This window comes from Pezoporus flaviventris, unplaced genomic scaffold, assembly GCF_033815535.1.
Source record: "Pezoporus flaviventris isolate CSIRO_AGI_PZ_B2104156 unplaced genomic scaffold, CSIRO_AGI_Pfla_v1 ptg000030l, whole genome shotgun sequence".
Taxonomy (NCBI): Eukaryota; Metazoa; Chordata; class Aves; order Psittaciformes; family Psittacidae; genus Pezoporus; species Pezoporus flaviventris.
This window is the reverse complement of record NW_026892578.1, coordinates 3136099-3247253: the sequence shown is the minus strand read 5'-3', so window position 1 is coordinate 3247253 and position 111155 is coordinate 3136099. Positions and strand designations below refer to the sequence as shown.

At 39.8% G+C, this 111155-nt stretch overlaps 2 protein-coding genes across 11 annotated transcripts; one reads left to right on the top strand and one right to left on the bottom strand.

Annotated features, from left to right (window-relative positions):
- Positions 1-608: 608 nt before the first annotated feature.
- UBE3A (ubiquitin protein ligase E3A) lies at positions 609-54669 on the top strand. Of its 9 annotated transcripts, none has more exons than XM_061459730.1 (15): positions 609-919; positions 4621-4715; positions 10284-10351; positions 17585-17730; positions 18338-18454; positions 21726-21770; positions 32085-32395; positions 36274-37529; positions 45414-45558; positions 49217-49422; positions 51202-51366; positions 51744-51899; positions 51992-52065; positions 52962-53105; positions 53334-54669. In XM_061459730.1, the coding sequence occupies exons 5-15, from the start codon at positions 18435-18437 to the stop codon at positions 53452-53454; spliced, it is 2643 nt and encodes an 880-aa protein (XP_061315714.1). In that variant the 5' UTR covers positions 609-919; positions 4621-4715; positions 10284-10351; positions 17585-17730; positions 18338-18434; the 3' UTR covers positions 53455-54669. The 9 variants fall into 9 exon arrangements, with proteins under 9 accessions (XP_061315714.1, XP_061315715.1, XP_061315717.1 ...); XM_061459731.1 differs by having other exon boundaries at positions 4503-4715; XM_061459733.1 differs by lacking the exon at positions 4621-4715.
- Positions 54670-65201: 10532 nt separating this feature from the next.
- Positions 65202-86720, bottom strand: CNGA3 (cyclic nucleotide gated channel subunit alpha 3). 2 transcript variants are annotated; one of them, XM_061459728.1, is made up of 7 exons: positions 86568-86720; positions 79577-79693; positions 78618-78797; positions 74097-74216; positions 71851-71958; positions 69970-70076; positions 65202-66986 (listed from the first exon to the last, which is right to left on the bottom strand). In XM_061459728.1, exons 1-7 carry the CDS (start codon positions 86666-86668, stop codon positions 65578-65580), a joined length of 2142 nt encoding a protein of 713 aa, XP_061315712.1. In that variant the 5' UTR covers positions 86669-86720; the 3' UTR covers positions 65202-65577. The 2 variants fall into 2 exon arrangements, with proteins under 2 accessions (XP_061315712.1, XP_061315713.1); XM_061459729.1 differs by lacking the exon at positions 74097-74216.
- Between the last annotated feature and the right edge of the window lie 24435 nt (positions 86721-111155).

Here is a 111155-nt window from a genome sequence, read left to right as displayed (position 1 = left end):
AAACCCATTATCCCTTGTCCTATCATAGGTATCATATATATCCTACCCTATATGTACATGCATGTGCCTGTCAATCCCCACACACAGGGATGTATGTATATATATGTATATAGGTGTATATATGCATAGATACGTAGGTGCGCGTGCGCGTGCACACTGCTGGACAGGCGCGTATCACCGTCGGCCCCACTCTAACTACCGCACTCCTCCCGCCCCCGCTCGGCAATCCGCCCCGCGCATGCGCCACCCGCAGCTCCGCCCCGCCCTTCGCGTCACCACCCCCGCGCTCTGCGCTGACCGCCGCTCCATACGGAGGGAGCCCCGCCCCCTGAGCCCTTCGCTCCATTGCCCTCTTCCAACATGGCGGCTGCTGCCTCACGCGCGCAGGCACACAGGCACCGCCCCGGCTCCCTTCCGCCGGGAGCCGCGTGTGAAAAAGACAGGAAGAAACCGGCCCGGGAGCTCTATGGTTTGGCGGGGTGGGTAGCGTGGAGCAGCCGATTTGTCCTCCCGCCCCTGCCCGCGTTGCACGCCGGGACGCAGCGGGTCCTCCTTCCCGCCCCCCCTCCCCCCCAACCCCCGCCCGTCCTCCGAGCTTGCGCTGCGCCGATATCCGCGTTGCTCCCAAGATGGTGGTGCGGGGCTCGCGCTGAGAGTGAGCGAGTCCAAGACAGGAGGCGCAGCTGCGGGCCTGGCCCGCCCTCCCGCTCTCGGCAGGCCGCTCCCTCGTCCCTTCCCGCCAGGCCGCGTCCCCGTCTTCTCCGCACCGGGGCCCCGACGGCTCCGGCAGCAGCAGCAGCGGCGGCGGCAGCGGCGGCTCCTCGCCTGCGGCCCGACCCCGAGCGCAGCGCGGCCCCCGCATGATCCCGGGCGACGGTGCCGGCGGGAGTGACCGGGAGCAGCAGGCCGCGGCGCCCAGGTCGGTAGGCGCTGCGCAGCGCCCAGCCCGGGGAAGGGCCGGGACGGGGGATGGCGCCCGGCTCACGCCGGCCCGGAGGGGGAGGGAGCCGGGAAGCGGCCCTGCCCGTTTCCCTCCGCTTGGGAGATCCACTACCGGGGGTGGGGACGGCAGGCGGGAGGCGTCGGCGGCAGGGGTGCGTGGCCCCCGTGGTCATCCACCTCCTCCCCGTGAGGCACATGGGTGCGGGGCTTCCCCGTCCCTCCCCAGAAGCGGGAAGGCCGGGCGGGCAGGTGGCTGAGCTGCAGCCCGCCCCCAGGGAGACCTGGGCTTGCTGGGCGACCTTGGGTGAACCTAGCCTGTCCCTGCCTCAGTTTCGCGGTTCTGCGGGGCTGCTGTGGGCACGGGGCGCCTGGGTGCTCTCGGCATGGCCAGCTCGGGCAGCCGGGGAGGTGCGTGTGTGTGAAGTACTGCGAGGGTGCGTAACTAGTGTGCAAGGCCTGCTTAATAAAGTAGCTGTGTTCACTTGCTCTTATTACCTTTGATCCAGTCTGAAGAGTCGGATCTTCTAACCTGAACAAACTGCTTTGCTAGTAAACGGCATCTGTCACCTCCCACTGCAGGACTTTCGGGGTTCCGTTTTTAAGTGTAGCGGCAATCGTTCTTTTAAAGGAGCTCTGTGGGGCATTACAGTTCACAGCTGATTTGTGTATCTGATGCCTAAGATGAAGTGATGTGGTCATTCAGAAGTTAGTACTGCTGAGGGAACAAAGCATGGTCTACAACTCTCCTTTAAGTGGCAAGGACCTGTAATCCATAGACTTTTGGTTATGCTTTTTTTTTTTCCTTCTAGTTAATGGGAATACTTTGTTTGTTTTCTTCTGTGTAAGCTGTGTTACAGCTCTGGAAGAAAACCTATGTCTTACACATCACTTCAGGAATGGCCTCTCTGTGTCTGTATGGAAACTTCCCTACCTCAGTAGGTGGCTGTGCAAACCTGAGGCTCTGTGAGAATCAGCTTGTCAGATTAGTTTTACCATGCCTCTTGCAGGTCTACCAGAAAGTTCCTCGGTGGGAAATTTTTATCTGATTTGAGCTTTGATTCCTAACAAAGTAAAATATATTGTTATTGTATGTTTTTGTTTATGTTGCTGACTGGTTTGAAAGGAAGAGGTCTAAAACATAAGATTAAGTTACTAATTCATGCAAATAGCATCCAGTTAGAGATTCCACACGAAGAGGGAAGCTAAACTCTAGGTTGTGTTGTTAGACATCTATGACTGGGTGAGTTGATAACAGAGGTGGTGAGAGGTACCCCTTGATAACAATGAAAACTGCTGGAAAACAGGCTTTACAGTTTTAACAAACTGTTTAGTTTGGATGGTAGCACGGAATACTCTGTGCCCTTTCATCTTGGAAACAGTTGAAGGTTTGAAAATACTGTGAAACTTGGAGTGTGTTGAATTGAAAATAGGAAATGTGCGTTACCAAATGGCTGTGGATATTCCACAGTTTTCCTTACATTCGTCTTTTAAAAAGTTTGCAGTGCCTATGACTTGTCTTTGTAACAGTAATGTTCTGTCAATTTGATATAGACAAACCTTGAAAGAAAATCTAGACCACTGCTTAGGTTTACAGGTCTGAAAAATATCTTTAATTGAAATTATTTCTGTGCAGTATTATGGGATGCTGCATCTCTCATAAAAGAGATGGAATACCTTCCATTCCACTCTAAATGTTTGCTGTTTAATATAGTGTCTTTCATACTAGAATCAACAAGTTTTTTTTCTGTTTACCAGCATTGTTTGCTGGTTTTCCTGACTATCCCTAGTATCTCCCAAGAATTTATAAATAAAAGCATCAAGCTAGATGGCAAAATAGCTTGATTTGTTTGGGATTTTCTAGGGACATGATTCTGTGACTGTGTAAAGAAAGTGACTGAAGGGAAGGCAGGCTTGGAACAGCAGATGAGTTTAACTTGTTCACAGCAGTGTGTTTTAAAACCTAGAGCTTTCAGTTCAGGTGCTCTTCAGAACCCTTAACGTTGTGTGGGTTGATCCTTTTTTTTAGTAGCAAACAAAGCTTTTAGTCTTTTCTTAATTACTGCCACTGCTTAAAGGCATATGCAGATGATTATTCTTTTGTGGATGGGATTTAAAACTGTGTGTGTATGTTAAATACACCAAGGGATGTTCTCAGCTTGTTAGAGCACCTTAGTGATATTGTCCCTGTTCTAATTGACTTGAGGAAATAAAACAGATACTTTTTCTTTTCACTTCATGTTTGGTAGGAGCAAGCCTTTTTCAGAATTATGAAATATGTACCCCAGTAGGAAATCATGCTTATTTCACTATGAATATTTGCTTTTTAACCTTGTAACATTTTGTATAAACAACAGTGTAGGACATGATGTGGCATTTAATGTGGAATGAATATAATGTTTACATTCTTATAACTGCATCAAATATGCATCACCTTAGTTTTTGCTATGGAGTGAATTTTTTTTTTTTCCCTCTGCTTCTTTTGGTTTCAGTTTATTTAGTGAATATTCAGAGAGAATTAATCTTTTTTTTTTAAATTCAGGAAATGTTTTTCCCTCTCACCACAGCAGTGTATTCATAAACGGGAAGATAAAAGCCACTAACTCTTAAAATAGAACATGCAATTGAGGGACAAGGGGAAAGAATTCCTAAAATATGTAGGCATATATCCCATTTTCAGTGTCAGTATTTGATATTGTGGGCCAGGTCTTTGCTTCGCTTTAGTTAATGAATTGATATTGATTTTTAAACAAAGATGTTTTACACTTTTTTCTGAAGTATCCAGTAGCTGTGAGTTTTACAGAGAAGTGTTGAAAGATTTTCTGTCATTAATCAAATGCTGATCTGTACATGGAAGACGGTAATACATTTGCTGTCAGGTTCTGTAATAAATAATTTAGAATACGATGTTTACTAAAAAAAATTAAAAATATAATTTTCTCCCCCACTCCCAGGAGAGTGTTGTAAGCTTTGCTAAATATTTGGTTCCCAGAAACAACAGCAGTGAGCAAACCACATGTTAGAAGTGTTTTTTTGTCATCTTAATATTTTGACCTTAACTTTTACTGCATTAACTTCTTGTACTTACAGGCAGTGCCTGACAGCCTTATAAAGCCCATGAATAAAAGTTTGGAAAAAAAACAGGCTCATATGAACAATAATGTGTGTAATGTATCTGGTTGGTCTGCAGAAAGTCAGCAAATGCAGTGTAAAGGTAACATTTTGTAATGAAGCAACACTTCAGTAGCTATACTGGCTGGTGAGATGTTTCTTCAGGGAAATAACCTTGTAGGGTAAATATTTAAAAAAAAAAAAAGATAAAATCAAATAATGTTGAGATCCAGGATTCGTGGTTAGCAATACAATACATGACCAAATAGCACTTTTAATTGCTATTTTTGAATAGTTCCACCTTCTTGTGGCTGGGAGTTGACAGGACTTATTAACAACTTACTTGTTGCAAAATTACATTATAAATTAAATATTACCATGGTGTTCTGTCTCACAAATACTTGTGAATTAATTTCTGAAAGGAAACATTAACTAATTCTTACTTCTAATAGGTTGAGCCTGCTTCCCTGTGTTATGAAAACTGCTGAATGGAGGAAGAGGGTGGAAGTCAGTCTTTAGCGATACTCTTTCCTTTACCATCCTGCATGGTTCTTTACCTGTGTTTTACAGAGTGTTGAAGAATTAGGAGAAGCTGCAGTTATTCAGCTGGGTGAACTAAATGGGTGGCTTGCCTCTGGACCCTGACTCTCACTTCACTGTCTTAGGTAAGAGGGGTGACCTGCTTCTTTTGAAGCAACTTGCATTTCCTTAGAACAGGTGTATGTGTTTTAAGAGAAACTTCTAGTTTGTGAAGCAGTGGTTTGTTTTTTTGTTTGTTTTGTTGTTGGGGTTATTTTGTGTTTTTTTTTTTGTCACCTGGTGGCTTGAAAAGAATTATTAACAGCATGTGGCTGTTCTAGAATTGTCTTTGAAAAGCACTCCTATTTGTATCCTTCCACGTACCTTTGAAAACATGCTCTGTGTTGACATACTTTACCTTTGAGAATCATGCTTATCTTGTGTGGTATTTTGACAGTGGAACTGTCCCATAGGTGAATTACAGCAGTGATAGTTTAGCACAAACTTGAACTGATATACCAGCTGAGTGCTTGATACTGAGGGTATAACTTTTTTCATGGAATCATAGAATAGTTTGGGTTGAAAGGAACTTTTAAAGGTCATCCAGTCCAATCCCCCTGCAATGGAGCAGGGACGTATACAACCAGATCTGCATGTTCAGAGTCCCGTCCAGCCTAACCTTGAATTTTTCCAATGATGCGGTATCTACCATCTCTCTGGGCAACCTCTTCCACTGTTTCACCACCTTCATTGGTAGAATTGCTTTCTTGTAATTAGTTTAAGTCTACCCTCCTTTATTTTTGAAGCATTACCCCTTGTCCTATCACAACAGGCCTGTGTTTGTCCTATCTTTCTTATAAGCCTCCTTAAGTACTGGAAGGCTGCAGTAAGGTTTCTAAAGTCTACCTGGAGCCTTCTCCAGGCTGGACCACCTCAGTTTGCTCAGCCTTTCCTCATAGGAGAGGTGCTCCTGCCTTTTGATCATTTCTGTGACCCTCCTCTGGACCTGCTGCAACAGATCCATGTCTTTCCTGTCTGAGGATCCTGGAACTGGAGGCACTACTCTAGCTAGGGACTCACTAGTGCAAAGCAGAGGGGCAGGAACACCTCCCTCAACCGTCTGGTCACACTTCTTTTAGCGCAGCCCAGGATACAGTTAACATTCTGGGCTGCGAGTGCACATTGTCAGCTCATGCTCATTATTTTATCCACCAGTACCCCCTAAGTCCTTCTCGGAGGCACTCTGTATTAGTATCACCCAGCCTATATTGATACCAGGTATTGCTCTGACCCAGGTGCAGGTTATTGACACTTGACTGTGTTGAACCTCATGAGGTTTGCATGGGCCCACTTCTCAAGCATGTCCAAGTCTCTGTGGATGGCATCCCATCTCTCAGGCGTGTCAGCTGCAGACTTGCAGAGGGTGCACTCAAACTGTACATATTAAATAGTACTGGACCCAATACAGACCCCTAAGGAACACCAGTCATCACTGATCTCCATCTGGATGTTGAGGTGTTGACCGCTACCATCTGGTTGCAGCCATCCAACCAATGACAGTTGAAACACATGCTGGTTGTCTTGAATCACCTCCCTGTCTTCCATGTGTCTTCGTGTTCAATCCTGGTGTGACATAATGTCAAACCTGTGACCTAAGTACCTACATAAGACAAAGTATCAAAACCTATAAGGTAGTTTGAAACCCAGTTTAGGTTTGGTCTTGGTGGGCCTTGCATCAACCAGTGGGATCACAAGCATAAAATTATGGAACCTGTATTTGGGTTTGGCTAATTGCATAGCTGCAATTAGTCCACATGATTTTCTTTTTATTCTGTCCTGTGAGGACTGCGGCAGGACTCCTGCCCTGACCAAACTAGAGTTCTAGGGACAAAGCTAGTTACTCATCTGTCCTTCATAGAGGAGATCACACCTCTAGTCCCTTTGATGGACTCTTTTTTGGACTTGTTGATACTCCCTTGATAATTGTTACATTAAAGAAATTGGTGAAATGAAATGAGAATGACAGACGAAAACCCCTTTTCCATACCTTTAGGAGCTGTGTGCAGGGGAGGCACAAGACCTGCGTAACATGCCAAGCTTGCACGGTGCTGAGAGATGCCAGACTTGTCCAGGCAGCTGGGCTCTGGCACTGCTTGTGTACTCTTGCTCTGGTATGCTCTGTGGGACCCAGGTTGGAGCAGCTGCAGTTCAGCAGGCTTGGGGTGTCAGGGGGTGGTGGAGTGGCTCTTAAAGGAGCTGAACTTCTAAAATGGTCTGCATGTCAAAGTACTTCAGAAAATGCTACCATAGTTGTAGACAAGTTTTTCTTTGCAGATGGTTAGTCATGTGCAGGAGCTAATTAATGCTTAAAATATTTTGATTTTACAGTATGGTAATTTTCATTTTCTTAAAAGCTATCAAACTTCTACAAAGCTAGATGATACTGAAGAGGTCTATCACTACTTCAGAATTTCCGTTTTCAGTATCATGTCTCCAGCTTTCTTATTTGTATAGCCATATTCAGATAATGATTACTTTTTATTTCATAGTGAAATCCCTTGAGCAAAATTGTGGTAATAAATGCTGTGGTTTAATATGTGTATATACGCTATTTTGTTTTTAGAAGTTCGTGGTATATGAGCATACACAGGCTGCAGTGGCAGCACTTAGATGTGTTTCAGCTGTTGTAGCAAAACTTACCTATTTGGGACCATGACAATACGTACTTAGAGTCTACACAGTCTGCAAGTCCCATCAGAGTTCAAGGGCATGGGAGCTCCTAAGGGAATGTGTCACTTTTGTGAAATATTGGTATTTTTTTGGTTGTAAAGGTTGAGCCCTTCGCATTGTAGGGTGGTGATAAATACTCCATTTGTGTGGCTCCCCTGACCTAAATATCTTACTGAAAGAAGGGTGTTTGTGAATACTTGGTGGTTTTTTGTTTGGCTAATGTTATGTATGTCAGTCATGGAAGAAAATTATTATTTAAACTCTCTGATTCTCTAATACAATTTCAAATACATAATGCTACATAAAACACCTACCTTTTTTTAAGGGTAGTGCTCAGAATTTTTTATTTTGCTCCTGTCTTGTGACAGTTACTGGAAAAAAAAAAAAGTGGAAAACATTGTTTAATGACCAGATAGAGGTGATTTCATGATGTCTTGCATCAAGCCAGACATGAAAGTTGCAAAGTATTTTTTGTAATATAGAATTAATTTCTTAAATATTTTGCAGTTCTGTACATTATAGTTTGGTTAATTAACTAGCTTAGCATCTTTGTTAATATTCAGTGTGCCTTAAAGTCTCTTATTGAAGATATATGAGAGTTGTAAACAAGCAGCTCTTTTGGCTCTGGTCATGTGACACATCAAGATTTCTTCTTGTTGAGTGGAAGGAAGCAAGTGTGTTAGCCATGCTTTAGTCACATTTTCCATTTGCATTTTTTTTAGGCAGTTGTGGTAGCCTAATGCTAATTAATGAGTACTAAAGGTGAATGTTGAAGCACATGACTTCATTAAATTATTTTCATTCTTTTTAGACAAGCATTACAAATTCTGTATTTCATTTCGATGTTGGTCGTGTAGCCTTTAAGTGTAGTTTTTTAGTAGACTGCTGAATTCCTGCTTTGCTCTGGTGGTAGCTGGTGGAAGGAGTTTGAAGAAAGAGGACTAGAAGTCCAGGAGCTTCGGTTTTGTGTTGCTGGAATTGCTCATCTGCTGCTAGCTACATGTTACTAAGCAAGTCCTGTGTCTCCCATCTCCTCTCTGCTGTGGTCTTGTTTCTTCTGTAAATTGTACTGTCTTAAACTACACAGCTTCAATTATGTTGGGAACCTTTGTTGTCTTTTCTCCTATTGCTGGATAATAATCATAAGATCCTTGATAGATGTTTAATTTTGATACCTTTTCGTGTTATACTTTGTGCTCTGCTCATACACTGTGGATACTGATGGGGCTTTTGTACCTTAAAGGAGACTGAGTGAATTTTATATAGATGATATTGCTTTATCTGTGTACATGAAAAATTATATGCATTGGTGTTTGAGCTGGAAGTCTTGTGAAACAAGGTATGAAAATATTGGTCACATTTGTCAGAGTATTTCTGAGTTTGCTTAATGGCAGCACTGTGAATGAAGAATTATTCTTTAATAGAATATAAAATAGATATTTTAGATTTCTGTTGGTATGGAGAAGTGCCACCTCCAAACAGGAAAATCATCAGTTATTGTTTCATATTGTTCAAATAATTTTCTTTTTCTTCTGAATGGTACCAAAGTTTTATTGGTGTAGTTGCAAAACATTAACTCATAAATCCACATAATTATCCTAATTGTTTGCTGAAATAGCAGTCTTGTTTCATGAAACAGGTAGGGTGTCCTGTTTAACTTTTTTCTTTACATACAAAAAATTGTGGACAAATTGTTGGTGGAGAGAGTGCTTTACTGGCACGACTGTTTCAGACCAGGATCACCCCATTTCACATCCCTGATAAAGAACTGGGCCTTTGGTGTACTAGTTGGGTTCTCTGTGGTTTGACATATTTTAAGGCAAACCAAAATGTACTCTTAAGGTAACCGGATCAGTGTTTCCTTCGTGGGAACTCTCATCTGTATTGGAGATCAGCCTAAATCAGCAGCATCGGATTTGCTTGTTCTAAATACAGTTTTAGAACCTAGAAATTAAGTATTAAATCTTATGGTACTGAAAATGTGATACTCTGTGGCAAATAAGTAAGTTGGGTGTTTTGGTTTTGTTTGTTTGTGTTTTTTTCTTTTCTTTTGAAAGTTGCTACTAGATTTCTTTATATGCTTATTTCTCTCACTTTTTTCTCCCAGAAACTGGTTGTGCCTTTAGGTATTTGTTGAAGATGTTTGAAGTATGTTTTAATCATGCGTCTGTTGTTAGTTATGGCTTGCCTGAAAACGAATGAATTGTAGATAAGTTTATCAAACTCCACCAGTTTTGTGCAGCCCGGACAAAGATGTGGTTCTGTCTGTGACCTCTTTGAGCATTGGGTGTTTTTTTTTCTAATGATAATTACCATTAGTTAATTAAAAAACAACCAAAAAACCACCACAATAAAAACAACAAAACCAAACAAAAAAGAACCAAACAAGCAAAACCCCAAAAAGCACAAAGAAACACACACACAGACAAAAAAACAAACAAACAAAACCCAACCAAACAAGAAAAAACCACAAGCAAACCCTTCCCCACCCAAAAAAAAAAAAAAACAAAAAAAAAAGGGGGGGGGGGGGGGGAGGCAAGAAAAAAACACCAAAAAAAACGGGGGGCAAGAGGGGGGAGAGAAGACCATGCCAGAATCTTCAAGAAGAAGGAAATGGATATTTATCATGAGCTAGATGAATGGAATTGTAAAACTCTATTGCATTACTGTGGAGGAATGATTTGTGAGCATTGTATGTACAGGCTTTCTGCTTTTGTATTTTCCCTAACATAGTAGATATTTTCTATTGTGCTTTTTATGGGAAATATGATTTAGCTTGGGAAGTCATGATTTAGTTTTAGGTAGTCCTGTGAAAACAGGGGGTTGGACTCTCTATGGGTCGCTTGCAACTGGACATACTCTGTGATTCTGTGTTTCCTTTAGTTGCAGCTTGTGACTGATTGAATGTATCATTTTGAAGTTGTATTGAACTTGTACAAGCACAGTGTGAAAACTGGAATGTAATGGGGTTTTTTATATTGTAGGTACGAGAACTGTAGAAGCCCATTTTAAAATTTGAAAGAACAAGTTTCTGCAGCTCTGGAAAGATATGGTATGTTTATGTTTTCACTTATAGTGCATGTATGCTAGTAATTATAGTATGAAATAATTATCTTTTGTTCCCTGGTTAAAAAAATGAAAAGTTGAAAATAAAGTCAGGAAGAAAAATGCATTCATTTTTCCTGTATTTTTTTTAGCTGTGATTTTTACTAGTTAGGCATAGTGCTCTAGAAAATCGACTAAATTGAGATTTTTTTTTTTTTTTTTTTTTTTTCCTTGGAGAATACTAAAGATTTGGTTTTGGTTTGTTTGGGTTTTTTTCCTTCCTGCTGAGCACATTTATAGTGAGACTTTTACAGGTTTTAGGAATGGCTTGAAAAATAAGCTCATAACTACAAGAAAACTTAAGTAAACATCAGTGTAAGTTAAATATGTAAATTGGAATGCTAGGAAACAGCATTGCCCGGAGAAATTGTGGCTTCCCTATCCCCGGCAGTGTTCAAGGCCAGGTTGGATGGGGCTTTGAGAAACCTGGTGTAGTGGAAGGAGTCCCTGCCCATGGCAGCAGGGTTGGAACTCAATGAACTTGAAGGTCCCTTCCAACCCAAACTACTCTGATTCTATGAAATACAGAAGTGTAGCCTTCATTAGTAGTGCTAACATCAGCTCATAGCATATGGCATTTTTTTGTCTAGGCTCTTGAATGTCCAGCCAGCTTAAAAAAATATACATGTATTACCGCAAGGTTGGAATCTTAACTTGTAGTTATTTTAATTTTCGTTTTCTGACTATTCTGGTGTAGTCCTGTGGAGATACCTGGTAGTGAAGAATGACTGCGCCACCCTAGGGTTTCAAGTTCTGTAGTTCTGCAGTTTGGTACTTAAAGAATTTTGGAAGTTTCTTGCGTTGCGGCATTCAGAAAAACAATTACTGGGTTGTTTTTTTTTTCTACCATATTAAATATGTCTAATAATGTACATAAAAGCTCTATGTGAATACATGTAATATATAAAATTAACTGCATCTAAGCTACATCCATACTGTTTTTAACCATTTAAAACATGGGAAGAAATCACTAACTGCTGATAAGAGCTTTATATGCCATGGGTGTATGTCTGGGGTTTTGTTTTGGAGATATTTAACATAGGAAAGTATTTAAAGTTTTGAAATCTCAACCTTGCAGAAGGATTGTTTGGTGTCTGTGTTTTAAGTTCTGTTTCATAGAAAGCTATAGATGGGACTACTTTAAATATAGTATGTGCTAATTAAAGATTGTAAATGACTTAAAGCTATAATGTTACATTATCACAGTCCAGATGTTCCTGAGAGAATTGTATAAATTGGTCCTTTACTGTAGCAGGCATCTGGTAGGTAGCATATATTTTTGCACCCACAGCACCACTGGGACCACCCACCTGCTTCTTGCTCTCCAGTTCAGTACCAGTTGTGTGTATGATGACTCTTCTTCAAACTTAAACCGTTACTTCTTTCTTGCCAGTTTTGATACTGGCTGCTGTTTTCCAAATGTTTAACTGCTTGCCACTGTATGTATGCATAGCCTGTGTACTGGTATTTCCCCTCTAATCCCCCACAATTTGAGTAATGAATGCTAATGGAATATCAGAAGAGCTGTATGTTATGCTACAGAATTGCGTGATTGCTTGGTCTTAATATAACTTATGTATAAACAAACATGCTGATGATACTAAAGAACTTGGTGAACAGAAAGGTATTTTACATGGAAGGCTGCATGAAGGATGGGTAGCAAAAGAAAGCAAAATAACTAAGTATAAACGAAAGGACAGATGGAATAGAAGTTTAAATATTAAAACTGAAGTGAAGGTGTAGAACATACGTGTTTGGAAAATAATTTGATACCCAGCCAGTAAAAGGAGAACTACTAGAAGAAGTTTAAACAGATGATTGGATTTCACCTCCTGATGTAGGAGGGGTTTTCTAATCATAACTGCATATTATTTTGGTGGGAGCCTGTAATAGCAGGCATAATTGAGTTAGAAACAAATGGCTCTGCTGTAAAACCAAGGAGTGTGTGTAGTGGAAAAAAAAAAACAGCTGTGTTCTAAGTGAAAAATGTAGAAACTAAAGATTATTTCAGGTCTTTCCCTCTTTTACAGAGGTGAATAAACTACATCTATGATCTTATTGAAATATCAAACCAAAACCAGATGTTGAAAGGAAAGTCTAATACCCAGAATTGCAGGGCTGGTTTTAGAAAATAAGTCACAGGCCTTTAGCTTGGCACGAGGGCGGAGGAATGGGGGCAAACACTAGACTTTTTTCTGTTGCTGTATGATTTCTGGACTGTTGACATACGGGCAAAGTAAGTATTCAAATATTACAAGATTAAGCTTTTGTGTAAATCTGTAGTTGATCTCTGTATATCAGGATGCACCAAATTCTACTTTTATTAAACTCGGTAACTTGTGTTTTTACTGAAGTGTAAATTCCAGAATGGTGCCAGCTTTAATCCGAAGATAGTAGCAAATTCAGATCCCTACCCCAAATAATTTATTCGAGTGTTAATTATCCTTGCTGTTCTGCATGTTTCTCTTCCTACTCTAATTTGAATTTGTCAGCCTTCAGTTTCTAGTCATATGGTGGTTTTATATGCTTTCTTTTAATTGGAAGCTCTTTTTTATGTGTTCTTTATGTGCAGTGAGAGGACTTAGTTACTTCCAGTATCCATATTGATTAGCATGATTAACTTTGAACTTTTTCCCTTATCTAATCACAAGGTACTTTTTCCTATATTCATGCTGTCTTTGTGACTCTTTTCTGCTACTCCTAGAACACTGCTGAAGAATATTGAATAATTGGAGAGCTGGGCATAAGTTTTGAACATGTCAGAAGTACTTTATGTAGATGAACAGGCACTTTTCCAAGAGCCCTTCATATCAGTTGTTCTAGCTGTAATACTGGGAGCACGTGTGTGTTTGCATATCGGTTACGACTGTTTTAATTACTTCAGGTTGGCATTTTCCAGGATAGAACCCAATTCTTTTGGTCTTCTAACTCTGTGACTTTGTTATTTGCTAGATGAATGGTTTGGCTTACTAGTCAGTGGGCAAAAAAAGTACAGATGCATTACTACTGGTTTTCTGCAGCTCCATTAGGATTTATGTTAACAAGTTTTCTTAGTGGATGTTTTATTTTACTTTAGGCTCAGTCAACCTCATATTAGTTGTATGAAGAAAACTTCCGGAATCTTATGTCCATTTGTGTTTTCTCTGCTGGAAGAAGCATGCAGGCAATGAAAATAATGTCTTGATAAGGTTGAAAACATCAGTTAAGTCTCAAACATGATTATTACTACTTTTTTTTTTTTTTGCCCTCCCCTGCAAATGGCAGTTAAGATGGAATTTAGGGACTTGGTGAATATTCTACAGTTTCTTCCAGGATACTTAAAACAATCTCAAGTTATAAAAGACCAGCTTTTCTATTAATTGTCAGTTCCTTTTTTGAAGTAGTAACCTATCAGGGGAAGTTCTGAGGGTACCTTGTACTGCATAGATGGTAACTGTTTATTTCATCATAGTACTCAAAAATCTAGAAGTGTATCAAATTCATTCTTGGAGGATTCAGAGTGATTCTTCAGAAAACATGTGAAAGCTGTCTTTAGTGTTATCTTCATGAGATGGAGGATTATTTTTAATTAAGCAATTCAAATTCTGGTACTATAATGTCAGGAAGGTCATGGTAGTTCTTTGTACAGGTGAATCACCCCTGTTTTCATGAGATCACCTGTTAAAAGGAGAATTTTAAAAAGAAGAAAAATTGGATCAAAGATTACTCAGGTGGATACTTAAAATTCCTTTGTAAAAGAAACTTAAATTCTTACAAATGCCACCTCCAGGGCACCCATCCTTCAGTGAGGTCAGTAAGAAGTTACAGTTTAAATGAGAAAAGTGTTCCTTCTTTCTGGGATCTTCATAGATCTCATATACTAGGTGTCAGCTGCCTGATTGCTGTGCTTTCACAGAAAATGAACATCAAACAACACAGAGAAAGTAATGGGTATAGAAAACCCATGTAAGTGATAACTTTCAATTAAGTGATTTGTACCTGGAAGTTTTTTGGCTTTATTTTTGATTGCTGACAAGTAGGTGCTTATGTTCTCCATGGTGTGGCTTTAAGTTCTGTATGTTGAAGTTGGAGACCTCTTCTTGGCTCCTGTTTGTGATCTTAGACTTTTGAGATTAAATGAAACATGCAAAATGAAGATCTCATCAGGCTATGCAAAAAAGTTGCTTTTAGCCCCTTTTAATGCATCTGAACTTGTTTCTGACTTCTTCCTCTTTCACTCTTTTCTGAAAATCTGCACCTTTGCCCCCTTGGAGAAATGGGTCTGAGTTGTCTCAGACTACTGCATAAACATTATTTATCCTGTTGCATCTTGATGAGGGCTATTCCAGGGAGCCACATAAGGTTCTTCAGATATATGGTTTGAGGGCATGGATCTTGTGTATTGCCTTGCTAATTATAATAGGGGTTGTTGCAGTCCTGGTTGAGTCTACCTCTTGTAAATAGTCACTAAGCAGATACAGATGTGTCTCTACTGGAGGCTGCCCAGTCCCAAAGAGCCAAGCAGCCATCTCAGGTTTCTTGGACATACTCCACAGGCACAAATTTAGATGCATTCAGCTGCTCAGTGTGTTAGTGAAAGCCTAAACTGTAAGACATGCTAATCATAATTATAAAAATCTGTTTGAGTAATAAGAATAAATATCTGCTCTGGGGCTGCTGTTCCTACCTTAGAAAAGGTAAGTTACATCCAGAGTGTGTTTTGTAATGGCATTCCTGTGACAGAAAAGTAGTTGGTTTAGGTCAGTTTCCTATTCTTCATAATGTCAGTTTCCAGAATGCTAGTATTCTCATCACTGTGGTTTCCCTTTCCTGATCAAATAGTGTCCTTTAACTCTGTTACTTGTTGTGGGGTTTTTGTTTGTTGGTTTTATTTATTTAATATTTTTTTTTGCCTTGTTTGGATCAACAATCAAAATGTCCTTTGTTCAAACTAGAATCAGAATAAGGGATCTTCTGATGGCAGTCTCCTTTACCACCCACCCTGTGTTTCAACATGCTGGTCTCTTTGCCAGGAGACACTACTCTGCTGATGCATGAATGAGTAAGGTTTTAGAAAAATTCTTTCATCTATGCTAGGGAATCCTTGCCTGTCGTATTCTGTCCCAAGGAGTGGCAGCACGGATAGGTGGGGAAGGTAGGACAAGAAGGAGATAAAAGGGAAAATGATTCATTAAGATTTCTAGCATCTGGATTGTTGAAAGGTAGCATGAGATTCATAGACCCCATACAGTAAATCTAGTTTTAAGGTATCTTGTTACAGATTAGAAATGTGCTGATTCAATCTGTAGACACAAATTTCACTACAAAACTTAGATGAGTTAACTTCACCTTGGTGAGATTCATGCTGGCTTGGATGCTGCCTCTGTTCACAGAGCTGCTGTAGATACTATGTTCAGTGGTATGCTAAATCTGACTAACAGAGTTGGAGCTGTGTCAGGCCTGGGCACAAACTTGACTTGGCCATGATTAGTAGAGGTGCCACCTCAGTGCACATTCTTCAACATTCCAAAATCTGATAGTTTTTGAATCCAGTACCAGCACTTTACGTGTTCCTTCACTGTTAACAATCATGTTCATGGCTTCTATAATATGAAACCTCAGGAAAACCTTTTTTTAAGGTTGCTCTCAGCCTGTTCTGACATGCTTCCACTTGAATGGAAGACTACTGTAACTAGCTTTTTGCCCATGGTCTGGGTGGTACAGGATGCAAATCCAGGTAGGGAGTGATTGATTTGGAACGTGAGCCGATGCTGCCAGCAGTTGGACAGAATGCATGTTTCCTAACACATGAGGAAATTAGAGATTACACCACTGTTCTCTTTGACCAGCATGCTGCAAGTTACTTAGGCAAAGATCTAGAAGCGGTGTTAATTTCTGTATGCATTTTTACAGAACAATTTGACATCAGTTCAGAAAGCAGCAAGAATTTAGATTTAACTTTAGAAAGAAGCACTGCCTTGGAATAGGCGTTTGCTTATTTAAAGCAAAGGCTTGCCTGAAAGTAGACACTGTCAGGTCTTAAATAATCAGAATGCCATAAGAAATGTTTTTAAGACTTCTTAGTTTTGCATCAGCATCTTGATTTTTGCTTTTCTGTCCAGCTGATGGTCAGTGAACTTTAATTTGAAAATCTTTACCCTGTTTGTCATTTAATGTTGACTGATGAGGAACCTTTCCAACTGACTCTTAATGGTTGCACTGTGTTCCTGGCATTGACTAAGTTAAACTTTGACAATTTATACCTGTAAAAGTACTAGAGAACCTCTGCTTTGTTTCAGAGGGTTTTGGTGACCTGCTTCCTTTTTACTTATGTTAACTGCACTTGTGTTTAGATGAGAAGACACAAATATAACTGATGTTAAAAAAATTAAATGACATTTTTCCTATCTCAAGGAATGTACCCAGTAAAGCTAATAAGCATCATTCCAAAATTAATACACATTTGTTCTGTTGTGGGGCTTGTAGCAGAATAGCAAAAGTCAGCATTTTTTCTGCCAAATTTTTGAAAATCCTGGGCCTTGTTTAGAGATAAGTGATTTCATATCACTGACAAGTCAACAGTTAACAAATTAGCATTGAGAATGCTTGATTGCTTATTGAGCGTCTTTACTGAAGACTCTTGTAACAGATTGGACTGAAGCACAAAAGCTTTCTTTACAGGAACATTTAAAACTGTCTGATGTGCTCCCTTAATACTTGTACCAGATCATTGTGACTTTGGAGAGCTACGGGTGTGCCCTGAATACCTTGCTAGCCTTGTACACCTTGCTAGCCTTGTACACCTTGCTTCTGTGTGAGGCTTCTTCATGGCAACCTTCAGATGTGGGGAGTTTTATCTGGGACTGAGCCACAGGAATAAACTGATACTGTATAGAGGTCTGCCTTCATAGCTACTGGTGTTTAGAAAAAGATAACTTTTTACTTACTAAACACAGTAATAACATTTCAGTTTTAATCGAACTTTATATTAACAGAAAGTGAATAATGCTTTGTGGTCTGACTCTCCATCAGAGGCCTTTTTTTCTTTACAGGCTTTGTCCAGTGCGCTTAGGAGCTTGGGTGGGAGAAAGAATGGGATTGAATTGAGTGTTGAGGGTTATATTTGGAAATATTTTTTCAATTAACTTTAGTTTAGAGTAGATAATAGCAGTAGGTAAGAGACTAACTGGTTCCTTTTCAGCCATGGAAGTAATCAGCTGGGGTGGTCCCAGGGCGCTCTGGGCACGAGTATTGCTGGGTGATCATTGGCTGCCACCTGCGTGACAAAATAAAGGACCAACCCTACAATTTGTACCGTGGAGCCAGATCACAGGAAACAGTTGACAGGTAAAATACCCTTTTGAAAATTTAAGGGAGAGAAGAGTAGATGCGGCTTAAATGGAGCAAGGAACCTGAAATATTGGCCACAGATAGTAAGGGTTGTTCCTCTGAAACTTTTACATAGCTTTAGCCTACTTTATTGTGGGGAGAGGCACATGGCAAAGTGCAAGTTACATGCTGCTCCCCTGGGAAAACGGAGCCTCATTAGGAACCAGTATCAATTAAGTTGTGGCAGAGAAATGACTAATGGAATTTTATTGTAGTTAGAAATTACAGTTCATATTTATGCATATGCTTCCAAATCTTCAAATGCTTGTTGTCCTGATGTTGAGTGCTTTCCACTTGTCCAAAAGATGGATTTTAGTTTTTTCAGAGAGGCTAAAACTAAATTGATGAATTTTCAAGTTCATCAGTTGAGTGTACTGTAATGAGTTACTCCAGAAGTCTTAAAATGCCATTCAGAAATTAACTTTTTTTTTTGTGCAGTAGGTCTTAATCTTGCAGTTAATGCTTAACATCAGTATTTTTTTCTTCTGTTTTATGATTTTTATTTAGCAGACTGGCTGAAAATAATTTGTAAGGACTTATAACTAAATTATTTTTAATTATTTAGAGTTGTTGAGCTTATGCTTAGCCCAGCGTGATACAGGACTGGTGTGACAACTCGTTTTTAATCAGTGAATCAATTGTGATCACCCTGATGTCACCGAATGGCCACAGCTTGTAAAAGGTAAGTATCAAGTGTACTGTGTTGTTTCTCAGGATCAGTATGTTTCAGTTTAATATTTTTTTCCTAAGTATTTTGTTTGTAAGGCTTGAAGTTAGTTTTGTAAATAGTATTAAGGTGTATTGTTTGTTTAAGATAAATCAGTTGTCAAAGTTGACTTGCGCTCTTGCTTAGAGTGATTTCAAAGCTTGCTTAGCTTGTCTCTGCCTGCTTTCTACAATAAGAGCACTGTGGTGCTCTGTGATAGTCCTCTTAAGACCAATATTATCACTTTTGTCTCTGGTGTTTTATACTGTCACACTGAAATTCTGTATAAATTTTTTAGCATTCTTATTCAAGGAGTGGCTTGCAGAATGGAGAAGTTGCTCCCTGTGTTATTGGAAGCGAGCCACCATTTCAATTTGCTAGCTCATACTGCAGTATTCAGATTAGTTAGTGTCTTGTGATCCGTATCTAAGATCTAATTCAAAGCTGAAATTTATAAGAGCATTTGCTCTGTGATTTTCTCTGAACAGAACTCTTGTTTCAGATTTTAAGCATGATGAAAAGACATCTTGCCATACTGTGTAGTTCTTTCTTCATACTGTTGCTTGCTCAGAGGAATAACAAGGTATCTTGTTTGTAAACAATTGGGTATTGCAGAATAAATAGCTTCTCAACAAATACTACATTTCCTGTAATTAGATTGATGTTCCGCATTGTTTTAATGAGTCCTGAAAGCTCATTTTATCTGGTGCTTATATCACCATTTGAAACCTTTTAAAATCTGGTTAGTAATTGCATTAATACTTGTACAAATCATAGTTATGCTAGGTCTGTTCATGCTATAGAAAACAAATTAGCTGAAGGAGTTTGATCCCTGTTTTCTCTAGAACCATTTACCTTAAAGGACCAAACCTTTTTTTGACTCAGGTTTATTTTTTTCTGAACTTTCCTAAACCTGTGTCTTATATTATTGTCTTGCAGAATATTTTTTTTTTTTAGCATAATATCATGTACTAACTGTGCTGTCTGTTCAAAGCCCAGGTAAAACTCACACAAATGTTAAAGATAGGAAAAGATTTTGAGTGTACAGATAGCTGTGATTGCATCTGTACTGCAAATTACCAGGCTACCTGTTTTACATGATATGTTTAGGTGCCAGTCTGCTTTTTTTCCTCTTAACTTTTCATACTGCTGCATATTTTGAAGGCTCAAAGCATCTTCTTGGTGTTTGTGAGTTAATGCTATTTCACCTGTACTTTCTTAGCAACTTAAGCATTACTCTTACCCAAAGCTTCATTGTGTCATATGACTGAAAGGTCACAACTGCCTCAAACTTCCAGTCTCTTTGCTATCAGTTTCTGAAGTCCTGAATGTGAATAGAGGAGCTAGTGAGTATGAACATAATAAACACTCTTGTTTCCACTGTTCTTCAGGTCATACGACTTCTAGCACTTGGATGCTTAGGCGAATAACTAGGAAAAAAAAACAAAACTAAAACTGAAGTTTTTTTCTCTCTGCTAAGTATTTAGTGACCTGGTTTGGTCACTGGAGTTGAAGGGAAATGAAATTTTGATTTGTTTTGCTGTTGAGCATTTTTGTCAGCAACTGTCTTGTCAGTCCTGAACTTCACTCAGTGAGGGGAAACATCATTTGGAGGGAATAAATAAAGACCAAATTTTGAAATTGGGCAGTTCTTATTATTTCCCAGCTAGAGGGTATTTGCATTTTAAGCATCAGTATAAGATCAGTTGGATGGTAATTTCAGAATTGTTGCTAGTGTTAGTTGAATTTTGTAACTTGGTGAAATATAAACAGATTACTTCCTGTGTTCTTCAACTGTCACTGCATGGTATCCAGCTTGCCTAGGAATTTTTAAGTTGTCTGCCAGAAATGCTTTCTAGGCACTGGATCTGTTAATGTGGTACAGTTTGGTAATATCCAGGAAGTTGCTCTGGTATGTCGGTAAATGAACTAAGATTTTAGTAGAGAATTGAGAGAATAGTCCAGGCTTTACTAGGAGGGACCACCCAGTAAGGTAGCACAATGAAACATGAAAAAAAAAATGTTTCAGGCTACAGGTGGAGATTTCCAAGAGTGTTTCATATATATAGTCATATAGTAAATAGAGAAATTCAGGAATTCCATTCCTCTAAACAAAGATTTTCTCAGTGAAGCTATGGCAAGGCCTGCTTAGCTGTGCTAACTGAAGGCCTGTAGCAAACTGTTGAAACCTACAAAGTGAGTTCTATTTGAAGATTTTTAGCTCGCTTCTGTTTTAAGAAAGTTGTCATGAAAGACATTTTTGTTCATGTAAGCTACAGAGTTTTATTGCAATGGCTGTGCTCTGTTTCCGCTTCTCGGGCAATGTATCCTTTGTGTCAGTTATGGTCAACTGTACCAAAGTCTATACCCAAGTGAAGGTTGGCTATGTTCTTAAGGTATGATTCTCAAGGCAGCTAAGGTGATTGAAGTTAAAACTGCTGCCATGTCTCCTGGCTCATTGGCTACAAACTCACAACATAGGCGGAAGTCCTGAAGGAAGGAAAAAAATAATCAGTATAAAAAAATCTATTAAATGTTAACTTCTTGAATTTGTGCTGCATAAGGAAGAAGATGATAATAAGGAGGAGCTGTAATTTAGCCTACTTAAGTTAATATGGAACTATACCCCTTAAGTGAGTCTGTAAATTAAGTCAAGCTGCTGTTTGTGTGTTCAAAAATGTTGGGCAAAAACCTAATCCTGAATATTACTGTCTGACCTGTTGGTTGGAAGGAAGAAACAGCTGCCTGCAAGATTATTTCCATAAATTCAATTTGAGAGATGTATGAAATTTATTTTGAGATGCTGTTGAGACCTGTTTTGGAGCTGCTGCTTGTTAGAGTCCAGCTGTGCAGAAAATTTTTTTGTAACAGTTGATCAATGGTAAACTTTGAGTATATGTTTTAGTTACAAAATTGATTGTGAAGGTTTAGCCCAGAAGTGGTGTAGTATGTAATCTGAATAAGGAAGTACTGCCAGCAGAACTCTTCTCTAATGCCTGCTGTTGTGTAAGCTGTGAGGGAAAAAGTGCTGTCCTCCTGAAAGAAATTTGTCTTAATTATATTGTCAGGGTTTACATTATAAATTGTCTTCTAGGGTTTGGTCAAACAAACTGAATGTGGAAGTGCATAGAAGTTGATGTTTTTACTGGCAATAATACAGTATCATCACTTTCCACCTTTCCTAATTTCATATTGTAATGACTTACAAAACTTTAAGCATTATTTGTTATTTTATCTGTATTTGCAGATCACCAGGAGAACCTCACTCTGAAAACATTGAAACTAGCCGAATGTAAGTAAATGAGTGGATGAGTTTGGTATATCTTGTTTCAAAATGTTTTGGACATATGTAACAATCTTGCACCTGCTTAAAAAAGAAAAAAAAAAAAGATGACCAAAGCTGAGGTGAGCTGTGGATTTACTGTAGAAAATTTCAAGGTAACATTTTGCTTTGGAAAAATAAATAGCTTTAAGAAACTGATGTTTTTTTGGTTGGTTGGTGTTTTTTTGTTTTTTTTTTTTTTAATTGTTTTTTTCTGATAGTGAATAGGTTGAAAGTTCAGGCATTTAATTTAATGTGAACCAGTAGATGGTAGCATAATACAGTGTCAGAAATCTTCAGGCCTGTCTTCAGACTTGACAGTAGGGGTGTAATTTCTACCTGCTGTTCACTAACATCTTGCATGGGTTTGAAGACACTTCAGTACTAAGGCACAATACCTCCTAATATCTGTTGTGGCAGATGGATTGCTGAAATAAAAAGACTAAAAAAGGTCTGAATTTGTCATGCACGTACTAGTTAATTCTAGAAACAGAATGCTGGCTTTCTTAAGTTTAAAATACTAAACAGTGTTCATGTAGCATCTTGTTCACACTTTTGGACCTTGTTTTGGTATATCTTCATTAGCCTAGAAGCCAAGATTAACTAGAAGCATGATTGTGATAGGCTGAAATCTTCATTTCAAATTTTAAAGGGTTGCGCGTATGAGAGAAACATAAAAAAAAAAAAGTTATTTGAGGCTTTATTCTTCTCTAAGTTAGCAAACACATTCTTTTCTAGCTATTCAAACTGTCCTGTCATAGAACTCTGAGAAACCACAAACTGCTTTTCTGGCTTAGAGCACAAGTTCCAAAATAATAGAGAGAGCATAGCTGAGTAGTTAGGGTACTGTCTGAAGGATCTGTGCTCATTTCTCTTCTCTGCCTACAAACTTCTCTGATCTTAAACTGTCTCCTCCACACCCTCCCCCCGAGTGGTCTAGCATTCTACACACTGTGGCTGAACGCCAGTTTCAGGATGTTTTGCAGGCTTGGGGATATAGTGTGAATTGCTCAAGGACTTCTGTGCTGTAGCTGCCCAACTTGGAGATGAGCAAAGCTGAAGTGCCCACATCAGACTGCATACCTAGCCTTAAAAGTGATGAGAAGGAAACAAGGAATGCTTTTCCCATGTGTTTTTAACAAGTCTCTGCAGTGAAGTCTTTTCTTGTGCAGGGATTTTTCCTGGGAACTCTTTTCCCTCTCATGCACATGTGTTACAGAAGTGCTGTCTAGCTGCTTTTTTAGGAGTACAGGTTGCAGGGATCCAGACCTTAGAAATGACTGGCTGTTGCTGTGTGAACATGTTAGAGGCAGAGGTTGCAGAGCAAAAAATCTGCCATAGTCTCTTCTGCTCCAGTAGCAGCCCTTCCTTCATTGTGTTTTATTGTTCCTGCAGTTTAGTTTTGTGTTCTTTTGTTTCCCTGGCCTAGTCAAACAGGGGAAATCAGTCTGTAGCCTGGCTAATAGTATGCTCTGCATATTGTCAGTTGGACTAGTGCTTTTTACACATCGTAAGGAAAGATGTGTTGGAAACAAGCATCTTGACTGGCATGAAATAAAAACTCTGTAAGGACCTATGAAAAATGAGAAGGAAAAGGCAGTATAACTTTTTATGCTAGCAGTTTGACAGTTCTTTTTTGTATGTGTTCTTATCCTTAAAACTGAACCTGGAAAAGTGTCTACAGTAGCAAACTTTTCTGTGGGAAAACTGATTTTTTTGGTGCAGAATGATGATTGGAGTTACCCTGTGGTTTCAGGTGTCTGTCTAAAATAGATGTAAGCCAGTAAGCTGTAGGGATTCGCATATTTGAGTAGTAGTTACACAATATTAATGCATGGTACCATTTCAAAACTATATTTTTTTTAACTGTAACACAATGTGATGGTACATTACTTAGAGAATTTCTGCAATCCTGCTGCGTGGCTACTCTTGCCACATCAGGTGGAATGGCAGGCTGGGTAATACAGTGTGACCTGCAAGCCTACTGTGTAGCTAAAATAGTTACAATGTTATGTACCTGACCTTTATTCATTAATAAATACGGGCACTTAAGCAGTGTTTTGTTATTTGCACACTGAATGGTTAAGTTGGTTTTGCTCTGGTTGACTGACATAATTGCTATTTGTTTGTTTTGCATTGCAAAGCTTTATACCAAGAGCATAGTCATATATGTTTCACGTGTGGGAATTAAAATAAAAAATCAACTGCCTCTTTCATATTCTTAAGCAGCAAATTCTTTCATGCAGAAGTCTTGCTTATCCAAAGCTATTCAAATTCTGGCTCTATGCATGATCAACATCTTAGTTTGAACTCAGCTTTAAGTCTTTTTTCCTTAGCATTCATTCGAGTCTTTGAATTTTTTAAGATCCTGTCACAGTTCTACATTAATTTTCAGCTTCAATTTAGTATAACTTTCTTAAAATGCTTTTAGCGCTAAATTATATAAATTTAAGTTGTTTAGTATGACAATAACTTGGCTTCTTATCAGTTCATGTAATTACACTCTATCTCGTCACATATCAAGGCAAAGGTGTGGGTATTTTGATATGCTGGCTTTCTGTGCATTCATCTTTAATTTCTGTTTTTGAGGATTGGATGCTTTCAGATTTGAAACTTCCTCCCCCTTTTTTTATCAAAAATTTGACATCGCACACACACCTCACACATATTTAAAGGGAGTAGACTTGATAGTTGACTTGTTTCCTTTGAAATAATAGAAAAATGAAAATTCTGCAGCAGCCACAAAATGTGCCAGAAAAACAAATTGCAACCAATGCAAATATGTACAGTAACTGTATTAGTGTTTCATACTACATACTTGCAGATGACATCCTAGTGCTTTCTAGACAGAGTGCCTTAAATTAGTTTCTAATTAGTCATAGCTGAAAGCAGAGGCGGGTTTGCATGACATAACCATGGGACATGCTGCTCCTGGCCTCTGTATCAAACTTTGACACATAGGGTGATTTATGTGGCATTTACTGCTTTATTGCCATTCTTCAGAGAAAAAGGTGTAAGAAATATCTTTATGTACACCTGCAGCCTTGCACTGTATTGTACATGGCAAGGGGGGTTGGAACTAGATGATCTTAAGGTCCTTTCTAACCCTGACTATTCTACTATTCTGTACTGTGGTATGTGTAGGATGAATGAAAAGATTTCTTCTTGGAGCCTCTTGCAATGCGTCATTTATACCCAGACAGTGATTCCCCTGAGGAAGCTTCATCAGTTAATAAGACTGCATTGACCCACTCAAGAATTATTAGTTTCTTAAATTTAGCAGCTACTTAAGTTACAACTAAGTGTCTGGTTTGCCTTTACTTCCAAGAGCAAAAGTGCAGTTGTATAGAAGTGCAGTTTGGCCGAGTTTTATAATGAAAGAAAGGGAATTCCAGGTTTTGCACTAGAAGACGTAAGTGGAGCAAATGTATTGTAGTCCTCGGTTCCCATGGAGCTTGAAGGATGCTGTAAATTTACCAGTTAAAAATAGATGAAAGAAAGCTTAAAGAGGAGAGATCATTCTCTCTGGAGCTGTCTAATCCATGAATGGTAGGTTGTTGTTAAACTAGAAACTTAGGTGTTTCAGTCTTATGATCCATATGATTTGTACTTAGTTTCTGCATGATCATGGTCATCCTTCTAGGACAGTGTCATGCAGACTGAAGGCATAATGAAGGAATGCTACCATGAAAGCCTAATTTGAACATGTTCTAGAGTCTCTACTAAGAGAGTTGTGTGATTTTCATTTGCTTGTACATGGTGATATTTCTTCAAGTTGTACAAGATTGATCAGCATTTATGTCTCTTTGCAAGTCCTATGGTGGTTAGATATAAATCAGTATTTTTGTCTGAAATATTTTGTCTCCCATGTCATGCTTTCTACTGAAACACTACAGTGGTCCAGAAGTAGACAATTGGAATCAGTGTCTTCAAGTTACTGTCTATATCTTTCGATATCTCACTGCAGTGCTGATTTTCATCTCCTTTCTTTGCTTGGGCTGCTGATCAGAATATGGGATATAAATTTCATACTTGACAAAGTTAAGCTTTTTCAGTAGAATACATGAAGTTTAATTGTATTTGCTTGAGTGCCACGACTTCTTTAATAGAGGGAAAGCATCCTAAAAAGTATGTCATATGCTTAATGTCTGATTAAAGTATGCACTACTAGTTTTGTCTTGAATATAAAAGGCTGAAGGATTCCTGCAACTGTGTGAAGTTACTGTCATTTCATTACTTTCCAATACAGTCAAAATGGGTTTTATTGTGGCCTAACAGCCAGTACAGAGTATTAGAGTTTAGGATTCTGTACTAGATAATGTAAAACAAAATTTGGAGAACTGTTGAAATGTTTTGTGTGGTTAGAGGTGATTATTCTTTGGGGGTTTAACAGCTGATAACAATTGTGTACTTTTCTTTAAAATACTAACAAATTTGTTCAAAGAGAGTAAGATGTTGTAAGCTTATAATCAGTCCAACTTAGTAATATGTTTATCCTGGCAGTAACTCAAATTTCTTTGTAGTTAAATAAATTTATGGGCTTTTCTGTGAAGGATGTATTTCTACCTTCAAAAGGTACTAATTCTGTAAAAATGAGTGTAATATTTAAAACACAGTCAAGTGTGCTTGCAGTCATTACCAATTATAAAAATTGCCTAATAATTGTTTCCCTGTAATCAGTTACTTAATGGCTTCAGGCCTGTAATACTGTGGGGCTTGGGTTGGAGAAGATGGGGAGCAGGGACTGGGGATTTTTCCTGAAATTGCTTGGATTGAAAAGCCAGGATGTAATTGATGCATAATTCATCTCTCAATTTTATGGCTAATTGAATGTTGGAGGATCACATAGGTGACAGGGCACTGCGATCCTTCTTAAGGACAGATAGGAACCACAGTATGAAACCAGTTGGGGTGTGGAATGACATTATTTCTGAAGAGTCCTGAAACTAATAACCTGAAGAGGAAAGGGCAGTAGCGAAGGGTGCTTTTCTAATAAGACTGTAGCAAGTTAATTTGTCTGTGAGACAGGATTGAGGGATAAGTGCTGTATTCTAGACCCTTTCTCTCTCTGTCTTCATTGCTCCATAAAACCAGAACAGCCCTTCTGTTCTCAGGCTCAGCCTTCTTGAGGAAGTGCCGTGTCTTCATCAGCACATGTTGTTCCCGTAGGCACAATGGATCTAAGAAACATGGTGGGAAGGGAGGTCCCTTGGGTGACACCACTGTGGTCCGAGGGGTTCATGGTCTGCACCCCAGCTGTTGGGGCTTACCACACTGGAAAGAACGAGGTTTGGAAAACGTGAGCTCTCTGTGCTATGTGCATTTGCAGACATACATTTGCTGAAGTGCCAGTAGCTAAGGCAGGCAAAGCATGTTACAGCACTGCTGGAACAGAGGACTCAGCTCCAGCTCTGGATGGAGTGTTTGGCAGTTCAGTGTGGAGGTAACTCCAAAGGGTCTGTGTGGGCAGTGCTTTTACGGGAAGTTTGTCTTTTCTAACATTGCTGTTCTTAACTAAACAGAAGCAGGAAACCAACATGCAAAGTTTGAAACTGGAACTCTTAGAAAGCAGTATTTGACAGATGTTCATCCATAACCTACACTTTTTTAACAGCTTTTGGTTTGCTGGTCATCTTATATCCTAAGTATATAATTGTTGCAGGTGTCTTTTATGCTCCTCTGTGTTAAGGAATATACTGAAAGTTGGTTTACTATTAGTACTAAAAAACCTGTTCCCTGGAGTTTTCCTACCCAGAAGACAAACTTAAATTTCCTCTGTTTCCATATACATGAATGTTTTTGTTTGTTTTCTTTTGTTTGGTTTTGGTTCGTGGTTTTGGGGTTTTTTTTTGGTTTTTTTTGTTGTTTATTTGTTTGGGGTTTTTTTTTAGGGTTTTTTGTTTTGTTTTGGGTTTTTTCCCACATCTTAGAGTGATGTCAAACTTCTTTGTAGAAATAAGGTAAAAGTCATGTCCCAAGCAAAAACCAATCAGAAATATGTAATTTTACACAGATATTTCTAAAAAAGTAAGAAATATGTATGAAGGTTTCAAATTTAGGTAAACTTAAAGATAAAATTATGCATTTATTTTTTATTTCAGGCAAGTTTTGAAACTTGGATGGAAAAATCTTTGTTTTGTAGATGAACTCTAAAGAATTATGCTTCACATTTTTTCTATAATTCCTTAAATGTTTAAATCTCCCTTTTTTTCTTTCTGTCACAAAAGTTTCCTTTTTGTAGTTTCCTTTTTGTAGTACTTGTCTGTATTTAATTTGAGAAATGAAAATTAAATGCTATTACATAGGAACTTTTGAACCAGTGCACTCCATCTCGTTTCTCATAGGTTTTAGACATTTGGAAATTACTTTACAACCCAAAATGCAGCCCACCTTTGCCTAAGTATTTTGAAAGGCAGAGGCTCTGTGGTGCACATTTCTTTTGATACTCCACAGTTTCAGCGGCATTTAAATTACAGATGCAAAGTATTTATCACCTGGCTTTTTATTAGTTAAAGAACAATTAAAAAGTATAAAGGCTTTTTTTTCCCCTGAAGTACTACAAAAGTAAGTCAGTGAATATTAGTGTATTTTTAAATGAAAAAAATTATGCTTATGAAATTGTTGGGCTTTGGGAAGGAAGATGATGTCTATTTTAGCTGCCTCTCCGTTGCAGTAGTGTGTCTTTGTTTGTGGAGGTTATACAAGGCTCAGTGTGTGAGAAGTTATCTTTAGGCCATGAGGTTATGCCTGTGAAATGTTTACAACTGCAACCACACTGGTGCAGTTTCATACTTGGATGTGCAACAGCACTGTGAGTCTTTGCAAACATATATGAAAGTCAGTCATTGAAGCCTCAGTAACACTAGGAGGTGTCTGTGTGCTAACATACAGTAAACTGGTAATCAAATTTATAAGGGACCAGTTAATCTTTACTAGATCATTGTATAGGATCTTAAAGGGAGCTGCAGTCTTCACTGTGTAGTGTGAGCTAAGAATAGACATAGGTTTTATGTTACCTTGCTTAGTGACCCAGTTTTAATGTCTCAGGGTAAGAACTTGAATTTTCTGCATCCTAAATGAGCAAGGGAATGTAGAAATAGATCAAGTTTTCACCTCTGGAGAGCAGGGAAGGTATGCTACTTTTTAATTTTTTTTTTTTTATACTCAGTAATATAGGAAATGTGGCACTGGACATTGACAATAATTCATCAAGTACCAATGGGAATGTTGTATGGAGTAACTTACTGTTCTGTAGTTCACACACTGGCTTACTCAGAACTGTGTTCTCTGTAAGTGCTTTCATGGATGGAGCTCAGTAAGGGTAGCTCTTGTGGAAGGCTCAGTAAATTCCCTTCTACCTTTTGATGTCTGTAGCCTTGCTTTGAGTATGACCTTTTTTATTTACTTAAATAATTTATCTGAGGCCATGTCAAAAGTCTGTGGAACAGCCCACTGGGAAGAGGTGGGAAGAAATCCTAATATTGTTGTGTTCTTGTACTGTTGTGCTGTTTGCTTCTGTAGCTGATTAAAAAAAAGAAAAAGAAAAAAGAAAAGAAAAAAATTAGCTTTCAGTCAGACTTCTGTCTCTGATAGAATTTCACAGAACTTGAGGCAATGAGTCTGCAGCTACAAGTCTAAATGAAAATGTTTGTACAAACAGCATTGTTGTAGGCATGGCACAGTTTGAGAAGTAGTTGGTAGTTAAATATTGGAAGCAAAATATCCTGAGTCCCTCAGAAGTTAACTGTTAGAGACAAGTCAAAGCTTAGCTTTGTCTCCTGGCATCTCTGGATGTCACTGAAATGTTGTTTAATATGTTAAAATGTGTTGTTAATATATCAGTGTTTATACATTAAAATAACTTTATTCAGACTGGATAAGCAAGCTAGAAAGGTGTGCACGCCTGTCCAAGAGTTAACAATTTCTGCAATTTGAAAACATAAGTTCTCCCTTCTTAAGGAATTGGTCAGCTTTTCATGATACATTTGATCTGAATAACAACGCCAGCTGCTTTAGGTTCTTAAATACACATACCCCTTTTTATACATGCACGCACTGAGATATATACAACACGTTAGAAATACACACACTTAGAACAGCTCTGAGAAATAATCCATGTAATGTTTGTGGTGTATTACATAGGTCAGAAGATTATGGCAAAAAACTTGTGATCAATGTATAGACTGCAGTGGAGGAGTAAGATAGAAGGATAAAATGATAATGTGTATATGAAAGAATGACCATTTTCTATGCACAGGAGAGACTGAAAGAGGAGTAAATAAGGAGCATTTTGGAGAGACAGGTGGCCATAGCTCAAGTGTAAAAATTCAGTATTAACAAAGAAAGGCTTTCACATGATATAATTACTTGCTTACAAATGACAATATTTCACACTGTAAATCTGAAGGTCTGAATGACTGAAAGACAAGCATGATCAAAGCATGGAATCTTGTCTTCAGAAATAGATGTTTGTGAAATCATGTACTGGTCTAAGCTGTATTAAAATGCTTTTTTTTGGTGTGATTTTTTTTTTTTAAAGCCTCTGTCCTGAAGGCTGAAGTATGAAAGACAAGATTTAAAAAACCTTGCATTTTTATGAGTACATGGAGAAACACAAGTTTTAAGTCTACATATAAAAATGGGAGAGGCTAGAAATCTTTCCTTCGATTAAAATGCCGCTATTCCTTGTTTATACAATGGTGGTTTTGATGGTATTACTCGTGCTGCATTTTTTAATTATATTTTTTTTATGATCTTTCTCCTCCCTCTCAAAGTGCCAGGGAAACTTCTCAATTTATTTATTTTTTTTTTTTTTTGGTCATGGAATTCACTGGCACATTTGGAAGGTCAAGTAGACATTAAGGTAATGGTATTCTTTGTAAGAAGTATTTTCTTCCCTAGGCTCATGAGATCTTGAAGGGTGAAAAGGAAGGAGTAAAGGTGTTATTGCTGAATAATACATGGCTTGATAGTTACTTTCAGAACTTGAGGACATTTTCCCTTCTAAAGCGGCTACATTGAAACTCGTGATACTTAACCGAACAGTATTAAGACCTAGAGTACTGAGTAGTACCAGTCAGTCTAGCACTTTAGTTCTCTCATACTTGTTCTGTGCAGAATCTATGCATGCGTCAACATTGGAAGAAGCAACTTTAACACAATTTCTGATTAAAATCTTGCTTCACAAGTTCTAATCTTTATAGTACTGTATCACTAAAATTAGGTAAAAAGCTTCCATGTTTCACCTAATCAAAATGTTTGAAACGTTTCATATCTGGTATTTTTCATTAATAACTTGTTTTCTTAAACCCCCAAAACTTCATTTCTTGCCAAAACGTGGTCAAATACATCACTCTAGGTGCGGCGTGCAGCTGCTTCTGTCCCAGTTACCTACAGCTTTCCAGTGATTTCTTTACTATTTGCATTTTTCTGCATAAGTCTGTGACCTTAATAATTGGCCAGTTAAATTTTCTTGTGTGTATATATAGCACTGAGCACATTGATTTGTATAGTAATGCACTCGTAATTCTTCAGCATACATACTTGCCATATATAATTGCAGGAGAAAGGAGAGGATTTGGTGAATAGCTTTTTTGAGACCCATATACCTTATTAAGCTAAGGGGAATTATATTCAACCTTGAGCTCATCTGTGGTTGTGGTTTTGTCATCAGTTTAATTAACCAAGCAATATTTTTCCTACAGATTTAAACAGACTAAATATCTGAAACCTTAAGTTATCTGTAATCTTCTTTAAAAAATGGTTTAGATTTTTAAAGGCTTTAGATGGTATTGGTGTAGTATTGATAGTGTTACTAAATGAATGTCTGAATTGTTTGTATTTTGTATCTCTTCCCCCTGTCTGTCAGTGGCAATCATACCTCAGTACTATACATCAGACTTAATCACCTGTGTGAGATCCAGTTGTTTCATTTGAAGCCTTGCTTTGCATCTGAATTGGTCTCTCTTCTAGTGATAATTGAGATTGTTCAGAACTGAACAACATTGTGTCCACTGTAGCGCTAAAATGTAAAGCTGAAAACTGCATAAATAGGATTTACCTTCCACTTACATAGGACCCACAAATTAAATTGTGTTAAATATACTTGCATTTGTCAAGATGAGAATCCTGCGTTTAAAAAACGCTCCTGATGTGTCCTTTCTGACACAGAAATCTTGTGTTTCGGTGCCTGACTAATCTCTGCCTTTGCTGATGCATTTGAATGAGCTTTGTATGTGAAAGCTCTACTAATCCTTGTACTTACTGTTTGAATGTTTGCTACAGGAAGCGAGCAGCTGCAAAGCATCTAATAGAGCGCTACTACCACCAGTTAACTGAGGGCTGTGGAAATGAAGCCTGCACGAATGAATTTTGTGCTTCCTGTCCAACTTTTCTCCGTATGGATAACAATGCAGCAGCCATTAAGGCCCTCGAGCTTTATAAGATTAATGCAAAACTCTGTGATCCTCATCCCTCCAAGAAAGGAACGAGCTCAGCTTACCTAGAAAACAATTCCAAAGGTGCCCATAACAATTCCTGCACTGACAGAAAAATGAACAAGAAGGAAATGCAAGGCCCGAGAGATGACTTTAAAGGTAAGAAGTTACTTCAGTTTTTTTCAATAAAATATGTTTCATATGCATAATTATGGAATTCACTGTGGTGGTGTTCTGCTGAATGCGGGAGGTTTCTGCTGACTTTAAAATACAATATTGGGCAATCAGATATTTTACTGTGGAATCTGAAAAATGGCTGGATTAATGCTGAATGCTGATTCTAAATCTGTATCTTTACCATGTCCCTGTTAAAATCCATGTGCATTTGTTGCTTTCTGACATAACTGGATTTGCAAATATGGAGAGATTGTTTTTTTAAAATGCTTTGTATGTCTGCTTTAGTTTCACAACTCTTCTGTAGTTAATGAGTTACAAAGGTTGTGCTTTAACTAGTTCCACTTCTGTTAAGAAACAGATGAAGAAAAAATTATGCAGTGGATGATAGGCAGTACTTCGACCAAGCTAAAAATTAAGCAAAGTGATTTCTAAGCCAATGTACGAAAATAAAAACTGTTCAGTATGTCTTTTGTAACTTCTAGTTAGCTTTTTAAACTCTGTAGGATAGTAAATACATATTAGTGTTGCCAAAACCTGTGGTGCAAGCAGAAGCTAAATGAAATTAAAGCAATTAACCTTTGAGCAGACCTTTCAGTATCATTGCTGTAAGTGGTATAAACACAGAAGTTCAGATTCATTCATTTTCTCTAAAGAAGGTGAAACTTTTTACAGCAAAGAATTAAAAAGCCCTACAGAATCAGCAATAAACATAGTACTGTGTTATAAGATGCTCTGCCTGTATCTGTTTGTTCTTTATCTGATGCGCAGATAAATTTGTCCTGAAATTATTTATGATCTGAGTAAGCAGAGGCGAACAGTAGGTAGGGAAAAGGGAAGCCAGAGTATTGTGAGATGGGCAAGAGGAACATTAGGTCCGTTTTGTGATTTGTCTCTTATTTTGTGTATTTTTAATGGAAGCGTGTATGGACAGAGCTTTCCTCCTTCGTTCTGACCATACTGTCCTCTCTCCCCAAGACAGATGTCTAAAAGTCCTCTCAAACCATCTGCAGAGTCAGTCTGTTGTCTAAAGCAGTGACTCGATCTGTTGCAGCATCTCAATTATTAACCCGTCTTTGTAGCTGCATGGACAGAGATCATTAATGCATTCTTAAAGTCCATTGGAGTCTCTTCAATTACCTTTGGAATTGGATGTTGTCTAAGGAATTCAGCACTCTGAATTGTTCAGGGTTTTTTTAAATCCATCTGCAGTAACAGTTACTGGGAAAACTGCAGTTAAGCCAAGAAAGAAGATACGCAGCTTGCTTTTATGCTTGACATAGGATTGAAAGTTCTAAATAAAACGAAATAACCTGCAGAAACAATAATTTAAACTACTTTTATGTAGTGCTAAACCCTAAGACTATTACCTTTGGAGAAAAATGTACCTGTAGGCTATTGTCAGTACGTCAGTAATATCTTAGATGGCTGTCCAAAAAGAGGAAGGGAATGGTGAAATTACAAATCTATAAAAAAGCATGGGTAACAAATGTAGTCATAGAGAGAGAGTGCCATTTCAAAATCTGTGTCATTATTACCTGGGAAGCTATTTTTAACTTGTGGAAACTAATGTTTGACCAAAACATGGAACTGGAAGCAGAGAACATCAGTGGACAGGCAGTGAGCACACAATCATAACAAAGCTTCCATAAGGGATAATGAAAAGATAATTAATAAATTTGTTAACTGGGGAGTGTAATTGGCAGTATGCATACCACATGCAGTCTTTCTCACAGTCAAGGATCATGGCTAAAGCATGACTCCATGTACAGATTTGTCATGGAGTATTACTGAGACTGAGGTCTGAAAAGAGATACACTTACTTTGCTGGATCACGTAGTTGTAATAGGAAGGGTGAGAAGAGAAGGCATGTAAAAACTCACATATCCACACACAAGTTGACTAAAGTTGACTTGAGTTAGAAGAAAACTTCACTATACATTTGTTCTTCTCTCGCTACTGTACTACACTACATTTGTTCTTTTCTCACTACTGGAAAGTAAAAATGGGGCAGACTCTTCTGATAGCTCAGAGGATGGTCAAAGGATATGATTTAGAACTGTTATGAAACTGCTAATGATAATACTAAATATTTTATCTGGAAATGGCACATGACTAGATTCTTTAATACTAAATACTGAAACCTTTAAAAGAATGACTAGGGAATTCCTGTTGTAAGTACAGAAACCTGAAGAGTATTACACTGTTAAATAGTCAACTTTTGCTGATAATTTTCATTTTGTGAATAACCTATGCAATCCAGTGTTGGTGAACTTGAGGCTGTGGTCCTCATTTTGAAGAGCTATAGCATGAAACAGCGTATGTATCAGCAGTTACAATATCTTTTAGTCAAGTTTGCTTCTGGAACATTCACCACAGCAGGTACAAATAGGAGATGTTGCGCTAAGCTTGAATCCTTTCATAATATTTTCAATGTTCTTGTTGTTTTAACAGGGAAGATTTTAGTTTTGAAGCTTTTTCACTGTCTTTGAAGTGGTTGGAAGTCAATTTCAGTACTGTGACATAAGCTTAGTATTTCCTGTGTTGTATGTGCTCTAACAATGGCTTAGGAATCCAGAAATCAATAGGTTGTCTGTCTGGCATCATTTAGTTTGTATTTTTAATTTAATGACTGCTTGGAATGAATATTAGTGTAGGCAGTCACATTTCAAAATACTTTAAACATAGAACTGTCTTTATTAAAGTTATATGCTTCCTTCTTTCTGCACAGATAGTTGATCTAGCATGGTTGGTGAATACAGTGCTGTGATGAGCATTTTTTAGATCTCCAGAGATGCTATTAAACAGATTCTGTTTTAGTTCTAAATTATGTGTCAGTTCAGAAGAATCTGCTTAAACTAGAACATCTTTTCAGGGTCTGATCATGTGGTAATCCTACTCTAAATCATCACCTGATGTGAAAGAATCTGTGGGTTCTGTTTGAGAAGCAGCATAGAAAAGATAAAAATCTTTTTTCTTTAGAAAAGAGAAGAAAGATTTCATATTAAAAAAAAGGACTTACTTAATATCAGGGGTTTGGGGGAGAGGTGGCAACAGGCAGGTATTTGGATTGCGTGCAGGTGATGCATGTAAACCAGCTTGTTCATCTGAATAGCATGTTGATGAGTATACTCAAGATGTTTGTCTCACTGAGGCCTAATGTACAAAGAAATAACCCACATACTCAACTGTGTAATTTAGAAGGCAGCATAAATTTCTGAGCAAGTATTGTGGTTTTTGAGAGGATTTTCAGGCATCGGTTTAGAATACGAACAGTTGCAGAAAGCATTAAAAATAAAAGTAAGATCTCATATTCCCATTAATATTCAGCAAAACTAATTATTGGATTTTTTTTAAAGTCTACTTCTAAGGGAGAAATAATGTGTGAAGTCCATACATATCTGCTGTGTCTGAAAAAAGATGTTGAAACAGTTTAGTTGGGATATAGTTTAATGACTTACACATTAACTGTGCAGATTTACCAGAAGACTGTGTTGTCACAGAGTCATATTCAGTAAGTCTTTCAAAGATTAAACGTCTTAGTGATTGATTTAGTTGCTCTTGTTTAGATGATACAATATTGTTTACTACCAAATGCAGCTAATTGGCTGCAAAACAGTTTTACTGTTGAGCATGTTCTCCGTCAGGGATCGACATCCATAAATAAGATATTTTACACAATCATAGTGAATGAAATCACGATTCTTCATGCTAATGAAATTATGCAGTACCTGCCTTAAATTTATCCAACACTAACACTGTTTTGTTTTGGTTTTTTTTCTGGTGTTAATGATGATACACATTGAGTAGAGCAAATCAGAAGTATTTTATCTTAACAAAATTAATACTTTATCTTTTCATAGATGTGACTTTTCTAACAGAAGACAAGATATATGAAATTCTTGAACTATGTCGGGAGAAAGAGGATTATTCCCCTTTAATCCGAGTGATTGGGAGAGTATTTTCTAGTGCTGAAGCATTGGTACAGAGTTTCCGAAAAGCCAAGCAGCACACCAAGGAGGAGCTCAAGTCTCTTCAAGGAAAGGATGAAGACAAAGATGAAGACGAAAAGGAAAAAGCTGCCTGTTCGGCTGCTGCTATGGAAGAAGATTCAGGTGCATCATCATCTTCGTCATCAAGAATAGGTGATAACACACAGGGAGATAATAACCTCCAAAAACTAGGCCCGGATGAAGTGTCTGTAGATATTGAAGCAGTCAGACGGGTTTATGATAGATTACTGTCTAATGAAAAAATAGAAACTGCCTTTTTAAATGCACTTGTGTACTTGTCACCTAATGTGGAATGTGACTTGACTTACCATAATGTGTACTCTCGGGATCCTAACTATCTGAATTTGTTTATTATCGTTATGGAGAATGGCAATCTTCATAGCCCAGAATATCTGGAAATGGCTCTACCGTTGTTTTGCAAAGCAATGAGCAAACTGCCCCTTGCAGCTCAAGCAAAACTGGTCAGATTGTGGTCTAAGTACAGAGCAGACCAAATTCGGAGAATGATGGAAACATTTCAGCAACTTATTACTTACAAAGTCATAAGCAATGAGTTCAGTAGTCGTAACCTAGTGAATGATGATGATGCTGTTGTTGCTGCTTCAAAGTGCTTGAAAATGGTTTACTATGCAAATGTAGTAGGAGGGGATGTGGATACAGATCATAATGAAGAGGAAGATGAAGAACCCATCCCAGAATCTAGTGAACTAACACTTCAAGAGCTTTTGGGTGAGGAAAGAAGAAATAAAAAAGGTCCTCGAGTGGACCCACTGGAAACTGAACTTGGTGTTAAAACTATAGATTGCAGAAAACCACTTATCCCATTTGAAGAATTTATTAATGAACCACTGAATGATGTTCTAGAAATGGACAAAGACTACACTTTCTTCAAAGTAGAAACAGAAAATAAATTCTCTTTTATGACCTGCCCCTTCATATTGAATGCTGTTACCAAGAACCTGGGATTGTATTATGACAACAGAATCCGGATGTACAGTGAAAGACGCATAACTGTGCTCTACAGCTTAGTTCAAGGACAGCAGCTCAACCCATATTTGCGACTTAAAGTGAGACGTGATCACATCATAGATGATGCGCTTGTCCGGGTAAGTCATGCAGCAACATGGAACTTAAGTTTGCTGGTTCTGACTATTGCAAACTATGTGGGCTTTGACTTACTGAAAAGGACTGTGTGTGAGTGCAGTGGTTTATGTACTAGATTTCCTCTAGAGGAAACTCAAATAGTTTTACCATATTAAATTTGAATTTTACACGTGCTGCTGAAGATTTGTATGTTAGGCAAAACTGCTTTTACTCCGAGTGGTTGCAGACTTAGGTGTTTTAAAGTGTCAAATAGTTCTTACTTCCCATTAACAGATTCTGCAGTTACAGCTTACTCTTCTGTTTCGGTACTTTTCCTTTGTCCTCTGGAATGTGTCGGATCATCTTGTGATAGCAGAATTTTTCGAATGGAAATTGGAATTAAAACTTTTCAGTTGTCTACTCTTGTTGTGGACTTCTGAATTTCAAGATGTAAAGCGTGGAGTGCCTGCATAAGTAGAACTTCTCATTTCCTTAAGAATTGTTGCAATTTGGTGCAAATACTGGTATGACCAAGGAAGGAGAAGACAGACCTGTTGGTACCTGAGAGCTGTGAGGGCAGCTTGTTTCTGAATATGCTGGCTTCCTAAAGTAAAACTTCCTAAAGTTCACACATTTTTGGAAGATGGGACTTACACAGGATACAAACTATACAGGACTTATACAGGATACAAACTATAAAGAATACTTCAGAGAAAATCTTCCTGTAAATATGTCCTTTAATTTTAGGACTTTTCCTACTTCTAGTTTTTCACTTAAAGCTGTTATTTTTCAGAAGCTCATTTTTCTGTTCTGTTATTAAAGCACAACACTGTTTGCAAAATTGTAAATTCAAACATAGCTTTAAAGCTTGCTGAAGAGCCAGACAGGTATTTAGAGAGACTCTGGAAAAGTACCTGGTTTTGCCTCTCAGCTCAGCTGTTACTTTTAGTTAAATTTGATGATTTTAACTGCTGCTGAAGGTCAATTGTGAGAGCCCTAAATGAGCTCCCACCTTGATTTTTCTGTGTACCTATGAATTTCCAGATGAGCTAGCTATTTCCTGGGAATTGCCACCCCTCCCTGTTTTGTATTATCAGCAGACTTGTTGAGGGTATACTGTCCCTTCATCCAGTGATGAGTAAATTGAACAAGACTAGACCCAGTACTGACCCCTGGGGATCACCACAAGCTACAGTCCTCTGACGAGGCTCCACCACTGATGATAACCCTTTGAGCACTGCCATTCATTCAGCCCATTCTCAGTCCACCTCGCTGTCCACTCATCTCCCACATGCTTCCTGAGCTTACCTATGAGGATATTACAGGAGATAGTGTCAAAATCCTAGTCAAGGTAGACAACATCCACTGCTTTCCCCTCATCTACCCAGCCAGTCATTCCATCATAAAAGGCTATCGAATTGGTCAAGCACAATTTCCCCTTGGTGAACCCACACAGACTATTCCTAATAAACCTTCTTGTCCACCACATGCTTGGAGATGACATCCAGGATGAGCTATTCCATGACCTTTCCAGAGATGGAGGTGAGGCTGATTGGCCAGTTGGTTCCTGGGTTCTACTTCTTGCATTTTTTGAAGACTGGGGTGTTGTTATCTTCTCCCCAGTCCTCGGGCACCTCTCCTGTTCTCCATGCTGTTTCAAAGATGATGGAGAGTGGCATAGCAATAACATCTACCAGCTCCCTCAGTACTTGTGGGTGCATCCCATCAGGGCCCATGGTACAGGTGTATCCTGCTGAGTTTTGGCACACTAAAGTAATGGAGCCTACTTCTTTGACTGTTCAGCTTTCTGATACGTAAATACTGGGGAAAAAAGGAAGGGACAGTATTATCCCTTTAGGAGAAGATGGGCTAAAAAAGGATAAGAGCTAGTTTTGGGGAGATACTTGTTTTGATGTCTGTTCTAGCAGAGAGGAAGCAGACCTTCCTCTTCATGCTCATGATGGAAAAGAAAATCTGTAAATATGAGAAAAGGACACATACTGCTTGTTGTGGAAGAAAGCTGAAATCTTTGAGAACAGTAAAAATATGTTTATTGTTGTTTAGAAGGCACATGGGCAACATCAAGTTAGTGCAGCTGCTGTATCACAATGGGGTTACAGCAGTTACTGCTGTGCACGCTCTTGGTCTGTTGAAAATTTAGGTAATTTAAATCAGATCAAGCTCAAACATACTAATTTGTGGTGTCCTTGCAGTCTGCGAATACATGCTTGGGCAGTTGCCATGGATCCTCTTATGGCTGTTAATTTAAGCTGTCAGAACATGCTAAATTATGGTGATCTGACTCTGTCAAAGCCGCAAGAAGAGTAAGATTTTAAAACTGTTTATTCTGGAACAGAAAATAAAAGATAAAATTGTTCTAAATTCAAGTAGTCTGAGCTGAACTGTGCAGCCCAGGAATTTCTTGAAGGAAATAGATTACATTCACTAAAATGGAGAACAGTGAAGGCTCGCTGTTCTGGCCAGAGAGTATGTGCCGTTTCAAACAGGTGCAACAAGGTAACCGTTGTAAGATGATGTGGCCTTAAGAAAAAACAGTGTTGAAAAAAATATATGTAAAGGATCTGCAGAGTCACCTTTTAGCTATTGTTACGTTTTAACTGATGATATGAAGTATCGGTGCTCAGAAGGAGATTTTGGATATTCCTGAAGAAGTGGTAGGAGTTAAGAAAAGACCAAATGGAACATGTAGTAAACATTGTCTCTGTCTACTACAATGTGCCTATGTCTGTCTCTCTCTCATTTGTTTTTTCTCATTGTAATATCAAGAACAATGCAATAGAAATGCATTAGGAGAGTCTAGAGTCTCTTTGGAGAGATTATAAATCCTCTTAGTGGTAAAAAAGATGACAGAGTACATAAAAGATGGCATGAAGAAATGGAATGAGGAATACTGGTTTTCTTAACTCATAGCACCTGCTCATATTATCCAGAAGCAGGTTTAACACAAGCAGCTTTACCTTACTACCTTAAAATTGTGGATGTCTTTGCCCAGGCAGGGCATTACAGGTATTTTGCTGTGACCAACACACAAACCTCAGAAAGTCTCTAAGCTGCAAATCTGCTGGAAGAGTGTTGTAAGGAAACTGCTGTTCCATGCTGTTGTCTCGCAGCTTCTTCTGTGACTGCCTGATCTAAGAATTGCATGCTGTTGTTACAGGTACTTCCTGTAGCAGATTGAGAAGTGATTTTAGTAATTTTTAAACTTCACTTCCACTTCCTAATTGGTCTGAAATAAGTCTTCAGTCTTGAGTACTAATCCTTAAAGTTACTTGTTCTGTCTATGATTCTAGTCAAAGATAGTTACCATGCACTGACAGCATAAAACCCAAGTGAAAGCTACACTGTATGAGTTTGTATCAGTAATGGTTGTGGTTTTGGGTGCGCTACTGAACTTCAGAAGGGTCTCACTGAAAACTGTCAGAAAGATATTGCCAAGATAATATTCTTAAGTAGTAAAAGCATATTCTTAGATCTGTCTAGTGGCAAAGCATTTCCAAAGGTGCTTAAATTACAGGTAAGTAATTATGATTACAAATATTTTTACCCTTGAATTGCGTTTTTTTTATTTCTGGAGTTTGAATACTTAAAGACTTCAAAGTAATTACATACATGGGTCACTAGACTTGTGTCTTTACAGAACAGTCAGTGCAGGCCGTTTTAACTGTATATGGAATAACTCTGAGAACTTCCCAATAAAAGCGTTTTCATAAGTATTTATTAAAATGAGGCTGAGATTCTTATTCATATTTTCCTTATTGATGCTGGATATTTTTCAAGCAAATACATCAGCCTTTATAATTTCTTCTTGCAAATGGACTATACCAGTCTTTCTCTTCTAATTGATCAAGATAATTGAGTGATCACCAAGCTGGGTTTCTCTTATCAATATTTAATATTTAAACTTCTAGAATTCAGTATGTACATCTCACTGTTTGGACTTCATTAAAACAAATATGAGCACTGGTAAGTGATGTTTATTATTATTATTACTGGAGGATTTTTTCTTGCGAATTTGAAGCAATACATTTTAAATGCAGTAACTTGTTAAGAGTTGCTTATTAAGAGAATCACAGTTCACTCTGAAACATGTACATCTAAGCAAAAACTTTATTTGCACATTCATTGCTCAGTTTCTTTGCATGTATGAAATTTGCATCAGAAACTTCTTTTTCGTTTTTTTTTCATTGAAATGGACTTAATGAAACACGCTTTCCTTCTATTATGTGTTTGTTATATACTTGTATGTGTGTTAATCTGAAAAGTCATTGGGGTGAGGAATTTTGGAATTGGTAAAGCGGTAGTCCCCACATTTGTTAAGGAGCCCTTACATCTGGGAGTTGGTAGCTCAGTTTGCAGTTTTTGAAAGCAGTTAATATGCCTTTTTGCATCTAACAAGTTTGAGGTCAGCTGTACTTCTGCTGCATCATGTTGTGTGGATGTGGTAGTATTGAAAGGAAGTTTATCCTTAAATCCCTTCTTCATCATTTTTATCACTCAACAGCTATTTGTATGTGGATTTATTCTCAGGTAGCAGTAATTTAATGGGTGTTAGCTACAACACTCAAGTTGTGCAAGTGAAAATGTGGTGGATTCCTTCATCAGAGTCTGGCTGGTACTTGCTCACAAATTAGAAATTCAGTTTGACAAATTTCACATGGAACTTAGATAGCTGGCAGGCAGCAGGCCTCTTGCTTGTAAATGGCTGCTGAATATATTGATGAGCACAAACTCTTATGTGACAGCTGAACCAGTAGGCAGATTCTCTCAGAGTGTATTAGCAACAAAGTACTTAAGGACCTTTTTGGTTCTTCTAGAACTAAGTTGATGTTTGTGTGTCCTGTGGAAAATCTCAGCACCAGTACACCTTGGTTGCCATGAATGTGTGTGACTATGTTGACACATGCAAGCCCCACTCAAGCGTATACATGAACCATAAAGTACAGCTGGCAAGGATGCTGCTTAGTCATTTGAAGTTGCTGGTTTTCAGAAAAAATTCAGAAAAATGTAGTGATGGACTTGTCATGACGTGTCACTGGTACTTTCAAAATTGAATTAGTTGTGTTCATGTCATTTCTGCCTTCTAGTGAGGAAAGTATTCCTGCCATTGCCTGAAAGAGAACTTTTATGTTGCATTACTAGAACTTGAAGGGATTTTTGATTGTTTTTAACTGAATAGAAATTAGTTCAGCTACCATCAGTTTTAAGAAGGTAGCCAAACTCTGGTGTTACATCAGGCTTTTTAATGTTGTCATATTGGTGTCATGTATTTCTGAAGTTCGTATGTCCTTGCTATAGAAACACTGCTGCAGTTCTGCTAAAATTAGTGCCTCTCTACTATCATGACTAATGCTGTGTTTTCCACTCAGTTCCAATTTCCTTGTGGAATGTCAGTGTTGAGACAGGATGTTCAAAGGGGAGCTAAACCCACAACCTTCAGTTGAGCAGCTTAGCAACATTGTCCTGGTTATAGAATCTACTTCAATGAACATTAGGCTTTGACTCAAAATGCTAGCTTTCTGGTAATCTTTTATCTGACTCCCTCACAGACATCCAGTGCGCACTGTTCCAATATGTCCAGCCAGTGTTGCTCAACTACAAGTGCTTCCTTCCCCTTCTTTTTAAATGCTGCATTTCTTTTACATCACTCATTGCAGTGTAGTTCTCAGCCAAAAAAAAATTATTTTTGAAATATTTTTAATTGCTTCATGTTTATAAATATGAGAACTCTCCTTAGTAGAAGTGTATTTCTGTGACTCAGAAGAGCCTTACACTATGACAAAGGGTTGCTGTCCCAAAAGACATGCAAAGGCAATACTTGCTTTTTCAGAACTCCTCAAAATTCATGAAAATTGCAAAATAGAAAACTGCTGATGCTATATACTGCACAGCCAACAGCCCTGAGGAGAAAAAAAAACTGAGCCACTTGTAAGTGGAAGAGACTCAACTAGAACTGTCTGTCCAGCTTGAATGTATAACGAGTATTGAGGATCTTAAAATAAATGCTACTTCTCTGTTTTGAAAATCTTCAGTTGTATTTGAAACATGCCTTAAGCTCTATTGTTGTCCTGTTCAGGAAGAAAAGATTTTACATATCTGTAAGATGCACAATTTTAAGGTTTTCATGATTTTACGAGATAAAAGATTACATTTTATGGAAAGCATGTGATGAGAATAGCAGGGCAGGGGACGCACGCCACAACATAGTTTTGCTGCAGAAGTATTGTTGATAAAAATTACAGTGAATTTCAAAGAATAAATATTATTTGGTCTCCTTAAAGGCAAAGCCACTTCACTGCAAGTAGTATGCAATAGAATACCAGATGGTTTATGTAGAACATAACTATGTTTTCCAGATGATCTTGTAACGGTATCGGTCCCAATCAACTGATCTGACTTGCTCTCTTTACTGGGGTCTTCGTGGTTTGCCTGTTGTTTGGTTTGGTTTGGGTTTGGTTTTTGTTTGGGTTTTTTTACCTGAGCTTTATATGATCTGAAGTTACACTCTGTTTCCTTCTGACACTAGTTTTCAGTTCCAGGTAGTGCAATTTTCTCCACATGCTCTTTTTGCATGAGGAGCTTCAAAGTCTCTGGACCTGCTAATGCTAACTACCTTTAGCAGTGTCTCACATCTGCCCCTGCTGTGCTGCTTGAAACATGGGCTGGCTGATTTGGCAGTTACCAGGAGAAAATGTGTCTTACTGGTGCTGTCATTTTGAGTTGATGGTGTGATTATTGCTGTCTTTATCCTCTCTGTTCTGTTCCTGTTCTCCTTTACAACTGTGTAGTAGAACTCTGGGATGTAAAGAATGTGTTGGCATGTGTGTGTGGATAAGGTAAGTAGTGGAATAGAAGTGTTTCGGTGTGTTAAGGACACCTGGTGGTAAGTACAGGTTTCAGTAGTCCGGCTTAGAGGCAAATCTCACCAGTAATACAGTCTTGGTAGAGGAATGCACAGGTCCATTTGTGCTTTACTGCTGTTGCATTTTCTTCTTTGCCACAAAGACATGTTTAATATAATCATGTTGCACAGATTTAACCAATATATTTATGCTTTTAAGCAGCATAGTATCAGCTGCAAGGTATTCTTGCATAACTTTTGATTAACTGAAAGGATACATTTTTGTTGTAAGAAAGTGAAAGATATGTAATGGCCTTTATGTAGACATGAACTCCTTTCCTGTGAGATGTTATAACTGGTATTTGACCTTAACTGAATATTCACTTTCATGGAAGCAGTGCAGTAGATCTGTTTAAAGGCACTGAAGAAATAAGAGCAAGAAATTCTGAGACTTCCTTATTAGAGTCAAGAGGAAAGGAGACCAATTTGACTGTAATGTTAGTGTCTTCTAATTTCTGGGGTATTTTGTTTTGTTTGTTTTTTTCTCCATCTCTTTCTTTGTGAGATGCGATTACTAGTCAAAGGCTTGTCTTCTGTCTTTCACTCTGAAAACATATCTTGTGTAATCCCTTCACAAAACCATTTGTTGCAAACATGTAGATCAGATTGCAGTCTCTTTTCTTTGTCAGATGAATTTGATTATCCCAGTAATAAATCTTGTTTTCATACTGTTTTCTGTGAATTTTGTGCAACACAATGCTAACTTATTTAAAATAAGTGCTTAGAAGAATAGAAACGGAGAAGGCTAACAGTCTTAATTGGCTAACAGATCAGATCTGTGCTAAGTTTCTTGCTGTGTTAATCCCCAAATTCTGATACAGGCTTAGAGTGATTTAGCGTTACTATTGGTTTCTGATATTTTACCGTTGAGATTTATACTTGCTTTCTTAAGTTTGGAGGGTAGTTTTGATTTCATTATTTGATACTCAGTCGACTCTTCTGGTAAACAGGTTTACTAATGAAATACTTCTGTCTGTTCACTCAATAGCTAGAGATGATTGCCATGGAAAATCCTGCAGACTTGAAGAAGCAATTGTATGTTGAATTTGAAGGAGAGCAAGGGGTAGATGAAGGAGGTGTTTCCAAAGAATTTTTTCAACTGGTTGTGGAAGAAATCTTCAATCCAGATATTGGTATGTGATATAAGAATTTACTAATTTATCAAATTTTTCACACAAAAGGTTGGAGCAGATGATCTTTCAAGGTCCCTTCCAACCTGGCCTGTTCTGTGTTTATGCAGTGCCTTTCTGTATCTGCTGCTGCTTCTTTCTGAAGCTCTCCAGATTTCTTGGTGATCATGAGAGCATTTGACCCCTTGAGGCTCACTGTGTCTTTATCATCAGTCATCCTCCTAAGGAGGAATGATGAAAAGCTATGTGTATAGCTAGTGAAAGCTGCCACTGCCTGTTTGAATATACATCAGTAGTATAGGGTTTCTTTGCAGGGTTCCTGTGTTTTTTCTCTCACCTTTCTCCTCACTCTGCTTTGTGATTAGCTTCTAGAATTAGTAATCAAACCAAAGAGGAAGAGCTTCTGCAATAAAACCAGAGTAGGACTTATGGTGAGTTTTTATTTCCTCCCCTTCCTCCAGCTTAAAACGTCTGATAGCGTCAGTTCTTCTAATGATTTCATCTAAAAAGGGGTACAAATCCAAAGTGTAGCAGTAATGTCAGATTTCATTGTAGTTACTTAGAACTAAGATTTTGATATATCAGAGCCAAAGTTTTATATTTGTGTTTTAACAGTCATATTTCCATCTTGCCTTTTTTCTCTTTTACCCTCCTTGCTCCCTGCACTAGTGTCTAACGCTTCTGCTTCATATATGCAGAGACGTACTGCTTTTAATATGCAGCTGGTCTGCTGCTCTGATAAGATTAAAATGTCTTAAAATGTTACTAATACTTTGTGTTAGAACAGAAATGAGACCTAGCAGGTTCTTATACTAATTTCATAGTTTCTGAACGATGATGACATATTGCAGTTCCTGTTAAGGCTTCCATTAAAGAAGCTCAACAGCATGTAGCCATTAGTTAATTTGGGTTCATTGAGCTGTTTTAAAAAATAAAGCTGCTGGTTTTGTAGCTTAGAAAATTGATGAATATAAACATAAAAGTTCAGTTTGTTCAGGTTGAAGAGGAAGTCCCCAGAATCAGTAACAGGATCTGAACCTTGACGCTTACTATTACCCATACACAAGCCAGTTCTTATCACAAGCAATACAGATCCATAGGCAAGTCTTACTCTGAAAACTACCATTAACTTGGAGGGATTGGAATCTGAATTAGCAAGGTTACTTGGAATAAATTGGAGTACAACAAAATAAGGAAGTCTCCCTACTTTGACAAAGGTATATTTTCAATGCAAAATACATTTATTCTCTTTACCTGAGTTTAGCTAAGCAGAAGTTGCGTGGGATGCCTATATTGAAATAATCCCATTTAGTAACTGAAATCTGATTCAGCTAAAATCCAGCAGTGTATATATGCTCCCTGTGTATAAAGATGGGTAATAGATAAGATGTGCATGCATGGTTTGTATTTTACTTCTGTATTCAAAATACAAAAAAGTAAAAAGTAAGTACACTTTTTTGTATTCATATCAACTTGGGGGGGGCTGGGTATTTATTTGCTTTTGACATAAATGTGCAAAACCAGAAAATGTAGCTTGCATTCATACTTTTGCACCTATTAATATGCACTGCAGTTTAACAGTTTATACACCATATATGCCAAGTTGGTTTTTGTTGATTCGTAAACACTTCATTTACCAGAGAAAATGAAGGAAATCCTTTAAATGGAATTTAAAATGTCATCTGATAGGTATGTGTGAAGTCACGCTTATACCTGTAAATTTTGTTGCCATTACATTTCAAGTATTTTGATATTAAAGTACTGTCAGGTTTTACTCAAAGGAGGTAATTACTTGAGCAAAATTAGATTTATGACCAACAGTCACCATGGTAAAAGGAAAGAAGGAATAACTTTATACAGTATTCCAGCCAACACTATACAATTGGTTTTGTCTTATTGAAGCTTCCATTTTATTCTGGTGTTTTATTTTAATGTTAATGTACTATAGTCTTAGTTTTGGTCAATGACTAAAATGCTGTATTTCACATGAAAGTGTTTCCAGATGTTGGTCTGGGTGAAGTGTTAGTCCTTAATTATTAGACATTTGCTGGAGTTGTTTATTTTGACTGTTTAACTCTTCCATTTTCTTTCAGAAAGTACAAGTAATTGCTTTTATTTTGCCAGTAATCCAGAAGTTACTTCAGTCAATTCAGAAAATGGAATGCAGGGTTCTCTGTAATGTTTCTCCTATATATGTTTGTGTTCCTTATCCATTTCTGATTTCCAGCTACCTTACCTGATGTTAGTCTTGTTATTTATGTGCTTCCCCTAATAGCTGGCCCTGTCCTAGTATCTTACTGTGATAAATAATCTTCAATTTTGGGGAATAGCCAGTCTCTGAATGTGTTTGCAGGTCATTTCCTTACACTGAATGAGAATTCAGGCTTTATCTCTTAGCTGAAGGTGACATTTTTAGTCTTGGGAGTAATTCTGTGACTCTGTTTGTGGCTTTGTAATCAGTTTGTACCATCTCAGTAGGCTGTAAATAAGCATATCTTTTAAGAGCTGACAAGATAAATCCTTGTGGCAAACGTAGTTCATGTTGTTGACCATGTGCATCTAAATTCTGTTGTGTTGGGAGGAAGGAGCCTCAGCGCTTTTCCTTAAGCTCTGCCTGGAAATCATGATCTCAAGCTGTAAAGGTAACAGGTCACTGTGACTATACTAGTCTCTCCCCTTAAGTCTATGGGGTTTGAATTTATCTTGTTTTAGTATCTAGTAAGGAAATGGATTTTACTGTAGGGTTCATTTAAATAGTGTATAGCCTATGCACAAACTTGGGTTTCGTAAACAAGAGCTAGTCTACAGCCAAAAGGGTAAGGCTTTATCCTTCTCTTGTCTATACAGCCGTATCCACTCCCTGTAGCTCCTGGCATTTGCCAGTTCAGCCGTTTGAAGACTTCTGTAAAGGTACTTAGTTTGTGGACTTTGCAGAAAATCAGATGAAGGGAGACAGGGAAGCAAAGCAAAACCTCTTCGCTTTCAACGGTGATAAGCTGTTAAAGTTGCATCCCCTCCTGTGAAACACAGTCTCATGTTACGTTTTCTCCTCAAGATGTATGTGATAGCTGCAGCAACAGTGGGCCTTGCCAAGTACCTTTAAACAAACAAAACCCAAATGTGGGGATCTAAGATTATATGTGATGGTTAATCCATGCCCTGTTCTCATAGCTTCCAATTCAGTCATAAGGCTGCATCTAGTCCTGTTCCTTTGCTGGAACTGATCTGGAAAAGCCTTTAAGGAAAGGCTGTTGCTCTGTACTAATTGGAGTTCTTCAGGATTATTTCATCCACATGTGTTTTGACTGTTATTTTCTTGTCCTGTTGTATTTATCGAAGTTACAATGTATGTTGACAGTGTGCTCCTGGCTACTTAGTAATGGCAGGCGATGAAAGGCCGTGCATGAACAGGTTTGGTGGGCATTGCAGGATATTGTATCGCAGGTTTCTGGCATACTTTTAGTGATAATGTTAGTAACAGTATTTTGAGCAGCTCAAATTACCCTAAGGTAGGCAGGTTCTCTTCGCATTAAATTCACTATAATGTTAAGCTAAGCATGTTTTAGAGGCATTCTAATGCAAATGTGTTTATAATGGTGTGTTTTACATGTCATTTTTATTGAAATGTAACCATGATTGTTCAACTTCATTTTTCTTACAGGGATGTTCACATACGATGAATCTACAAAACTGTTCTGGTTTAATCCGTCCTCTTTTGAAACCGAGGGTCAGTTTACACTGATTGGCATAGTACTGGGGCTGGCTATTTACAATAACTGTATACTGGACGTACATTTTCCCATGGTTGTCTACAGGAAGCTAATGGGCAAAAAAGGAACTTTCCGTGATCTGGCAGACTCTCATCCTGTAAGTTCATTATGTTCTTTGAGTTTATTAATGCATTTGTCATGCAACAGATACAAATAATGCAAGTACAAGATCACTGTCAGAAGTGGAAGTGAAATAACCAGTGACTTGTGTAAAGACTATGCATTTGTTAAATATTAATTCATAAGCAGTAAAATCTCTTACTACATCTGGCTTGGAGGAAGAATTGTCAAGTCAACAAATAGGGCTGGGTATCAGTAAGGCTTTGTTACATTTTTATTTTACATGCTGTCTAAATTGTTTATTATCACTAAGCACTACTAAGCAGTAACTATTATTCATAGTATCTTCCCAAAAAGACTTCTAAAATTAGGCTGGTTATATTTATTTGTAGAAGTAGATTTCTACAACAGATATGAAAGTAACAGTAGACATGCAAAAAAGGTGTGATGCACTTGGGGTTTGGTTTTGGTTTTTTGTCTTAAAGCAAAAGACGGACGAGGCAGTCTGAATATCTGCACAGTTTGGGAGCAATGATCAGTATCCGTCTTCCCTACCTCTCCCCAGCCAGTGGCTATACCAAAGCACTAAGCCATGCGTGTGTTTTAGATAGAGCATAGAAGCAGCTATGCAGGGTGACTTGCCCTGCTTCATCTGCAATTAAAAATCACCAGTAGCTTTCTCACATGCTAGCTAATATGAGTTGGAATGCTTCATTTCTCTTTTCATAAGTGCTTATGCAAATCTTCAGCTACTCAGAAAAGATGAGTAGAATCATAAAATCAACTGTTTGAAAAGACCTTTGAGTCCAGCTGCTAGAGCATGGAGGATGTGGTGGTCACCAGCCCTCACACCAGCAGTTCCAAGTCCAGCTGCTGTCAGCGCAAGGTATTTTAAAGGTGCTGTGGAAGAATCAAAAGGATATATTTAGTGAAAGGATGAGGCTTACATGTAAACTCTTTTAATAATTGAAACATTTAGGAGGAATTTATTATTTCTACTTCACTATAAAAAATACAGTTGCACTCAGTTGTTGCTTTTCCTTTGTTTTGCATTCTTGAGTCCTACACCTCTGCCTCAGACAAATAATTGTTCCCTTTGTGCATAGCCTTTGGTTTCCAAAAGAGTCTTGAGCTTTTCTTGAGGCATAGCATGGAGGAAGGCTGGTCACTCCTTTGAATAGAGCAAGCTCTTGCAGTTAATTTCAGATTCCACTTGGCAAATTCTGACTTAACTTGTGATTTTAGTTATTATTTTTTTTATTTGTGCATAAATGTTTTCTTCTTAATAACTGCCCGTCTGTCGCTTCAAGATTGCTTCCTAGTTCGTTTGGGGTTTAAATCAAGATGTAGAAGACAGAAGCTTGCTGCCTGGAGTTTAGCTGATATAAGATACAGCATTTTCTTTTGATTTTAATGTGTGTACGTTCAACCTACTAGCGTAACGTGTTCTGGATGCCAAAAATAAATACAATTTCAAGAGAGTTTAACGGTAAAGAGGTAGTCAGTGACTCTTAAGCTACAGGTTTGACCATTGCATTTAGGAATATTCCTGTGTACTGGTAGGCTCTTCTAAAGGTTTTATCATTCATTGCCATGTTTCTTTTTTATCTTTCCTTAATATCTGCTATTGGTTCTTTCAAACACGGAGGTTAACATACCTTTGTTTGGACTGTCATGGGAGATCTTGGGGGACTTGTGTTATATAGAATGCAATAACCCTTTTTGAGCAGATGATTTTATGCCTTTTGGTATTACTCAGTGAAATCCTGAAATCTGCTTATGACAGACATTTATTGTTTTGTTTTTTTTTCACTAGGTTCTTTACCAGAGTTTGAGAGACTTGCTAGAGTATGAAGGAAGTGTGGAAGATGATATGATGATAACGTTTCAAATATCTCACACGGATCTCTTTGGCAATCCAATGATGCATGATTTAAAGGAAAACGGTGATAAAATTCCTATTACAAATGAAAACAGAAAGGTACACTCAAATGATTTTTAATGTAATCTGTAATTTTTAGATACTGTATGCAGAATTGTGTAGCACTGCAGAGGTTTGGTCTCATTCCTGACTTAAGCTTAAAAGCCTTTTTTAATTGCTATAGCACAGTATCGTTGTAAGCAGGAAAGGCTTATCTTTTAAAGAAAGCATTGATGTATGCATCTGTAGCTTCTGGATGTGGTGTTTGACCTGTCTGAGAACTGTGTGAGACATGTTCTGTATTATTGCTGAGTAGAAGCTGAACCCAGGTAATCTACATAGAATTACGTGTATTTTGGGGTCTTACATTTTTTGGAGATACGTTGAGTGGCATGTGTCAAAGTACTAAGGTTTTTTGGGGGATTGTTTCCTTACAGGAATTTGTCAATCTGTATGCTGACTATATCCTCAATAAATCAGTAGAAAAGCAGTTCAAGGCCTTTCGGAGAGGATTCCACATGGTGACCAATGAATCTCCTTTGAAATATTTATTTAGACCAGAGGAAATTGAATTACTTATATGTGGAAGTAGGGTAAGAATTCTGAATGTACACCAGAAAGTGGAGCTTTTTTGATCCTAAGTACCTAACTAGTGGTCATTTTAAAAAATGTCATCTTCTTACAGAATTTAGATTTTCAAGCACTAGAAGAAACTACAGAATATGATGGTGGCTATACCAGAGACTCTCTTATTATTAGGTAATTTTTATTTTTTTTTCTGATTTCTGAAAGATAAAAAGCACTTGACATGGCTGTTTCTTCACAGTATTGTAACATGGAGTATTTTTGTAGTGCTGGAGATTCAAGTGTCTTATGTATAATTCCGCTTTACTCAAGTACCATCATTAGGAAAGAGCACATAGTTGTAAGTGTACTGTCTTCAGCTTCTAGTGAACTTTGGTAAAAATTAAGAGGGATTTTTCCCTGGGTTTTTGTCTTTCATACCATACAGTTAAATAATCCCCAGTATAAACAGGGCTGTTTCAATAAATAACCATTGCTTTGCTGCTGTTTTTAAAAAAAAAAAAGAAATCACACTGAATTGTTTGGATAGGTTGCATGAGTAAACCATTCTGCTCTAATTAGAAATCAAGTAAATTCAGTGTTTTTGATGTTTCTACTTTTGTGTCCCCTTTGACTAGAGAAGTCTGAAGACAAGCATTAGGGAAGTGTGCATCTTGAGTGCTCTAGACTTTGCCAACTACTTAACTAATTCCTGCTAGGGTAGAAAACCTTGACAGCAGCTGTTTGCTTACTGTAGTGTTTAAGATGGTGGTAGAAATGAACATTGTAGTGGAACCAGTATAATTCCGTAGGAAATGGGAATCCTAAATTAAGTGATCTGAAAATATTCTTCATTTATCAGCTAAATTAACATTTAAAAACAGTTAAATTGCAGTGTTTTGGTACTAATTCTAATTTCTACTTCTGAATCTCATTTGATTGGTAAAGAAGTTACTGGTTTGGTTTATGAATGCAACTTGTAAACTTGCTGTTAGGGTTGATAAGGATAACTAAACATTCAAAGTTCAGTTACTTCCAAGAGTCTCATTTATACCAGGTTTCAGTTCACTTCTTGATTTCTTCCTTCATAGGGAATTCTGGGAAATTGTCCATTCATTTACAGACGAACAGAAAAGGCTATTCTTACAGTTTACAACAGGCACAGACAGAGCCCCTGTGGGAGGACTTGGAAAGTTAAAGATGATCATAGCCAAAAATGGCCCAGATACAGAGAGGTAAAAGAAAAAAAAGTCTACGTTTTTCTTGTTTGTTTATAAATGGAAGCAAATTCTTTGCTTTTAAGTTAACTTTGTTAAATCTGGACAGTTGCATCTTTAAGCAAAGTGGATTCTCTTTAAATTCATTATTTTGGATCTGTGAAAGAGCAATGTGTTTCTTTGCAGGTACTGCATGTTCCCAGATCTGAATTCTTGTTTTTCTCTTTCCCTTTGTTTTCCCCACAGGTTACCTACATCTCACACATGCTTTAATGTACTTTTGCTTCCGGAGTACTCGAGCAAAGAAAAGCTTAAGGAGAGATTATTGAAGGCCATCACATATGCCAAAGGATTTGGCATGCTGTAATGAATATAACAAAATAGAAAAAAATATATAAAGGGATTACAAAATGATGGTGATGATGTCCCTGTCTAAAAAGGCCATAAGATAGTGAGCTACAGTAGTCACCTGTGTTTGTGCCTCCCTTCTTTACTGGGGACATTGGGCTGGAACAGCAGATTTCAGCTGCTTATATGAACAAAATCTTTATTTTTTCTTTTAGCGTGAAAGTGTTACATATTCTTTCACTTGTATGTACAGAGAGGTTTTCCTGAATATTTATTTTAAGGGTTAAATCACTTTTGCTTGTGTTTATTACTGCTTGAAGTTGAGCCTTTTTGAGTATTTACAAAAAAACAAACTGTACTCTCCCAAGGAAAATATTGCCATCATTTGTAGACCATGTAACCTTCAAGTATGTGCTATATTTTTGTCCCTGTATCTAATCAAATCAAGAACTGTACTTTTTGAAGAGTTTGCTTTTGAAACTTGAAGTCTTGGAAAACAGTGTGATGCAATTACTGCTGTTCTAGCCCCCAAAGAGTTTCTGTGCAAAATCTTAAGAATCAATAAAGACGGAAGGGAGAACTCGGAATGTTAAATTGCAGCCTTGAGAACTTTACTTTAGTCACAGCACAACAATTAAATCTCATTTCACTATATGTTGCCTACACATGTCTTGTAATAAACTGTGTTTTTAATTAGGAAACATTTCTTAGCATAAGAAAGGGTAGAAATTTTAGTTACTTTTTTTAAAAAGATGTTTACTGGGGAAAGTGCATTTTCAACTGAACAGCTTTAGAGTAGGGAGTGAAGTGTTTGGAAAAAAGATAGGAAGTTTTTGCTTTATTATAAACAAAGCATGTGGAAGTGCACTTAAAATGAAGTTTTATTCTTAATTGCCTATTACGTTGACATTTTAAATAGACAATCCAAAGTCTTCCCTACATGTTATGTCATCACCGTTTATTTAATGACTTATTGTTCCTACTTATCAAGGCACATGATCAGTGTTGCAACATAATCTAAAGGGATGGCTACTGTATTTTAATCTCATCTAACAATAAGCAAAATTGAACAATATTAAACGTAAGGCCTACTTCATGTTGTACACTTCCAACCATTAATTAAACTGTTAGAAAGTAAGTACTAAGGTTATGTTCATCTATTACATAAAGTATTCAGTAGGTTTTTAATTTAACTCTACAAATCATATCAGAAATAAATCCTTTACCTTTCGTAGTCTGTGTTTAATGTTAATTTCTCCTGTTGCAGTGTATGACAAAGGGATTATGCATTTTTAAGTGAGGATGTAACTGGCATATCTCTTTTTTCCAATACAAGCTGCAGCGGATGTGCAGAGCTGAGCTTGTGCCTTGACGATTGCTTATAACTGACTACTACCGATCAATCCCGTGACTGTGTGGAATTGGCATTAAAAGGCATAGTTTTGAAATCATTGGAGAAAGAAAAGCTGTCTTTCAGGACTATTTTAATAAATTCTTTCTAGTAATAGAAACAGACAACTGTTATGTGACTGATGCTGAATAAAACAGTGACCTTTTTCACCACGGTTCAGTGAAAAAGAAAACCAGTGACTTCCTTACTTTGATGAATTGGATATTACATTATTTGATTAGAAAACGTTGTAGTACAGCATAAGTTGAGGGTTACAGGTGTGGAAATCTCTCCAGAGGTGAACTGTAGTGATGTGGGGTCCAGTGATGTTCCCCTCTCAAATCCAAGACAACCTGGACACAGGGACTGAACCTCGCTGGAGAAGGATTGGTGCTGGCTGTCTTCTGGTGTTTGAGCTGGAGGTGGCAGGTAGGGCAAGCTGTTCTGGATGTTCACCTTATTTCATGTCTTTTGAGAGGAAAACAAGATATACCAGCCTCTGGGTAGGGAAGCTGACAACAGTGCCGGCAGATTCCTTCAGGTTTGGGGCGTCTTTTACTGTAAGTGGCAAGACAAGATTTGCCAAGTGGCTTGAGGTGTTTTGTGACAAGTATGAACCCCATCATGATACTGCTGTGTGGTATGTACTACATCAATAGTCTAATGCTGTTGAGCCGTGTCCCTATAACTTGTCTTATTCTGATATAGCTGTGGATGGTGGTTTTACCCAGCTAACAAGTGGGTAAAATTCATGTTGTTTTTTTAAATGGACCCAAAACCAGGGCAGACAGCATCACTGGATAGCAATACAAAGTTTTCCAACCGAGGTGTTGGCATTGTGAATATGCTTTTTCTCTTCCTTTAGCATTAAGATTAAAATAATACATAATTGTATTGGCCTTTAAAAGTATAAGCTGTTTTTCAAGGAATCATTTTCAGGTAAGATATAAGCACTTCATATTGACAGGTTTCCTGTTTAAATAGATACTGCCACCCCCAAAATGGCATGGTATCAAAACCTTATGTCCTTAGTGGTGTTACAGGTGTGCTTGTCCAGCTGCAGCAGCTGATAAGGTTTAAAGTAAATAAATCTTGAAGTCTTGTAGCTGCACGCTGCTCTCCTGCCCTGCAGAAGTTCCAGTCAGTCCTCTGCTGCTTGGAATGTTTGTCATACTGGGGAAAATGCCATTTTAAGTTCTTTTTTTCTTCAGGCACACCTGGAATGTCTTTAACTCTCTTGTAGTCTCTCGTAGTCTTTCAGCAGCATTTAGGAAACTTTAGGTCTACAAAGCTGACCTTGGAAATATAGGTGTACTTCTGTGTCACTGAAATACCTCTTTCAGGTGAGAGAGACATAAGGCTTCTCATCCAAGGTAGCACTGTGATGCCAGTGTGCTGGTGTTCTCTTTTCAGAGGGTCCTTAATTTGTTAACAAGAAAATGTTTGGGGCATCTCAGCATTGTCTCATATGACACAATCCTTTTTTTTAATTTTATTTTTCTCATAGAAATGTATTTCACTTGGATGCAAATTCCTATTTCTCTGAACTGTACTGTATGAAACATCAGTCCCTCTTTTGCAGTGGCTGGTGTATGGGGTGGGAGCTGGGCTTGGCTGGTGGAGTCACTTGTGTTGGCTGGTGGGGGAGCAAGTGGAGGGATGAGATGGGAGAGGAGGGGATGGGGCAGCAGAAAATTAAGAAGAGAAGCAGTTGGAAAACATCCTGATTGACAATGGCTAGGGAAGATGAAGGAAGCAGAGATGTGCTTGGTTTTATTTCCTTAACTGAAAGGAGTCTTGTAAAGGATCTTGGGAAGACAAGGAATGTGGGAAGGTGGTTTTAATTGCAGAGGGTGCCATGTTGAGATAACACCAGCATGGGTTTGTTCTGTTCTGCAGTATTTGTAGGATACACTCGGTGGTCCTGACAAATAACTGAAGCCAGCCTGCTACACTTGTTTATGGATGTCTGCTCGATATATATCCTGCTTCAGGGGGTTTTGTGTGTGAAAATTTCTTAAGAGACAAGGACACTGGAGATGCAGGTAGAGGGCAGGAATAGTTACTCTGTTTTAGGATAATAGCCTTAGGAACTGCTACGTTACCTTCCTGGGTAGGTTTGTGCATAGTTTTGAGGCTTAAAAACAAAAGCAGAGCTGACTGAAAGTCAGTGATCACTGGAGTTGGCTGCTGCCTTTGGGAGGACCCACAGCACAGCTAAACTACAAACAGCTACTTGTGCAGGGATGCTATGGCTCGTACGGGCTTGGCTGACAACTAGAACTGAGCAATGTCAGGTGAAGATAAAACCCAGCAGCTTGATTTGTGCCTGAACTGTTGTCATGTGCAAAGCTGACGTGAGTCCTTTCTGCTTAATGTCAGTGAAAGCTCAGGTGTGCATTTCTGCTGTGCCAGGGGGGTCACCTACAGAGAAAATCCCTGAAGTCTGTTTTCCCACTGCAACCTTTTGCTTCCAGACCCGTGTAGTACCACAGTGTGAGCAGCAGCACTCACGAGTAACTGTTCATCCATGGCAACAAGTTGAAGGTTTCTGTTCTATGTTTTGAGATGCCATACCTTATGTGCTGCTAGGCTTGATTTAGTTATTTCCTGTTGCAGACATTCAGTGTTTGAGCAGCAAGGTGTAAAGGTCAGGTGAGCTCGTATGATGGCAATTAAAGGGGTTTCATTATTTCGTAAAATAATTGATGTTAATAAAAATGGGAAGCTCAACACTAGAATGTTCCATAGATGTTTTCAGATGAATAACATCCCTTGTGCTGTGTACACTGATTTTATTTTATTATTTAAGTTTTTAATGGTCATCTGCACATGAAGAATCCTTGCACTTTGTAGCAAGTCACCTTGTCACATAAAGCAGGTGACATTTTGGCTTCACCAACAGGGATACCTTATTCTCAAAACACAGCACAGACTTCTTTACAAGCATCTGATAAGGGCTGCTCTTGGGCCAGGGTTTTTCAGCTTGAATCTCTCCAGGGAGTGTCTCACATTCCCAAACTAAAATCCCCAACGGATATAATTTCTAACAAAATGGCTGTCAGCTGCCTTGAAGCAGGGCTGCAGCCACTGGGCTCTGCCCTTGCCAGGCTCCAGCTCAGTGGCCATCAGCCAGCCCAGGTGCGAGCACTCTTGGGCTGGAGATCATTCCCAGTGGCAGTGCTTGGGCCTCTCAGGGGCAAACCTCTTCCAAACCTGCAGCTTTTTGGCCAAGCAGTTGGACTCATCCAAGCCTGTTCCTTGCTGGCTTTGAAAGGCTTCCTGGGTTGGGACTCTGTTTCTGGGACCACACGCTACTGCTGTTACCACCAGTAGGATGGTTTTAGTCCCTTCTGTCTTCTGTGCTCTTGGCTTCTCTCGAAGGGACAGTGGGTGGCTTGGAGCCAGCACACAGCTGCTGTATCCTACTACAGACCAGCAGCTGCAAAGGTTGACGCTGGAGCTGCAGAAGCAACAGGGATCTGCCCCTGAGCCTCAGCCACTGCTGGAGGGCTGCAGGTGGTAAAACTGAGTTGTCTCAGCAGCATCTGCAAGGTGGGAGCTTCCAGCAGCCATATGCTGCTGTTTTCACACTTCTCTAGGCATGTCCCAAGAGTGGTTGCAGCCTCTGGACTCTCCCAGTGGCCAGCGGCAGCACCACTTGGTCCCATCACCTTCTGAGTTCCTTCTGCCATTTTTTCTCCCCTGCACAAGTGAGGATGGAGCCCTCTTGGACTGAAACCCACAGAGCAGCTAACTGCTGTGCTGCCCACTGCTGCTCCTGCCCGTAGCACTGGAGATGGCTGAGCAAGGACCATGCTCCACTGGAGACATCGCTGTTGCCCATCAGTCTGGCACGGCCTCTGCTGGCCACCAGAATGTGAATCGGTTGCCTGGTCGATAGACAAGGGACTTCCCTTTCTGCTTTCTCCAGGTCTCTGCATCTCTTCTGTAACAGCTGCTCTTCCCCAGGCAGCGAGCTGAGCTGCATGGTGCTTCTCCTTTGCCTGGGATGGGTTTGTCACCCCTGCTCTTGGCTTCAGATTTGAACTGCCTCTGGCTGCCGTGAGGTGCTGCATGGCTCCTTTCTCACTCCTTCCTCATTGTGCTCATGCTCCTTTGGAGCCACTGCTTGCAGCTGGTGCAGTTAGGTTATGGCAGGTGAAAGCCTTTCAAAGCAATTGAAACCCTGAACTGAAGGTGTTTTGCTTGGAGCAGCTCCTCTGTCAATCTGCCCAGTCTGAACCATGCATGGAGAATCCCGGCTGTGGCTGATGGGACAAACGAGCTGTGGCATCAAGTGATGTGTTTGGAAAGGTGTGTGGTGCTTCCCTAGGAAAGCTCTGCAGCTTTTTGTGGCTATACCTGAGCTTTTTACCAGCCTTCATGCAAGCATGGTCAGAGGCAGTGGTGTTATTACAGGGAGATGAGGCATTGTGGTTCAATAGTCAGAATCCATTTTAAAAAACTCCCCTCTGGATCATTTCCTTCACGACAGCGTGCCCAAAGTCGCTGCTAAGATGCTTCCTTCTGCCAAGTACCTGTGAACAAGCAGCCCTGAGGCTTGCTTTAAACAGCCTAAATGCAACTAAATATTGAAGATAGCGGGAATCCCACGGAAGCTGCTTGCATGTAGCTCTGCAGGTGACGTATATGTACTGCAGCATGCAACTGGCATTGATTGTCCTAAAAAACACAGATTTTTGCAGCAAGGTCCCTTCGATTCCTCAACCTTGGAGGTGAGCTGAGCCAAAACCAGCAATCCTTCAATGCTATTTCAGCTGCTGCTCTGGGAAGGCAGGCAGTGCCCACTGTTCTCACTGTGATACCCACCTGCAGGGGTTGCTTGGGTGCAGTGGCTGCTGTGGGGTGACCCCTTCCAGTGTGATGTGGGAAACAGCTGTTGGCAGTAAGAACAGAAGGGGGGGGGGGGGGAGAGGGGTGTTAGGTTTTGGGGGGGTGTTGGGGGTATTGTGTTTTGTTGTTTTCTCTTGTCAGGAGACTAAAGAAATGATATGTCAAAACAGCTGAAAAGCTGATAAATCATGAGCTATTACTCAAGGTGTCCATCGGTCTGTAATGCAGTAGTCCTTTCCTGGTTTTCCATGTTACTGCTCTTCAGTTGCCCTGTTACAGAAAGGTTGATACCTGCCACTGTAAATGTTAAGGAAAGAAAAATAGAACCGTAACCATTAGTAGATTCCTTTCTGCACTTCTGGTTTTAGTAACCTACCCCCAGCTTACAGGTAAGACAGGTCCCTGTCAGAGCTGGACCATGTTGTCCTTTGCCTCTTGGGAGAGCATGGCAAGGGATGGCATGGGAGCTGTGGCCGCTGGCACTGTACCCTTTGCTCTCCCAGCAGAAGCCAAGCAGTAACGGTAGAGCTGGTAAAGATGATCTCTTTGTGAGAGCTGCTGCTGCTTCTGGACTAAAGCTGATGTTTGTGCTCATCCTTGGAGCTGAGGCCACCCCGTGTACTGCTCCTGAGGCTGCAGAAACCGCTTTTGCTTAAATAATGTGGGTCTTCCCTTCGTTTCTCACCCTGCCCGGTGCGCAGTGGGGTTGGGCTGCAAACACAGAGCAGCAGAACTGTGTCCTCCAGAGTGAAGCTGTGAGGGGCGTTCACTTGTGAGCTGCAAACGGCTGCAAAATCTGAATTTCAGAAACAAAACGCCTGACCATTTTTAGCCCCAGAGGTTGCTTCTCAGGTCTTGCATGTGTGTCCTTCCCCGTCTGCCCAAGGCCGAGCGGAAGGGAGCCAGGCTTCCCATCCTCCCTGTAAAGGAGCATCCTTCTTGAGCTCTGGGCTGTGTCTGGGTCTGCAGGGAGAGGGATGTTCCCAGATTGGTGGCTTCCCCCAAGAAAGGTGCCACAGCTGGAATCTTGTGCTTCAGCTGCCTGTTGACTTGCCAGCTCCATTTACTGCATAATTCATTTTGTTCTCAGGGATAGGTAAAGGGTTTTTCTGAAACTGTGTAAACAACAGTTTAATTCTTCCTGTGTGTTCCAGGATGGAAACGCCACTGGAAGCGCTGCAGGACTTTGAAGCCAAGTAAAACGCTGTCATCCCGCAGTCTTCAGGATGAAGAACAGCTCTTCCTTAGTCAGCCTGATTGTATTATCCTGTTGGACAACCTGGATTAGGTTTGGCCTGTGCAACTCTCTCATCCTTGCTGTCAGCAGTGATACAGGAACGTGTCTTTCAAAGCAACAACCTACAGACAGTCTTGGAGAAAGCACTAAAGCAGAAAGCACTAATGCTTTCATGAGGGAAAGGAAAATGACCAGTTTGTTCCTTAATGTAAAGCAGAGCCCTGTCTGGTTGTAAACATTTGGCAGGAATAAAACTGTAAAGCAGATGCCTTAAGGGAAAATAAATAAATCCTGGGCTCTTTCTGCAGAATGAGCTGCAGAGTTAAGCTAACCCCAACCCTTGCCTCTATGTATGGGAGTCTGTACAAAGGCATGTGATGTTTTGCTGTCACCACCATTTCTGTTGTCCAGCTCATTGAATTTTCCAGAGCTGAGCTTTCTACCGTAAAATCTGTTAAAGTAAAATAATAGTAGGGAACAAGGGAAAAAGGATGGGGTGCTATGGAGAGCACTCTGCAGAGCAGCACAGCTTGAATCGTTTGCTGTTAGGGAGCAGGGCTTATACCTCAAGGCCCTTATAGCATCCTAGAATGCTTTGGGTTGGAAGGGACCTTAAAGATCATCTGGTTCTAACCCCGCTGCCATGGACAGGGACACCTTCCACTAGACCAGGTTGCTCAAAGCCCCATCCAACCTGGCTTTGAACACTGCCAGGGATGGGGCAGCCATGCAATTAAGAACTTCTTCCCTGGAAATGCTTGCTCCAAGCAGCACCTGGAACACAGTGGTGCTGCTTCACCAGCTTTGCCCTCCTTTTGCACCTGCAGCAGATGTTCAAGCACCTCTGGCCTTCCCCATCAGGTGTTTCACTCAGCACAGGCAGTCTGGACCAAGACTCCCACCCCATGGCCACCCTTTTGGCACAGGCTGGCTCCCGTACCTGTGTGAAGTGGATGCTGTGCCTGTGAAACCCCTGTCTGCAAATTCAGGGCATGTGTTCAAATGCTTTCTAAGAGCTGTCTCCTTCCTGGCTTTCTCTTATGGTGGGTTGAAAGACCAGGCAAGCCCATGCCAGGTACTGCCCAAGGCCCTGGTCTAGTGGAATGTGTCCCTGCCCGTGGCAGGGGGTTGGAACCAGATGAGCTTTAAGGTCCTTCCAACCCAAACCATTCTCTGTTTTCTGGTAGGTGACACGTGTGTGTGTGCAAGTAGCAGAGTGCTGCCAACACATTTATTTCTGCTGGACAAGGTGCCATCCCTGCTGTGTCACCCTGCATGGGGAAAGGGAAGGCAGGAGCCAGGTGGCTCTGCCACCCACAAGGCTTGGCGCCACTGTGGAAGCGGGGTGGGGGGTCAAGGCTCTTGTGTCTGCGTTGTATCTGCAAACACAGTGATGGTGTCAAAACCGGGCATGGGACCAAAGCCGTGTTGTGCCAGCTGCCCCATGCTGAGGGGAGACCAGCACCATTCCCACTTGGTTTTCTGTCACTTCAGATCTCTGTTCAGCTAAAGCTTTCTGGGCAATGTGATAGTGGCACGATGAAAGTCTGTCATGAAATGCTAAAATCTAGAGGGATATGGGTAAGAGAAACCACAGAGTTGCTTGAATGTTACTCAGAATATTTTAATGTACATGCTGCCACATTAAAGAAGCGGAAAAAGCATCTTACAGAGATGATAGATGTCAAAGGATGCAATTTCATCATGCCAGAAGCTGTACGTTTCCAAATGACTGAAGCCAATAACATCAAAATAGCTCTTTTTCTGGCATGTGAAAACCAAACAAGTACAGAAAAGGGAAGAGCAAACACATATTTAATGGATAGATTAAGCTGTTCTGATCCATCAGATGACAAAGCATTCTTGTGTTTGCGGGGGGTCTTAACAGGTAAAAATTTGGTATAAGTAATACTTTAAACAGTTCTATCTGTATATTCCTAGCAGGCTGGAACAGCTGTAGGATGTTGGGTAGGTATTTAGATATTTACAGAGAACAATGACTGATGTAGACCATGACAGTATGAAACCCTACCAGACATGGCATTTGAGTAACACGACAGTGAACATCAGCTACAGGTGCATGTGGTACCTGCCTGTTACAAGGGGAAAGCTGCAAGTTCAGCAGCCTGTGACTATCTGTGCTTACAGTACCAACCCAGCCCCACTTTCAACCCTGCCTTCCTCAGTGTGGGGTGAGGAAGGCGCTCAGACCCCTGCCAAAAGCACCTCTCTTACGTCCCCTAATTGTCTCAAGCCCCTATGTCGTGGTTTAAGCCCGGCCAGTAACTCAGAACCACGCCGCCATGGTGAAAATAAGGACGAGATTCAGCTGAAGGACTTCCGAACTCCACTGGCCAGAGGTAGGTCTCAGCTACTTTCCAAAGCACTTGTTGCAGTCAGTGGAAACTTTGGTAACAGAGGTTAAGCCCAGCCTACAGTAGATCCCTAAGTCTAGCTGGCTTCTAGGCTGATGATAAGAGTTTAGACATGGCCTGTGTGTGGACATCTACTACCTGGTGGTTCCTTTGGCAGTGTCCTGGCAAAGCCCTGTTCCTTAGTCACTGTCAGATTTGTCTCTCACCAGGCCCAAAAGTATCAACAGGAGGGGGACAGCTGCTTGCCCAGAGACAAGTGCCTACTTTGAGCATCTGTACTCACCAGAGCAATGGTCTCTGTTTATTTCATTGTTCAGCCTAATGAGCATCTGCACAAAATGTAACATGGCTTTCCAAACGGCTGTTGGGCAAGAGAGCCTGGAATACAGCAGGATATCACCTGCATAATCCACCCTCTTCTCTGTGGGTTTCTTACTAGTTTTCTAACAGACCACCTATTCCCGTTTGCTGTTAGGGCTCCTAAACCAAGGCTGATGACAACTAAAAGGCAGAACACTGCCCATGGTAATCATAGAACCATAGAATGGTTTGGGTTGGAAGGGACCTCAAAGCTCATCCAGTTCCAATGCCCTGCCATGGGCAGAGACACCTTTCACTAGACCAGGTTGCTCCAAGCCCCATCCGACCTGGCCTTGAACACTGCCAGGGATGGGGCAGCCACAGCTTCTCTGGGCAACCTGTGCCAGTGTCTCACCAGCCTCACAGGGAAGAATTAAGTAATACCTAATGGTGCTGGAGGATCCAGCCCCCATGGCATAGATGCTGAACAGCCTCTGCTACTCCATACGTTTCAGGTCAGTGAGGTACCACAGGATAAAAGTAACACAGAGAAAGCTACACGGCAGAAAAATACTGCACAGAAAAATGACAGCCAGTATCTTCCCAGGGGGAGAGTATTGAGAGAAATCCTCTCGGTGGGAGGGAGAGAAGCCTTGAAAGAAACTGGAAGCAGCAAGGTAGGAGAGGCTAAGAGGGGTGCGTAAGAGGTAAATCCCGAGGTTGCAATGTGATAGAGCAAGAAACCTCAGTACTGTTCTGCCCTGCATGTCACAGCAGGCTGAGTGGACTGGACCTGTGTATTCATCTCAGATCCAGACTGCTGGCTGCTCTGCAGTGAGCAGAAAAGCAACCAGCACAACCAGCCTCCTGTCAGCAAATGTGGCCTTGGTTCTCCCTAACAGAAGCACGGCAGTTCAGAGTAAAGCTGGCAGTAAGTAGTGAAGGGAGCTGGAATAGGCATCCTTAAATAAAATAAAGAGGAAGAACACATAGGCCTAGAGGCAAGAATGACTTTGGAACACAGGGTTTGTTCTCCCTGTTCACAGAAACCCCCCTGGGGGAGAAAGCTGGTGGGAGGCAGGGACAGTCTGTCCTGCCAGCCCATGCAGGTTCTCAGCAGCCTCCCTCTGGGACCAACCACTTGCTGAGACAGAATTCACTCAAGACCCTCCATACAGGAGCTGCACACAACTGGGCCCTCTGTTCTCCGCCCAGGTTTAGTGAAGCCGTATTGTTTCAGATGCCTCTCACTAGTGAGCTTTTGGGGACTCCCTTCCATGTAAGGATTCTACCAGTGGAGACAGGGCTGTGCTGAAAAGCACAGACCATGCCAGAAAGGACATGAATGAGCACTGCATACTCTGTCAGCGTGGCCCTTTGTGCAGAGTCCAGATCATTAGAAATAATCAGACTAAAGCATCTGTGTGCACAGGAGTTTCATACATGTGCACAGGCCAAGTACATGCTGCTGCTTAGCTGTAGCCCAACCATTTCTGCAGATGCTTTGTTGTGAAAGGACAAAGATTTTGAGAAGCCCAGGTGAGCATCCATGTATTTGATCAGCTATTAAGGTAGCAAGGTACAGCTATTTATGTACCCTTTAAATATTTTTGAAGTCTGTAACAAAACCCAATCCCTTCTTGCTTTAAGTACAACGCCTGCTTAACACGACAGAGATGGGAAGAGACAACGCGTCAAGACCTGCACACACCACACACAATAAACATTCTGAGCATGACTTGTAAGAAACCCACTCCCAGTACAAAAAAGCACCCAAATGCCAGACCAAATGTCCCCCTAAGAAAATGGCAGTGTTCTATTTACAAGAAAATACTGCTTTAGTTAAAAATGCTAAAACCCATTCTCTTGAGTTCATATAAAAATAATCAGGTCTGTGTATGCACACACATATTTACATACATTTATGGCTTTCACAGGCTTCAACCTTCTCCACTGAATAAATGAGGAAGTACAAATACTCCATTACTGCTTTTTCTCCTCTTCAGGTTTTTCACCCTCTGCTTCTCCAACTGATAAGGTGCCACTACCGTATTTTTTCACTCGGGTTTCTACTCTGGCCAGTCTCTGCTTCACCTTTTGCTGAGATGAGGTGTATTCTGCTAAGAGCCTCGCAAACCTGGTCTGCAGTGTATCCAGAGCTGTTTCAAGTTTTTCTACTTTTTCTTCCAAGTCTTTTGGGTCAGCTCCTGCTTTTGCTGCTTCTTCATCTATTAAATTGTCTTTCATCAGAATTTGTCGCCCTTTCTCTTCCAGAGCCTTTTTGGCTTCTGGATATTCTGTGAGGGCTTCCATTAAATCATCTTTAGACAAGCAGAACAAATCAGAATAACCAATACTCCTTATGTTGGCTGTCCTCCTGTTGCCAGATTTGCTACCTTTGATGTTTAGGATGCTGATTTCACCGAAGTAGCTGCCATCACTTAGGACTACAAACTGGGTTATGCCGTCATCTGCCACCACAGCCAATTTTCCCTCTTTAATAATGTACATTTCTCTCCCAATATCTCCCTTTTTGCAAATGTAGTCCCCAGGACTGAAGACTGTAGGTTTCAGTTTCAGCACCAGCTCAATGAGAAGTCCAGCTTCACAATCCTGGAATATACGCACTTTCTTCAGTGTATCCAAATGGACATTGATGGCGATTTCAGCCTTCAACTTGTCAGGCAGATTTTTGAGAACTTCCTTCTCATCCACTGTTTTCTTGTTGGTCCAGAGGTAATCGAACCACTTAATAACTCTGGCTTCCAAATCCTTCGTCACTTTTCGGAAATGCATGTACTGCTTAATGGAATCCACTTTGGCCTGGAACTCTGCCCTGGAGGCATTCATGTTGGAAATCATGGAGCCCACGTTACCGACAATGGTAGCAAAGATCAGGACACCCACCAGGAAGTCAATGACCACAAAGAGATACTCTTCATCTTTCACCGGGGGAGGTGTTTCTCCGATGGTTGTCAGAGTGAGTGTTGACCAGTACAGACTGTAAATGTACTTTCTAGACAGGCGCCCGTACTCTGGGATGGACACGTTAGGGTAGACCCAAGAGTCAGTTCCAAATCCGATGAGCTTTGAAATTGCAAAGTATATACACGCATTCCAGTGGATGATGATAAGAATGTATAAGACAAGGTTTCCAATACGGAACATATTGGGATAATTCGTCCTGGTTTCAGTACGGTCAAAAAACTCAAACAGCCGAGAAATCCTCAGCAAGCGGTTAAATCGCAGCTCAGGGTAGTTCAAACCAAACTTCAGATATGCCACGTCTGTTGGCACAACAGACAGCACATCCAGTTTGAACTGCAAAGTTTTGGTATAGTGATCTCGCAATTTCTTTTCATCCTGAACTAGCAAGCCTTGTTCAAGGAAGCCTTCAAAGAATAAAAGTACATATTTTACTTGTTAGAATAAAAATGCCATCAACAGTACTGACTGACTTACATTGCAGATACCTGAGAAGATTAACACTTGTACTGATCTGCACACAGACACTGATACACTGTGAATTCATTTAATGAAAAATATTTCATTGCAAATGCAGATATTTCAGTGAAGTTTCAAAGCTGATATATAATGATAAAGAGCAATGACTCTGTGATTACCATGCTCCCTGCAGGTTCCCACTCTGTTCTGGGACAGCTGTTATCTTTTTCTTTAAGGTATGCTTGCAAAAAGAAAGGGGAGATTCAAATGTGTCATTTTTTTTGTGAATCATTGGCATGAGTCATAACTAAAATTAAGCAAGTGCTAAGCAATTGTGTGTAAAATCAGAGTGGAATATTTTTAAATACATAACAAGAAGAAGTAGGCATAATGGATTGTTGGAAATTTTTTTCCAAGCAATATAGATACCCTTGAGATAAAGAAACCCAGTTTCCTCCTCCCTGAGCCATGCTTTTCCTCTTATGTCCAATGTTACTAAGCAGAGGAAAACCAAGCTGCATGTCTTTGTGGCCTACACAACACAACTGTGTTTCTGGAATGTTTGCCTACCTCTACAGTTGCCTCATATATGTGTGCATCTGTCTTTCGCTGTCTGCAAACTAATGGTGACGACAAATGGAAGTAGTTCCTATGGCATGAATGTATTACCTCCCAGAAAGCTGCTGGAAAAGCTGCTCAAATATGCCCTTATTAACAGAATTATGCAACTAAACAGAAAAGTTGACCAGGCAGATGAATTTTGGCTCACAATTAAATTTGAAAACACCTCCCTCATGAAGGGAAATAAAAGCCCTCAGCTCTTTTTTGTCCCCTCACAAAACTGAACTCCTATATTAAAACCTTTTGAAAGCATCAAAATGCGGAGTATGCTAAACTTGATCAGCTGCGGAGGCACGAATCTTTTCTGCTGCATAGTTCACAGTCACCAAATAGGTGAAATGCAGCAAAACTGGCCCTGCAGCTAGGCAGGACTGCACCACAGAGAAGCTGTGCGGATCACAGTAGTTGCAGGGTTACCTAGATCGCAGTTCAAAGCCAATCTCTGCCTTTAGACAGCAGGGAGTCACACTCTTTCCAAAGGGCTTCCATGACCTCTGTCCCCAGGGCAGATAGACCCTGCAGACTTACAGGAAAAGGCAGCAGGCACAGAGCCAGATGGGGTTGTTAAGAGAGTCGACAAAGATTTCAGCACCCAAAAGAAGTGACTTCCTTAACTGAGTGCCTGAAACTGCAGCAAACACCTACACTGATGCATTCAGGAGATCTCTGTGGCAATTCTGCAGTTCCAATCCAGGCCTGCAAAACTGACTTTCTAACCACATTTTAATAGTCAACCATTGTCAGGACAGACTGTGGAAATGTGTGATTTACATTGCCTGGATATGCCCAATTTCTGCTTTTTTTTCCCCATTGCAATAACAAAGGTAACAGCAGAAGAGAAATCTAGTTGGCAGAGCTGACATTTCAACTACAGAAAGAAGATGAAACCCCTCCATCCTGCCACAAATACAGCAGTCCTTTGATTTAGGCTGCTGTCTGAAATAGACTTTCCTATTGAACAAGGAGGTACTTGCTAAGTTTCAGAATTTGGCTTGCCATGAGTTGTGCACTTCCCAGCGTGACAGCATTTTTAGCCTCTGTCTTATGTTTACAACTTGTCACAAACCATAATTAATGTCAAGCGGTCAACGTGATTAAAAAAAAAAAAAAGAATGAAAAAACAAAATGTAAAAATGGAAGGTTTAAAGAACTCTCATTTTGTAAAGATCAGTGTGGTTCTGGACCTCTCCAAGGGACTTTTGGGGGCTTGAGTCCATACCAGAAAGTAGAACAAGCCAGGAAACGTTTTCTGGCCCTGAGACCAGCTACCATGACAGCTTCTATTCACATGGAAGCTCTCACAGCCTCCTCCAACAATAACACCATGAACAACACCCAACCTCTGCTGTCCTTCCAGCTATGTCCAGACACTGCCCTGAGGGAGCACTACCTGTCACACATGGAACTGCAAGCACCAAAGTACCTCAAGGGCTATTGTAGCAATTTAATGATACGGATCACTGTATGGCATTGCTTAGGCCTATGTTATGACCTTATCTAGTTTAAAACAGATATCCCTTTAAGGCTAGAATCTGTACCAGCTGGGCTCTAATATAAAATCTTCTCAGCCTGTCTGGTCTACAGAAACAGGAACAGGAAGCTGGAACCCCTTCACACGTGACATGGCACAGTCCTCACAGATCCTTTAGGTTCACTCTTTCTTGAGGAAGGCAAGACCTAAACACAGGTGCTGGGGTTAATCCCATAACACCACCTTCCTGGGTTAACCCTGTAACACCACCAGGCAGTGGGAGCCCCAGCCAGGACCTCATAGAGGCTGCAGGAAATACAGCTGGTGGCAGAAGAGCAGCACTGCTGGTTGCAGGCAGAAGACTGCAGACCAGAGGCTGAGACGGGTGTCAGGTCTTGTGCTTGACTGACTCAATAATCACTTCTGAGCAGGATGCTGCACAGCTTGGCTAGGAAAGCAGCACTTGCGGGGTGCAATTGGTTTCTTGCTCCATCTAATAAACACAAGCAATATATCACACAGAGAATGACTGTGATATGGAAAGTGCCTTATGCTCCCTTCCCCCAGGCAGCCTGTTACAGTGGCTGTTTAGTCAGCGTTTGGCATGCCTATCAAGCACTGACAGAACTGAATTTAGAAAGAAGTGAAGTGCAGGTGTTGGGATGTCCAGCCTTAAAACAATCCAAGCTGGAGAGACATTTCATCTTCCCAAAGCCCCCGCTGCTGAGCTCTGCTGTAGACAGGATATTACACTGGTCAGATCCTACAAGGAATTTCTGTTTCCAGCCTTTATATCCATGTTGTATCTGAAAACACTGTAAAACCCCAGAAGAACTCACCTGTTCTGAATCTCACAAACATGTCGAAAATATAAATGATATCAGAGCCATAATCCAAAAACAGCCATAATTTAATGTGGTCCTCTTGTAGCTCATCAAAGCAGGCTCTAAAGGAGCAAAGACACACACGCACACAAAAATTACACCAACTGCATAAGCAAAGCACTTGCAATGCGTTATTGCACATTACTGGCACTGAAAAATTACAGGCAGCATATCTCCATGCCCAGACACCGGCACACTAAAGCTGTGTCTATACAGACACTAGGATCTTTTAGAATTCAAAGGTGTTCAGGCCAGGAACAAAACTTGAACACATAGAATCATAGAATGGTTAGGGTTGGAAATGACCTTAAGATCATCTAGTTCCAACCCCCCTGCCATGGGCAGGGACACCTCACGCTAAACCATATCACCCAAGGCCTTGTCCAACCTGGTCTTGAACATTGCCAGGGATGGAGCATTCACAACCTCCCTGGGCAACCCATTCCAGTGCCTCACCACCCTAACAGGAAAGAATTTCCTCCTTATAGCCAATCTAAACTTCCCCTGTTTAAGTTTTAACCCGTTAGCCCTTGTTCTACCACTACAGTCCCTAATGAAGAGTCCCTCTCCAGCATCCCTATAGGCCCCCTTCAGATACTGGAAGGCTGCTATGAGGTCTCCACGCAGCCTTCTCTTCTCCAGCCTGAACAGCCCCAGCTTTCTCAGCCTGTTTTCATACGGGAGGTGCTCCAGTTCCCTGATCATCCTCGTGGCCCTTCTCAGGACTTGTTCCAACAGTTCCATGTCCTATTTATGTTGAGGACACCAGAACTGCACACAATACTCCAGGTGAGGTCTCACAAGAGCAAAGGGGCAGGATCACCTCCTTCGACCTGCTGGTCACACCCCTTTTGATGCAGCCCAGGATACGGTTGGCTTTCTGGGCTGCAAGTGCACACTGAAGCCGGCTCATGTTCATTTTCTCATCAAGCATCACCCCCAAGTCCTCCTCCACAGGGCTGCTCTGAATCTCTTCCCTGCCCACCCTGTAGCTGTGCCTGGGATTGCTCTGATCCAGGTGGGGACCTTGCACTTGGCATGGTTTAACTTCATGAGGTTGCCATCAGCCCACCTCACAAGCATGTCAAGGTCCCTCTGGATGGCATTCCTTCCCTCCAGCATATCAACCGAACCACACAGCTTGGTGTCATCCGCAAACTTGCTGAGGGCGCACTATTAAGCATGCGTCAGATTTCATTTCAGATTACAATAAAACATGCATCAAATTTCATGGGATACATATCTCCATTAAGATAATACCCAAATACAAGATTTGTTTCTGAGTGGCAAGACACCTTCATCTCTCCCAGTCATCTGACACAGCCTAAGTTAAGCATTTCCACAGGACTCCATTACTTTGACTCAAACTGTTTTCTACATTTTACAATGGAAAATAAATATTCGAGTAAAATCTTCCTGCCCCTCGAGCATCAATAGATGCCTCGTGTTTTTAAGATGACCCAACACTGCCCAGACATCTCTTCTGTTCTCTACTGGGTGACTAGAAGACGTACCCTTAGCAGTGGCCGCTGAGCGTACAGTGACCAAAGCTCATCTCTGCATCTAGCCAGCAGGTGGCACACAGAGGCCACAGCCAGAGCTCACGAGGATGGTCATTGCAAGTTACAACACACTGATCGTGAGAAAAAGATAAACACCGGCCATCTATATTCTTAGTGGCATATATAGCATATATCTCTAAGGATATATGGACTGTAACTCTTCTAGGTAAGGCACCCAAAAAATACCGCAGGAAGATAAGAGGATGATTTACATAGGAAACATAATGAGACACTACATTTGAAACCTAAAATTATTATTAAATTGAATCCATACCTGCACACTAGCATACACCAGTTATAGAAGACAGGTGCTGCAATTATGGTCAGCCAGTTGTAGTAAATATTGCTTGAAGGATCTACCACAAAGATTTCTTTTTTCTTCCTGGAAAGTAAAACATGCAGGTTTACACTGGATATGTGATGAAGTGACCCTGCTGGACCTCCCTCTTCTGGAGGCTGCTCATCTCACAATGAACTCACAGCTGCCAGAAAAAAAAGAGCAGGTGTCCATGCAGGCAGCTTCAGATGAGATTCTAAATATTAGCTTCATCCCATCTGACATGCTCCATTTATTTGCTTGACCCAACTTTGGAAAAAGTAAGTATGAGTGGAAAGAAAACCAGAGATATTCATGCTGCCACAGCTGGAAACCAGAGTTTTTCTGCATATGACCCCCACCAAAACGAGTAAAATGTTAAATGTTTCTTATTACTATTCCAGCTAGAAGGCTATGGCCCATCGCTAGGAAAAGAGCCTTCCTTTGCAGATTAATTTTTATGGTTTTGGCAAATTCTGTTCTGGAAATGACTGCATGAGCACACACTTAAGTAAAACACCTATGTATTGAAATACATGTTTATACAAGTAAGACTCCATGTGTGCATACACGCATAAAGTGTGTGACCAGAACTAAGACGTGTTATTACGTAAAAGAAAAATTCACATATTCACAGTCGTGGCTCCCTAAGCCTCACAACAATCAAGAGACGCTAAATGAAGCATACAGGCCTGGAATGTAAAGATTTAAAGAACAGCATGGCTAATGGCACATGCAGAGTATGCTCAGAAGTGGCCTTCCCCAGCACAAGAAAAGTTGATATGGAAGAGACAGCAATTAGGCATCTTGTATGTAATCAAAGGAAATAGGTATTAGTGGATTGTGAGGTCCGCACCTGCAGAAGTTATTCCAACAGTAACATGATCTGTGAACTCTATACTAGTGTGGGACACATGTGACTGGGCAATGCTTCATATGTATTTGTGTGACTTTTCTTAATCCCCAAAAATGTAAATATATTAAAACGCAACGATAATTTATTTCATATTTGTGTATATTTCTGGCATTAACCTTGCTGAATGTCCAGATGATAATGCTAGCAAAGGAAGCAGCTTTAATCTAAAAAGTATTTACTTTGTCATCTTCACAACAGGTTTCAAGCCATTTTCTCTAGAAAACTGATCACCACCTCAAAACTGGTGACCATGAAATACGGTCTTCATGTGACAAAGTACAGTACCTTCTAGACATCAAATGTTTCTTTTCTTTGCCAAAATGTTTTAAAACCCTTTTGGCTACTGCAAAGCTCAGGCTCTCGCTATATGGTAACTGGACCCGAAAGAGAATCCTTAGAGCAAAGGCTAAGCAAATGAAACTTTGATTAAGAAAGTCAAGATCTTGACACCAAGCAGATTTTATCTCAGAGCGATTGGCAACTGCATGTTCCCATGCCTACACAGCACATGCCACCATATACATACACATAAACTTGCAGTATAGTACCTTAACCCACTCCTTAACTGTGAAGTCCATTCAAATGCATATTTTTATGTTATCACTGATATTTTTAATAACTGGTAAGAACTAAATTGTACTATGTTTGCGTGAACTTTGGGGGAACAAAACAGAAGCAGGATCCATTTCTGTCTAAAGCATTCAAATAATCTTGTTTGATCACTGAAAACAGGGCAGTTGCAAAAATACAGCATCTCCTAATCAGCAGAAGCAAACTTTAGTGATCACCAGTAATGAACTGCACAAATTAAGTAATTAAATATGCTAGTTGGTGTAATAAGTAAACTTACTAGTAAATCTATAATTCTCTACAGGCAAGGCTTTTCCTCTTTGTCCAAACCAGATTTTGGTTCATCTTGTCTGAATTATTATGGACATTCTGGAAGAATTAGAAGTCTGTGCAGATCTGCAAAGCAGGCTGCTAACTTTAAATGCCCTCATAGTAAAAAGTGATCTTCAACAGCAAATCAAAGTGAGTAGAAGTAGATGAATTCTTTTTACTGGCCTAGGAAGCTGTTGATGACATGCCTAAACACAGGTCTTTGAGATGCAACAAGTTTGTTTGGCAGCTGCACCTTTCCAAAGGGAAAAACATTAACAATTTGACAGGCTAACATTTTGCAGCCTACAGAACAAGTATTGTGGTGGAAGTGTTGTGATGAAACGCCATACTGTGCTTTGTGGTGTAGGAGGTATATTACAAACACACATTCATTCTTTATACTTACTCTTCTTTTTTTTTATCATCTTTTTTGTCATCTTTCTTTTCCTCTTTCTTTTCCTCTTTTTTCTCCTCTTTCTTTTCCTCTTTTTTCTCCTCTTTAACCTCCTTCTTTTCTTCCTTTTTGCTGTACAACATAATGTAAGGCTTAGCAATATTACTGATATTCTAGCAGCTAAGGGAGAGGGTGGATGCTGAGGTACAGGAAACTAGACTAGACTCCAGAGAGAGTAGGACAGGGATCCAACTGGTAAAAATGGTTTACTGGCTGAGACCTCTCAAACTGACACCATCACATCAGGTAACCAGCTGGCTGATTCGGTGCATTAGTTACCTGTGCTTTCTTGATCTCTTCAGATACCAGTGTACCAGGCTGATTTTACTTATATGTTTCTAATTTATTTCATTTGTTAGAACTCAAGCATTTAAAAAGATATAGAAGAACTTGAAACGGCTGACCAAACTGTCAGCATTCTTTGCAGATCCAAAACCCCCCAGAGACTGTCTGAAGCTTAATGGCAATTAAATGAAGCTGAATTTCCTCTCACATGTCTTTTAAACTAACATGGAGCATAGGCAGAGGAGAAAAGAACCTTTGGATTGACTGATCTTCTATTTATACATGCACCTCAACTCAAAGAAACAGTTTTCACTTACTAAGCCCGATTTCTACATGGGAATGAGAACTGCAACTCAAGTATTTATTTCTCTGCCACTGAAACCCCTGAACTTTGACTTCTTTTTCAAATCTGTCCCCTAAACTAACTCTTATTTAAAAAACATATCAGGATTTCACTGCACATTACTATGCATGGTGCCTGATCTGAAGGCCAAGTCACAGTTGCTGTTGCTAGCATTAACATAGCTCCTCAATACTTCCAAAGTCTGGCATTCCTACTAGAAAGGAAGAAATGTAAGTAAACATAATTTTCAAAGGGTAGGGCCACTGTAAATCTGTGGATGTTGACATGCAGGGAAATGTAGGTTGAGATAGAGAATTAATCCAGAAGTCTTAGTGGTGGTGAACTCTGGAGGGAATATTTTGACAATTCCAACTTCCTCCTCTGTTTTGTTTTTGAAAAGAGAAAAAAACACTTTCTCACACAGCATCTAATGCCAACATTTTTTTTTTCTCTGAGATCTACAAACTCATCTGTCAACTACAGGTATCATTCATAAGTGAGTTTCTTCCATTTCTGTGGCCCACTACCCATCTCTTTATTGTGGTAACTCCATATTTACCATACTCCCACCTACTTATAGGTGGAAGTCACTCAGAGGAACAGGATGGACATAATCAAAGACTACGTTCTGCAGTTCCCCAACTGCAGGCAGTTCTTAAGTCTTTAACATAATGAAAAGCTTCAAAAAAAACCTGCACCTTTTTTTTTTAATCAGTGCTCTTGAGAAAACTGGAATCCAGTAACTAATAAAGTGCTTGTTTTGTGACTGTTCTCTTTAACAGCAGTACAGTGGCATCCATTCTGTGTTCCCAGCACATTAAAAGGAGCATGCAACTTCAGACTTAGAAAACATGTCTTTGTCAGCCCCTATGAAAACACTGTCACAGTCTTTGAATGAATCAAACATTTGCATTTCCCATCTGTCAAATACTTCAGACTGTCCAGCAGGTAGACAGACAGGTTTTGTCTGCATTTACAAATAATGAAGCACTGGAAGGATGAAAGTTTTGCCCAAGGTACACCAGTCATTGTCAGAAAAAGAGTAAAAAAGTAGTATTTCCATCCCAATCGGCCCTTTGGGCCCTGACTAGCAGGCTCAGCTCCAGGCTTCTCGCACTTTTTCATACCAGTCTAAATAAAATTCTGAAAATTCTGTCACTGATCACTGCACAGATTTTCTTAATAGAAGTTATGCAAACCAAACCAAAAAGTTGCTTCAAGAGCAAGAAGACCTCTTGTTCAGGTATACGCACATTTTGGCTTTGCAGCATCATTTCAATGTACAGTTTGAACTAGCCTGTGATGGAACTATTTGTAGAGAAAACCAAGAGTTCCCTTTAAGTTTTTCTGACATAATCAGAAACTATCATGATTATTTTTGTTTTCATCTGGAAATCAATAAAAGGAAAAAAAATCTATCATCATGACTGACAACAGATCTGCTGCTGGATGCTACAAAGCAGATATGTCCTCAGACAGCTGTGGTCTAAGACATGCAACAAACATTGGTGTTGAGTGATGTTAAATCATAGTTCTTCATTCAGAGATTTCTCTTTGGTGTAACACTGTGAAATATCTTGTCAAATATATAAAATAAACTCCAAAGGATAGCTAGCTTCTGTCAGAACTTCCATTGCAATGCAAACCTGATTATGTTATCTGTCAATCTCTTTACATCTATACTAACAACATCTGTTGAACTGAAACATACATTTTAAAAAGACAGTTAGTTTTCATTTAGACTGTACACACTGAGTGTTTTCTTGGTACCCTGATCAGTATCCGCTTCTCATTTGACAACCTGAAATTTTTGGGGCACTTGATTTGCAAGAAGAACTAGTATGTTAAAAGAGAAAAGCCACTATTAGAAAATTAATACACACATCTCATTTAAAAACTGAATAATTAATAAACCAATTGGCAATGCAGCAAAATCAGCCAGCTGAACTAGAGGAGGTAGAGACTAAATGCTTAATCGAATTCACTCCTTGAGAGGTAAGCGTAACTTCAGACAAAAAGAAGTTCACAGGGGACACAAAGGATGCTTTTCATTCAAAGAAAACTAGATCTTTCTTCATAATCAAACTATATTCTTAGGAAAGACTTAGGAAGAGATAAGGAGTTTATACTACAAATGTTACTAGGTTGGAAAGGGAAAAAGAGAAGGAGCTAGTAGTCTAAAGGTGTTTGAAAGTTATCAATACTTACTCTTCGTTAGTGTTGTTGCTATAGTTGACATTAAACCTGGCCAAGGGCCAGCGGCTGCAGCAAGTTAAATAAAACACATTAAAGAGTGTAAAGACTATTGGTATTTCATACACGTGTTTATTGACATGAGGGACTGACTTACTAGCTTCTCACATCTGCACTGATGAGATTAGAAAGGTCAACTTTGACTGCCACAATAAGCCCCCTTGCGTAAGTATTTCAAGGCACTAGTTTCTTTTTACCATGTGCTTGGCATACACATTTGTGACCACATCTGATGTCCAAAGCTTGTTCTCAGGCATACAAGTGCACAGCAACATGCATTCTCACAATTTTTAGCCCTGTACTCATTTAGCCATTATTTTAAGCTTTCTTCAATCCTTTCAATCGTTTCAAGTCGTCTCCACAGATGCACTGTCAAGGCTTGTGGATAAGTAACAAGCATACCTACCACTGCTGCAGAGTTACTGTCACTTGGCAACAGTGTCAAACACAGAATACTCTGAAATTCATTCCTCCTAAGAGCCTCATGCAGAGGTTTGTTGGTCCATGATCAATGCTGTCATTTCTAACTACTTTGAATCTGCAGTTGCTACTGATCCAGACAGCTGAAAAAATCAGACAATCTGGCTAATGCAATAAAATGTGCCTTTGGGCTGATTTTCTAATGGGTAGATAAGTGAAGACAGTAAGCTCTGCAGGGCCACAACAGATGAAGGTAACGTGTATCACGCTCAGCCCTTCAAAGGTTCTTGCTTTAATCTGAATTACTAGCTGAGATTTTGAAACAAATAAACTTACTACTTGCTTGTCTACCAATCTTCAGCTATGCAAAAAAATATGGGAGTCTATGCTTTAAAGCACAATACCAAACAGAAAGTCAGCTCTTGTCTTGGGACTTCATTCTCCTCTTTCAGCTGAAGTTAAATTTAAAACACATATAAAGTAATGAGAATTCATCAAATCAAAAGATGTTAAACACAAAGTTTTCTCTTCCAAGCCTCTGTTGCTTTATTGGAGAAATTTTAAGGTTAAGACTGAACCTGCCTTCCATTTCAAAGACTAGGTAAGTGCCAATGTGCTAATGAGTGTGTGCTAATTAGCACATACTAATGAGTATGTGCCATTATATTAAGTCGGCAGCCAGAAGATTTTCTCATTTCTGCATCAGAAGCCTTCTTTAATGTTAACAGCTGAACTCATGAGTAGGTGTAACAAAGCAATGGCTCATTTTGCACAACTGCTGGTTTGGAGTTTCCTAACACTTGAAGATAATGTGCATAATATTAATGTCCTAAAAAGCCACAATTAGCATTCTTCAATTAGATTCTTCAAATAGGAATGCATTCATCCTTAGAAGAGAGGAGTTTAGCAGCATCAAGTTGCACAGATAGCGTATCATAAAATTCCAGTTCTGAGAACCCATTCTTGCCACAGTATATTTGAGGGGGAAAGAGAAAGTGTGCTGAAAGCCATAATACTTGAGTTATGTGAAGATTCCTGGGCAGCATTAGATACTCTGTTAGCTCCTGTGCTAAGCTCCTTATCCTCTTCTTAAAATAAAACTTCCATTCTAATTACCAAGAAAATACCATAACCTTGGACGTCTTTGTTTAAAGTATAAACCATCTTCTTACCTGTTTACTCCCCCAGGCTGCTCACGGATGCCCAGAAAGGAGCGGATGTTACTTTGCCGAGTGGACACCTCTATGAGCTCTGGCCCTCGGATACGTTCTAAGAAAGAATCAGGTCTTTGGTCTTCATGGTGCGTATGTCTTGTAGCCCATGACCTCACAGATACAACAAATCGTGATAGCCTGCATGGAACAGACATACAACATTGACTGAACCAGACAAGATCATCACATGCCTTAAGATGTCCCCACAAAGAGTAGCCCAGGATGATTTTTCTCCACTTCTCCACCTGCCACAAAATTAAACTTGAGGCATTAACTGCATGAAACCAGTCACTTCCAGCAATTTCATACATCATCTTTTCCAGTGTATCAGGAAAACTTCTCACATCAGTGAGAAGCAGAAGCAACAGAATATTATTTCCAAGTGGGGACAAACAAAGTAGTTGGGGTGGGGCAGTTGACTTCTGACAAGCTTCTGACATTATGTGATAATAGGGGAATCCTGGACTGACAGAATTAGATGATATAACGTAATTAATTTATCGTATCTTCACACATCTTTTTCTCTGGCCACAAATACACATTACATATCCTGAAAATGTTTTCTGCCCAAGTTCAAAAGGAAACCATACAGATCGGCCTCACATCATGCATTTCCTCAGCATTCAGTATATTTTAGATCTTATCATGTAAAAAATGCTTTACTTCTTTGTATTCAGACTAACCTGTGTGAGCTCATTCAGTATCTCAAGGATCCTAAGGTTTTTATTAGGAATGAGTAAGCAATGGGTTCAGAATCAAGGTCAAAAGCAGCCTCTGTTACTTCTTAAAGTCTTTCTTCAGATGGACTGCATCTATTTTCTTTGGAAAGTGATGGTTCTTCTTACTTTGCCTCCAAATTGTGATCAATCTCTTTCAACAAGCTAAATTTAATGCTGGAAATTATACTAGCATGTTACCTTGCCATTGCTCCCCTGCCTGCAAATGAGCTCGTCTGGGATTCAGATGCATGTCTTCCCCCCACAGGAATGACTCTCTGCAGTTCTGAAGACACATCCTCACACAGTGAATGGGTTCTGCAAAAGCAAGTTATTATTTTTTTTAATAATTTCAGCATAATAATACAGCAGACTTCCCCCCACCTGATTCTTTCCACCTCTACATCAGGAAGCAATGCAACAAATTGTCCTCTTCCTAGTAATATGGCATACATTTGACAAATATAGAGCTAAGCCTATATTCCTACTTCCCTGGAGCCATCCAAAATGAAATGAAGTCAGTGAAGGCTCTGCCATCCATTCCAGCAAGATCATGGAGTTTATCCCCGGGGGGCTTTAAAGTGACTGCCCACTGCTTTTTTCAGTGTTGTTCTCCTAGACATTTTTGGGGATTAACAGTCTGGAATTTGTACCAGTGCAGTTCCTATTTGTGACTCAAAGCAAATGCACATGTCCTTTTGCTTTCACTCCAACTTGGACTGTAAGGCAACATGGTGATTTTACAGTAGTTAGTCCTGAGCACCGCCACTGCTGTTCTTACCAGCCAGCTGCACAGCTGCAGGCCTAATGCTGCTCACTTCATTAACAGACACCTCACTTACGGCATAGCAAAACAGGCAGAACCTCAGAGCAGCAATGACATGAGGCTATTTGCCACATATGAAAAATACTGTAAACAGCCCAGTTGCATGCAACTGCACAGTGATTGTAAAGTTAAGCTACTTGCAGTGTCATGCCACGTGCAGTGTCATGCCAACCCCCGTGAGTACCCATCATTGTAAGACTACTTATTAGCACCAAAATAATTAACATTTGTGAAAATGACATTAGATTTTAGCCTCATCTTTCCATAACGGAGTTTTGAAATTGACTTCATTGGAACCTGGACATTACCAGGGATCACCCTGAATCTTTGTATAAGACTTCTGGGGTTTTCTCTGCCTTTTTAATTCTTCAGTATTCCCTTTTATGAAACTTCTTCACATCCATTAAGGATCACTTTTTCCGCCTTTGTAATGCAAACAACTCTCACATGAGTCTGTTAATCTGTATTGCCAGGAAAACACTGACTATAATGATACTTTGCAGTATCTTCCTAAGAACTGGCAACAACATTTTGAATGCCCACAAAAGGATAATTAGCAGCTGAGTTTTGTGTGTACTCATAGCTGAGAAACTGACAAACAGAGAATTAAAACTTTATTATTTCTACACAAACAACCATGCTACAGGAGGTATATCATTGGAGTCTTGGAATTCTCAACTTGTCAACTGTTTTCTTCTTCTATTCTAATAAGAAAACACCAATAGATACTGCTTAGTATTGACAATTTTATAACCTAGTTTATTTTGTGGGTGCTGAGAATATTGTGAACATCAAAGTTATCATGGCTTCTAGGGGAGAATGAACAGACTAATGGAACAGAAATCCATTATGGATTACCAGATACACAGAGTCTGCATTCAGCTCAAGAAATCTCCTGAGCTGGATGCTGGGACAGTATTAGCGGGAAGTATGTTGCAGATACTTGCAGTTTGCCCACTTGTTTTTTCCCTTTTTCCTGAAGCATCTGCCTACAGCCGTGCTGAAGCAGGGACACTGAACCTGTCATTCTTTTAGACTGCATGCTATGGCTGGTTTTAAGCCCTTCTATTCCTTTTTACAGAAAAATACACATTTTGTGTGATCTTAGACAGCAGTAAATTCTAATATTGCTACTTCTGTGCTTACTTACCAATTATTACTACTTTTGAGTCCTGAAAATATATTTTTAAAAGAAGATAGTTCAGTTCTTTGAAAATAATTTTGAGTGTCACAATTCAGATGTGAAAAAAAAAGAAAGTATTTTGCAGAAACAGATATGCTTTTGTGGATACTTAAGTCAGAATTTTTTATTTCATATTTGAATGGATTCAAAGTCTGTGCTCAATTACTGACTCCAATAATGAGGAGTAGCTCAAATGCAGTAATTCAACTACTTTTAGCAACTGTACATTAAATTGTTATAATTTACCCTAAACATAAGTTGTTAATTATAAGGGTCAGAAAATAAACAAGTGAACAATAATACTGAAAACAAAATAAACATGCATTAAAGTACTCTAGTATTTTATTCAAGTAGAAACTAAAATACAAAAAAAGATTATCAGAATGCATTCTTTATCAGTCTAAGAAAACTCTACACAGAGGTCAGGCCCAGGAAATCAGTCCAATCTAAAGCCTCAGAGGGAGATATATTTCAATTTCATTAGCCTGTATAAGCATACTGAAATAAAATGTACACCATGTGATGTTCTATTTTGATATAACTGTGCTGGTTACCCTCCAAGCAGCAGTTGAAAATTGCTGTCCAAAATGCACTGTTAAATATCCTTATTTGTTTTTGTAAACTTTTGTAAAAGAAAGGAGTGCCAGTCTCCCTTCTTACTGACTGTGATTGGGCACCTGCTGACAATAAATAAAAGGCTAAGAATTAAAAGTTCAGCTCATTTTGAGTAAATGTGCAGGAAGGCAATGCAGAATCATGCAGAGATAGCTGCGTGAGTTCTAAACAAGTTGGATCAGGTACCAAAAGTAATACTGTTCTACTAGCTCCACTTATCAGCACAGTCATACTTGCAAGTACATCATCTGTTAAGAGCTTTGTGTGCATGATCATCAACTCTGTACTCCTCAGCAGTGTGGAAAGCTGTGCTCCACTGTACCTACACAGGCTTATCATACTCAGTGTGTCTGTAACATTGAAAGTTTTACCAACTCTCTGTCCTCTTGCTAGCAGGAGCTACAAAGCACTTAATGCCACCATCTAAAACCTAATGTTTTCCATCCAGGGCATGGCCTTTGGTGTCCAGAGCCAGAAGTAAGTTGAAGAAATGTTTTCATCTAGGTGAAAGAAAACTGCATGCATATGTGACCTGATATGAACATCTTCCAATCTGATCTAGACTCCTACAAAATCAACTAAAAATTTCAAATTATTTAAATCACTCTCTGGTCACTCACACTCACTGAAAAACTTATATTCTGTAGGAATTCTGTAGTCTATATTTTTATTTTGGTTGCTTGACTGTTTTTAAAAAGAATCTTCTGATTATTCTATATGTGCACCAAGAATTTCTACAACTATGTTATAACTAAATATAACCATTTGTAATCAAATTCAGGTTTATCTCATAAAAAAAAATTATATGAATAACATGCGTATACCACTTCATAAAACCAAAATCATTTTGTGGAAACAGTGCTAAAATGCCTGTATTTCATTTTTGCAATTACAGCTTCTGTATATTTGCAACAGGATCAGAAAAAAATACACACAGGACTCCTACAGGCAACTCTTATGAAAGCTCCTGTTCAATATTACACAGCAATTACAAACACATTCCACTTTAATTCACACAAATGCAAATCAAATGTAAATCTAAAATGAACTCTTCCTTCCATTATTATAACTCCCTATTATAAAACTCACATACTCAGACTTTCCTGAACCCTGTTCAGTTAATACAAGAGGCTTTATTTGTCAGTTGGCTTTATATTGATGCAGAGGTACAGTTACAGACGGGGCTTTTGATGTAACACCCTCAGTGCATGTGGCACAGCGCTTACTTTATTTTCACAAAGACAGATGCATTCCCCTCTGGATTCCATTATCATGTTTGCCAAACAGTAACCATTGACATTACTACCCAAGGTTGTCACACAGTCTGAAATCAACAAGAGAAGAGAAAATACAGTATGCCATGAAATAGAGAACAGGTTACACAGCAGAAACATCAGCAGATGACTGTGCTTCCTCCACTTATGCTGAAAAATATTTTATTTCCCTGGGGGTAGCAACACCACTGTGTCTTAGAGAAAACTCCCTGACACTGAGGTTCCTACTCTATGCCTCTTCAGCTTTCTAAAGCCCAATTTATTCCTAGCTTTCATGGCATCTAGAGGTAAGCTCTGGGAAAGGTATTTACACCAGCATCTACTCTGTACCCATCCCTTGCCTTGCCTTGTTTTACCTCTAGAAACACTAGAAGACCATTTTCACCTAAAGTGCATGCAAATAATCCAGAATTTTCTTTTAGAAGTAATTGCTTTGAAGTTCTGATCAGTTAAACAGGAAATGCTGAAGCCCTTTTGATTAACAACTATGAGCCAGAAGTGCAGGATCTGACTCCAGATGGCAGTGACCTGAATTAGGGTGTCTAGTATAAACTCAGCATCTAAGTTCCTATTACAGTCAATTGCCATCTTAGAGCTTGATTCGGTTGCCTCAGTATAGGAGTCTAGTATGATTTGGAATACCTCAAAATACTTTATCTGACCCCTCCAGAGCACACTGGTCTCACATCAAATCCACTAGCCCTAGCAAAATGCTTCAGGTCCTCTATCATACATCAAACAGTTTTAGATGCCTATTTTAGGCAACTAAGTACTTCTCATAATCAACAGAGCCAAACAGGCCTGAAGAGCTATTGAGCTTTAGGGTAAGCTGAACAGTTCTCCAGGTGCCACTGTTAGTACTGACTACATCTTCACTGATGACAGTAGGAACTTAAGACGCCTGCTCATATTCAATTCATTCACACTGAAATACAGATATCTACAAGGTACAGCTGAATCCTACTTCTGATTTTTAGATAGACAACCTGTGTCTACAAGCTAATGTGCTGCCTGTCCTATCTGAGGTGTTGTTATACAGAGGCTGGATTTTAAAAATGAAGACTCATGAGGTATCTTTTGTTATGTTGGGTCTTGTTTTAACAAAATGGACTAACTTTATAGCACACTACACTGTAAGAATATGGGCTCATGAATCACCTACTTCAGCATAATTGAGAATGAGAGTTTAAACAACACTAGTAGTTTTCTGTTAACTATTGCAGTGAATGCTTTTCCTTGATAATACTTCATTCCACAGAAGAAATGCACTTAAGCATATCCTTAGCATTAAGCACAAATTTAACATCCAGCGACTTTAAGTGTACTACTTAGTTCTCATTAATTGCTTTGTTGAACTATAGCCAACAGAAGCTGAAGGAAGATAAAGGTAAAGGAGAAATGCTGCTACTCTAGAAAACCTGGGGTTTGGGTTTTTTTCCCAATGTCTATAGTTGTATCTTGCTACAAGTCAAAAACTAACTAAAATTCTGACTTTGATCTATCTTTCAATACAGACATATTCTAAAACAAATCTGAATTAAAAAGATGTGTATCAAAATTCTTTGAGTGGTATTAAAAAGGTATTGTATACACCTATTAGAAACTACTTCAGCAATACAAAAACCTTAAATATATCTCTTGCAGAGTAAGATTGTAGCTTTTTACTCATCTATGAACTGTAATTAATACTGCTAACAGCAAATTTTCTTTTAAATAAATGACTCTTCAAGACCATCATCATGATGATAAAGTGTGATTCATATTTCAGTCCCTCTGTCATAAGTAAATCATTGCCTCTGAAACTGCAGATGACTGCAGTGATTTAATTCTACATTTAAACCTTTATTACCACACTCTCAGATTCCTGACAGTAATACCATTCTGTGAGCTGCCAATCACTTATATCCTCTACAAAAAAAGAGATTTAAAAAAGGATACAAAGAGGTTGTATTAATATTTTGATATGCTTTTTCCTGTTCCTGAGATACGACTGTAAACAGAGACAAAGGGACACAAAGGGACACAACTCTTACAAATCTCCCTAAGGAGATCATGGGGTGGTATAACCAGTTCAAGCAAGCCATACTGTGCAAGATAAAAGCATTTTCACTGGTGTAGGTACACCTACATGACAGAAGCTATCATGCAAGCAAAGCAAAAAGGAAAAGAAGGACCTTAAACAAGGACCTTTGAACTTACACAGGGGAATTTCAGGTTAGATATAAGGAAGAAGTTCTTCCCTGTGAAGGTGGTGAGGCACTGAAACAGACTGCCCAAAAAAACGGTAAATGCTCTATTCCTGGCAGTGTTCAAGGCCAGGCTGGACAGAGACTTGGGCGACATGATCTAGTATGAGATGTCCCTAGGTTTTAAGGTGCTTTCCAACCCTACCTGTTCTATCATTCTATGTCCAAACAGGACAAGGATCCCACATATATTATATGCTAGGGGCATGCAATCCAAAATTATAATAACACAGGAACCCAGGCAATCTATCTGTCCAGTAAGATTCTGAGTGCTCTAGTCTGGGTACACATTTGAACAGCAAGAGAGTCTGACAAGGCCCACATAGCAGAGGTGGTTGACCGCAACAAGCCAAAAGCAGAACACTTTTTCCAGTTTTCCAGTCTGTACAGGTGCTGTACACTTTCCTGCAGGCCCAACAAGGTTTGCTTAGACTAGACAAATGACTGGTACTATATAAAATCTAAGTGCAAGCTCAGTGGCACATTTTAAACAGCCACATTAAAACTATCAAAATAGAGAAAGACGAATGTAAAAGAACTGTTACAGTTCCACCATACAAAGAGACTCTGAAAATCCAGTCAGAAAATGTTGTTATCCTTTATACACCATAGATGTTCCCTGTCACAGGAATTAGGCAAATCGTAGAGGCTACCTTTAAAAAAAAAACAAAAAACAAAAAACAAACTTTTCACTGCATGGCACTGGGAGAATCCTTTTTTCTCCAAAGCCCACAGAGTCTCTCTGGGGAATCACAAACCCTGCTATCGGCATGGGGACTTGAGAAAGAGTTTTCTCTTTAATGAGTTGGTGTAATTTCCAGTGCTGTAAAAATGGCTTTATTCCCGAGGTAATACAGATTCCAGAACTGGAAGTCATGACTACCTTCCCATTGCTGTATCTTCTCTACTTTGGATATACATTGGTAAGTCAGTTAAGTGCACGGGGTCAACAATACCATGATGTAACACTCTCACAATGCAGAGCTAGTGCAACACCACAAACTAGCAGCAATCTGTCCTCTTGACTTTGATGAAAGGAATATATTACCTGAGGCAGCCATTTTCAATCCTGGCAACATCATCATCAGTAGTTCTGACAGACAGCCTGTGCATACCAGGGTAGGAGTGCTGGGTGTTGATTTTTGCCATTTTGCTTTACATATCAACATCAAAATGACAGCTGAAACAGGGAAGAAAAAACATTTTGTGAAGTTCGCAAAAGAGGTGTGCTCAGTACTTCAAAAGAGTGATTTATTTAAACAGTGTAACAACAAAAAGCAATTTCAAGCATTTGAAGACTAGCCAGTGATATTTACACACACAGTATGATACCTGTTCCTTGATTTATTTGCACTAGTAAGAAAACAGTGCTAGTAAAAGTACAATAAAATTCATCATGAACAAAGAAAAGGGTTGCATGACACTGTATTATTTTTAGTTTCTCAGCTTTCTGAATATCCACACTATAATACCTATTATCCACAGTGCAATTGCACTTAAAATCTCATTAAAAGAAGGTTTCCGTTAGAAAGCCAACCAAAAAAAAGTTAGGTAATACATGTGCTAGGACAACCAATCCCACTTTAAGTTGAACCTTTGTGCCAATTTTACCTATTTTATGCCTTTTTTTAATTCGAAAAATACATATTAACTAAGCAGATAATTAATGAAATGTATCCCTCAGCTCAATATATGCCACTGATTAATTCTGTATTACCTAAACTCTGCACAAAACACATACTAGTTTTTTTTTCCCATTTATTTCCATATGTCATTTTTATTATGCTACTTAAAGACAAGCTCTGTTAAGATATTTAGTAGCCCATCTTCTACAAGATTTAGGAAATTGACCTAAATTCCTTTCCAGATTTGGTCTTTAGTGCCTTACCAAATTCCTTTCACATCTATCATCTGCAAAACAGGTCCTAAGACTCAAGACAAGTGTCTTAAAAACGAGAGACTGAAAGACTCAGTGAAAGCTTTGAATTTTGAAAAATGTTTTTAGGTTTTGAAACTCCATTCAGGAATCATTTTTGTTTGAGATATGACTGGAATGAAATTCTCTTAGATCACTCAGTAACCTCAGACCATCTGCTGTTTTCACCTGTAATCCTCTGTCTTACTGACCATACAATACTCCTCATTAGCAGCAAATGAAATGCAGACCTTACAGAAGTTAACATTCTGCTCTGAATTATTTCTGAAGCAAAGTTCACAATCCATGATTACGTTATGCATCCAGTTTCTTAAAAAAAACATACCTGACTTACCCTCCATGCATTTCCCAGAGAACTAAATGGAATCATATACAACTTTTAAAATAATTTAACATATATCAAAATAGAAAATACATTAACTCATTTTTTATTATCCTGAACAAATGAAATTAGTGTAGAAATAGCCCTTAGGCATTTAACACCTGAATATCTGATTAGTATTTCCCATTTTGCCTTAGTGTAGGTCAACCGGTATAGAATTATGTCTCACCTTAAACTGAGTCCTGTACATACTGGATAACTTATGTATTACTGGGGAAAAAGTGGGCATTTCTATTACACATTGACATAAAAAAACAGAGATCTTTCAAACAGCTCTCACATTTGAGCGCTCAGAACAATTAAAGTGCAGATGACATGCTAAAAAATGTAACTATGTATAAAAATGTTAACTAGAGAAGTTTGTTCAAAAAACATCTGCCAAATTATTTATATGTATGTTAATGCATATCCATTATAAATCAATGAACACATCTTTTAAAATTATTCAGCCTTTAAGAGACAAATGTTCCTATTAATAAATAAACTAGTCAAATGAATAGGTTTCAAAATATGCATGTGCCAAAGGTATCGAATCTCTAGGAAAGATTTTAATCTTTTTTTTTGTTATATTTAGTTATTATTTAGTTATATTTAGTAATATTATTTTTATTACTGCTTCTGCTACACAGAGAGTTGTGCTTCTACACATACTATAACACAGAATTAGATAGCTGACATGAAATAGTGCTTTGGCGATTAGGACATTTATTTTGTCGTAACAGACAGTATTAAGGTAACTCCTGTTTCTCATATATTAATTTGAACATAATTCAAGGTAAAAAGAAAACATGTTTTTCCTTCTGTTGTTACCAATTTCTTCGAAGTTGAGCTTGCCAAAATCTGCAAAAGTAGCCTACAATTTACACTCTGTCTCTCTGCCCAGGTTCCAAGACTTGAACTGACAACAGAACTACAAGTAGCCATGCTGTCATACACACTTGATTTAAAAACAGTGCAGCATGCTTCTTGCTGACAAACCGCTATACATATACAGAAAGTAAGGCACAGCAGCAAATTGCTCCTTCCTACCGATTGTTGTTCTTGCTGCCTATTTCATTTCCACTGCTTTGAGCTATACCAAGTATCACAAAAGATAACTTTTAAGAGTACAACGGCATAAGCTGCTTGGATTTTACTGCTCTGTATAGAACCCGCTCTCCTTTAAAGCTCAACAAAATAATTTCATTGGGTTTTCATAATCATAATACGATTCTCTACCACATTGCAGGAGGGAGAGAGGAGTTGTCACTCTTCCACTGAACAGTGTCATGTATTCCCCATGTATCTCCGTTAAACTTTCACTTTATTCTAGTTCAAGGTTTCAAAAGCTTGATGGTGGACAAAGAAGAATGATTCATAAGATAAGTAACAAAGCATTAACTTTTTCCTAAGTATGTATTTCCAGCACAGAATTAGTACTGAGTTAAGATCTTGAATAGTTCTGCCATTTAACACAACAATAACCCTGTCATTAGTTCTGGTGATCCATAATCAGGTTGATGTCTGTCTACCGCAGTTCTTAGACAAGGGTCTAAGGGTTTATAACCTCCAAGAAAATCAATCACTGTTTAAACAATAAAAGTTTAAGATAATAAAAACCTTCTGAAATCTAGCGATGATGTAGATAACTAGCTTCTAACAACATGTATTATCTCCCTGAAGAGACACATTGCTTCTGAACATGGAGAGTAATGAACGATGCCTTTCTATATTTCAAACGCTGTAGGTGTGACATATGAATTTCCAGGCCTGACAGTTCTCCATCCATTTCTGAAAGTTTGGTTAAAAAAACATGAACTACAGTATTTCCTTAAACTTCACAATGAAATAGTTTCTTCCGATGTTACTAACTTCCTAAATTTACATACTACTAGTTTGGAATTAGACACTACTAATAGATACTAGAATTAGATATTCCAAATCTCCTGGAATCATTCATGTATGCCACTGGAGCACTGAATACAGGAAACACTTGTATAACTTCAGTAGACTTCCAAAAGCTATGCCACTAAAGAAACAAAACAAGTCATAGGATATGATATATGAAACCAAACACTATTTTGGATAAAAAAAAAAAAACTTAGCTTCTTAGAAGGCAGAAAGCAAGAATGGAATTAAACCTTTACCGCTACAGAAGTTTAAGAACAATATTCCTCAGGGTTCCATAGAAAAACTTCTCATTAATGATGAAGACAAAAAGAAAGCAGTGAAACAAGATCTCAGGATGGCAAAAGTACTATGGGCAGGACAAATAAAAGGAGTGCAAGGAATTTTAGGATGACCCACATCAACTAGATCAATCTCTCAGTTTGATGGCAAGCAACATGCAATGTAAGCAAATGGAAATCAGTGAATACACGTGAAAAATATGTAACCTACTGCCTTGTGTGCTTCCAAATTAACCATCTGAAGCTCTCAGAAAGGGAACCTGAACACTATATATGTACAGCTAAGTGAAATGCCCTGTTCAGTGCAGGGCAGGCTTGCTGACATAATAGCTAACAATGTATACATGGAAAGTGGTAATGACACAGCAAATTCTAAAACTGCTCCATGAAACAACAGTGAAAATTATCTGGAACACTATTAGTCCTTCTCTTAAACAGAAAGATACTGCAGAATAAAAGCACAAAAAGAATGATTAAGGACACAGAAAATGGGGCTTGCCCACCCTAGAAAGGCAAAGAATAAGAAGCTATACAATAAAAATATGGAGGCAAAATTTGTGCTCATTTCAGAGCCCTTGCAATTATTTCAGCTCAAAATCCAAATTCAATACACATTGTGGTCTGAACACTTGCTCTGCACTAGACTGGAGGAAAGGAGGATGTAAAAATCTCACAGAAATACAACTCTACTATTAGCAATAAAATTTACTAATATATTTTTGGAAAGAGGTAGGGAGAGTGGATGAAGGTTCACTGTTAAATTGTGCTGTGCATACCCACCTGTGGTAGAGAGAGACAGAACACAGGACTGGTAGAAATAAAGAGGTAATTTGGGTACAGTGAAGGTGGTGAAACATTCTAAACATGGTTTGGCCCTGCATGAAGCACACAGAAATCTGACAAATGACTGACTATCCAATACAGAAGAAATACTTGCTCCTTCTAAGCCTCCAAGATTCCTAATGGTAAATGTGTTTACTGATCTAGTGAGGAGATCAGCATTTCAAAGCCAGATCCCAAATCTGGCAAGCAACTGACTATGGAGCAGCTTAAAAAGAGCATGGGGCCGGCTATCAGGAGTCAACCAGAAGGAAAGTGCTGCAGAGGCATAGGTCTCCCAGAAAGTCTTTGCAGGGCCACAAAGAAACAACTCCAACTAGCTGGGATCTAGAATTGTAAAACTGCTATAGAGAGCTGATGTTTAGAAAACAGTTTTCAGAACTCAGTAGAGGCTCAGCTTTGTATTTAAACAGTTCTTGCAGTAGCATGGTGGGTTAGCCTTGGCTGGCTACTAGAAACCCACCTGGCTGCTCTCTCACTCCCTCCTTAGCTGTCCAGCAGAGAAAGTAAGATAAGAAAGCTCATAGGTCAGATAAACACAGAAAGATCACTTACCAATTATCAACACAGGCAAAGCAGACTCAAACTGGGGAAAATTAATTTAATTTATCACCAATTAAAATAGAGTTGGAAGGTGAGAATTAATGACAAAACACCTCCCTCCCTCTTTTTTTCCCTGGATCCAACTTCACTCTTACATTCCCAACTCCCCCACCCCAACCAGCAGTACAGAGGGTTGCAGTCAGTCCACAATGCTGCCTCTCTGCTGCTCCTTCCTCCTCACACCATCCCCCTGCTACAGTGTGGGTCCTTTGCACCAACTGCACTCTGTCACAAACTGCTTCAGTGTAGGTCCACTCCATGGGCTGAAGTCCTTCACGATAAACCTGCTCCAGCATGGGTCCTCCATGAGCCACAGTTCCTGTCGGGAAAACCTTTTCTTGCATGGATCCTCTCCACTGTCTTGCAGTTCCCTTCAGAAAATAACTACTTGCTGCACTGTGGGGTCCTCCACATTGGTTATCTGCTCCAGCATGGTCCTCCCAATCAGTTGCCCATGAATCTCTGCTCTGGCAGATGGTCCTCTGAGCCTGAATCCAGTTACCTGGTTTTAGGCAACCAGACTGGATCACTGAAGTATCATTATAATTTTTAATTTTCCAGAACTAATCTTTGAGTACAGCAAGTTTGCTAACTTGCAACTTTGAAAAACAAAAACTGCCTCGGGCTGAAGAATATTCCAGTGCCAGACAGCAAAACAGAACTTATCTGAAACAATCCTAGCTTGAAAGACTGGCATCTTTACCAATGACTTAAGCAGAATTTTAACATATTTTCTCACTGTTTATTTCCTGGCTATCAATGAAAGAGATGAATAATAATTCCACTCACAAGAAAATTGCTTTTCAGCAATTCAGAGACTGAAACTAGAGCTAAATGAGAGAGATGTAGTATCCTACTAAAAATATTACAAATTATACATTAGTGATAGCTCTCCCTACTCCAAATGCAAATAGTTTATGTCCTCTTTTATCTTCTTCCTTTTGGATTCAGTAGCAACTGACGTTTTGTGTCAAGTTATTTTATATACACTGTATGGTGTAAAAGACCTGTGTTACCAAGACAGCCAGTTGTTTGACAACAAGTTCAAGTAACCTATGGAAACATCAGCCTCACATAAGCATTTCTCAATTTTGAAAATGAGGTTCTACTTATCTCTTTGTAACTGTAACATTAGACTGAGAACCAGACTTACAAAGGCTTAAGTGTCTAAATTTTAGGAGGCTGTAGCATCCACTGGATTTCCTATAGAAGGCAGGCAGAAAACCAGGTATCCAGGAATAAGACACTGAGAAGGAAGCTACATACTCCAGCCAATATGAAATGACTGAAGCTAAAACCAGACACTGAAAATAACACAGCACCTAACTCCATGTCAAAAGGAGGCAGCACCCAATTCACAGGCATTAACTTGGTTTCTCAAGTCTATTTACTCATTTGCAGCAAACTGCATTGTGCTTTGGAGCTCCACCTCAAAAATGAGACACTTTTCAAGTCTGCTTCAAATTAAGCACACCAAAAACGTTTTTTCCCCTTTCTCCAGAACCTCTTACCAACAGACCTGCTTTCCCATGGGTTTGCAGGGTTCTGGAACATATACCTTCAGCAGCAGGAATGACTGTTTTCAGCACCCACTGCAGTCAAGGCCTCTGAGCATCTTCTTTGGCCTGGTTTTCAGACAATCTGGCATATGCTTGGTAGCAAAAAACTATAGTCTCCCTCTCAAGAGCATTGAGAGTTCACATTTGGGCTACTCTAGCAATGTTGGGCAGAATGTATTAACTCACTCTAACTTAATTCAAAATTGCTAACCAAACAAATATTAATATTTCTGATATGAAGTAAACATAGTTTGCTGTCAAGTAATGATGGCAGAGCAAGCTCTTTATACCACCATTTAACAGTCTTGAAGCTTATTTATTTAGAATAAAAGGACTACAGACAGAAACTGTGACAGAATTCACAAAACAGCTTTTCAAGGTGAAATATGTATCACTGTCACAAAGTAAAAGGTGACCTTACATATGATTTCATAATGGATCTTCTAGTATTTGTGTGGTGGGTAATATACTGTTACTCTTGAGGGTTTCAACAACATCTTGCTACTTGCTGTGGAAGCAGAGATAAGCTGCATAGGATCACTTACATCATTTTAGTTAAGACACATTCCAAATCCTCACAGAGCCTCTCAGGTTCAACCCTGGTAAGTCTCTGGGATTTATTTTAGGATTTGACCTCCACCTACATGATCCTTGTTACATCACCTCATAAGAGTTGTGGTTCAGCTGCACCACTGTGTGTGTTATGTGTTACAGTCTACAGTTCCAACATACCAAGCAGTACAGGCAACAAATATACATCAAAGGTGGGATACTGGATCTTTAAGCAAGTACGTGATTTGAAGACAAGGTACAACTTTTTTCTGCAATGATCTGGAGGTTTGTCAACTAACCTGCAGATTTAACTCCAGCACATTCTCATGGGAATCAGCTTTGTATAAAAGCTACTGGATCAAGCCCAAGGGGTTGAAAACATAATAAGCAGGCTGCACCACCTTACCCTCCTGCATCATTATGCATAATAGTTTAAATCAACAACTCTTACATCCTATGACCACTTTTACAAGTAAACTTTTCAAATTTCATTACTCACTGCTACATCTCTGCCCCATAGTCTGTGGGCACTGGTATCTCCTGAAAATGCACATAATTTATATGCATAGCTTGGTAAACACAGTACTAAAGATCTGTCAAACAAATACACAACTTGCCAGCTGGCGTTAATGACTACTGCATATTCATATAGGTATCGTTTATAGTTTTATAATGAAATGTGTATCATTATCCTTCATCCATTTGATGGTTGAGTCCCTGGAACCCTATAGCAGCAAAAGAACCTTTTAAATACGTTGAATTATTTGTATTGAGTTTCCTTTCTGTATCTATGAACTATTACTAATACAGTTCAAGGTTCTAAGATTTTACGTTTTATTTTTTTTCAGACCATTTTCTATGAATGTATCATTTTTAGACTGGAAACTGCTCAGGAGAATCTAGCTGTGCATACTGAACATAACATTGTAAATTAAAACGCAGTAAACTACAAATTACAGTTGAGTGGACTACCAAGTCACATCATGTTGTTTCTGTTGCTGGTATGGGTTAACATTATGCAGGTATCCATGTTTCTATATGGCAAATAAACTCTGTGCAAGACTTCTGTCACCACTGTCTAAAATGATGTGCCACCCCTGGAGATATTCAAGGCCAGGCTGGATGTGGTTCTGAGCAACCTGATCTAGTTGAAAATGTCTCCGCTCATTGCATGGGGGTTGGACTAGATGACCTTTGAAGATCCCTTCCAACCCAAACTATTCTAGGATTTTATAATCTCTGTCAGTGCATTCATTTGCCAGGGTAATTCTTAAAAGTGAACATAACAAGGACGTGAATACAGCTAAAACACAGAAGGTTTACATTTCTGAATGACTATGTATAAAATACTTAGTATGTTTACATATGTGCATGTGCATACATGTGAATGTTACCCATTCCCTACCCACTTAATGTAAACTATTACAGCCATCCCACGTGGCTAGGGAAGGAACACATGAGAAGTAATTTATATCACATTTCACATGCAGCAACAAGCCATTCAACCGAAGAGGATTTAAGAGATGCTAATGAAAAGAGATGGCAACACTGGAGAAGGCAGCAGGATAACGTGCTGAACTGAAATGACAGAGCTTGGGCACAAACTGGATGACAAAGGCTGGGATGCACAGAGATACAGAAAGCAAAGCTGAGAGATGCTGACATGGAACGATGGTGTATAATTTCTTTAAAGCTGATGTGCTCTTCCCTCAAGTTGCTCACTGCTTGTTTTCTGTGATTACCCTTGCTGATTAGACATCCTGGCACTCCCATTATCATCTGCAGCATGTATTTTTCTAACCAGCTGGTTTCAGCATGCGTACTCAAAGAAAATGACAAAAATATCAGAGAGAAAAAAAAACAAAAAATGTGCCGACCGAAGGCAAAGTCCTAATATTTCAAAGCCTGCAATATCTGAAACTACAATCTACACACTTGTAACAATGAAAATTGCAGATTTTAAATACAATAGCCCCTTTACTACTTGCTTTGAATGTAACAACTCTGAATCTGGGAAACAAAACATAGTAAAAGTTGTCCACTACTAATAGGTACCAGCATTTACATTTAACATCATTTCCCCAGAGACTTAAAGTAACATTCATGTAAATTTTCCTTGTTTTCTTTTGGCCTCTTCCTCTTAGCAAGTGAGTGGACCATGCATTAGAGAAAAACACTGATTATTATCATTATTGTATCTTGCACATTCTTAGGCATGTAAACCATGTTGTAAAACACGAGTTTTGCAAAAGATGTCACATTGCTAAAAACAAGGTCAATTCAGCAGGAGCACCAGGAATCCCAGGAAAATTATTTCCTTTCACTGAGCCTGTACTATATGCTAGCATTTTCTTTATGCAGGGTTTGACAACCTGATGCTTGTACCACCAGACAGCAGAGAAGTTAGAGACAGGCAGATCAAACTGGTAAAGCTAAGCCTCAGTCAACAGGTGTGGGGTAACTCCCCTAGGCCCTGTTTCTGGACAGATTTGTGTCCTGATCCAACTTAACTGTGGGTACAGATCTCTGTGTCAATTAATCAAATTAACACTCTTAGAACACGAAAAAGGAAAAAAAAAAAAACAAAAAAAAAAAACACGAAAAAAAAAAAACAACGAACCCCCCCCCCCAAACCCAGAGCTCATAAGTTACATTCCCATTTCAATCTTTTGAGTTAAGAACTGAAGTCGGATGCAGGACATGATCCCACTCTCACGGCAATAACACAAACAACGGCTTACTGCCTACTCCTTCCGACTCACCACGCTTTCCTCCTCAGTATCCCAACTGGGAAACTGCCTGTCTGTCCGCCGCTTCGGGGCCTTTATCCTCAAGCAACATAAAGAGCAGCTCTGCCTTTCCCTGACGCTGTACCGGCCCGGACGCCGCTCCCGGCCCGCGGCGAACCTCCCCGGCGTGGTGGCCCGGTCCGGCGCGGTCGGCGGGGCAGGGCCCGCAAGGCCGCCCCTCCGCGGGCGGATCCCGGCCGCGGCCGGCGCCCTAAGCCCGGCTCATCGGCGAAAGCAGCTCGGAGGGCTTTGCGATCCTGTTAAGTTCTCTGGGAGGATCAAGACGTCAAAGCAGCTCGGAGGCGCCCCGGCACATTTCTTGTCACGCCGAGGAAAGTTGGGCAGGGCAGGGCAGGGCCTGGCCGGCCTGGGGCCGCTGCCGGAGCCGGGACCCGCAGCCCCGGGCGGCGACACCAAAAGAGATGTGACCCCCCTCTGCCACACACGGCCCGGCCTCCGAGGCACTGGCTACCTGCGGGGGGGAGCCGCGCCAGCCCGGACGCTCATCCCTTCCTCGCTGCGGGGTTGGCGGGCTCGCTGCCTCAGTCCTTCTCGTCCGGGCGAGGTCCCGCAGCCGCCGACATCCAGCTCCCGCGCGCACTCACCGCTCCCACTGGTGCCTGCGCGGCTACCTTAGCCGCCGCGCCGCTGTCCATGCCGCGGGGAGAGGCCGGCCGGAGGAAGGAGGAGAGCTCCGTGCCGCCATAGAAAGCCGGCTCCCCGCAGCCCACCGCGGCCGCCTCGTTCCTGTGCACGCCGCTCCCTGTGCCTTCGCGTGGCGGGAACGGCCGTTGGGGCTGAGGGAGCCGGTTCGGGCGGGCGGCGAGCAGCGCCTCGTCAGGAGGGGAAGGAGGGCGGGGGCTGTGTCTGCCAGCTGAGGGGAGCAAGCCCTGCCTTACTTGAGGGATACGGTGAGGAGACAGCCCGCAGCTGGTCACCGCACTACTGCTCGGACCGACGGCTTCTCCTTGGTGAGGAGGCGTTTCTCGTCGATGTACCGCTGAATAGGGCTCTTCAGTACTCTGTCCTTCCCTCGCTGACCTCCTGGAGGAGGCTCACCTTCCTGCTGACGCTCAGCCGGGGCCGGGCAGCATGCTTCCCGCATCTTGTACTGAAGCTCCCCGCAGGCTTTAACACTCCCCTGGACTTCACCTGCTCAACTCTGATTCTGCTTTTCAAAGGGTGCCTAAAAGCTGGAAACAAGGACAGTGTATGAAAGCACCATAAAGTGATTCTTCACCTGGAAAAACAGTCAGTAAAAGCCATGTCACCTCTGAGAGGCCACTGCACTTTGCTGTACAACATCAGTTCAGCTAGACTGGACACAACGTGATAGTAGAAATGCATTTAAGTGCTTGGGGTTATGGAGAGGCAGAGATACTTCTCTTCCCTTGCTAAGAACTATTTTACATAAGAAAGATGAACCGCAACACACAACAAGCACTAAGGAGAGGAAAAGGGCACCTCTAAAAAGCCCATGAGAAACTCGAGGTCTCTTTCTCACGCAGCTATCACATCAGTCTTCAGAGTAACAGGGTTTTGGGCAATCGGAACCAAAAAGCTTGGGAAGGCAGAACGCATTTGAAGAGCATGCTTTTTTACTTCCTTTCCTGCTGGATTGCATCCCTGGGAGACTTCTTACTATGACAAGGTCTAGTTCTACATCTCGCCCCCATGTTCTGGTTACTATGTGAAGGAAGCTTTGGATGAGAATCCAGGAAAAAGCTGGGGGTATTTCCAAAGGTCAGCAACAATGAATGTCCACATCTAGAATGCATTACTTTCCAAAGTCTGCCATAGTGTTCAGCGATACTGGTGTAAGAAATTTTAGAGAAAATACTATGTTAAATTTACAATATATTTTCACAGTACCTTAGTTTACCTCTCTTAATCAGAGGACCAAGTCTCTTCAAATCTTTTATATTACAGAAGTAAATCTCTGAGAAAAAAAAAAGATGTTTCATAAAGGAAAACAATGTTAAATAAATTTATCTAAGCATTTATCATAACATTATGTTCATTTAAAAAGACTATTTTCTATTCAAGGAAGTAACACACTGTCAATATAAAAACTTTTTATAAAATATAGGATTATTTCTCAAATTTTCAGATGTATCTGAATTGCATAATTTTTAGAAGTGGTAGTTGATTTCTCAGTGTATAAATATATAGCCTGCACTGATTGTTTTTCCTTCCTCTCCCTTGGCTTCTTCCCAGAGTCATCATTCTCTGTTAAGCTCCTTACAGCAAGGGACAGATACACTGTTATAAAGCATCATTCAGGCATTGAAACCCCCTGAAAAGGGCCACAGAAGGTTTAAACTTGCTGCAGTTTTAAGAAGGCTTATTAAACATGTGCCTTTTACATGTGAAGTCAATCAAAAGAGCCTTTTTCCACTACACATACAAAGTGTGTGCTGGAGACACACACAGGGTGAGAGTGGACCAAACTGACTCCAGCGCTCTCTGTGCTCTGGCATGGTGCAGCCGGTGAGCAGGAGGGACCTGCTGAACCAATGGCCCCTCCTTCTGATCGTTTTGCATCTTTTTTCTTCTCCTGAGGGCTTTGTACAACTCCTGAGCACCACAACATTCAGCTTATTCACTAAAGATGCTGGATCAAAAACAAGTCTGATTTGCTACCTACACTGCTTTTCTAACTATTGGTAACTGTTCCAAACATTGGTATCAGGACTATAACTCTTCAAAGGCAGCCTTAGTGATGTGGCTAATAATTATATTGAAATTATATCCAAAATGAAATGTAACTAGTTGCAAAGCTCACAGATTTAATTCTGCTCAGTAATCCCCCAAAGGGATTGAACAAATACATTCAAAATTTAGAGCTACACCAGTGAAATGAGCTGTTGATACAGAACCACTAACACTCCGAACACACTTGCCTAATAGCATGAAGTACGCACAGCAAACTGACAAAAAGGTTTGATTGCTGTTTACTGTCATCAGTCACTGTCAAAGTAGTAGGCACTAAGAGGCAGAAGACCATCCCAAGTCCTAGTTAAATTTGGCAGTATTTTCCAGTTCTCATATCTATTCCTGTATGCTAATCATATTCTTATTCAAACCTATTTACTTTCAGGTTTCAATCTGCTGGTGGCAGAGTTTGGCCACTCGCTTAGGTATTGAAGATGACAGAAAAAAAAGAAATATCTTTTTGCTTGTTCCATTTTCTGAGTTGTTAGATATAACTGAAAACATGCTTATTCAGGGAACAAATATTCCTTCTTTCCAACACTTGCGTTTAGCTCTTGCTTTATTTGTACAATCATTAAACCAATCCTTTGAGAGCCATCAACAAGGAAGTTCAACACATTGACAGCTGCAAGACATCATCCATCAAAACAGTTACGTTCAGCAAGGCACTACTGATGATTTAACTCAGTGACCTCAAATTACTGTTCTCTGATAGACACCCCTTGAAACACAACCATGAATTAACATGTCTAATTTTGACAAAGTATTTTGTAGTTTTGAATGCAAATTAAATATCAATTTTGTTCCACTCTGTCTGCAATTAAGCAAAGCATCAGTGATAGTTTGCACCTGGAAATTATAATTAATAACAAAGGAAAAAAATGGAGTTCCAGCACCTCAAAATAGAAAAGAGAAGGGGAAAAAAAGAAAGAAAAAGCAAGCACTTACATTAGAGTCTTTCACACCGTGGTCCTCAGCTACCTAGTTATCAAACACAGTCTTCCCTCTCATAGCTTGCTTTCTCATTTTATTCTTTTTCCAGCCTACTTACAGCCACTTCCTGGGAAGTTGGGCTTCAGTATGGGTAGTGGTTGCTCTGGAAGACAAACATCCTAATACGAAATTCTCTTAGCTTTTCTTTCTGATCAGCCATCATATGGTACAGAATATTCCTTTGGCCAGTTTGGGTCAGCTGTCCTGGCTGGTGAGAGGGAATGTAGTAGAGACAGCCTTTATGCTATGTGAGCACTGCTCAGCAGAAGCCAAAACACCCTTCTAGCTACCAGTATAAAAGCACAGCACTAGGAGAACTGCTATGACGAAAATTATCTCCATCTCAGCCAGACCCAACATACAGCCTCTGGTCAAAAGACCTTGCTGAGATTTTTGTCCTCTTATCAATCAGCAAAATAGATGCTGCAGGAACTTTATGCACCAAGCCAAGGAATCTGATGAAGGGTCCACATTCCCTTGGCTTCCCCTGAAAAGTTTTGCTTCTTAGAGCTCTCCCATTCCGGTTTTGCAGTATCCCTTTCTTCCTTCAGAGCATAACATAAAAAGTACAACGTGTCTAACACCAATTCAGAGTGAATGACTGCTTTAAAAATCCCATAGCTGCTAGAAAATAGCTGGTGAGATGAGATGGTACATCTCAAATATTTCCTGTTAATCCTTTTTTTCAAAGAATACTTTTTAGGAGATCTTTGTCTTCAGTTAGTTGTAGTTAGTTGTAGTGCATGGCTTAGACTATTTTCAGGGTAGACAAGGGGGAAACAGCCTTTTTCTGTGTTTTGTGACACTGCCTGTCTTGTTATTTGCCTGTCTTGTTATTAGTATTAGAGAAATACTGCCAATAACAAAACATCTAAATGTCCATAAAATTATACATAATTTTGAGCTATTTTCTTAAAAAAAAAAAAAAAAAATGAAACAAAACTGGGGGAAAAAAAATCACAATTATTGAGTCCATAAATAAATTACACTTTTTTATAACATGCACTTTTGACAATCTTCTGAGAAAGAAAGAACGATTTTCACACAGTTCTCTTTCTGCAGCTGCTTTCCATTTCTCCAGAGTTAGTCTGTCAGGTTGAAGCTCCCTTTAACTGCATGACCAGCTGGCTTGTGAGCTTTCAGATTAATCATCAGAAGTCTCTGAGAAATAAAGGAAAAAAAATAAAGTCAGATAATGCATCAGTAACTTCTCCCAAATGCACCAGAAAAAAATGAGTTAATTGCAACAGGAGTTTTTGGAGCCTTGACTTAGTCTATCATAGAATTAAATCCTGAGCCCATGACAGCCTGGATGCATTTGAAACTCATCACTTGCTGAAAGATACACTGCAGTGTCTCTCTGCATCCAGCAGCAAGATAGCATTTTGAAGCATGTCTAATCTGTGAGGCAGAGTAGATTTGAGGAAAGGATTAAGACAGCTGAGACTTGTGACCTTAGTTCTGTATGTCTATCTGCTGTGCTCTCTGCCAGTGTGGGCTCCAAGCACTGATGTGGAGTTCAGCTTCACTGACTTCACAGAGTTGAATCAGGCTCCAAGCTGGAAGCAGACATTATATCAGAGCCATCCTTCAACATCTTGAGGCCAGTTCCTGGCATTAGCCATCTCAGCATAAACCCCAGTTGTTCAGTCACCTGAGGCAGTACAGTTCACAGACCATGTGTTGTTATAATGCATAACCGAAACACTGAGAGTCAGGCCCTATGGGGAAGACGGTCAATAGCCAAAGCAGAATTCTAGTATATAATCATTCTTTGTTGTCAAAAAGGAGTAAGTGTTTAGTGGCACTGTTAGAAGTCCCCTTCTGAATCTGTTAGGTGATCAATGGTATTGTATGTAGTGACTTTATTCAAAAACTAATACCTCAACCTTTAACTCCAGTGAACTTTAGTTCTCAGCTGCTCTAAACTGGTGGTGGTCCAGGGCAACCAACAGAGATGAGCTGATTTACAGTATCTGAGGCTTTGGCTATGTGGTTCTGTTGTGAGAGGCATTGACATTCTTGTAATAGTTCTCCAAAGACCGCTATGCTCTGCAACAAAGTACCACCAGGATGCGTTACAGAAGAATAAGGCTTTAAAAAGGAATGAATGAATAAATGAATGAATGAATGGATGACTGTGGTTTAAAATCTCATTTTCTTCAGGTTCAGAAATCATCGTTTCCTGTCTTGCACTGTAGTTCTGACCCATTTCTTGTGATTGTTCCAGTTCAGAGGAATTAAACGAACAAAGATCTGTACAATAATTGGACTGAATTGCAAACCTGATGAAAGCTCATTTGATTTTGCTCCCAAGAGAAGCACTGATTAGGTATGTCTTAAAAAGCCATTTGTATTTTAGCATTTTGAGTTATGATTTGGAAACAATCTATGGAGTGGGAGCTCAGTTGAACAAACCCATGCAGTGCATATGTGCAAAGGCAAGACAAAATCAAAATATAGACAAAAAAGAAACAAGGAATAGAATCATTCAAATAGGGAATGTGAAATCCACATCACAAGTATTTTCACAGTCCTGAAACAGCCTAATTCTGTGAGGAACTGACTACTGCAGAAAACTGAACATGACCAAGTCAAGCTCAGAAACTAGCCCCACTAAAGAGAGACATCTCCTGATAAACAAAAGCAAAAAAGCACACATACCTGTTTAATGTTCTCCCTGTAAGCACCATCTTACCCTAATTATAAGTGAATAAACTCCATTTATTTTACCTTAACCTTCACCACTGGAGGGGAAGATACAGTAAGGGGGAAGGATGTGACTGTGTGCAATTCTTTTTTTAACCAAAATGAATGATTTTTTTTCTGGGTTTGAATAAAAAAGAAGTGCTGAATACATAACAGCTGCTATGTTCCATTGAAATAAATGGAAAACATCCTACACATTTTGGTGTAACAGGATTTGATCCTTTATATATTTATGAAAGCCTTTGCATCCGCTTAAAGCCAGTTGTTTTTACAAGCAAAATCACAACACATTAAAGGCTAAACTTCCCAAAGAAGGAACAGTAAGCCTCTAATATTGTTTGGTGTTCCTTCAACAGCAAATAGAGACATTTGCATGAGAATAGACTAGGGCACAGGTAGGTAAGGAACCTTCCTGCCCATTGCCCAAGCAAGCACTCAGCTGGTTCCTTTATGTAGCACTGCCACTTTGTAGAGCATTTCACAGAAAAGTTGGTTGTTCTCTGATAGAAGAGAGCACAGAAGGATGGGGAGCAAATGATCACTGATCAGCAGGGATCAGCCTGAGGGAGGTGTGGAAATTTCTGCTGCATGTGAGCCTACCTGTGAATTCGTTTAACACCCTATGTGACTCAAACCACCTGAAGACACAGGCTGAATGAGCTGTGCAGGAGCACTACAGATGCTCATGAGATTTTTCATGCTGCTGTGTTGAAACAAACGTGATTGCAAATGCAGCCTTCTTAATGTTTCCCCAGGTTGCTAGCTTGGGACAGTAAATATACACAAGAATACGTATTTCTTAAGTTGCTTCTCAGGACAATCCTATCTTTTAGTGAAAATAAAACTATCCTGCTGTCTCCAGGGGAATTTCAGCAAAACGCTAGTCAGGCCTGGTAGAGGTACAGCTGACAGGGATACAGCCCAACTCTTGCAAACAGAGTAAATTGCATTTTCAGTCACATAATGGTGGTTTGTTAGAAGCAAAGACAAGGAAAGAGAGACACGTGAACTATAAAGTATGGCTTATAAACCTTTTCTCATCATGCTCTATGAAGGCAGTTGCTGTCATTGCTGGGCCTCACTGATGAGCCTGAGAAAACAGCTGATGGTCTGCAGCCAAATGTTGATAGTCACAGATTAAAGATGTCTTTTTCATGAAGTCATAAATATCTTCACTTAGATCTAGCACCGGTCTGCCCAGACTCCAAGATGGACAGTGTCCTGAGATACATGAGACAGGTGATGAGTGGTAGGTCTCCAACTGCCTACTGTAACTCTCTAGCTACTCTTTCCATAAGCACTGTGCCAAACTGTAAACTGAGAACTAAAGAAATTGTATGGGAAGGATACCAGGGTAGCTTGTTAGCACAGCTCCAAGTGTCCATGTGCTGACCCTCATTTCAGGAGCTCTTTGAGCAGTCTGCTGCTTCCCATCAGAAAGCAATGACTTACCTGAACCACTGAGTAAAGAGGAGAATAAAAAATCCTATCCTCTTTATTTTGCTTTGGAGTTATTTTAGCCAACACTATTTATTTCCATGTACTGTCTGCAAGGCTCAAGGTGCAAAGTATGCCTTGCATATACAGGTGTTAATAATAGCCATGAAAAGCAAGCATTTGGAAATGCAACAGAAGTTCAGTATTTCATCAGAATGCCGAGTCCTGCTGAACCTTCATTGATCTGGCACTGCTAAATATCTTTATATGACTTTCTGCTTACCAGAGAGTAAATCAGGACAGCAGCACTCCAACATGGTTCCATACAAACTATCTGCAGCTATGGGCAGTTCCAGGTCACACAATTAGATGAGGCAAGGGTGAAATGCTGAAGTAGGTGAAATGCTTTTAAGGAACAAATATCACTGGCTGAGGTGGTGAAAACTGTTGTCTTATGGTATCAAGATTGACTACAGGCAACAAAGTCAAAGACACCAGAAATCTTTGCAAGTGAGAACATACTGTATTCAAACTTTGCATAAACAAACAAGGTCTGAGACCTTGGGTCAGTGATTAATGCACTCCCTCAATGACTTACCTCAACAGAGCATTTTACTGGCTCTCACTGCTCTCTTGGTGGGAGAGACAGGTTTTTGTTAGATGGATCTCCTTTCTCTCTCTGGCCAGGTTGGATAGGGCTTTGAGCCACCTGATCTAGTGGAAGGTGTCCCTGCCTATGGCAGGGGGGTTGGAATTAGATGATCTTAAGGTCGTTTCCAATCCAAAACCTTCCATGATTCTATGATTACTATGAAATATCTTTTGTAGTGTGAGTATACTACACTAGGAGCAGAAGGTTACCTATGCCCTAACTCCCTTTAGCTTAAACACACCCACAATTAAGGTATGATAACTTACCATAGACTGGCATAGCCTATCAGAGTGCATATATTCATCAAGACAGTGAAATCATCGTAGCTTCAGGCCAGCTTGTCCTACTTCCAAACCAACAGGAGGTTTGTTCCAGCAAACTAATAATACAATTAAAAATCCTAAACAATGATCAAAGACTTTCTACAGCAGTAACTATCAGCAAAACATAAATTTGCAAGTTTGTGATGCCCATAAGAGAGGACTGAGGAAGGCTATGCCTCATCCTGTGCCCCTTGGCGTGAGTAGACCTGTGGGATTGCCTTGGGGGTGTACAGCTAGTTCAGCAGGACTGAAGGGAGGAGTATCAATATAATTTTGCTCATGTCACTGTACCATCTGTGAACACTATTCTGCTTATTGTCTACCTATTATCATATTCAGAGGGCAGCAAGGCACGGTAATACAGTGCTCTGGATTAGCCACCTGCAAAGAGATTGCAGCTAATCTTCTGATGACTCTTGGAAAGTCAAATGAGAAATGGCAACACAGCTGCCATGGGAAGAAGAGAATTCCCAGGATGGTGCCTTTATTTTTTTTTCAGTAGAGAGGAAGCTCAGGGAAAACTTTGTCAGGTCAGCAAACCTGAGGGCTGAAGACAGACCCAGGGAATTTTTTGGAACAGTTTCAGAAGCTGGCAGTAAGACAGAAGAACTCCTGAGACTAATCCTGCTAAACTCCTGTGGCTGATAAGAATTAACCATGCTTGCACCTGCCTACACACAGGACCACAAATACTGGTTGATTTGATGCTGGTAATGGTGAGAGGGAAAGGAATGTTTTGCTAGATTCCTATTTATTGCCCCACATATGGAGAACAGCACTGAAAGACAATTTTCATGCCACTTGAGAATAGCTTTCCTAAAGTTAGGTTATCCGTAAACCCTTTTCTTGCCAGGGGAGATGGGCATACTAGAAAGCATGATGAGCTAAGTGTCTTTATGCAGAAATAAAGAGACCAAAAATTAGCTTCAGAGGCTTGTCTTGCTACTGATAGACTGGGCAGGAGAGCTCAGCAGTTTCTTCTGCTTTTTCCATTGCCATGTAGCTGACTTTCACGGAGAAAATCTACAGGTTCTTTACTCCTTTTGGTTTTAGCAAGATATATTCAAAAATAAATCCCCAAAGTATTGAAAACTGACACTGCTGCATGTTACTTTGTCTGAAAAACATACAAGGTAGGTCAGGTGACTAAATCACTGCTGTACTAGTTTCTAAGAATAATGTAAATGAAATTACGACAGTACTCTAGAAATCACTGTGCCACACAGAAGTGAGTAGTCATAAAGTGACTACAGTCACTGTGTCTACCGTTTGTTTATATATAGTATGCAGGAGTGAACAGTAGAGGGTGTTATTTTAAAGGAAAACTCGAGTTCACTCTCTGGAATATCTCCTGTTTGCTACAATTTTCAGCAAAAATATCAGGTGCTGGGAAGCACAGCTGTGGCTCAGTGTAAATGGCACTGGGGAACCTGTCCATCACCTCATCTTAAAGACCAAAGCAAATAAAAGAATTCCAAATAAATCCATTTTCCCACCTCAAATATTACTTCACAAATTGTGTCCAAAGAGAATCCAACTGGGGATAGGTAGGGTGGGGTTTTTTTATCCCCTCATATTATAATAATTCAGCAGGCAATCTCAGGCTTCAGCTGGGATCAAGCAGATGGTGTGGTCCTGACTGGAGCTTCGGGCTAGATCCTGCCAGGTGCTAGGTACTGTGCAAACATCATCAGCACCTTAAAGCCACACAACCCTGGAGTGAGCCCTGGGCCAGAGACTTAGTGTTATTTACACATTTTGTGGGGTTTTTAGCAGCAGCAGCCACTTAAGTCAGCAAGAAATAAGTATTTTTGAATGTCTCTGTCAGTTCCTGTCTCTTTTGGCACCTTGATGCACCTCAGGGCATGCAACTGCAGGCAAACAGCACTCTCACATAAGAGACAAGCTCCTTTTTCCATTTTCTTTGGCAGCTGAAAGGAGAAAAGAGCCATGGGGGCTTCTTTCTTCCACTAGTGAAGTACCGTTTGAACAAACACAAGGAGAGAATGTGTCAACTACAAAAGCAGACCAGGAAGGAAGAATGGCACTAACAGAGCTGGACACTCCATGAGCAGCTAAACCCACCTGTAGGTTGCAACAGATTTAAAAAGGTGGTTCCTCAGTCAGGCAGCCTTTCTCTTTGCTGTCTAGCTGACAGATCTGGCTTTGCAAGCAGCACGTTTCAGGATGGTAGTTATGTTAATGTTTTTATGTCATTTGACTATTTTTTAGACTTGAATGATTTTTCAATGTACTTTACAGAATGTATAAATGTCCTCTCGATGACTTTCTATGCAGCAGCTCAGAAAATGTTTTTAATGAGATTTTTTTCCCTGACATGCCCTGGTATCAGTAGGTGTGCCTTTGTTTTCTAAAACTTTTTAAGGGAAAATGTTTCCTTTCACTCTTCACATAATCAAGCAGATATAAATAGTAAAGGATATAAATGGACAAACCTAAGCCTCTCCTGCAGTATTCACCAGATGGAATGACTTCATTGGCAGGGCTCAGTGCTATTTTAAGTGCTGCAGATTATCTCACTCAGCATCTGGCAACAGACCAAATGAGTGTACCATAAGTCTTATGTCATATATGCCAGGCTGAACCAGATGTCTTGGAGACCCTTAAGCATGTTAGATATAGCACTGGACAGATGTTTCCAGGCAGCTGGACTCCAACCTGTTTCTTTCAATTCTATGTGTCTAAAGAGATTAAAAAAAAAAAAAGAAAATAGAGATTTAAAGTTCCTTCAGTTATTTAGGCTTCCTCAGGAAGCATATTTGTGGCTACAGTATTCATGAGCATCACATCTACATCCTGAATCACTGGATCTTCCTCCCACTGAAGTCAGTTAGATGCTAAATTTGTACTCTGGACACACATATGCTCCTCACCAAGTGCTTGCATTTAGATTTCATCTCTCAGATGAGAATTGTCAAGTGTGGGTCTTACCACTGACTTGGCTAACTTTCTTTTGTACATTTTAGTTTATAAAACCCCATTTAGGCCACAAATGAGACACATTTGAGAAGTATTACATAGTCATAAGTACCAGGTGAATATTATAGGAATTAACTGAAGTCATGTACATTGGTGTCTGGAGCACAACAATCCCACAAAGTGATCTGGAAAGATCAAAACTGCAGCGCCATTGAGCTTAGTATTACACAGCTGGTAAGAAGATCCAAGCCCTTGTAGAAGTACTCCTAATCTAAGTCAAGAGAAAAAAGAAAAAGCAAAACAACAACAGGTGTGCGTGTAGGTAAAATGTACAATAAAAGAAAACTACCTACTTCACCAGATCCAACTATGTAAGTATTCTCACATCTTTTTGCCAGTTTCTGTAAAGGAATGGACCTCACCTTTCACCTTCTCCCTGACTTTTTGAAAGTTAAAAAGTGTTTGCCAAAGCACATATAAACCCCATGTGCACATGGACACATATATACACAAACAAAAGTTCCAATGGCAGACACAGTCAATGGTGGCATGTAAGGGATAGTGTGTCCAGTGCTGTGGCATGCTGTAAACTTCAAGGGCTTTGCATTCAAATTGTACAGGTTATGGTTAAAACTGGTAAGACTGGTCATTTGAATGCATTAATCTCTTTTTAAGCAATACAGGCTTGGAAAAGAGAGAAAAATGGACCACAAGTTACTAATCAGATGCCAGCTTGTCACTAGAAAAGTTCCTCTGTGTGGACCAGATTCCATCCTGCACAAAATGTCACAAATTTATAGAAGAAAGGATGCCCCAAATGCCCACCAACTACAGAAAATGGTGTGTCTTTGTTCTTTCATGCCTTTTAAAAAGCACATCTTCTTGAGCTTTTCCCTTGTGTGTAACCCATTTCTTTGTGGCATTAAAATATGCAATCTCCTGCTGCTCTTACAACCAGAATGAAGCTAAAAGATTCCTTGCTACAAAAATGAGAAAAAAGAGGCAATAAATATTAATTTTGTCAGGAAGACATGAAGGAAGTCTATGTCCAGCTTTTGTTCTCAGGATGAAAGCACAAAATGACAGTGTGTAGCTGCTCTTTGACCATGAGGGCTGGCAGAGCTGCATGGGCCTAGCAAGCACAGCACCACTTGTCCCAGCCAATACTAATGTGGCTAAATGCATTTAGCCATTTATTTAACTAAGAGAATGGACAGACCAACTCTGAGCTGCCAGCACTGCAGGCATGCTCACAGTGTGATTGTCTGAACTCATATTTTTAAATTCATGTGCCAAAAATATTTAAGCACACACTACCAGGCTGTCAAGTTGAAGTGCTGCCTCTTGTTCGGCAAGGAAGGGTCTTAGTTTCCTTCATCTGTAAAGCAGGTGGGATGAAAAACTTTTCAGTATGTACCCAAATGTACTATTGCTCAGGAAGAAATGGATCCCAAAATAAAGGTATAACACCCCTGCCTTGGTGTTTAAGTCTGCCATCATTCTATGAGTTATTTATCCAATTGAACAGCATCTTGACTTTTAATGGACAACTCAGATTCAGTATCCATGGCCTACAACAGCGATCCCTACAAAAACTTGCCTAGACCCTGTATTTTGTATGCTTATCTTTATATTTATATATTTTAATACTTTGCATGCCTAGCAAGTGCAAAGCTCTTTCAGTTCAAGGTGACTTTCATGTTAGAGAAATGAAAACAAAAGGAAGAATAAAGAGCAGCATCTGGGTGGTGAATGAATGCATTATATGAAAAGACTTTCAGAACAAAGGCAGGCTCTGCATACAGGCAGAGAAAATGAAAGACATGAGGAATAGTAGGAAGAAAACAAAACATATTCTGCTATATTACCCATCTGTATTCATTGCAGTGCCTGAATTAACTCTCCACACACATTTTTGGGTAAAAGGTTTGGTTTTCCATTTTAGCTATGAAAAGTGAGTAGATTCACATTATGTTGTATTGGAGCATGGAGAGATGGTAATTCTACAAATTGCTGGGATGTAAGAAGATTATTCCCCACATGCCCAGAAATTACATTTCATGTTCTTAGCACACACAGTACCACGTCATCTCAGCAAGCAGGGAGACTAATGTCCCAGAGACCAAAGCACCCCGTACTGCAGAGCTGGACCCTACAATAGCTCCAGCCAGCGCAGTACCTGGAGCACAGGCACAGTAGTGGCACTGTTGCACCACATACTGCACCAGCTACAACTTAATGTAGATGCTAACAGGACAATCCACGGAAGTAATGTTAGTGATCCAATCTGTGGAGAATGCTGAGCTTGAAAAGTCAGTGTCCACAAGTATTTATTACTTACTGCTGACCCAGATTTTCTTTTCAAGAGCAAACAACCAAGTTCTGCTTTAATTCTGAGCCTACTAGCAGCTGCATAGCTCCAGTAGCGCAGGGTAGATCTTAAACCAGTGCAGGATGCTTATCACCAGGGCTGATCAGTGCAGGCTCAATACTGCAATAGCCATGTGGCTTCATGTGGCTTCTGGTTGACTTAGAGTCCTGACAAAGCTGTTTGCAGAAGAAATCTGATTGAGAAGTTAAAAAGACGAAGCGGGCAAAAACAGCGGTATGTGAACTCAAATATGCCATGCCATGAACTCAAGATACATTCCATGATTAGGGAGAGCTTGGGTGGAGCTTATGGGCTCCTGGGAACAAAGCTGGTGTAGGTCTGAATAAGTCTGGTCTGGTCAGTATCTTTATAGCAAAACTAGGGAAGATCTGCATGTATGTTCAGGTTAGCCTTGAAATTTGGAGCTCAGCTGAGCCTGAAACTCACAGCTTACCTCTGGGGAACTAAAGGTGTTGGAATTAGCCACAGCCCTAAAATCAAAAGCTTTCCATCTAATCCTGCCTTAACCACTCCTGTCAAATTCAATGACAGTAATTAATTTTTTAAACTACTGAAACTGAGGACTATAGTGCCAACACAATGTCGCAGAGGAACTGCTCAGATACTGAGGAATAAATGAGATTAAGGGCAAGCACTAAGTGATATA

What these genes read in the sequence shown, in the direction of transcription:
- CNGA3 (XM_061459728.1), bottom strand. Translation starts at nt 86,668, where the DNA reads ATGGCAAAAATCAACACCCAGCACTCCTACCCTGGTATGCACAGGCTG. An exon ending in ATTGAAAATGGCTGCCTCAG is followed by an intron (nt 79,694 to 86,567) that starts GTAATATATTCC and finishes TTGCTTTTGCAG; the next exon opens with AACCCATTCACTGTGTGAGG. An exon ending in GATGATAAAAAAAAAGAAGA is followed by an intron (nt 71,959 to 74,096) that starts GTAAGTATAAAG and finishes TTTACTTTCCAG; the next exon opens with GAAGAAAAAAGAAATCTTTG.
- UBE3A (XM_061459734.1), top strand. Translation starts at nt 18,435, where the DNA reads ATGGCCACAGCTTGTAAAAG. An exon ending in AACATTGAAACTAGCCGAAT is followed by an intron (nt 21,771 to 32,084) that starts GTAAGTAAATGA and finishes TGTTTGCTACAG; the next exon opens with GAAGCGAGCAGCTGCAAAGC. An exon ending in TTACAAATGAAAACAGAAAG is followed by an intron (nt 51,367 to 51,743) that starts GTACACTCAAAT and finishes GTTTCCTTACAG; the next exon opens with GAATTTGTCAATCTGTATGC.